Genomic DNA, 114775 nt, shown 5'->3' on the forward strand with positions numbered 1-114775 from the left:
AACAAATATGACCTACAAATTGGAACAGTTTTGAACGTAGTTAAACCTATACTTACTATCTCATTCTCTATTTCGATTAAACCAATTAAACGAAATCTAACAAACGAAACAAACCTGCTTTTCTGTTACTTCTGCATATGTAAGTCAAGCTAAACAACATGAATCAGCAGCATGAAACATGTAGTAGGATTATTATTAATATTATTATTATTATTGGTATTATTATTATTATTATTATTATTATTATTATTATTATTATTATTGTTATTATTATTATTATTATTATTATTATTATTATGATTATTATTATTATTATTATTATTATTACTATTATTATTATTATTATTATTATTATTATTATTATTATTATTATTATTATTATTATTATTATTATTATTATTATTGACATCACTACACAACGTGTACGAAATAAAACACAGCACGCCTTGTTCGTTTTGTGTTTTCTTCTTCTTTCGATGTTGTACATATTGTCACTCTATATGGCGATTTGAAAACTTTAACACTCATCGCCCTGTAATTTCACAGTAGCTTTAAAGACAGTATGAACTTTAATTCAAATCAAGATTTGTGAAAATCGGTTCAAGCATCGCAGAGAACTCGAAGTGAATTTAATTTTAGGAGTTTTTCTTCTCCACTTTCGTTGCTCTCGGAACAGGAAAAGAGGGGACCAGTAGTGCCGAATTAAGTTTTCATGCCCACAAACTAACAAGCTCTGCAAAATAGAAGACAGACAGACAGTTTTATGGGATTTGTACCTGTTTTCAACCATCGTTCGTGGAGAAACACTAATAAAATTGGTAATTTTTACACCACGCACACACTTATCACGCTGTAGTTCCAGAACCGGAAGTCGGATCCAGATAAAATGTTCTACAATTCTTTAGGATATTATAAGACCTTTCATTTGAATCTTAGTTTTGCGAAAATCGGTTGAGTTTTTCCAGAGATAATTGAGTGTAAACTTTTTCTCAAATTTTTACATATTACCATATAACCTCGGAACCGGAAGTCACATTTAAATAAAATCCATCAGCAAGCTATGGGACTTTACTACCTCTTAATTGAAAATCGGTTTGTGAAAATCGGTTCAGCCATCTCTGAGAAAAGTGAGTGCATATTTTTATTACATACACACACACACGCACACACACACAAAATCGCAGAAAAATCGCTGGTTTAGAAAAATACACATGTTCTATAAATTAGGTGCGGTATTCCATAAGCAATACCAAGGCGGACTGTATTCATGTTGCAAAATACAATGTTGAAGATATAATTATGGAAAATAATAAGACAGTTGTCGTTTTGCAAACCAACTTCATTTTTTTGCCATCGGCACCAATACTCATTACTGTTATCATGTTTTGAATATCTTAATAATAATATACTTGACCTTTAACTAACCATTCAGCTTTTTGGCAGTTTTATATATAATATGATAGCTCATTTCTGTGTCTGTTGAAAATAATTTTTCAGCAATCTTATTTTCTTTTACTGAAATGAAGCAATGATATTTTTTTGTACCTTGAGTCAGTTTTGTTTGTTGATAAATATCTTTTCATTCTACAGCACCATCGGAATATTCCTCTTGTGAATTATAACAAAACAAGATTGCTGTGAAATTATCTTGATTCCTTCTAGAAGCCTAATCGTATAAAGCTTTCGCATTTATTATTGGATGTTCATGTTCTCTTGCCAAGCTAGCTCTTGTTTGCATTCGTTTCAATCCTACTCCGAATCAATGTTGTATTTTGTTTTAAATTAGCAGAGGCTCGCGATTTTTTTTTTTTAGTTTTTATATTGAGAAGCTGCCTCGTCCGATACAAAAGTTGCCTTTTTTCTATTCATTCGTTGTTTTAGAAGCTTTATTAATTTGGAAATGAAAATTTGCACAGCAATTGTGTCATGCTTCAAGACTTCTGATACTATAACAAAACTCTATTTTTAATCGTGTCTGATTCTTTAAAATATATATCAAATGGATAAATAATTCTCGGAAAAATAACAAATCACAACTACTTCTCCCTCAGTTAATGAAGATTTTGTGTCTTTCGAGAATTGAGATTGTTTTGCCTTTCTCATATAGAAAGGTTATGCAATCACTGTGAAAACTGACTTTTAAACCGAGGCCCGGAAGGCCGAGTGTCATATACCATTCGACTCAGTTCGTCGAGTACGCAAAATGTCTGTGTGTGTATGTGCATATATGTGTATGTAACGTTTTTTTGCACAAATTTTTCTCGGGGGTGGCTGAACTGATTTTCACAAACTTAGTTTCAAATGTAAGATCTTGTAGTCCCATACAAAATTCCTGAATCTTATTCGAATCCGACTTCCGATTCCGGAATTATGGGGTGAAATGTGCAAAAAAAATGTGCACCTACTTTTTTCGGAGATGGCTGAACCGATTTTCACAAACTTAGATTCAAATGAAAGCTCTTTAGGTTCCATACTAAATTCCTGAATTTCATTTGGATCAGACTTCCGGTTCCGGAGTTATGGGGCGAAAAATGAAATATGAAATGGGGCAAAAAATGAAATATCGAATGAAAAATCCTGTAGTCTCATACAAAATTTCTAAATTTCACCGGAACCGACTTCCGGATCTAAAAATATAGGGTAAAGTGTGTTAAAAAATTTATACCATCACTAAAAAGGGCGAAAAACCGTTAAATTTTTTCTAAATCAATCTCAAATCTTCTCCAATAGATAATTTTTATCAGTAGACGGTCAAACAAACCGATTTCGGTTATTCTTTCAAGAATCGAAGAAAATTATTTTGAAGAATACTTATATATGATATGAATATTATACATGGTAATATGATTGACATGAGAAAGTCATCATTACACCACTAGGAGGATTAAAACAGGTTTTTTTATATAGTCGTGAGTATCAAGTTTTCTGGTTTTTTTTTTGTAAAATATGCTACAAATCATCAATTGGTTTTGACAAGATTTCTAGATTGCATCTATCAGTTTCCATTGTTTAAAAGAGATCTCATTTACAATCTTCTACTCAAGTTCCTATAACAAATTTTCCTCAAAAATTGAAGAGGTGGCGCATTTCTTGCATTTGAGGAAGTAACAATCCTTCGTTATTACCGGTGAAAAACATTTTTCTTACTATTCCAGTAATAACAAATATACGAAAGTGGTAAAGTATAGCACATTTTACATTGTAGTAAATTACTTAAGAAATATTAACGATTACGGAGACGAACTATGGGGATAACAGAAAAAAGTGTTATATCATAAGATACTTCTAGCAAAAACTCAAATATTTATTCCAGTTGACAAAATATTGGAAGGGCATACAAATTCCAATAAATCTTTTGGAGGGACAAAAAGAGCTTTTACCCGTGAGACATTAAATTTGGGTAAAAATGAGAGTATCCGTATATTATTATCTCTTGAACAATTTGGTTCGGTAAACTTCGCATTTAATTTATCAATGATTTCGTCGAATGATGCAGCCTTACCTTTCAAATTTCTTTTTGTCTGAAATTAATTTTGTGGTGGATGGTCAAATAGTTGTTTCCTGAAGCCTTCAACGATGTTGAAATACTTTTCTGAACGGAAGTTGTCAGATCTGAGGTATCTAACTGTTAAAGAAGATACATTAATTCGAGAAATACCTTTAATAAATACCTCAACATTTTGATTCCTCAAATCATCCGCTAAATCACTGTGTTGGAATAAAGATGAGATGAGTGAAGCTGCTGATGGTATTTCTTCTAAATTATTTCCCGATGTTGCTGGCGAAGCTGTCGTATCTGGCATCTCGTTGTCGCTGGAAGCTAGTTGCTGTGCACTTTCAGCTGACACAGGTCGATATGAATATTACCGACATGAGTCGCAAATATGCATTGTAGTTTTCACAGTAATTGCGCACTGCTTGAAAGCAAAGTGCTCAATCATACTAACTGTTACTTTACGACGCATAGACGAACAATATTTTCGCGAAAAGGTCTACAACAATTATATTTTCCCATCCCGTATTACGGTCTTTCCATAAATTAGTCTTGGGTGAAAAAATTTCTAGACCAGTGAAAAATACTTGATTTTTTTTAACGAACACATGCAAAGTTTCATGCAAATCAAAGGGGGTCGTGTCAACAGTCAGTTGATTCCGCATGGAATTGATCCATATGGGAATAAGAATCAACATAAAGCGATTTATGTTGTGCCGTCATAAACTGCTATGCACTGATGAGTCAAAGACGAAACGAAAAATCAAATTAGTTAGGGCTTATTTTGAGTACCGCCGAATTAGGTAATCGAGACGACAAAGAAATACGAATTAGCGCCATTGCTTCCGAAGATTCGACGACAATCGAGCTGATTTTAGCTTTATGGCTAATTAAATTGGTGTCAACTGCCGTTTAAAAAAACTATATTGATTTTTACATTAAGCGTCTACTTACAATCTCAGGAAAATAGCCATTGTTGGGAAGCGCTCTCAGTTTGTTTAGAAAGATGTTCCAAACAAACTGATATTTTTCTTTTGAATTTCAGCTCAACGACTGCGAAGAAACTGCTTTTGTGTTTTGAAAAAATGGGCGTTCTTCTAGGATTGTAAATGACTCTTTAATTGCGAAAACACAAACGAAAATTGATGGAAATTCTGCGCGTGAGAAAATTATAGCGTTCTATCAGAAAAAGTTGAAAGGCCAAAATATCGACATACTACCTTCATCAAAAAGTTGCCGGAATTTATTCAGAATATTAAAAATACAAGATTATTCATCAAAATCGATATTGTCCCCTTCAAAGTACTTCTTGCATCGACTGCAACACACTTATGCCAGCGCTTGATCTAATCCTCGAAATATTTTTATATTCAGTTTTCGGTATGGCCATCAGAGCCATCTGCGATTTTTACATAATCTCATCTCGGGTGCTGAATCGCGTTCCATGGAGAGGTTTCTTGAGTCGACCGAATAGGAAAAAGTCGAAGGGAGCCAAATCGGGTAAATTCGGTGGTTGCTGAATGGTATTAGTTTCGTTTTTAGCCAAATGTTCCCGAATAACGATGGGCAAGATCCACGAGTTGTTTGTCCACACATTTGTTTTTTTTCGGTGAATTGCTTCACGCAAACGTCTCATAACACCCAAATAATACTCCTAGTTGACGGTCTGGCCTGGTGTAATCATGTCTTGTTTGTTGCTCGCAAACAAATCCACTTCGGCTATTTCGGTCATCTGAATCCGGTTTTTAAAGAATTGGAAATGGTGATTAAAAACTGCAAAAGGGTCTCACTCACTTTCCTTCAAGATGGTCACATCGATTTCCACAAACTTATAGGTTCAAAGGAAAAGTCTTACAGTTTCATACGGAATTCCTAAATTTGTTGTAGATACTACTTCCGGTTCCGGAACTACAGGATAAACAGGATTTGTAGAGTTCGTTAGATTAAGTCCGAACAAACTTTGAAACAATGAACAGTTGTTTTTGCGAATTCCACAGTTATATTTATGATGTTATGAGTAATATGAGAAAGGCATCATTACACCACTTACAGGTAGATTAAAACAGGTTTTTTGTTTTTGTTGTCTTTCATCCATATCTCACCAATGTCTGAAAACAGATAGTTATTTCAAAATATAAAATAATGTATACACTGATAAAAATTTGCACGATCGATTCATATGTAAACTGCACTTTAATTTAATATGCTTTTTTCATTTCAATATATTATCAAAGAGATTTGTTTTAAGATTTCATGTGCAAATTCACTAAGATGTTAGATTAGATTATTTTTCACTTAGCTTCGGTGTGTTTTTCATTTGGATGTGATGTATTTTGCTATTGAATCGAATTACATGGAAATGAGGACAGCACAAATATATGTGCGAAACACTTGATTCGGTCAACTATGTTTCACTTGAAATCTATGTGGAAAACAATGTGACATTCGTTTGAAATTCATATAGAATTTAGAGGTAACGATATGTCTTATAGTTTCAAAGTGCATTTCAGATATATGTAGCATAATTTCCACTAAATATCAACACTTTTTACACTCATTTTATGAGTACAGACTATATTTTCATGAATTTCATGTGTTCTGCAAGTAGTGATAGTTTGAATGCTTCGCACATAATGCTAGCATGCAAATTATTTTCAGTGTACTTTCTGCAGAACTTTTTTTCAATTACAAAATGATAAACAGTGTCCATGGAAACGTTGCCTTTTGAGTGTTTTTATCTTCAGTGTTGCCAGTAGTATACATTTTTTTGAAGTGTTCTGTCACTTTGACTGTGTACCTTGACAGTGTATCACGTATCGTGAAACGTGTCCTCGAAGATTTGCGGAGTACTTCGTATTATTATTTGTATTTGGTTATATCGTTAACGCTAGCTACTCCCAGTTGTTTATTATCAAATTAAAAAACGAAACGGCTTTTCTACACTTCCGTTTCAAGCGTAACCCTATAGGATATGGGACACTTATGCGTAGAACGACAGTGCACTACTCCCATACAATTGTAACGAAACAAGAAAACTTAAACCTACAGCCATCTCCAATCCGAGAAATCTAGAACATGGAGGATCTACAATCGAGAAAGCAAGCCGAGAAGGCAGCAATAGTGTTCTATAAACAGAAATATTACAATACTAACGATTTTCGTTGACAAATGCTTTTATGTTTATTGTGGTCTTGTATCACTTGAGAAAACAGCTCAATTGTAAATTCATTTACCACTCTAAACTTTGATTAGCGTTTCTACATTCTAGAGTTTATACATGTTTAAAAATATGTTGTACTTTGACTGGTCATACCATTAATCAGAGGAGTTCTCTGTCTTCCTTATCAAACTAACTAAATCAAGTTGGACTGACTGTCTTTGCTAGTTTTGTCCTTTTCCGAAGTAGATTTCGTTCGAATTCCGTAAACATATATGTGGAAATGGAATCCTTTCCCGTATTGTCCAGCGACATCTATCTTAGCCCAATTGGTGCCCATGGAGTTGTACGCTGGACTACCTCCGGTACCATCCTGGATTTGATCTATAGCCTTCACACAAGTTATGTTGACTGGAGCATCAATATAAATCTGAAAACATGTTTTGGAAATTCCATTAGAATGCAATTTTTTAATGTGAAACTTACGTAACAATATTGTGCTATCTTTTAACCTACCTCCAATGTTCCATTCAGTGTGCTTGGGCCCGAGTTTTCGATCACCGTATTGTCAAAATAGATCAACTCTCCCGGTTCCGAACAGTCTCCGAATTCCAAGTCATTCCCGGGAATCGGAACGAATTTCTTTGTCGTAACATCGATCCATACGTAGTCATTGTTCATCCGGCCGCTCTCGATGAAGGCTGCTACTTCATTTTCAATCTTAGGAAAATCACTACTACTACTACTACTACTGCTGCTGCTACTATCACCACTACTAGTAGTGCCAACCGTACGTTTGAAGATGGATTTCGAAGCAGGCGGTGCTTCTCCAACAGTGACAGGAGTAGTCATGCAGCTAGGTAACAAGAGTATGACGAAAATTACCAAACGCAACCGTCCTTCGAACGACGTCATCGTTGATGGATTGCTTCTGCTCGGGAATATAATACGTTCTATCTCAGCAAATTCATTTATGCAACTAAACTACTGCCAACAGCTGGAACGAGAATAGAACATACCGACGGAGAGAGCTCTCAGTCGACATCGTATCAACTAGCTTTGGTAGTTGAGAGACACGAGGACTCTGCACGTTGATATAATTTATAATCAAATTTATTCCACTCGGTCATTATCACAAACGGTCACTCTATTTTGAAGGTACATGTACGTGGAAGTGTAACGATGTCGTCTTGTTCCACTACGAACTGTAGCGTTCTAGAATCGTTCCGATCCAGGCATAAGCCGTTTTTAGCGTCGTGATAGTGCTTTCGCGTATAAAAACAGTCGAACTTCTCATAGACGTCGACTCTTATATTTGAGCCAGAGTTGGTAAAAATCGGCTCAACTGTCTCTCAGAAATTGATTAGAATTCCGTTTTTGAGTTTTCGACCACTATTTCCGGGACCGAGAGCTGGGAAACGGTACAGTTGAAATTGGTTCGTTTGGCCAGAAAGTAGCGAAACCTACAAATTAAAACAATTTTGAACCAAATTTAAAAGAATGTTTAAGTTATTTGCATTATCGCTCTAGATGACAGGCTGCAATTTCATTTATACTACCCTGTATTTCCGGAACCGAAAGGTAGATTTGGATAAAATTCTACATCAACCAATGTAAACATAATACTTTTAATTTAAAACTGAGTTTGCGAAGATCGGTTTTGCCGTTTCGGAGAAATCAGCGTGATTTCCGGTTCCGGCACACGAGTACTTTCCCGGTAGTTCCGAAAGCAAGAATGATGATCCGGTATACCCAAAAACAACGTATTTGGTCATCAACTAACCATACCTACCTGATCGAAGAATTATACGGCAAAGTATTTAGCTTGATTTTTTCCATGTCAAACATAAAAACACGCCTGTAATTCCGGAACCGGAAGTCTTTTCAAATGAAATTTAGTACTATTATATGGGATTGTAAGACCTTTCATTTGAATCTAAACTTGTAAAAATAGATTGAGCGATCAAGAGGCACTTTTTTAGTTTTTTTGCACATTTTGCCACGTAACTCCGAAACCAGTAGAATAATAGAAGGCTATGGAACTGTAAGGCCTCCAATTTCAATCTAAGTTGAAGAAAATCAGTAAAGCGATTTCTGAGAAAATCAAGTGCAATTTATCTTAATTTTTTTAACTTCTTACCTCGTAACTCCCGAACCGGAAGTTCGATGCAGATAAAATTCAATAATAACCTATGCGATCAAGAGACCTTTCATTAAAATATGTTTGTGGAAATTAGTTTGGCCATCTCCGAGAAAATCGAGTGCACAGTTTTGTTACATACACACATACATACACATACACATACATGGTATATAAAACTCGGCCCCTCGGTTCGAAAATCGGTTTTTATAGTGATTACCTAGTCTTTTTATATGGGAAAGGCAAATACTGAAAAATTTCTTTTCGAGTCCTGCACTGAAAGATAGATTATTACTGATTTTCAATGACCGTAAAGTGAAGTTGATCGAGATAGCTGACACCCTAAAGATATCAAAGGAACGTGTTGGACATATTATTCACGAATATTTGGATATGAGAAAGCTTTGTGCAAAATGGGTGCCGCGTGAGCTCACAATCGATCAAAAACAACAACGAATTGATGATTCTGAGCAGTGTTTGGAGCTGTTATATCGAAATAAAACCGATTTTTTTCGTCGATATATAACAATGGACGAAACATGGCTCCATCACTTCACTCCGGAGTCCAATCGACAGTCAGCTGAGTGGACTGCACGCGATGAACCGAACCCAAAGCGTGGAAAGACTCAACAATCGGCCGGTAAGGTTATGGTGTCTGTATTTTGGGATTCGCATGGTATAATTTTCATCGACTACCTTGAAAAGGGAAAAACCATCAACAGTGACTATTATATAGCGTTATTAGAGCGTTGAAGGACGAAATTTCAAAAAACGGCCTCATTTGAAGAAGAAAAAAGTTTTGTTTCATCAAGGCAATGCACCGTGTCTCAAGTCGATGAAAACCATGCTGAAATTGAACAAATTGGGCTTCGAAATGCTCCCTCATCCACCGTATTCTCCAGATTTGGCCCCCAGAGACTTTTTCCTGTTCTCAGACCTCAACAGAATGCTCGCTGGTAAAAAATTTAGAAGCAATGAAGAGGTAATCGCTGAAACTGAGGCCTATTTTGAGGCGAAGGACAAATCGTACTACAAAAATGGTATCGAAAAGTTGGAAGATCGCTATAATCGCTGTATCTCCTCTGATGGCAATTATGTTGAATAATAAAAACGAATTTTGGCAAAAAAATGTGTGTTTCTATTAAACGATACAAACTTTTCAGCCGAACTGTTATGTTCCTTACCAACCGTTGCAAGATTGGTACTTACAAGGAAAAAAGTTCTTTCTCGTTCGAAATGATTTTTTTCCGTTGTCTTTCTATCGAAAACTAAACTAAACTGGATGTCATCATCATACAATAATCCAATATTACTCAATTTGTGAGAAGACATCACAGGAATACTCTAACGCTAGTTTCAAATAAATGCTCTTGTGGTCCCATACAAAATTCCTGAATATTATTTGAATCCGATTTCCGGTTCCGGAATTATGGGGTAAAATGTGCAAAAAAATGGGAAAATGAGTGCACTTACTTTTCTCAGAGATGGCTGAACCGATTTTCACAAACTTAGGTTCAAATGAAAGGTCCTGTAGTCCCATACGTAATTCCTGAATTTCATCTGGATTCGACTTCCGGATCCGGAAATATAAGGTAAAGTGTGATAAAAATTGTATACCATCACTGAAAAGGGCGAAAAACCGTAAAAAGTTTTCTAAATCGACCTCAAATCTTCTCCAATTAATAGTTTTTATCAGTAGATGGTCAAACAAACCGATTTCGGTTATTCTTTTTAGGAATCGAAGAAAATATTTTGAAGAATACCACAGTATTATATATGATGGTATGATTGATATGAGAAAGGCATCATTACACCACTAGGTGGATTAAAACAGTTTTTTTTTTGTAAATCGACTTGAAATTTTCAAAACGATTTTTCAGTAAGGGAGAGTGTTCGGTTGCCGGCACCCTTTTCCTTTAAGCTTATAACTTTTGACTAAGTGCACATTATGCGGACATATATACATCAACGGAAAGCAAAACTTCCTAGCTGACAACTGAACTAAGTTGATACAATCGATAGAAAAAAAAATTATTATCAATTAAGTAAAGCCATTTGGCCATTTCAGAAAAGGTGTTCGGTTACCGGCACCCTAAGAAATTTCACTAAAAATGGAAAAATATAAATAAAGACTACAGTTATTCAAAGGAAAATCAGACTTTTTTTCTTTTTGAAAACGTTTTGGACAAAAGTCATCATTGTCTGATGGTGACTTCATCTTGTCTCTCTTGGTAGATCATTTGGATGATGGCGCCTCTGGTGTTGATTTGGCCGGTCTTCCAAGTTTTTTCTTAGCCGGAGCATCTAGATGTTTGGCCAAAACTTTGGCTTGCTTTGTCTCGACAGCAGCCTGCATATCACTAACAATTTTTCACGATTTGTCGAAAAAAATGAGTGCCGGTAATTGAACACCTTAGGGTGCCGGTAACCGAAGTAGGTGGACATTTGGAAAATGACAAAACAAATCTTAGGTTGCGAAAATTTTGATAGCATCCGGTATTAAATCACGAAATAGATCGATTTCACCTCAATATTTAAACCACTTACCTTTTCGATTGATGCCCTTCAATTCTATACTATACAACTATAAACTATATACTATAAAACTATAAACTATATACTATAAAAAAGTCATAAAAAACTGATGTGTTGATTTTCACGCATTTAAAATTTGTTTTGAGTGCAGCAAAAAGTACAAGCGTCAGTTTGCTTTAATATTGGGCGCCAAAAGAACGTGCTACTATTACACACACATGGCATTTTTTATTAGAGTTATAAGAGAACATTCTTGGTGTCCCAAATTTGGAAAATCAAAAATAGAAGCTTCTTGTAAATTGATTTTAAATTTTTGAAATCAATTTTTTCAGTGTAGGACTAGAAATGTTTCCAGTGTTTTCACTGAAAATGGTCAAATGATATTATGAAAATCATTAAAAAAATTCGACAGAAATTGATTGAAATAGATTTTTGGCGGATTTTGGCGGAATGACGCTATCTGCTTTCTGTCAAAAGTTACGGTGGGGTGCCGGCAACCGAACACTGACGGCATCCGAACATCTTCCCCTATAGTATTCAAATAGACAAATTTAGCACCAAATCACAAAACGCCACTTTGCCCACTTTGTTGTTCCAAAATTGATTTAGACTGTCTTTTGAAAAGGGCCCAGCTTTTTAAACCAATTTTTTACAAAAACAGCGATACTAGCGATTTTCATAAAATCAATCAAATCTTCGAGTGAAAATACTAAACAAAATTAATAATCCAATCCTTCACTGGAAAAAATCGATCTTAAAAATTTGAAGTCAAATTTCAAAGTACACAGTTCTATTTTTCAATGAAATTTTATTACTTCTGAAATGTTCACTACTCTGTTCCTAATTTCATCTCAATGGATTTTTATCCATCCTATCTTTGGCCAAATGTGTTTGGAATTAATTCGACTTGCAAAAATTGTACGGTCGTTCTCGTTTTACATTAAAAATTTTACTGAAAGATGAATCTGGATTTGATCTTTTAAAAATATAAAAATATCAGCTGCACAGCCAATAAAATACACACAGTTAACAGCGTTATGTTGACATATATCGGAATGAAACCAGTGTTACTAGATTTGCAATATTGGTCATTTCATTGGTACTTAACACGCACTTTCTATTAATATTCCAAACCGAAACAATTTTATTGAAATATAAATATCAAAAATATAATTATACTAATGTTACGGGCACCAAAACAATACTTCCTAATGGTATTCTAAGGAACAATTGTTTTTTCATAGCATCATGAGAAAACTTGGCAACCTTGCGATAGGAAAAAAGATGAAAACAAAGTACCATACAGTGAATTAAGTCCGAACTTTCATCTCACAATTTTGAAGATTTTTTTGTCTAGTTTTTAGTTTAAGAAGTTTTAAGTCGTTGATTAAACAAGTGAAAAGTGAACATTGCTAATTATGAAGTCATCCAGCATTGCATACTGGTGTAATTATATATAATAGTGGTCACGTTTCGAGACGAATCAATTAGTAAATATTTAGAAACATGACGAATTGTAAAACTCGAGACGAAAATGTTTCCTAAATTGGAAAGTAAATTTTTTTTAATGGAAAAATCGATCGCAACATTTGAAAATGTGACGTGTCGTATTGTAGATGTCATTAGCATATAGCCGCTGAGGATGACCGAACACCTTAGTAGGTCGAAACGTCCGGTTAAATGCACCAATTAGTTATTATTTTCACCGAAAAAAATCGATGACCGTCTATATCAATAATCATATACACTGAAGTATTTTTTTATGCGAATTTACGTACCGCATAAAAAAACGTATAACTCTGAAAATTCGCATAAAAAACCGCATAATTCTGAAACTTCGCATAAAAAAAACGCATTACTCTGAAACTTCGCATAAAGAAAAGCGCATAAAAAAACCGCATAACTCTGAAAATTCGCTTAAAAAAGTCGTATAAAAAAAACCGCATAAAAAAAGACCTCAGTGTACTGTACGCTTCAGAATGCTGTGTACATAGCTTAACTATTGCTGATAACAACGCCACTACGACAAAAAACGTTGGCTTCAGGAATCAGCATCCGTAGCAGGAAGTAGGTTTCCACTCAAATTGCTGACAAATACAACAACTGGAATTAAAACTGAATTGGGGTTTGCTTCAAGCAAAACGCCATAATTTATGTCGTTTGCGCTTGATGCCATACTTTACCCAGTTTGCACCCTAATTGCTGTCAAACTGTTTGTTTGAAGCCAGCTTCGAAACTAGTTTCAACGTTTTTGAACTGAAATTCGAGTCTGCTTAAATCTCCGTTGCTAAGTATGAACCCAACACAGTTTCGTGAAAAGTGTTTGTTTGAGTAGACTTTCTTGGATCAGTTTCAATTTTTTCAAACAAAAACGACATTAGTGAAAACCGATTCTGTTATCATAGAAAAATCCACTGCTTCAGAAGTTTTTGGAGCCGGGTTAAATAGAGAAAATGAAAATTTGAAAGTATCAATCAATTCGTTATAGTTTCAACTATATATTTCTTTCCACTACTGCTACTACCCCAGTTGAAACAGACTATAGTAATAATAAATATAGGCTGACTTGTTTTGAACTATTCAACGCACCTTCCGGACAGTTCTTATCGTCAAACACACATCAACAAACAGTAATAACACTGTAAATTATGTGCATGCTTTTATTAGCGTGAATCGTCGAATTCCGTTTTAAGCACTGCTTGGATCCACTTCAAGAAAGATCCCACACGGACGTAAACTCCTGGAAGACCTTCGCTATCGATTTTCGACTGAAACAAAACAATAAAAATTGAAACGTTAATCTGCAATATCACCGGATCAGGATTATTTATTCACCTTAGCAAGCGCATATGAGTTCAGTCCCACCACGTGGTAGCGTCCGCCAAGTTTCACCATCAACGGGCCACCCAAATCTCCCGTGCAGTTATCTCCCGTTTCGTCCCATGCGCAGAACTGCTTCTGTCCAAGTTCCGCCTGATGTCTTCGGAACAAAATTTGACAATCTTTTTGAGCAAGCGATGTAACCGCAACCAGCTTTCCGGTGGTGTTCGTCCTGCCAAACTCCGATTTTTCCTTTCTGCACACATGGAAAAACAGCTCCGTGTAATTGAACCGATCGTTAGCTGGCAAACAGGCGGGTCGAATTTTTGTAGTGAAATTTACTCGTTCGGCTAATCGGATCACTGCAATATCTTTCTTCTCATGCAAAAACACATTCTTAATCGGCGATGAAACAACATCCTGTTTCCTCAAATGTGCCTTCTTGCCACCTTCGGAAAATGCCCAGGTTGGTGTATCACCGAGTCGAACTCCCGTCACCAACCAGAAAGGGTAGGAATTGTGAATGCTTGAGATTGTTGTCAACACATGGCGATCGTCGATTAGCACACCCTTGCTAAGAGTTTTCTTGCGTGCACCACCCTTTGGATCCGTGTGCTCCAGGATAGCAATCCACGGAATGTCATCGCCGTTCAGTTCTCCACAACCCGGCGAAGATAACTTGCGCTGCTTTGGTTTAGCTGTTGTATTCACAGTATTGTTCTCACTTGGCAAAGTTGTTACTTCCGGCAAATGTAAATTATCCGATTTTCCGACTGTAACTTCTTCGGTGGTCAATTGAGCGGTCGTAGTTGAAATTGTCGTCGATCGAGTACGTTTTGGCTTAAATGTTGTCTTTGTAGCTTTAGTTCTCGAGGGAGCTTTGGTTGTTTCAGTAAGATTTTCCGCTGCTTCCGTCGTGGACCATATTCTTAAATTGAACTTACTGCGCACGAACGCGGGAATGGTGATGCTTTCACCAGCTTCTTCCAAAGTATCTTCATCATCCGGGATAACTGTGCTTTCCTCCGCTCGCACTTCGCCTTCTAAAGATGCACAAATCAGGCTATTAAAAAGAGCTGATTTTATTATTAATCAGAATGCGAAACTTACTCAAATATCCCGCCAATGCTAGAGTGGAAATCAATAAGAATAAAATTGCTTTTCCCATGATACAAGTATACTGAAACTACAAATAAGTAACCGAACCAAGATCACGCACAAATAGAACTGATTAGGAAGCGGTTATTGTAGACTTGCTGATAGAAATTATTGCCGGCAGAGTTGGCCAATCAAACATTTCCATTCATGATTTTTGCTGCTATCAAGACAGGGATGAATTCCATTCTATGATGCAAAAGAAAAGCTAGTAGGGTGTTTCATTATTCCAGATTCTGACGGTGACTAGTAGCAATAGATTCTGTACAATTACTAAGTTTTGCACGTCGTAGAAACTAGTACAAATTTTATTGTTCTGGTGATTGTTTATAGCCAGTACAAATGTTAAAATGGTATAAACAGTCTTTGGTATGGTAGAAAACAATAACAGCTTATTATAAGGAAAAAAACATCGCGGGTTATTATTTTCAACGGATTGTTTCAATTTTGGTAGAAGAACTGTTTTCTGGCACCCATGCGAAATTTCAAGTAGAAAATGACTTTAGTGTTTGAGATACGCAAAATTTTTGACACAGCAAAAATGAATTTTTCGATTTGTGATTAAGTTTTGATTTTGAAATGGAATACCCGCTGCGGAAACAATTGCAAATGCTGCAGAAGGTTTACGGGGACCAAGCTTTATATTTAAAAAAAAAACAAAATTGATTGGCACAAAATGTTCAGAGGAACCAGACAACGCGTTCAAGATAAAGAGCGTCCCGGTAGACCATCCACATCAACCTGACTGGCAACACGTGAAATAAACGAGAAAATGGTACTATCTTCCATATATCTAGTATTGTAGTACTTAATGTTTTCGTGTTCCACATAGTGCACATTGTTATTGTCTTTTGCGAATTGAATTGCATCCAACTCTTTATTAAACTGGATGTAAACAACATTATTTGTCTTATTGCATTAAAGTAAATGCACACGTTTAATGTCAAGATGCATTTGCTCTTTAAGCAAACCTTCAAGTTATCGTATCGAAGGTCGAATTTTGCACGATATTGTCAAAAACACAATTACCGAGACAAGCTCAGACACATAATTACGGGTCATGAGACTTAGAATTATGACTACGATCCGGAAACAACCTGAAAGAAGAAACAACTGTGCTAATAGTGAGGCAAGACCGGTGAATTTTGCCAAGGCCGTTCAAAAATCAAGTTCATGCTGACTGTTTGCTCTTCTGTTGACTGTGAATTCCTCCCGCTCGGCCAAACTGGCAAAAAGGAATGCCTCATTTTCTCACGTCACAAGACACCAGAAATATATAATAACAACGACTGGTTTTTGCACCACGCGGTTATTCGCCGCTTCACATTGCATTATGAGAGTTTTTCGCTAAAAATTCAATAAACATCGTTCCACAACCACCACAATCGCTTGATTTGGCTCCGTGTAACTTTCTCCAAAGTCCGTTTGGCTTAAACTCTAAAGGTCACTTCGGTAACCGAGTTCTGAGTCGAATCGAAGAAGGTGCTGAAGGTTATACCGGAGGAAGACGACAATTCGGCATGCTTTGTCAAGAGCAGATTACTTTGAAGAGAATGAAATTGATTTTGAAGAATAAATGAAGTTTTTTCATTTTATAATCATATTCCGGGTGTTTTTCCGACACAGTAGTATAACTCCGATTCTTTCATAAGTTCAAAAGTTTTGTTCCAGTCCGCAACTAAAAAATTGCTTTCCAATACATCAGTTTCATTCTTTCTTCATTCTCCATTCGGCGTGGTTGTACGAAATCCACCTTCTTTCCTAGTTTTTGTTTTTGTCATGAATACAACTTGTATTACTATGGGGCGCATTTTCAAAATTTACCCTGTACAGGAAATACCTTTTGTTCTATTTAACGTAGCAATATAATAACTCAAAATTGAAGTTTTATTAAATGTTTGGTATGAACAAGCATTAAGGAGAAATGAAGTCCAAAAAAATGTTCGAGACATAACCGCAAGATTGACGTAGGACTGCTGTCGACAAGGAGCAGATCACTTTTAAAAGACATTTATTTTGTATAAACTATCCATTTCAAGTAAAATCTCATTATATGCTCTGGATTCTGAAAAAACCGAAGGTCATCATTTCTACAACTTTCAACACAGTTGACAAAGTTGACAGTTTCCACGAGCAAAATTTCGAACAAATCGGTTGCCTCTCGTTTGGCGAACGGCGCACAAAGTAAATCTGCCACATACTTGTGTGCACCGAGTCGTGGCACCCATGAAATTGGGCGTCGTGTGGATTAGTGACGACACTTATTCTGGTTGAAAATCGATTTTATAAAATCAAATTAATGTATTAATGGCCGAGGGGCCCTGAAATCTCCCGAAATCGAAAGCATATAATTATTTAGAATGTCTCCGACATGTGTTACAGAAATAACAAGACAGTAAACGTAATGAAATGTAATACAATATCAGTTCCAGTGGAAAAGTTTAAAGTGTATGTTAAAAACCGCCGTAAAAGGCACACCGGAAAATTAGGTACATTGCTTTTTAATATTTGGGCCCCTCCTGAAATGAAATCCTGGGTACGGGCCTGATATGAGGAAACCTTATTAATTCCTTGTTTGATTCTATGCAGAGACACTGAAAATGGTTTGGAACTAAATGATTTGATCGTAATTGTTGATTATAACACTATCATTAATGGCCCCTAGAACTGTCTATTTGTATATGTATTCTCTCCATTGTGTTCATACTTTTAAGAATTTTCCGCACTGCGAACGGAGCGAACAATGAACATAATAGCTCAAAGGTTCAAAAGAATGGTTCTAACGAATACAAAAATACTAATGAATAGAATTTTGTATAATGTTCCACATAGTTGTCCACTTTTCGTTTTCTTTTCCTCCAATGCAATCGACCAGAATCTGTATGACGCAATTGCTCTTGTTTTGAAACGAAACCGGCTTTTCGAAAGAACCACGACACATCTGTTCGCATTGCCGACTAATTCCAAACTAAACCAATTTTTATTAGGAGCTTTCTTTTTACGGAACTTCGTTTGTAGCTTTTTCACAAATGGGCGGTCCCAATGACCACAAAAATAGCAACATATAGAATTTTGATGTCGATTATTTCATTCCGGATTAGCATACTTCATTGAAATAAATTATCAAAATGTAGAATCATTGAAATAAATTATTACACAGTGAAAAGAGCACGAAGCTAATCAAATTATTCTAGATTTGCGCTAAACTGATGATTTTTACCTTCGGTTTGCAAAGAAAGTAACCTTAATAACACATGGATCAATAAGTCCCGAGACTAACAATGGAAACATCATTTTTTTTGCAAAATTTTTATTTATTCATCAACATAATCACCTTTTAGGGTGATACAATGGTTCCAACGTTTTACCAATTTTTCAATACCATGTTTATAAAAAAATTTATCTTTTGCTTCAAAATAAGCTTCAGCTCAGCGATGACCTCCTCATTTAAGCCAAATCTTTTTCTCTGGAGTATTTTTTAAGATCAGCAAAGAGCCAGTAGTTACTGGGGGCTAAATCTGGCAAGTATGGAGGGTGAGAAAGCAGATCAAAGTCCAATTCATTCAATTTCGCCATTGTTTTCATCGACTTGTGGCAGGGTGCATTTTGTTCCATCGAAAGCAATCGCGGCACCCACTTGGAAAAAACCTTTTTCATGCTCAATTTTTCATGAAGGATAGTGATTACACTTCCATATGATATCTGTGTCATCTCAGCAATCTCACGGAGCTTCACTTTACGATCTTCCATTGTAATTTTTGTCACTTCACTCACATTTTCCGGTGTAACGGCTTCCACAGGTCTACCCGAGCGTTCCGCGTCATTTGTGTCGGTACGACCACGTTAAAACTCGGCGAACCACCGACAAATCGTTGCTTTGGATGGACAACACAACACGAAACTCGTTTTTTTCATTTTTTAAACAAACTACAAAACGACTTTACTCCAACCTCGATAACTCAGCTGTTTCTAGTCGGATCGACTTAAAATTTTGACCCGTTTCAAGCAAAGGTTAGTACTCTAGAAAGACGTGGTTACTGGTTTACTACGAGCGCCATCTCTGCTTTAGTCTCGGGACTTATTGATCCATGTGTTAGTTCTTTAGATAACATTTAGAGCATAGTAAATAGAGACGTCCTACGTCAAAATTAATAGGATGACATCATTTGCCCTACTGGGATCGGCTAGTGAAAATATAGGTCGATTCTAATAATTTTTTCAATAGTATGCTATAGAAATATTGAAACGACGTTTCCATACATGTTTAAGTTAAATGTTTCCGAATCGATTGATAGTTAAATTATATAAATCCATCTACAGATCACTGAGTTATTATCGTTCAGAATTATGACAAAAATCATATTTCTAATTTTCAATTAACACCCGGCCACGTAAAGTGAAGAGTAAAGCATTTTTAATGCCAAAATAAACGTTTTCAGAACCATCGGGTTCGATTTTTCCGAATTTCATCAGAATTTCACCGGTAATTTACAACCCAGCATCTTTTTTAAAACAGTCAAATATCACGTCCTCTGAAAATCGGTCGCAGAAATTTACCGAACTTTCAGTCTAAATAAAAAAAAAGTTGCGCCTAACGATCAGCATTCCAATGGTATTCTGTGATGTGTTGATTCTATAAAGAGCTACAGATCGCAAACAAAACTCGGTTTACAGCACAGCCCTCTCCCTAACATTTCTTACCCGTTCTTAAGTTATTTAATCGATATTCCCCAGAATTTGCAAAATGCACCGCTTGGTGCAGAGACAATGAGCATAATATTTTGAAACGTTCGCAACGGCCTATCGTGAAATATGTCTTAATCACATATTGGGACCGAATTAGGAAAACATGAATCGGAGTCCAAACTATAACACATGGATCAATAAGTCCCGAGACTAAAGCAAAGATGGCGCTCGTAGTAAACCAGTAACCACGTCTTTCTAGAGTACTAACCTTTGCTTGAAACGGGTCAAAATTTTAAGTCGATCCGACCAGAAACAGCTGAGTTATCGAGGTTGGAGTAAAGTCGTTTTGTAGTTTGTTTAATAAATGAAAAAAAAAAACACACCGTTACACCGGAAAACGTGAGTGAAGTGACAAAAATTATAATGAAAGATCGTAAAGTGAAGCTTCGTGAGATTGCTGAGATGACACAGATATCATATGGAAGTGTATTTACTATCCTTCATGAAAAATTGAGCATGAAAAATGTTTTTTCCAAGTGGGTGCCGCGATTGCTGCAATGCACCCTGCCACAAGTCGATGAAAACAATGGCGAAATTGAACGAATTGGGCTTTGATCTGCTTCCCCACCCCCCCCCCCCCCCCATACTCGCCAGATTTAGCCCCCAGTGACTACTGGCTCTTTGCTGATCTTAAAAAAATACTCCAGGGAAAAAGATTTGGCTCAAATGAGGAGATCATCGCTGAAACTGAAGCTTATTTTGGAGCGAAAGATAATTTTTTTATTAACATGGTATTGAAAAATTGGAAAAACGTTGGAACCACTGTATCACCCTAAAAGGTGATTATGTTGATGAATAAAAAAAAATTTTGCAAAAAAAATGATGTTTCCATTGTTAGTCTCGGGACTTATTGATCCATGTGTTAGTTATCATAATAATACGTTGTTTGGCAGTATCTTTGAAATTTGTTACGCTTACGTTTACTAGAGACCGAGAAGGTCTGACAATTAGTGAATCGATACTAAAATAAAAACCGTTGAATCTCTTCGAATTAAAATGAACATTTTGAACGAACTTGTATTACATATAATTATATATTTAGTATTTATTTAAAGATAAATCGAAAACATATTCCTAAACTTCGTCTCTGTGTAATACTATTCATTTCACTTCAATTTAACCGTCAATGAGTAATAAGCATCCGAGATAAGCTCACAGTGATGCGTTACTAGGTCAGTGTACTGATAACAAGGAAAACACTATAATGCTATAAGAAAAGCGCATCTACTAAGTGACTCACAAATGATGTGCTTTCGACCTTTGACTTCATGAACGATTTGGTATTTCATAATTGCATAAATAAGCTATAAAAATCCGAACACATATAACACCACTGTTTTCCTGGAATTTGACCTTAACCTACTGGCTCTCCGTTTCCTCGTTATCTTCCGGTTGCTCCGTGACTGGAGCTGGATCTTCTGGCTGTTCTGAATTCACTTCGTCGTTGATCTCCGCCGGTTCATTCGCTGTTTCGTTTTCATTGATTTCCGTGGTAGTACCCTGACCAACAGCATCATCCGATGAGTTTGAAGTGTCAGGATCAGCGTTGCCTACCACTGCTCCCGTTGGAACCAGTATCGCCTGCCCAGATGGTAAATATTGAACCGATAGACCGGAGAGTGCCTGAACGTGTACAGTTGCCAGTGGTGGTTGAATCACGGACGCAGGAGCAACAGCCTGGTAGGCTTTTCCTTCAGCGGTGCTGAAAACGTAGTTTCCTCCCAACTGCTGCACGTTGACAACTGGTGGAATATCCTTGTCCGGCGCACGAACCCACCAAGACGCGAACGGAACCCAAGGGTACACAGCGCCGTGGATCACCGTAGTGAATGCCACCATCGTAACTAGTGTCAAAAGCTGATGCATTTTTGCGTAACCGTTATTGAATGACACACAAAACAATTAAAACCGATGCGATCGCGACTGACAGAGCACTTTTAGAGCAAGTGCTCGTCAAATAGAATTGTGGTCTATTTATAAGCCACAATAACACTGACCTAAATGGAGGTTGCGAATGATCCAGAACAACTTCCAGATTCAGCTGTAATATATTACTCTAGTGCAGTTTGTATTGTCGGTTGCAACCGCAAATGTGCAGGAATCGATATTGATACGCATAGAAGTAAACAGGTGAAATTGAAACTGTCTGAGAAATTTACAGGTTTACAGCATCATTTCTTGGATTTTGAAATCTCAATCTAAATCTTTTGTAACATGTTTCATTTTACTTACCACCTTACTGTTTCTATTACCGGTGACGTAAAATGAGGGTACTCGATTCTAATGAAACTGGAACGATTATCCAAACACTTCAGTTCTTAATGTATACACGCATACAGAGGAAGCAGCATCGCCTCAGACGTATTAATTGCTCTATCGCAATTCAAATACACCCAAACCTCCATTTACGTAACTTATATATGTATATATGTATTAATATACGTGCACATGTGTGCACATATTTGTATTTCTTAGTACATATAAATATTGTTCAAGTAAAAGCGATTATTTATATGTATAAATATATACACATATATGCAGACGAGTGAGTGTGTAAGCATACATACATACATATATAAGGTTCGTAAAAAGAGGTTTGGGTGTAGTCGGGATTTGTATCGTTTTCCATTCAGCCGAATCCAGTTATAGTGAAACCACGCGTTCCAGAAACTGAAACTCGTTTTGCGTTCTAATGATTTATATGCAATGACCGCAGAACGTGACATTGCTACCGGATCGTAACAGCTTAGATAACTTCATTAAGACGGTTCTGTTTTCGTTAATAATCGTCTGCGAAGTCTGTTGAAACAGAACGGTCAAATGTCACAAAGGAATGTAATGCCAAGCCTTTGTTATTTCTTTAGGTAGAGTTCGAAAATACAAATCAAATAAATGTGTCAATAAAAATTGGAAGGTGTTGAACGCAATTAACGCTCAACTACCTCTTTTTAGTAATGCATCAGATTGCATCGTACTGTCTAACCAACTATTATCAAAACGATTTAACAAGATTCAACATGTCATATTTCTAGGCAACAGAAAACGAGAACGAGAAAGGTGGACATTTTTAACATTCATCACATCACTGTAGCCGTGAGTCGAATTCGGACAATATCCAATGGCAAACCAATACCATGAGATCATTTATTCCAATGTAAGTACATATGTGAAAATCGTTTCACCCAGCTCTATGACGGGATTATTTTGACCACTACTTCCGGTGCATCAAAGAAATGGATTAGCCAGAGGGAGTTCATTTTGCCATCCAATGAGATCAGTCAATTCAAAAAGTAATTATACCAGTTCTAATGATCTCATCATATTTATGTTACTTGACGGATTGAAATTTTCACCATTCAACTTTAAGTAAGTTGAGTGACATTATTTCTCCCACACATTCGCATAAATATAGGTACGATACAATAACATTGTATCGTCTTGACGAATTGAGTCGAATGGTATTTAACACTCGACCCCCAAAGCCTCGGTTCGAAAGTCGATTTATACAGTGATCACATAGCCTTTCTATATGCGAAAAGTAAGCTAAGATTTGTTACAATCTCATATATCCAGTTTCGTAGTAAATTCCTCAAAAAAACTGTGTAAATTTTAAATTTAATACATGTTGAAAGCAAAAGGCTCATTACCGTCACCACTCAGCTAATTCGCCTTAACTTCATAAAATTTTCCATTTAGCTCTGGAACCATTTGTTCTTTTGTGATTTACTGATTTTGTTCAAACTCAAAGATTGGAACAATTGTAGTATTCGAATTTTTTATCTTGTCATTTGAATCACACGTGAATTCAATCGAAATGCAGCAAAAACACTTACGATATTAACCTACACGAAAACAAATATAGTGTGATGGCAATACAGCACCCAAACTAGTGATGATCGCGGGACATCTGTAAGTATTCGCCAGGCTGATCAAAGGGATCGATGTTTTGAAAAAGTTATATTTCCATAACTCGACGCTTGATGCCAAACCTAGCCCAGTTTCCACCCTAACTACTGACAAGCAACTGTCCACTAAGACAGAAGTAAACATTGAAAAAGTGTTTACTTTTTTCGAAAACAAAATTGACGGCGTGCAAACAAATATTAATGAAATAAAAAGTATCGACCCACCATGCAGCTTATCATCGAAAGAATTTTTGGACGACATCAAAGCACTGTGCAATGAAGCAATAATGAAGAAAGAGCAAGTCCCTCAAGCTCATCCATGTATTGCTGAAGAAATGGGAATCAGTGCCCAGTATGCTAAACCTTCGGAAGAAAAAGCTGACTCGAAAGTCACGTCAGGCTGGCGCTTCATCGGCAGCAAAAAAATATGGAAATGCGACTGGAGCGAGTATGACAAAAAACAGCGCACTCGACGACTGCAAGAAAAACAAGCAGAAAAAGCAAACCTCAGACGAAAACATCGGAAGCGGAAACAGCAAAATAATAAAAATTACAGTATACGCAGTAAAAACAACAACTACACCAACAACAGCAAACACGACAACAACAACAACAACAACAACAGCAGCAACAACAACAACAACAACAACAACAACAACGACAATAATGTGCACTACAACAGCAACTTGAACACTAATAGTAACAATACCTGCCACAACAATAACAATAATGTGTCATTACAATATACCTTACCCTTGGACAAAGACTTACTAGCAGCTGCACGGGATCAATTCTCCGGGAATCCAGGTGCAGATATTGCCTCAAAATTCATAAATTTTCAAAAAGGTGAAACAATCAACCCTTACAAAGGAACAAGAAGTATTCAAAACAACACTACTCCGGTCTTAGGAAGTAATGACATCGAAGTTGCACCATCCACTAACTATATGAACACATCTTCAATATCACAGAACATAAATACGTCTTATTTATGTCCAATTGTACGTCTTACTTCACAATCTGCAAATGGCGACGAACGCTTCTTAAAAGCAAGGCTTCGTGACCCGAAAATAATGCACGTCGTCCGTCTGTATTTGTCATACATGAAAAATCAACAACCTACAGTATGCATCGAGGGTATGACACCAACTAGTATAAAAATGCTATTAGCATCAGAAGGCCTTCCAACAACACCTGACCACCTTCTACGAATCTTCATCGAAGTGCATCAGGAATATGGAATGAAACCTAAGGAAGCGCAGGCCGACCTGGACTCTTATGGGAAATTTTTGACAAGTGAACGTACCCGCCGACTCCAACTAATCCGGGAAGCCGAACACAATTTTACAAGGCCGAATTTTCGGAAATAACGACGCCCTTTGACGAAGGAATAGAAACAGGAATTAGTAATGTAAGTATTCCAGAATTCTCAAAAACTTCTTCGCTTCACAGACAAAATGTGACTGAAATTTTGGTCTATTGCCAAAATTTCAACCGCATGAAAAGCCCGGCCAAAATGAAAGAAATTCACCAAAATTTAATAACCTCCTCTTTCGACGTAATCCTTGGAACTGAAAGCAGCTGGGATGAAAGTGTAAGAAGCGAAGAAGTATTTGGAAATAATTTTAACGTATTTCGGCACGACCGAAATTTATCTCTCTGTCAGAAAAAATCTGGAGGTGGAGTCCTTATAGCCATTAACTCTTGCTTTACTTCTGAAGAAATTATTACTCCTAAATATAAAGAATTTGAGCATGTATGGGCCAAAGTCTCAATATTGGGAGAAGAACATATTTACTGCTCTGTCTACTTCCCACCCGAAAATGCGAACAAATTCTCTTTTGAATTATTCTTTCAATCTTTAGACACAATTATTTCGAATATGGAACCTGAAGTAAAGCTTCATATTTTTGGCGACTTCAATCAACGTAATGCGGACTTCATTTCTGACATTGAAAATGAATCAATCTTACTTCCAGTCGTAGGAGAAAACGAAACATTGCACTACTTTTTCGACAAAATTTCTAATTTTGGCCTACATCAAGTAAACTCCGTAAAAAATCAACAAAACGCATATTTAGACCTTCTTTTCACAAATTGCACAGAAGACTTTTGTGTGAATGCATCAAACCTGCCATTATGGAAAAATGAAGCATTTCACACCGCAATTGAATATTCATTATTTACACACAATGCATCCCTTCCCTACGACTTGGAATATGAGGAAGTGCCGGAATACAATAAAATTGACTTTGAAGTAGTCAAGTGTAGACTAAGTATAATAAATTGGCGGAACATACTGAGTACAGAAGGAAATGTCGACGTCGAAGTAAACAAATTTTATCACATTATAAACAAAATATTAGCCGAAACTTTGCCTATGAAAAGAAGAAGAAAAAATCATAACAGCAAATTACCTGTATGGTTCAATTCACAACTAAAACATTTGAAAAATAGGAAACAAAAAGCACACAAAACTTACAAACAAGAAAAAAGTGACGCTCATCTTCAAAATTACTTAAATCTATGCAATCAACTTAAAATAGCCATTAACACAGCACATGAAGAATATAACCGCAAAATTGAAAACGAAATAAAGACTTGCCCTAAGAACTTTTTTAACTACACAAAAAAAAGCGTGAAAAGTGTTTGTTTGATGAAACTATCCTAGGTCAGTTTCAGTTTTGCCAAGCGAAAACGACATTAGTTTGTGAAAATCTATAGATAAATCGAAGTAAGCTCCATTTATAATTTTTTAATTGCTGTTTCCAGTAGTCCAGCAACCGGAAGCGGGTAAAGCCGATATGAGTTTGTTTGGCCTACAGCTATCCAGATCCTCAAATTAGAATGTGTTACTACTGTGGACAAAAAGATTTTTTTGTTAAGTTGGTATGACTGTCAGTGTCACGTCGAAATATTCATTAGTGTTTAGTGTACGTCTGTCTTTCTGAAGTATTAAAAGTGCAATAGGCGACTTTTACAATGAGTGAAATTATTCAACAAAATAGTTCCATTAAATGTTGTGTGCGGAATCGAATTTCTGGTCCCGAAACGTTCAGAATGTTGCAAAAGGCCTTTGGTGATAATTGTATGTCGCGAGCAATTCGTATCGCAACCACCGTATTCGCCTATCGTTCCGCAACCACCGTTCCGCAACCACCGTATTCGCCTGATTTAGCTCCGTGTGACTTCTGGCTATTCAGCAAACTGAAGCGACCGCTCTGGCGAAACTGTTTAGAGTCAATTGAAGACATCAAACGTGAATCGTTATGCGCATTGAATACTGGTCCTTATTACCGGTATCAGTACACTTATTATCGGTATCACTTCACGGTTAAAATCGAGCAAAGTGAATTTAGGTCCTTATTACGGAAGCCGCTGCAGAGACAAAGTAATTTCTTGGATGAACTTGATGTCATTATGAACATCACGCCACCAACATTTTGTCGAAACAAAATCGTTTTTTTTCACTACAGTGATCGCTTCACTATGCGTAATAGGTAAAATCAAGTGAAGTCACATGTAAGTGAAGTAAATGTGAAAGTGGGAGTGAGAACGGTAATAAGAGCCACTATTCCGGAAAATGACTTTAATAACTGTTTTGATGGGTGGAAAAAACGTAGCAAAACGGCCGGGGAATCATAAATAAAGGATTTTTTAAATTATGAACCAAGTCTTACTAGTATTTGCCCACACTAGTATGAATGAATTTCGAAGAATCTGATTCTTCTTCATAAAAACACATTTTCGAAAATGAAACATTTGTAAATGAAATTCGGGACATGACATTTCTATGACATCCTGAGCTCTTCCATTCCAAACTAAGATTTTGTAAATCGGCCCAGCCATCTCCGAGAAAAATTAGTGTATAAGTCTACAAAATCTTTCACGTGAATCTTCGTTCGTTGAAATCGGCCTGGCTCTCTTTGAGAGAGGCAATTGAACAAAAATGTTACATAACATTAAATAAAGAAAACACTTACATACGCACATAGACATTTTGCTATCTCTACCAAATGATTCGAATGGTATAGTACATTTGGCCCTCCTTTGGGTCATGGTTCAGTAGTTAGTTTTCTTCTTCTTCTTCTTCTTCTCATCCTTCTTCTTCTTCTTCTTGTTCTGGTTGGCGTCACCTCACTTGAGATGATGCCGATTTGATGGCACAGCAACTTAGGTTATATTACCAGTTAATTTTCGTTTATGTCCAATGGACTTATTTTTCACTGGACTACAATCTTGCTGTGTGGCTACGTCGAGTCGTCAAAGTACGGATGAAAATCCTTTCTTTCTTGCGAAATACTCGAATTTTCTCCGGACTAACACGATACAACGTGCTCACCCGTTGAGAGATTCACCGGAAGTCAAATTATAACTTCACAATTTCACTTTTCCGGAGTTTTCCGTTTGTTTTTAGATTGGTATTTGAAAGAAAGTTTCATTGCATTGAAAACATATTCTTTTATGGCAACAAAATTTATAGCAACGATTTTTTTTCGCCTGCATTCATTTCGTAAACGCTGGATCTGTAACGAGTGATTTAGGCGCATAACTGGCTCAGTGCGTTACATTATTTGAATGATGGGCAAAGATGCCAGGAAACCCGATTTTTTGGCAATAGGAAATAATGCACTTGTATGTCGAAAAACTTTTTGTAAATAAATAATTATTATCAGTGATATTTGGTATCGATCGATGAATTGTTATTAGTTAATATCACAGCAAAACACTACGAACATTTCCGAAGGCATAATTCATCACACGATGTACTTTAGCGGAATGAAATACAATGAGATCTTAATGTTTTTTCATGCGGTTTTATACGCGGATTTCCGAAGTTACGCGTTTTTTTTACACGGATCTTTGAAGTTACGCTGTTTTTCTTAAGCGAATTTTTGTGTGTTATACTCTCTGACACTCACTGATTACACCAGATCTCGAAGTTTTATGTATTTTTAAGATATTTAAGATATCAAAAACAATTTTGATTTCGGAAAATCTCAGTCTACTTTAAAAAAATTGTTTTTGAAATTATCTGGACACTTCATGCATTTCTAAGACATTTGGCACAAAACAATTCATCGTATTGCGGTTTTTACGTGAATTTTAGAAGTTACGCGGTTTTACGAAGTTACGCGTGAATTTTAGCGTAGTTTTTTACGTAAACGTCGTTTTTTACGGCTCGTGTAAAAAAAGACTCCAGTGTAATTGTTACGAATGATATTTACATAAACTATTGATGTTCTAAGCCAGCTTCAAGAAAAAACGACGCCAGTGTAATCAGTGTATGAAAAACATTATAAAAATCAAAATTCTTTGTGTTTCATGCATAAATATATCTAAAAAGTCCAGTTCGTGCTCGCATCGCAAAAGACACAGTCGAAAATTTCTTACGGTCGCGACGACAGAAACAAAGACAATACAGTGCAGTGAACAATAGAGTGTACGAAATGGGCAAATACGATTTAACAAAGCCTGAAACTTGGCCTACAAGACCGAATTCAATTTGTATAGATTTTAAGCGTTGCAAAGCTAGACCTGCAGCAACCGAAATTGAAATCTTGCTTAAGGAACGAATGCATCTAAACGTTAATGATGTAAGTGAGATTCAATTCAACAAGGCGTCGAACTGTGTGTACATTATGTTTAAACGTGAAAAAGATGCAATTGCATTTGCTTCGGTTAATAACGGGGTGCACAGTATTGATCATGACAATGTTAAATATAAAATCCCTGTGTACATGGTGGACAATGCCATAGAAGTACGCGTGCATGACCTTCCCCCGCAGACCAGCGAGGGGTATGTTCGGGAATGTATGTCGCAGTACGGTGAAGTTCTTTCCATCGAAAAGGAAGTATGGCGGAATTTTTTCCCGGGTATCCGGAATGGCGTGCGAGTGGTACGTATGCAACTACGTAAAGCAATTCCATCTTACATCATTTGTGGTCAAGACGGGATACATCCGTGTAAAACGTTGATTACGTATGAAAATCAATTGGTTACATGTCAGTTTTGTGAACAACCTGCACACTACGGCAAACCTTGCACTGAAACTGCGAAAACAAACAAAACAAACAAAAACAAGGACAACCAACCAACAACGGAGACTAGTGAATGCCGTGCTCCTGTTTCAAAAGCACCTTCACCATCTAACCAACTATCAACTGCAATCAATGTACAAAGCGCATCTACAGCAACTGCAAATGAACCCAAGACTGCGATCAACAATGAAAACAAGGAAACGGAAACCACTCACAATTCCAACGATGTAGCAATGGATGATATGAGCAACGGACAAAATGACCTCCAATCTTCGCTAGAAGGAAATGGAAGCTCCTCTCCCCCTAGAAGAAGGGTGACAACGAGATCCAACAATAAAAAAATTATATTGTGTAACAAAAACATGGGTAAATCGGCCACGTAAAGCTATACGCAAATTGGCCTGAATAAAAATTGTTATAAAAAAAAAAAAAAAATATCTAAAAGGACTACTTCAGAGAGGATGGTACACGGAAAACCCTCCAATCAAAAAATTACGATCTCGCAATCTTTGATTTTTGCAGTTGTTGTTTTAACTAATAATTAGTTGATTCAACCAATTTGCTATTTGATTTGCACATATTGAAGTTGTTGAAAAATATGTTGTTTTTAATGCTGTCTAATGTCAAAAACAGCACAAAGCAAAACAAAAATCGCAATGGAAAATCAACCATTACTTTAGTTGAAATTCAAACGCGTTTCTTAAACATTAAACATCGGTGTACTTTCAAAATTTACTTATAGCACTTAAACACTTATCAAATTAACAACACTCTTAAAAAATTTCGCAGATTTTGGTAATTTTTTACCGAATGTTCAACAGTTGAACGTTCGGTAATTGAATTGATTACCGATTGTTTGGTTATTGCTGAATTGTCAAACAACTACCGTAAACTGTAAACCAAATGGATCTTACGAATTTTTTGTGTTTGTTTACTTTTGGTTAAAATTTGAATGGATTTCGGATTTCATAAAACAACATACATTTTAAATTTACGATTAGGTTTTTCGGATTTGGATATTTTTCTTAGAAACGAGAGAAGAAAATTCGAACCAGTCGTGACTACGGTGCACTATATATCAACGAATAAATATAAAAAATATTTAGAAAAAATGTAACTTAATTTCCTGTTTGGCCGGAATTATGAGCGCCTTTCGGAGCAATTACTCTCGAATGCAAGTGGACATAGTGATGTGAAACTGTAGTTGACATGTTTTGAAAACTCGTACTTCATTCCATTCGACGAACCTTTCAAGATTTTTTTCGTTTGACAGTTAGTTATCAAGACAATCAGTATTTTTAGAACTTCGGTTATTTGAAGTTAATTTTACCGTATGAATGGTAGGGTTTTTACCGTACTCGGCAACTTACTTACGGATTCAGATTTACCGTATGAGTTGTACACCCAAACCTCCATTTACGAACCTTATATATGTATGTATGTATGTATGCTTCCACACTCACTCATTTGCGTATATGTATATATATTTATACATATAAATGATCGCTTTTACTTCACCAATATTTATATGTATTAAGAAATACAAATTTTTGCACACATGCGTACGTATATTAATACATATATACATATATAAGTTACGTAAATGGAGGTTTGGGTGTACATCGATTTACAAAATTCTGTAATGAAAACTTGTGTAAAACAGATCGTCCGGTAAAAAATTGCATAATTGTTGTAAAATGAAATTCATGTACCGAAATATCGGTTATTTCTATTGATTATCGAAAGTTATCGTCAAAAAAATTACCGAGCAACGGAATTAAATCTTAGTGTGCACATATTTAAATTTAGGTTTAAAATAAAATTATTTTAGAAATATTCAAAGAAACGCTTTTTGTCAATTTGCTCAATTTAGATTTCTTTTTTGAGTGTATAATTTTAAAGAGTGCCAAATCGATTTTCTACAACTTCTTCTTCAAAATTACCTCTGTACAATAAGCAGTTTCCAAGCTACAATGCTTAGACAAAAATTCGCGCTATTAAACAATAATCAGAATTTTTATAAATTCAAAACAAAATATTTCGAGAAAGACTACATCTAGGAGGAAGTAAAATACATTGGATCGAGCAAGGTATAACAATTTAAAGTACCGATGAACCAAATTTGGCGATTTTTAACTTCCTACAAGCATAAGCGAAGTGTTTCCCACGTTTTTTTATTGTAACAATACGATTATTTATTGATTTTGTTTAAATAATAAAAATATATATATTTCCTTCGATTTTTCTTATGTTGGTGATGAATCTAACATGTTATAATAAATCAAAAATTCAAACAGCAATCGAACGTCAAGTGATTTCAGTTTTAATTTGTTCTAAAACACAGTGGCCCTTATTACGGGTATCACTACAAGGTGAAAACCAAGTGAAGTGATTTTTATCTTATTATCGGTATCATTCACGGTGAAAACCAAGTGAAGTGAATGTAGGTCTTTATCACGAAAGCCGCTTCAGAGAAAAAAGTAATTACATAGAGCTTGTTTTTATTACGATTATCAAATCACCAAAACTTTGTTGGAAAAATTTTTTTTCACTATAGTAATTACTTCACTGAGCGTGATACCGGTAATAGGTAAAATCAAGTGAAGTGGTATGTGAGTGAAATGAAAGTGGAAGCGGAAGTGAGAACGGTAATAAGGGCCAGTACTTGTATTTGAGCTTTATGAACACAAAATAGCCAACAAATTTGGAATTCAGTTCTTTTAGGACTTATCAAGAGTTAATCGTTCTTTATTCAGTGCTATTATAGATCTACCATATAACAGTTCGGTTGAAAAGTTCGTATCGTTTAATAGAACCACACATTGTTTTGCCAAAATTCGTTTTTATTATTCAACATAATTGCCATCAGAGGCGATACAGCGATTATAGCGATCTTCCAACTTTTCGATACCATTTTTGTAGTACGATTTGTCCTTTGCCTCAAAATAGGCCTCAGTTTCAACGATTACCTCTTCATTGCTTCTAAATTTTTTACCAGCGAGCATTCTCTTGAGGTCTGAGAACAGGAAAAAGTCACTGGGGGCCAAATCTGGAGAATACGGTGGATGAGGGAGCAATTCGAAGCCCAATTCGTTAAATTTCAGCATGGCTTTCAATCATCAATTTGTTGTTGTTTTTGATCGATTGTGAGCTCACGCGGCACCCATTTTGCACAAAGCTTTCTCATATCCAAATATTCGTGAATAATATGTCCAACAAGTTCCTTTGATATCTTTCATCGGTAACAGCCTCTTTTGGACGTCCACTGCGTTCATCGTCTTCGGTGCTCATATGACCAGTACGAAATTTTGCAAACCACTTACGAATTGTTGCTTCGCCCGGTGCAGAGTTTGAATAACACTCATCTAGCCATTTGTTGGTATCGGCGGCACTTTTTTTCATCAAAAAGTAGTGTCTCATCAACACACGAAATTTCTTTTTTTCCATTTTTTTTCACAATAACAAAAGTAGCTTCACTCAAAATGCAATATCTCACAAACTAATAATCAGACAGCTGTCAAATTTATACACGTATCTTTTGAAGGTTGTTACTAACTGAAAATGGTATGGATTTAATTCTAGCGGCGCCCTATCATAGAAACGATACAAACTTTTCAGCCGATCTGTTAAAACTTCTAGCTGCTGCATTTGCTTTTACTACCAAAAAAGTGACGTTGAATTGCGATACGAAAAATTGGGCTTCACATATTGGAAATTTTACAACCGAGATTTTCGTTGACCGTTTTGCTGTTTTTATTCGCAGTCAGCAAGTGATAAGCTACTCCCAAGCTTCATTTTTTCGTTCATTGCGCATTTTCACTCACTCGGCCATCAATCACGAAGTGCAAGTACGGGTGATCTACTTCAGTTCCGCACAGTTAAGCTCAGAAATATCAATGGGTAACATTTCAATTTAGCAAAAAAGTTTAGGGAACATTTTTATTTTCGTATAAATTTGTATAATTTTGATTGTTAGCAAAACGCATCACCGTCTTGAAACCATTCAGAAAAACAGCGAAACGTGACAGTCTTAATAAAATTACTTGAAAATATACTCTATGCTTTGTTCAGGCTGAATGCTAGATAGCGTCTCACCACATACTGCGTCGAGATCGTTCAATTTTTTCCAGTTTCTTCATAAGTAGCTAAAATAAAGAAAAAACAATTATCAAACATTATGGTGCGTTACATGTAAAACAAACCTGATTGTCAAGGTCGATTTGGCGCTGTTTTTTCTTCCTATTGACAGCAGCACTCGTAATTCGAGAGTTGTTGGTGACTGGCTAATAAGCAAAACAAAATTTCATATGTAAAACAAGTTGAAAATTCAACATTCCATATTCGGATACAAAATATAACTAGGAATCATGTTCGTTTTTTTTGTGGTTCGTTATGTTTCCTTGCCAAATGTACGTTAGAGTAATATTCATACAAATATCTTACCGAACTGATTGCCATATCATTATTCTTCGGCGAGATCTTCAACGTGGGCTTGGTGGTCATAATTTTCTGTAGCAATAATTGATTGTGACGTTCTATTTCACGCACACGTTCGCGTGAAAACGACATGTTCTGAGTACCTTTCGGTTTTCCAAGAACTACTTTTCTAGATGTTGGCAGAGATATATCACTCATACTATTTTTAATAATATCCATATGAAACAGATGATCACTGTCATCGAAATCCTCCGGTTCCGAGCTTAATAAATCCACTTGGAACCCGCCACTGCTTTCCCGAATTCCTCGTGAAGATGATGACGAACCGGATATTGAACTCAGATTGTCTTCATCCCTCGTGGTTGGCTTTCTAGGTCGGAACGAGTTGAAGTCCGTTTTATCCCAACTATGACTACTACCAGAATAAGAGCTAGAATCCGGAATCAACAAATTGGTCACCGAATCACACTGATCAAGACTTTCCTTATCTAAACTCATCATTCACCTGTAGAGAGGAATCATTTGAAAAATTTTCCTCCGATTAAGAGACTAGTTACGACTTACCTTGACCCCAAAATGCAAACAACCGGTGATATGCTTCTATGATCTCGATAATAGACAACTTTTCTCTTCCCTCCGACGTCCTTGCATGACACGGTAAGTTTTGGTGCAAAATGAATGCCGGTTGCTATGAATTTTTGTTGTGGTCCTTTCCATGGTAACATGACGCGTAGGCTGTCGAACTCAATATGCAACAGTCGAAATGAACACTTGTGCTTGTGTGCACTAGCAAATGACACGTGGGGTGCCTCTGTTGGCGCCTTTCGTACAGGTTCTACGTTCGGTTGATCAGGTTAGATAGCGCAAAGCGGAACATTTGTCATGAAAGATGATTGTGTACTTCCTGTACTACCGCTTCCAGCAAAACTGTCCCACTCTCCGCGAACCTTCCGTGCAAGTGAGACAATATGGCATATCGCGGTAGTGATTGCTTTATTTGCTAACGGCAAGTAAGGGCTTTGAAGTAGTTCATATCCTATTCAAATGACATGCGATACACACAAACTGGTTAGCCTTTGGTAAATACTACTCGGCTATATACGTACTTTTATTTCGCTCTGTAGTATACAAAACGCAATCTTCTCCCATGGTCAGCTAAGGAAGCTGCTTATTGTGAGCAAAATGTATTAAACTCAGTGAGACACGCCGATTTTTTGATTAAGAAGTTCAAACGTTTTTTATCGACAATTCAAACGTTTTTTATCGACAACAATACCCGCTTGAATTAATTTTTTTTGCACACTATAATAGCTGAGTACCTTTTTCAATCACACGATTTTCTTATAATAAGTTTAAAGTTTACCTTAAGTCGCGTGATTGAATGCGACCATCTGCTTTGAACAAAATAAATTCAAAAAATTAATTGACAGTGAATAATTCTCGCTAGAACGCTGGATTTTCGGAGGTTACTTATCGCATTTTAAATTAGATGATATGAATGGTAAAAATTACTGGATAGAAACACATGGATGAGAAAAATATGGGTGGGAAAAACGTAAACACCTGACATTTTGCAACGTTAATGATGAGTTTGTTTTTTGACATATTGTAACAATCCTCTACAGAACTAACTACGCCATATAATTTGAAATTATCTGCATTAATCAATTTGCAATCATTTCCCAATCGCATGAGACATCGTTAAAAAATAATGTGAAAAGCAATGGTCCATAATTACTGCTTGGTGGAACATCTGATTTGTTCGTAAATTCTGATGATCCCTTCCAGTCAGATACGAGATAGCTGTTTAGAAAATCCGAGACACCTATTTGAGTTTTTGCCTACATGTTAGCAATACCCTTAGACGTGCATGTAAACAGATTTGTTTTAGTCAGTCTTCCTTGTATAAACCCATGCCAATCAAATCAAACGTAGTTCCTTGCTTGATCTAATATGACACCACTTACAATAATCTCACAAAGTTTTGCAGAAGTAGAGTGTGAATCACATAATCTATAATTATTATATTTATCGCCATCCTTCAACATGCGAAACAAGCGATCGAATAAAAATTGTTCTCAAGAGTCCTGTCAATGAAACAATACATCAGTAAGAGCATTTTATCTTTTTGGCATGCACGTGAGCCCATCTCAGAGGTACTGTGCTTAGTGTCGAAAACGTTTCGCACAAAATCCTACATAAAAGAAGATGCTATAGAAATGCAAACGAATGGCCATATATTTAGTTATTTATTAGGTGTATATTCCTGTAAATTGTTCATCTCATATAGAAAGGATATGCAAGACTTTTATACCTTTTTTGTGGCATATACCCTTTGACTCATTTCATCAAAATGAAAAACTATCTGTAAGGATGTGTGTAAAACAGACGGGTGGGTAATGCCAGAGACATAACTTGATGACGTGAATACGAATGAAATTGATATACTTCTCCATACATCGGTAATGTTTTCTTTATGATAATTCTATATCTATTTATTAGAAAAAGGTAAACAAACATAACAGAAATACATTTATGTCGAATCTTACCAAATATTTGTAATAATTACATTTTTCATGACACTGCAAGTAAAATTATGGCGACGATCGATTTATAGCATATAATTTATCTCCAGTGGACGTTCCTCTACCCCAGAAATAAATAATTGTAAAAAAGTAAAAAAAAACAATATTTTCAGTTAATAACGCAAAATATTCGTATTTTTGTATTCTCTGAGGTACCTTATTGGAAGTGTCAAAACATGTTGTTGGAAAATTGTTGTATCTGAAACATATAGCAATGCATAAGTCATAAATTAAAAACAGAATATAATAAAACAAAATTTCTTAAAATCTGCTCGGTTTTGGCTGTTTGAATTTGGAAACCAAACTTTTACTATTCGTATTGTCTATGGGAACTACCATGTATCTAAGTATTAAAGAGTTTTTAAAGAACTAAAAGGTGATTTTTTTGAGGTTAGGATTTTCATGCATTAGTATTTGCTCAGATTTTTTGAGGTTATGATTTTCATGCATTATTATTTGCTCAGTATGCTCTGACATTTCATCATGAATAGACTTACTAACGAGCAACGCTTGCAAATCAGTGAATGGGCCCTAGAAAAGTTGGCAGAAAATCCGCTTTTTTATCGACAAATTTTGTTCAGCGATGAGGCTCATTTCTGGTTGAATGGCTACGTAAATAAGCAAAATTGCCGCATTTGGAGTGAAGAGCAACCAGAAGCCGTTCAAGAACTGCCCATGCATCCCGAAAAATGCACTGTTTGGTGTGGTTTGTACGCTGGTGGAATCATTGGACCGTATTTTTTCAAAGATGCTGTTGGACGCAACGTTACAGTGAATGGCGATCGCTATCGTTCGATGCTAACAAACTTTTTGTTGCCAAAAATGGAAGAACTGAACTTGGTTGACATGTGGTTTCAACAAGATGGCGCTACATGCCACACAGCTCGCGATTCTATGGCCATTTTGAGGGAAAACTTCGGAGAACAATTCATCTCAAGAAATGGACCGGTAAGTTGGCCACCAAGATCATGCGATTTGACGCCTTTAGACTATTTTTTGTGGGGCTACGTCAAGTCTAAAGCCTACAGAAATAAGCCAGTAACTATTCCAGCTTTGGAAGACAACATTTCCGAAGAAATTCGGGCTATTCCGGCCGAAATGCTCGAAAAAGTTGCCCAAAATTGGACTTTCCGAATGGACCACCTAAGACGCAGCCGCGGTCAACATTTAAATGAAATTATCTTCAAAAAGTAAATGTCATGTACCAATCTAACGTTTAAAATAAAGAACCGATGAGATTTTGCAAATTTTATGCGTTTTATTGTTTAAAAAAGTTCTCAAGCTCTTAAAAAATCACCCTGTACATAGATACCTATACATCTATCAGCACAAATGCACAACATGCACAAATATTTCTTCCTCATATTAGTCGATTAAAAATACTTCATGGTTTATACCTACTTAAAGTTGGTGTCTGTTCTACAAGCGATCATATAGTGTCGTAAGTCCACAGCACTCAATCACTAAAAATATTCGGTTTTGTATGACACGCTTTGTGTGATGATTCGTTTAATTCATTTTTGGAACTTTGCTCTGTCAACTTATTTTCGCACTGAATTTCATCTAAATGCTCGTTCATAGCAAACATTTCAGAAAGCTTTAACTTTGTGCTATGAGTTAGGATGATATGGAGAAAAAATAATTGTGCCACTTTGAATACAATAAGAGATATCCATGATTTAATTCTACCCATTATTGTACAGAGTAGAAGATTAAATTTTCAAGATATGGATATGTTTTTCTCGGAGAAAAGGCAATGTAAGCCTTTTTCTAAAGTTTTTTCGCCAACAGCGACCAAGACGACTATGAAAGGGGTATTCTGATGCAATCCTTGCAATTTTAACAAGTTTCAGAACAAAGCTAACAATCCGAAACATGTGAAGGATTTGAAATTTACCCGGCGAATAACTTTGTTTCGAATGCATATTTTAGGTGGTCTGTCGAACAATTTGACCATGGCAACACGTATCCGATAAGAACACGTATCAACCGTGTGACGTGATCAAGCTCACATAACTTCATGCAAAACAAATTGTATTGATTTTTTGTATAGTGTTAATATGGCAGATAAAGTATTGATCCAGTAGGGAACTAATTGTGCGAAGAAACACGCATTATTTAGTCTGAATGGATCCGACCATGGTTACTTGTAATATATTTTGTAATCTTTGGTCCAGATGTGGGGCTTGCTTGTTTAATGTGCTTGCGTTTCCACCTAAAGGTGACATAGACTGGAGTTATTTAAATGCAAAGAACATTTATCTTCATATATTCACGCAAGGGACACATTAATCAAAAACTAAAATTAATAGACACTCGTGTTTATCAAGGGATAGACACATTTCATTGTATCGCATTTCAAAACGGATTTCAATATAGTTTTACATTTCACTAAACCATTACTTATTCTAAATTATCATCTAAATAATTAGAAAATGAAAAAAACACCTTCTGATAGCCTGCTATCTGAAACTTGACGAATTTCGTTAATTGGTCGGTTCGAGTGCCATTCTTTCTGTTAATATCGTATTGTTAACCAAGTTATATCTGGATCTTCTCCCATCCCTCGTGTTCCCTCCAGTGATACTCGTGGAGATGCAGTGGCACCCGCGATTTCTAGAAACTACGAGCATAGTTCTAACATTTTTTCCCTTTCGCAGTCGAACAGCCTTTGGTCGCGCCCGGCGTCGTTATCGACCATTTACTAAAATAGTTTTGAGTAAGTGGATGTGCGCAGTGACAATTCTTAGCTTCTCCCAAGTAGGCACGTAGCCAGACGGCCTTAACTGATTTTTTTGTGTACTACTCACATATTTTTTACACCTATTATAAACTTCTATTTTAAAAAACAAGATTTTCGTTCCTTTAAAAGCTAAATTTTGGTTGATAAAATTGCAAAGAAAAGTTTTATAAAAAGTTTTATAAATATTGGGAGGCTAATGCTCTTTCAGATTACACCATGAAATAAAAGTTTCGTGATGATCGAAACTCCACTGTCGATAAAGCCTGCAGCGGAAAACACTACGATACCGTTACATTGAACTGTGTCAGAACTACATAACATGGTGCTGGGTGATCGAAAAGTGAAAAGGCGTGACCTAATAGATGCCACAAGGATTCGTACTGGGCGCACATACAATAGTTTGGGCAAGATTCTGCAGAATAGAAATCCTACTGCTGGGTGCCACACATGCTTAAAGACTTGAAACAAACGCAAGCGCACTCCGGAAGCATGTTTGACTATGCTGAAGCAGATATGGTAGGACTTTTGGTATCGATTAGTTACTGTTCATGAAGCCTAGATCCATTATTATATGTCAAAGAACAAAATGATTATGTGAAAATGAACTCAAGTCGGCACGAGTACTCTAAAGCGGTCTAGGGAGGCTCAATGGGTCGGAATGGTCATGACATCGATTTTCTGGGACATCCATTGCATACTTTTGGTGGACTACTTCGAAAAAGGAAAAAAAAACACCTACAGCAGACATTAGCCTATATTATTGGAGCAAGCATGCCTGATTCGCTGTGGAATGGCCTCACATGAAGCGAAAAAATAGTTTTTTCGGGACAATGCGACAATACACCAGAGCATCGCAATCATGGCTAAAATCAACGATTTGGGATTCCAGTCCGTCTCATTCGTCCGATTTTGCTATTATCTTTTCCTAGACATTAAGCCATATCTGAGAAATCGATGAGAGTTTCGTTTTGAATTCTTCAACTGCTATTGCCTGAAACCGAGAATGCTCATGTACTAATATCACCTACACATTGGAGTAGTTTGAAGGCACATCAAGAAGATTTGTTCTGCTTTTCAAGAATTTAGAGTGATGAAAGCTGATGATTTCAAAATAATCACTAATAATTTTAGATCCAGAATTCGGAAATTGAAATCAATGAAATCTTTCATTGGATTTCATTTTATCATTTGTGAAAATCGGCCTGGTCATCTCTGGGGAATCTATGTTTTTTTTTATTCAAGAATATAATGTTTAAGGCGCACTGCTTAAGCTCTAAGATGCCAAGGGCTTTTACTAATTTTAATTTACGACTAACTTAAAACTAGGGTTGTATCATTGAGTAATGTCATATTTGGGTCGCAATGGTTGACTTTGGCAGATCCAGCCTTCAGCTGGTGATCGGCAGTGGCCGGTGAATTGAATATTTCATGAGAGTCTTCCATATGGCGTTGGTGAATGTTCATGTTGGCCGCATTCTTCGGTCCGTGTGGGTCCGCGGGAAACACCCCCAGGTTACGAATACCCGGCGGGTGGCCCGCATGCTGTTCGTAAGTTTCCGTGGGCGATGATGGTGTTGTTGCAGAAGAAAATGAGAGAAAAAAAAAATAGCGAAGTAAATATTGCGGAAAACGGAGTAAAAAGGGGATATGGGAATGAATTGACTAAAACGACAGAGATCTAATTAGTTGACATCGAGATGGTGAAGAGACGGGGAGGGGGGAAGCGAAAAGGTTAGTGACAGCACAAAGATCTTGTTAGTTCCGATGAAGATGGTGGACAGATGAGGAATCGGGATAATCGGCGGAAGTTAGTGTCGAACCTGCAGGTGAAGATTATTCTTAGCCACAGTTGAAGCAACGTCGATAAATAGGAGGAACTTTCTAAGCCAGATGTAACAGATTACACTTGTATATTAATGTGTTTGAGAAACTCGTATATCAGAAGCATATATGAGCTATCCCGACTCGACAACACATCCCGAACCGGAACTTCAGGCGGTCTACCTCGGGCCCTGAGGGATTCCAGTAGCTTCGACCTGGCGTCGCGATAGGGAATCTATGTTTGTCTTGTTTTGAAGTTCACTTCCGGAACCGATATACGGTAAAACCAAAAAGAGTTATGGGCCAAGATGAGAAAATTTTCAACACGCATCTCTCCGAATTTCGCGATCTTGCAATACAGAATCTCGATGAAATTAGTTATTGCGTTATATGACCTTACATTTGAATTTGAATTCGTGAAAATCGGCTTTGCAATATCTGAAAAATCGGTGCGAGTTTTACTGGATAGTTTTCGAGAGTGTGAGGAACAAATTCACACTCTTGAAATTGATGGTTTTAACACTCTGTTATTCCAGAACAGAAATATGAATCTGGACAAAATTTAAGAGCTATCCATGGAACTATATTATATGAAAAAGATAAAAATCACTCTCTTCCTTTTTAACACTTGGAGTTTTTTGCTTTAATCCCTCGTAGTCCCATCCAAAATATGAGACTATTTACATAAATTATGAATTATTTGCTATGCGAGTTCGGAAATTATTTTTAATTGATATGTACTTTAGAATCTGTGTCCCGGGTTGGCGGTTCAGTGCATAGGACGCTGGTCTTACAAGCCAGTTGTCGTATGTTTGAGCCCCGACCTGGAAGGATTCTTAGTGTCAATAGGATCCATAGTACTAGCCATGCAATGATTCTGTACACTAAGAATCGGCTGCGAAGTCTGTTGAAACAGAAAGGCCAAATTCCACAAAAGGAATGTAATGCCAAGACTTTGCTTTGACTTTAGAATCTGCGCTCTCGCTTCCTCTGAAATTGGATTCTTAAGCTGTTTTTAGATTTCAGAGCCCCTCGCGAAACGAAATCCCGGGTACGAGCCTTCTCCCAAGCATCATTTTCTACTGGACATTTTTACTCATTCGGTCAATCTCTAAGTGCAACTGTGGGTTCAGCTCAGCTTAGGAGTATAGTAATGAAAGGCTTTATTCGATGAATCAAATAAAAATGTCGAAAATTAAAATGATAAGCGAGTGTGAGCAGTACAGATTTCAATAATCCAATTGTTACCAACATCCGGTTACGCAAGTGCCAAAAAAATAGTACTAACAAAAATTTCTCAGAATTATGCATATACTCTTTGACCATTGCACCCACTCTTCTATCATCGTACAAGAGGAAGCGTCAAGGACACACCTATGTATTGAATGCTATTAAACTATCAACTATCCCTCATTCAATCAAAATGTATCTAAATAATGTTTGATCCTTGATACCGCTTACTTCAATCACTCTAATATACAATGGTATTCAGATATTTTTTGTTCCAGAAGAAATTTATTTAAAGCGCATTGGTAGTTATTCTTTCCTAGAATTTCATAAACGTAAACATTGTAAACGAAACATCATAGCAATTGTGAAAAACTTGTTCATATATCTGCGTGCAAGCACAAACACATCGACGAAATTTGCAAAGCTACCAATTTGAGCAAATTACCGATCGACCGTCTCGTGCCTACCTGGCCAATAAATATCAACAGATGTAAAACGATTGTGTTGCGTCTGGCGCGGGGGGCCTTGTCGATACCGGCCATACAACCGTGGTATGTATTATAATGTGGAAAGGAATGGAATGGGTTGTAGTGTCTTCGAAAATCAAAAACGCAGTCCTCGTCTCAGTCTGTCGTGAACTCGTGCCGCGCGTGTTTGTAACCGCACCGTCTTCTTTTGTTGTGCCTATGCAGTGTTTGTTGTATGTTTTGCCATAGTGAATTTCACTATTTTACAGCATTTGTTTTGGATGACCTGAACAACTGGCGGTGTGTAAAACGATCATTACTGCTGACTTGCTGAGTGGTGCGTTACTTCAAACCAACCCGGTCAACCCATTGCAGTTGTTTCGATGTCGTCGCAGCATCTGCGAGCGTTTTGTTTTGTGTAATACTTCTCAGGTTCAGAAAAGTTTGTGGTGCTGAACATCGAACAGTGCCGCCGATTTGCGTGGTTTGTGTGTGGACCGCAATGGCACTAATTATTACCAATTAGTTGAAGTGAATGTGTTATACAATGTGGAAAATGCCCTTGTGGTTAAGGTTACCGGAATCTATCAGAGTTTATCGATACAATACATCACATCACAGAAAAGTCGTGCAATAGATGCGTTAATATTAGGAACATTACGATTAAGAATCTATATAAGGAAACATATTCGCATCAGCTCCTGAATTCATTGCATTGTTAAATGCTCTCAAATAAAATGAGATGTTCTATCTCCGATTTATTTAGTGTACGATGGTTCACTAAATCAATTTCCTTTAATTATTTAAATTTATACACGTAACAAAACATAACTAGGCTAATCTGCCTAGCAAAAGTAAGGTGATTGTACCAGTTACTATCTCATTGGTCGAGGCACCGAGACAAAAGGATTACATGTCATCATTAGAACCCTGAAATTGCCACTAATAATACATCGTATCTTGCACCAACCAATGGGTTTCATAGATGTGATAGATTGTGGCGCAGGCACACGAAAAAGCAAGCAAAAATCGCAAAACAACTAAAATATTAGTTGTTTTTCTGAATTTGATTGGTTGAAATTTGGTACAACTAATCGATTGTTGATTTAACTAAACTGCCATTATTGATTGATCGTGCTGGAAGTTTAGCAATGACACACAGCGAAGACACAAACCATAAAGGAGTAATGAAACGTTACAGTTGAGCAATGACATACACAAAGCAAAGCCTTGGTATTACATTCCTGTAGTGGAATTTGACCTTCTGTTTCAACAGACTTCGCAGCCGATTCAGAGTGTACAGAATCATTGCATGGCTGGTGCTACGATTCTACTAACACTACGAATCCTTCCAGGTCGGGGTTCGAACATACGACAACTGGTTTCTAAGACCAGTGTCCTATTCATTGAAACGCCAACCCGGGACGACATGACATACACTCTAGACGGAAAATGAAACGTTTAAATGCGGTGTCACTCGTGCAACAGAGCAATGACACACTCCCAGCAAAGTTAACTGTATACATGAAAACAAAAAAATGTCTCAGTTGTTTTAACCAATTATTCAGTTATATGAACTTAAGACGCCTATTGCAATAAATAATGCAACTAATCGTTCACTGTTCAAACAACGAAATTTTGCCTAAGTAGCTACTTATAGCTTCATCACTAAACTCACAGATGATATAGAAATGAAACAATGCCAAGAGAGAATTCACCAGCAAAATGTTTACAGGGCATTAAGAAACTTTTCCTTCACTTGCAGAATGGCTCGTTGGAAAAGCTTTTTTTATTCCGTTCTTAAGAATTTTGCTGATAAGAATTTTGCTGATAAGTAGCCCAATACTATAGATGTACTTTCAAGAAAATACAAATACTGTCACTTTACTTAAGCAGTAATTTTTAAGCGTTAAGCGTTTTTAATTACATAGACTTCAACTATCCGAAAATGTTTCTTCTGTTATTCTGTTATAGATGAAAGTGCCACTACGTAACTGCCACAAATGATATTCATTTGTCATTAAAAAATTTCAACATGAAACGTCTCTGATGAAATGAAGAGGGTTTTCATATTGCGTTTTGCTATCTTCATTCTCAGCCAAGTGACAGCATTTGAATACAACAATTTCGTTTACCTGGATGGTTATGACAAAATCAAAAGATAGGTAGGTTAAATCAACAACTTTCTAGTTGACACAACCAGGCCGTTGCTTTTCAAGATAGTTGATATTCATTATACCTCGAGCATCTAAAAACTGACATCACGATTTTCCTGTTACCTGTTGCGTTTTCGGCGTCTTTCCCCTGATATGATACGAAGAAAAATGGTGGATCCATGTTTCGCCCACTGTTTCATACCAACAAAAGAAATCCTTTTTATTGCGACTAACCAATGCCATACTGCTTTTTGGATCGTTGATGCGTTGTTGCTTTTGTTCGATTGCGAGCGAACGCGGCACTTATTTGGAATATTTGGACCTTTTTATGCCCAGATTTCCGCGTAAGATCGTAAAAGCACTTCCAGTTGATCTGGTAACCATCTCTAATTCCTTGAACTTTGATTTTTCGCTCATCTATCACGATTATCAAAACTTGCTTAACCTTTTCCAAATTTTCCACGATTGAAATCAGAATACCACATTTTTTTGTTTTTAATGCACCCGAGTGTGTGTAATACTTCTCAAACCATTACTAGGTTTCCATTTTTCATAAATGAATAAGTAACGTCACTTATACATCGGTAGTTTTATTGCTTGTGGTCTGACTGATGAAGAAATGACGCATGTTATTTAAGGGTTGGCAAATTCGAAAAATGAGGTTAGTTTGACAAAATAAACGCCATCTCTGGGCCATCGGGACTTTTTGAATTATGTATTATGCACATCAGCTGCTGGAGAGTTTATGGATTAGTTTTGTGCGCCGTTCGATTTGCACGAGGCACATTTGGATCGAAATTTGGCTATTTATTCGTATTCGAGGAAATGCAGGATGACCTCGATCATGGAACGAGTTTAGTATCTTTCAAAGCATTCTCTTCATACCTGGCTAGTTATTCTCATTCTAAACTTCGGGTGATGCGTTCATATGCAAATTTGATCGCTGTTATCGATCGTTGTATGTTCGAATTTCGACCTGGAAGGATTCTTAGTACCAGTAGGATCAATGCACTAGTCCTGTACATTTATAAATCGGCCGCGATATCGGTTGAAACAGACTGTTAAGTTTCATATCGGAGTATAGTATGGCATCACCCATGAATGAAAAGATTTAATCAATTTCTAAAAATTCGAATGCAAATATATTAATAGCATCATGAATGCTAATACACGATGCTTCCTGTTACCTGTTTGCCATCATAAATTGGTTCTTTTAACGGTGCCAGTTTCTGAGTCGAACATCCAGGTGCATCTTCCGAGTATCCTGTAATGTAATGTATCCTTATGTACGATATTAGGATATCGCACCCAACCCATGTAACGTAGCATGACAGCAACTCACTTCCTATTTCAACGTTAAACAAAACTACTACAAAAACAAGATTAATGTGCTCAACGAACGCTAGTCACACGAAGCAGTATCGTTCCAGCAGGTGACCGGTAGTGAATTGATTAATTTAAACTGCGAGCAGACACAATCAAGTTTTTTCAAGTGGAACTAAGCAATCAACTTGGCCACCAATCAGCGGATCAGCGGATACCGTCACAGGAACTCGTCGCACAGTTTTGATCGCACACAGTAACCATGGGCAACGCATGTTCCAGCAACTCCAAAGTGCAATCTCCAGTGCCTGGGTAAGTTTTGTTGTCACGTGTTAGCTATTCCTCACAACTGTTTATTGATCACAACCTTGCAGTGGGATAAATCATAGTAATCATCATACGGCAGTAAAACCAACGCGTTAATCAGATACAGAAAAATCAATTCTTGCGTTACATTTTGCTCGTCACACAGTCTGCCTCGCGTCACGGTGATCTCTGTCTAATTTATTTAAGCGATTCAAGGTTAGATTGTTATCGTTTTCTTTTTTGTTGTGTTTTAGTTTCTATTACTTTGAACTGTCTTCGAACGGTTGTACGATGAGTGAAACCATGCCGGGAAATATGCTTTGAAACTTAGAATATTAGATGTACAAACGATTGATTTCACAACTGAACATTAAGTTCAATTTAACCCTTAAGTGCACACTGTCGATTTTTTATATCCTGTTTGCATCAAACTTCACATGGAACGCTTAAATACGAAGCATTGCTCATTTAAATATTGAACGTCATTATTTTCAAATCACAATAAAAATATTTGGAAAAGAAATATTGCTTGAAATTATTTTACATTTTCAATGGGAACGTACGTAAAAGTAATATTAGTTGGTTTTTCTGAATTTGATTGGTTAAAATTTGGTACAGCTAATTGATTGTTATTGTACCTAAACTGTCATTTTTGATTTATCGTGCTGGCAGTTTATCAATGACACCCAGCAAGGACAAACACCACAAACGACTAATGAAACGTTACAGTTGACCAATGACACACACCTTAAGCGGAAAATGAAACGTTTCAATGAGGTGTCACTCGTGCAACTGGGCAATGCCACAATCCCAGCAAGGCAAACAATGTTTCAGTTGTTTTAACTAATTATTCAGTTATTTGAACTCAAGACCTATTGCACTAAATTTTGTTTTACTGCTAGTCTTTTTGGGAGCTAATCGTTCACCGCTTGAACAACGAGTTTTTGTCTAAGTTGCTGCTTATAGCTTTATCACCAAACTCACATATTATATAGAAATACAACAAAAGATTATAATTCACAGTTCACAGGGCATTAAGTAATTTTGCCTCCACTTGCAGAATGGCTCACTGGAAGAGCTTTTTTGATTCCGTTTTCAAGAATGTTACTGGTAAGCCATTGACTCGGTACGCCACTGATTGCTCTGGTTTTGCACTTCCGAGCAGAAATGACAATGAAATACCGTTAGAATACTGGTAGAAAGTGCAAAATTAAAGCAATCCACACCATCAGTATTTTTCAATGATAAACGATATGATATGATAAATTCATATTAATGGTCTCACGGTTTCATAACAAAAATAATGAATATATCCTTTTCTTTTTGACTTTCAATTCTAGAATTACAGGGTAGTAAATGTTTGAAATTTCATACCGTTTTTTTGAAAGGGTGTGAAATCGTTATAATCCTTTAAGTTGGGCTCAATACTGTTTCGTTAGTAGTTTATATTAATTAATGGGGCTTTGGTCCACTAGTCCAATAGTCTAGTTGCCGTGTGGAACCCAGCTACAAAAAATGTAGCCAAGATCCACTGAGTTCCTACTTCCATGTCGTAAAAGGCCTCAATTGCAGAGGTTTCTCTTTACCTACTTTCAGTTACTAGAACTCTTGTTTACTAAACTAGGATCAGGGTTATTTCGCCGAAAGCCATTTCACCGAAAGCCATTTCACCGAAAGCCATTTCACCGAAAGCCGTTTCGCCGAAAGCCTTGCTTTTTGAATTGGTTTTTATTTTAAATCAATTCCAATTACGATTTTAAGACGATCGCTGGATTCAGCGAAATGGCTCTTTCGACGAAATGACTTTTTCGGCGAAATGGATTTCGGCAAAATGGCCCATTCGGCGAAATGTCATTTGGCGAAATAACCAAATGACATTTCGCCGAATGGGCCATTTTGCCGAAATCCATTTCGCCGAAAAAGTCATTTCGTCGAAAGAGCCATTTCGCTGAATCCAGCGATCGTCTTAAAATCGTAATTGGAATTGATTTAAAATAAAAACCAATTCAAAAAGCAAGGGAAAAACGATATCACTTAAAAAAATAAAATTGTTTAAAAATAGTAAAATGTTGCAAATTAATACATAATATATTAAGTGATGCAGAAATTGAACATTTTCAGAGGAATTTTAAGCAATGTCAATAAACCAGCCATCTTGGATTTTTGACGCCGTACATAATTTTCTTGCACTTACTTTTCACATCCGTTCTGAAAGTAGCCATATGATGGAAAATTTCCGCATACATTACACAAAACTGTTTTTACGAACCAAATTTCAATTACATGTATAACAAATGAAAAAAAGAACTAAAAAAAAATAAATTTAAATGTTTTGCATAATACAAAGAATCATTCGAACAACACTTTGTATTTTTTTCGTAGAAAAATATTGAGAAATAAGTCGGTGAAGAAGTATTTTCCAGGACGCATTTTCGAAATGATTATTTGCGGTGTTTATTGTATCTCAGTGCCAAAAACTTCAAGTAACATAGTTATAGTAGATGTTTTTTCTAGACCCCTTCGTTTTATTTGATATTTTTTATTGTTTTGAGTTTTTGGTGATTGCTTATAATCAAAACTGCGATTTATAACGAAAACATTTTGCAGCTGTAAAATGTAAAACTGTAAAATTTTGTAACAGAATACGTAAGGGCTCTTTGCAGTATAAGATAAAAAAAGTTAAGCCCATAACATCCAGAGTTTTGTTCCGATAGGCTTGAAAATTTGACAAAATATTCTTGAAATATTTTGCTGTAAGAAAATATAAAGAAAACATAAATAGTTTTTCAAAAGTGTTAGACCCTATCCGCCTCTTAAGATAATAAAATTATCGCATCTATTGTAAAGGCTTTACTGTAGCGAGAATCGATGACTGTTCATTGCTGTTTCACATTGACATTTACTTTTACATTTCCTGCCCTAGGTATGGGCAACAACATATGTATCCGTCACCGATTCGCTGGTTTAGTGTATCCTTATTGTGGATGCTGCAGAATTATTTTTTTTTTTAATTGCCACCTAGTTTTAGACCCCGATTCCCGTCGGACATAATCGTTTAAATTAAGACCAGTGGCAACTGGTTCATTATTTCCCATCGTGTTAAATGTAGAAGAAATACAACGCACGTTTCGTGACCCTTTTGCAATATGAACAGCAATAAAAAGCTAAAATGCGTAAGACCATACAACCTTGATCCATCTGACGGATGGAGATTGAAAGCAAAATGACACCATATCGCGAATGCTGCGTTCGATACAGTCGCGACCTTGTACTAATCGAACACCGCACGACGATGTTTGCCATGATCGTATGTTTGTCCCATATACATGGAAATACCACGCAGTTCATAGAGCAAACGAGCGATCATTGGGTGTTATATAACTTTCGCTTCCAATTTACACCAACCGGTTGTCGGTGCTAAAATCTGTTATTACTTCAAAATTCCACCTGATAGTTTGGTTGTTCACACCATTTCACTACTGCACATCTAATGAAATTACGTGAATATACGTTCGTTTTCTTCGTGGAATTAAAATTCAGTATTGTGTGCCCAAAGAGTACAAATTATTTTGACAAATATTATTTTATAGGAGTTGGCTAAACCGATTTTCACTAACTCATTTCGTTTTTGATTGAGAACACTCGTGGAGTGTTTTGTTTGATTCGTGCACTTTTTGTGCAGTCGAACAATCAAAACAGGTGCACTGTGTTTCATTGATTCACACCGCACGAAAAAAATCACTTTCGGGGCAATTCGCGAGCAACTTTTTTGCACCCGTTTTCTTTTTCGAGCAGCAAGCGTGCAAGCCAAACTTCACAAAACCGTTTCATTGATCGATTGTTAGGGCAAAACACTAGCATCGAACGAGTGGAATCAATGAAAAATGACATTAGATTAGGTCTTATGGTCTTGAAAAAAATCCTTGAAAAAATTTCATTTAAATTTAAATCTCATTTCATTCAAATTCGAATTCCAGTTCCGGAATGGCAGTGTGATACGTACAAAAAAAATGAAAATAATTTCAGTAGTTTTTTTTTCGAACATAAATCAACGGATTTTTACTATCTTAGAATTTACTTGGAAGTCTTCAGATACGTAAATAATAAGAATATCCCGATTTTTATTCAGATCCAACTTCCGAAGATAGGCTGTTTACACCAAAAATGTCAATTTAAAGAGTATTTGTATTTCATAAGTAACCATTCTTTAAATTGACTAATGAATTTTTCTAGTTTGCAGACGAAAATAGTATAGGCCCAGATAAGATTTTCATAAAATCAAACTCAAATTAACATGTCTGATAGTCTAATAAAAATATCCAAGTCCTACTTTCGTTTTTAATATTACAATGAGATAAGTTTTCAACATTTAAAACCGTCATAGAAAATCATAAAATATCTTTTAAGTTATGCTGTTCAATCTGTAGGTCATGTTCCCGAATAAAAACTATTGTAGAAAAACAATACGATTTGCTGTTACAAAACCTTCCATAATTTTGCTTTGACCATTGAAAAATATTGCGATCATGCTTTTGACAATAGAATGTATAGGTTGTTAAGTATCGTAACAATTCAAATCATAAAATTTCTCATTTTCTTGGAAAATAATCAAATGAACAGTTTGAATATTGTTTGAAACACCACGTGTACAAAAAAAATCAATTGTAGAATCGTAGAAACAATATATTGAATCGTGGGAATTGAAAAAAATCTTGTCAAGATACAATAAAATGTATTGTAACCCATAGATCTAGTTGTGAATCAATTGTTTATGCTGTAGAATCAATAGTTTTTTTTATATCGTTTATTTATACCCGGCTTTAACCTAGTTGCGGTCGTTCACCGGGTAGAATCAATAGTTTATTTTGTCACGGGTTAGTTTATGGCCATACTAACCTCCATTTAAATCGAAGATAGAGAAAATTAAAGAATCCTTCGAAATTGGGCTTAAAACTGTTTCTGTTTGTAGTTCATATAATCTGATGATTTAAGGGCTGAGGCCAGTAGGTCGCGTATAACCACGTGGCTCGCTCTGCGTATTACATTTCCCTCAATTCTCTCTCGCAAATGTGGAAAATAACTCTCGATGTGGCCGAGTGGCCAAGAAAGTTTTGATATTTTCGGTTACAAGTTTGACCACATCACATAAAATCCAAGAAAGCTGCCGCTTGTTTGGCAGCCTTTTTGAGCCGATTTTATTTCTCTCTCATGTTTCGTTACGTTACCAGGATACAAGAGCAGAAAAAAATGGTGCCGCCATAGCAATGGACTTACCTTTACAAAAATAACATTCACTTAATTTTTATCGCGACAACATATATGTTTTTAGGCACTAATCGCATCTAAACTAAATTATCTAGACATTGTCAGGATAGATTTTTGATCCATGCTTTTGAGGGCGAGATATTCAACGAACAAGTTGAAAGACGGAGTTTTCAGCTAAGCAATTCCTCCTTCAGAAAAAAAGACTTTCCCGACCGCTAATGGCAATGAATCATTCTGAAATTTTTCACCGGATAATCTAAACTAATTTTCTAAGATTTTTTTTATATTCGTCACAGTTTCTGAGAAAATCAGATTTGAAGCGTGAAAATAGCCCTTTAAAACGCCCTAAAACACACTGGCCTCAGCCCTTAATGATGGGGAGAATCACTGGGAGTGTGATGCGGTGCCCGGGTGTATCAGGCAACTTATTGAAGAATTCAACCAACTAACTTGAGATCGCTGCGCTGCTCGAGTGGCGAGCTTTGAACTAAGCGAGGGTGATAATTTTCAAATTTTGCTTGAAGATTCGAAAAAAATGCCGGGTTTTTATTGTTTTTTCCTATGAATCAAATACTAACATACAAAAACGTCTGAAAATTTGGTGAAAAAATCGATCATGATTAATTCAGTAACTTTTCGTGGTATGTTTGATTGATATTTATGAAAAATCGTAAGATGAAATATCAAATTCGAAGAAGTGAGTTTGGGTACTGTTTTCATATCTGCAGCGAACCCAATACGCAATACGAATAGGAGAAACAGGGTACTGTTGATATCGTTCCTTACAGATATTTCACATTTTTCTTATTTACAATCTTATTATATTTCACTTTACTAAAAATCGAACTAGACTAAACTCCGTCGAGTATCCGGGGAACGTTTGATCTATTTTCTTTGGGTTAAATGGTAAGTTTAAGACACGCGCGTGAAGTTAATAACCGTGCAGATATTTTAGACTGCGAGGAGAACCCATTTAGTATTTTTTATTTTGGTTAGGGAGTAGATATCGACATTACTTCGTATTGCGTAAGACGTTGTTGTGCGGAGTTTTACGTGTTTCTAAAGAAATTTCGTATTTTAGTAAAAAGCACATATCAAGCACTTAGATCTTTGCAATCAGTTTGAAATTTCCATTAACGAGACACAGGAACAATATAACTGCAAAATTGAAAACGAAATAAAATCATGTCCTAAAATCTTTTTCAACTACACTAACACGAAACTAAAAAGCAACAATCTTCCATCTCAAATGCATTTCGATGGTCAAGTAGGAAAAAATAATATCGAAATCTGCAACCAATTTGCAAATTTTTCTTATGAAGTTTATATCTTATTCTGAATCTGACCGTGACCGTAAATACTTTTCGTTCATACCTGAATTTTCAAATCACATCTCTGTAAACTGTCTGTCAGAAAATGACATTTTGGCTGCACTGAAAAACCTAGACGATTAAAAAGGACTCGGATCTGATGGAATACCACCAATACTCCTAAAAATCTTGCAGAAGTACACTTGTATGTACAACTTTTCAATGTATCACTGAAAAAATCTATTTTTCCTAAAACATGGAAATCATCTTTTCTTGTACCAATATTCAAATCAGGTAAAAGGCAAAGTCCTAGCATTACATTCCTTTTGTGGAATTTGGCCTTTCTGTTTCAACAGACTTCGCAGCCGATTCTTAGTGTACAGAATCATTGCATGGCTAGTACTATGGATCCTACTGACACTAAGAATCCTTCCAGGTCGGAACAGACGACAACTGGCTTGTAAGACCAGCGTCCTATGCATTGAACCGCCAACCCGGGACGAATCAGGTTCGAGTTCTGATAGCCGTAGCTACCGCGGAATAGCCATTATTTCAAGCATTCCTAAATTTTTTGGAACAATTATAAACGAAAAACTTTTCCAACAACTGAATAATGTAATAACAAACAAACAACATGGATTTTTTAAGGGTCGCTCAACCACAGCAAATCTTTCACAATTTTTCTCTTTCACTCTGAATGCCATGGATTCTGGCAACCACGTAGAAATTCTATACACCGACTATAGTAAAGCTTTCGACCGTATCGACCATTACTATTATACAAACTACTGAAATATGGCATAAAACACAATCTACTACAGTGGCTTGATTCATATTTAACGCAACGTGTACAAGTAGTTCGCTTTCAAAACATTCTGTCTGACCCAATTGATGTAACATCGAGTGTACCTAAGGGCTCTCATCTAGGGCCTCTTCTTTTCATACTGAATGTAATCGACATTTCCTCAAATATCTAAAAGTGCTTATATTTGTAGACGACATAAAATTCTTTATGGAAATTAAAAACAACAGCAACGCCGCAATATTCCAGAACGAAATCAATCTATTCCACATTTGGTACTGCAAAAGTCTACTCCAACTCAATGTAAAAAAAAATGTTTCTCAATAACTTTCAGTAAGAAAAATGAAATTATATCTATAAACATACATCTAGGAAATGTCTTAAAATGTAACAACAGCACATATGTGAGACCTATTTTCGAATATTGCAGCCTAGTATGGAATCCATACAATATTATTCACGAAGAACGCATCGAATCTATTCAAAAACAATTTTTTCTATATGCACTTCGTAAATTAAACTGGACAGCATTTCCTTTACCATCATATGAAGCACGCTGCATGCTCATATCAATACACAAACACTTAAAGAACGCCGCGAGCTTTCAATGCTTTATTTTATGAGCGATATTATTTCTAAACGCATTCAATCACTTTTTTTATTATCGCAAATAAATTTTTATATACCTAGCCGTCAATTACGAACCATGAAATTATTTTTAGAATGAAACACTAGAACAAATTATGCTAACTATAGCCCAATCAATCGAATAATGCGCCACTACAATCAATATTGCGAATATCTTGACCTAGGTATGTCCAAAAATGAGATGAAATCCCAGTTTAGTCGTAGAAATAATGCGTCGTATCTAAGTAAACATTGTAAACCATTTATATGTAGTCTTCATTTGCTTGACGTAATAAACAAGCGGAGAGTCAAGTGTGCCTCTCTGTGCCCCATGAATCAGCTACTTGTTAAAACTAAGCCCTTTGTGTGCCGCAACTGTGCAACTATATGAAAACGAAAGTTCCAATATTGATAAATGCACAAACGCATGGTGTTAATGTATGATTGGCACATTGTTCTAAGCGTCCTCTCTTTGGAAATAAATAAATAACTTAAAAACTTGACACAGCTTTTCACAGAAATTTTGTTCTAGCTTGGATGTCTGTTCCCTGTGAGTGGACAGTTAATCAAGGTATCAATTTCATTTTCAATTTATGATGATGTCATAGTCCTGTACAACCTAAGTACTTTTCAACCAAACGCTCAGATAACCGTAACGTGACTGTCCGTTGATTTGAATGCAAATTATAAGACGCAACTGTAATGTGATCAGATTGATTATAGTATACAAGCTTCAAGATTTACATAGACTTTGCAGTCAAGTGAGGTGTGTTTTAGAATTAAAAAGAACCACAAACTAACGTGATTACGATTTCGCGGAATCATCGTACAAACCAACTATATTCAGATGGGCATGTTTATGTTCAAACGGTCAAATTACACAAACCTCCACAGTTCGAATGGCTGATCATGCGAACCACCGTCAATATTCATGCACAAATTTAACCAACTTAATTACTCATTTCCAGAACCCCGACCTCATTAGCAATTCGAATGTAAACAAAAATGCTATGGAAAATTTCATAGATAGTCATTGTTTGAATTTTATAAGATTTTTTTTTAATTCCTTAATCTATGCAATTTACAAATCTATCACACAGCGTGGAACAAGGTCATTTCAACAGCGGACTGACCTTTCTCTAACGGAAAAGTTTTAACATCTTTGAATATACTCAAGTTATAGAATATTGTAGTTCAAGTAAACGAACCTGTCCCAAAAGCTATCATGCCCATGGCTTCGTATCATCATCGTGTGGCAAACGAATGTGTACGCTACTCCTCTGTTGATAGGCCAGGCATGACAAACCATGCAATTATTACGTGAATCTGTTCGAGGGTCGAGGGCTTATCGTACAACGTGAACGATTATTGCGACTCGACTGTTACTTCCAATGGGTGACTCGAATGACCCGTGCGCTGCTATGCAGCATCCAGTTCACACTGGAATAGGAAGTGAATTTGCACCTTTTTCTTCGCGATTAGTCGTTTCCATGGTGATGAGAGCTCAGTGAAAATCTTAAAGTTGTATTAATCGCAATTTTTTAGCAGAGTGTTCATAGATCTAGTAAGGTTGAACGAGGTAGAATCGTCATTAGTTCAGATATTTATCATATTGCTTTGAAATTCATTATCCCGAAACACTATAAAAAATAAAATCAAAATAAATATCAATTTGCAAAAATTCCATCCGTTTTGAAGTTGATGTCTAATAAGATCACCCTTCATATTTTTCCTTTATTCGAATACTAACACATTTCAATTTAATTTTTATTTGTATACCTATTACCGTTCATTTACATCACCAATATTCACTTAATGACCATTCACACTCATACAAAATGTCATCGGCACAATACACACAAAATCATGCAGATTTTGGCAAACATTTGTATTAGTTTTCAATGTTAAATACATAAACATATTGGTTATGTACCATGCTTAAACGAATTGCTAAAAACAGAGTCCAGTAATTTTAGAGCACCTGTAAAGTAAAAAGAAGCACCTGTAGCTATTATTGAATATAATGTTATATACTCGAGCAGAGACCCACTCACACTAGGATCAATTTGTTGAATAGAATTATTTGTTATGTATACAAAAACGAACTGTAATTTCAACTGCCAAAATTACTTTACGCCTCAGTGTTCTCCAACACTTAGGCAACAGGTAGTAATCCAAATTCAATTGCAGTCTGTGGGTTTATTCTATTGTCTGCCTATTGCTTCTTCCTGCTTTTTCCGTAAACTTTCCGTAGCAAGGCACGTATACCATAATGTGTGTGTGTCAGTCTGCAAATATCGCATTACGTTTAATAACGAAAATGACAATCAACACTAACAGTTAAACCAAAAAATCCAATATTTGATTCGTACTTCGACACAAAATATTACCTTTCTAGGCATTTAAAATCAATTTCTACAAATATACACTTATACCATTAGATCTCCGGAACCGGGAGTACCAATGATTTGATTTTCGAACTTGACCCACAATTCAATAGTAGCTTTCAAAAAAGCATAGCCGTGCTAAAATCTCTGCATCTCTGAGAAAATTGAGCGGTAAAAACATCGCGTTTTGTTGGTTACAACTTTTATTCCATTATATCTCCGGAACCAGAAGTGACAGGGTGTTTTTACAAAAGATAGATACAATTCTATGCAAAGAGATAGTAATTAAAATTTCTGTATTTTTCTGTTTATTATAACTACAAATAAGAAAATGGTACTAGCAGCCAAAGTGAAGAATGAATATTGTTACTGTTCTAGGTAGTTTAAATTAGTTTCAAAATAATGCCTTTAATTATTTTCAAAGGCCTTCGAAATCGAAAAATGTCTCGTAATGCTGCATAACGTTGGACTCTGCAATGATCACTCTCTATCCTACTCTATTTTTTTACCATACCGTTTATTTATATCCGGCTTTAACCTACCTATAATCATTCACCGGGTATACCTTACTCTATTTTAACATTAGACGAAGGAGAAAACTGTTACGACGTACTTTCAGTGAATTCCGGATTTCTTAATTCCTTTCTAAATTAAATATTGACTGGTGACTTATTGGCCGTTACAAAAGAGACGAAACAAATGGAGCTTCCCTCCTTCCAGATTAGTTCAATGTTAGGACAGTTTTACAAAGAGAATTTCAGCATCGAGTCCAGTAATAGAATCTGGGTGCTCGCGTTCAAGCATGCATACAATGGTAATTCAGGCGCTCAAAATCGCACACAATCATGACATTTAACGAATTTTCACTAGTAGGTTTCACACAGTTCAAAAAAGTGCTTTCGATATTATCAAACCGATTTTCACACATTTAATGTCGCATAGTTTCATAGAGCGTTATTGAAATTCATCCAGATATGACTTCTGACTTACAGGATGACATGGTACATGAAAAAAAGAACTTGGAGTAGGTAATCTCACACTCAAATAAATATTCACTTTCGATTCACTTGAAAAATCACGTAAAATGGTTTCAAATGTCAAATTGAATATTTTACGTGACGAAAATGAATGTTATACGAACATCCCCTAAAATGAATAGAGTCATCACATCAGGTTTACGTGAATTGACCAAACGTCAAACAATCTACGTGAATTTCCAGTGTGAAAAACTCGATTTTGAAAATGGCGAACAGTGGCCCTCGAAGTGTAAGTAGTGTAAATATTTGCGAGAAATGTTATTTAATTACAATTTTTTATTCCATCGATCGGACCATTCCGGTATGAAAGTTTCCATGTGTTTGACTGGACCGAGTGCCTGCGTGAGTCCGGAAGTTTACCCGCTCCTGCCGAATGCTTTAAACAGGCCGTTGGTCCACCGAAAAACGAGTTTAAAATCGGTATGAAGCTAGAGACACTGGAACCATGTAATGCGACCTCAACCTGCATCGGTAGTGTTGTGGGAGTACTTGGATCTCGACTTCGGCTTCGGTTGGATGGCAGTGACAACAAAAACGATTTCTGGAGGCTTGTCGATTTGAGATACCACGACGTTATTAGTTGCTTTTTAAGCCATTGAAATTACATGCTAATTTTCTGAAAAAAATGTTTTATTTTTCATTTCATAGATTTATATAAAAATCTGAAATTTCCCTTTTGACTTTAACCAATATATAATATAATAATTCTCTGGTATCTAAATTTGATATGAACTGATGGTAAATGTGATATGAACAACAGTACATTAAATTTACTGGATTATGCATTAAACAGCTTTTAAATGCCAGTCCATTAAAATCTACGTGAAAAGTAGGGTGGAAAATATTTACATAACTTTTCACGTAACTATAACATGATTATTATTTTGAGTGCAGAAACATAACCGCGAGATTGACGTAGGACTGCAATCGAGTTGTGTATAAATAACAATTGATTTGATATTGAAGTATTCAAAAAGACCATTCGGTTTTAAAGGTTGGGTTTGTATTTAGTATTTTGTAGGCTTTTTTTGACGCTTAACGTGATCTGCAATTGACATGGCAGGCCACGTTGAATTATGCGAACTTTCGTATTTGGACTGCATGTGAGGAGTGTATCGAAAATAAGCTATCCACATACATTTGTGTTGTACGCATGTATTTGTGATGGTTTTTTATGTTCAGATCGCAGCATGCTGTGCGTTTGGCTGTCAGTTTTCGATTCTTTACTTGTTTGTGCGGTTGGAATTCTGCGTTTTCAAAATGTCGCGTATTGAAAAGGAAGTGGAAATTAAAGTTCTGGACACATGGCTAAGTGAGAAGGGTATTACTATGCGAAAATTGGCGAAGCGGTTTGGAATTCAGTATGCCAGTGTTAAAAACATAATTAATATGTTTGGGGAACATTATTCTTAGGATGAGTTACCGGGAAGAGGCAGAAAACCCGGTTCTTCCAACCCGAAACTGGACCAGAAAGTTGTATCTCTAATCATGAAGAACAAATCAATGTCAATACGTGATTTTGCCAAAACAGCAGGAACGAGTGTCGAAATGGTCCAGCGTATCAAGAGGCGAAATCACCTAAAGACCTACAAGAAGCAGATAATCTCGGAACAATGTGTAAAACAGAAGAAGCAAGTAGCAACAAGGGCCCGGAAATTGTATTCGCGTCTTTTGCAGGGTCCGGATGCATGCGTTTTGATGGACGATGAGACTTATGTAAAAGAGGACTCAAAAACCCTTCCAGGTCCACAATACCTTACTGTCGTCGTTGGGGAGGATGTCAGCGATGCGGACAGGTCGATTCAAGTGGAGAAACTCGGTCGAAAGGTACTGGTATGGCAAGCAATATGTTCCTGTGGTTTGAAGTCAACCATTTTTTACACTACCGGAACTATAAATGCAGAAATCTATCGATCTGAGTGTTTCCAGAAGAGATTGCTGCCATAGTACACCTCCACTGTTCAGGGGACGGGTATAGCGTGATGGGTAAGCATATGCCTTTCACGCAGCCCGCCTGGGTTTGATTCCCAACCCCGCACATAGGGTCAGAAAGTTTTTCTGGCCCGAAGAGGCGAATGACATTAATGTTAAAACCTCTATAATTGAAACAAAAAAAAAAACCTCCACTGTTTTGGCTGGATTTGGCGTCGGCTCACTATGCCAAAACCACTCTCAATTGGCTTGCGGAAAAGGGTATACATTTCGTTGAGAAAAAATATCAATCCACCAAATTGGCCTCAGCTTCGACCCATCGAACGTTACTAAGCGATCGTGAAGAGGGCCTCCAAGAAGACTGGTTAGGCAGCTGGGAACATGCAGGAGTTCAAAAAAATTTGGGCTCAAGCGTCCAAAAAATGCGATGCAACACTTGTCCGGAACTTGATGAAGAGCGTTCGATCAAAAGTTCGAAAACTCGTGAAGGAATAACTTAAATTTCACCCGGTTTTCTTTATGCTCAAGTTTAACCTCGTACAATAAAGGATCAATTTTTAGTTTGAATAAAATATCGTTTTTTATCATAATTTGAAAGAAAAATTTGTGGATACACTCCTTATTGAGACATGTTCAAGCTTTCACCAATCTTTTACAAAGATAAAACTAAACGATTGGCTGCATTTCTTTTATATCTTCAAAATAACTGCTTTGAGCTCCGCCCATATTAGGTTTTCAAAACTTAAGCATTTGGAAAGTTGCTTTATGAAAGATTTCCGATATGAAACTGTCATAATGTTATTTGGAATTCATTTCTAGCTCCTAAAGGTACCATATTGTGGAATTTTCTTCCATATTAAACACTGCTCGGTGCATTTTTCTTGAACTCAAAGCAACTGAATGTTGGTTTTATTTGCATTCGTTTAATACGCAGTCCGCACTGCGAACGGTTCACTATACTGATTTTTTCATTAAAATTTATCTAAACGGATTATTTTTACTTCCGATTTGCATATTTCAAAGAAGAATAATTCCAACAGTCCTTTGGGAAACCCTTAGAAAGACAGAACGACCAGCAGCTGGATGATGAAGCAATCGCTCATATATTTTAATATTTCATTTATCTCAATATTTCAGTGAAAAAAACTATCGAAATGCTGTACGGGACTCATTTCTGGCATTCAGAAGGAGCAAATTGAAGAATTCTCTACGATATTAAACACTGTTCGGAATATTTTCCTCTGACGCGATTAAGCAAAATGAGAACTAACGTTCGTTTGGTGTAAATTTCGCATACCGAAAAGTGCACAAAACTAATCAAATTATTCAAGATTTGCACTAAACTGATGATTTTCACCTTCGATTTGTAAAGAAGCAACCTTAATAGTTCTTTAGATAACATTTAAGGCCATTAAAAAGGCTGGTTTTGTATAATGTTCCCCATCATTGTCCACTTTTCATTTTCTTTTTCTCCAAATGGCAAATGACCACCATCAAGATGATGCAATCACTTTTGTTTGAAGGGAAAATCACCCTGCGAATGTCCAAAAGCAGATATGCTCACATAAGAACTAGTTGTTGTTTTTCTGCGTTTAGGCTTAAGGAACGGAACCTCATATTCGCCAATGACTGAAGCACCAGTTGAATAATGCTGGATGTAGTTCCACTGCCTTACCGTAGGTGGCAGCCTGCATATCGATGTGTTCATGGATTATCATAGACTGAAGCTAGCAAACATTCAACAGGGTCTATTTATAGACTCGGTTGATTTTGATGTTTTGTGTTTTGACCTATTTTTTCACTATTTAAATAATGTTTTCGTAATAAACGTGGTATTAACAACATTCTTACATCTTTTTCCATTCTTAAGTAATTTCGTTACACTTTCGTGTCGTGAAATTTTGAAAATTCACCCGGTGAGCATAGTAAAGAAAAACGTAGTCTTATGTCAAAATATGAACTCAATTTACACCGACAAAGATTGCACCGATCTTTACAAATTCGAATTCAAATTAAAGATCCAACATCTTGCGTGCGAGGTTTGCTCCTTAGCGGTCGACCTATTTGAGTCTTTCCGCTTACCAACACGTAGGTCTTCCTTTCTCCCAGCAATCTTGGTACATGTTTAGTTCACTATAACCAGCCGTGTTTTATCAGTCTTCCGATGTCATCATGGTTTGTATAATTGGGATAATTCGTGATTCATCTGGCTTGTTTTTTTAAGACACTAATATCATCCCTGCGGCTTATATCGTTATCGAATGTCGCGGGTATTCCAAGATTTATAAACTCATGCCGGACCACATCTATTACACCGTTTATACAGCCTTTGTACTTTTTAAGAGGGAAGCTGCAAGAATTGGATCAACCATCGAACACTACAAAGACGAAGTACAGTCTGGTAGAGAACGAGGTAGCTCAAAACGACGTGTCGGTCTTCAGCTCAACAGTTTTATTTGTCATTTCCCTTTATAAAAAAAGTATATGTTAGCTTTTCACTGAACGCAAAGAAATGGATATTTTAAGTATATTTTTCCTAACTAGGATCTAAACAAAAATGATTCACCCACGTAGAGTTAAAGTTACCAAAAAAGTGATGTTGCGAAACGTTAATTTGAATTATTTTCAAAAATCTTCTATATAAAAGTATTTGGTTAAAAAATTATTATTCATGTAAAATATTCTAAGATTCACGTTAACTAATCAGCAACCAAGAGAAATTACTAAGCGATAATTTCACAAAAAAGTTTAAGCCAGTCACAATTGCTTAAACTAAAAAGTATCACCTCACGATCTCCAACGATTCGAAAAAATCAATTCCCAATCATAAACACAAATGACCTTGACAATGAACCGGTACTGATGACGATGCACACCAGAAATTGATGAAACATTATCAGGCTAGTCAGCATTGTCGGATCGTAAGCACGATTACACCTTTGTCTTATCATCGTACGATCACGCGACTGCTCCCGATCGACCGAAGATGAAAAGGAGAATCCAGCCCTCGGACCGACACGAACTGTGCTTATCAAATTGCCGCAAAGCTGAAATCATTAAAAGCCAGTCACAGTTAGCAGCTTCTGTCAGTCCTGTGGCAGAAGTGATTCCGAAAATTGCTTTGGGATTCGTTTTTCCCTGCTCTTTGAGAAAAAAAAGTTGCGTTGATCGCAGCTCGTTCTAACTGTTGAACAGTTTGTTTGTTCAAATCTCTTTTCCATCAGTGAAAAAGTGAAGTATACAAGTGCAAAGATGTCCTCCAGAGTGCAAAACTATAACGACAGTAAAAAGAACTTTCAGAAGTAAGTTTAGATTGCAATATGAAGTTCAAACATCAATTTTTGGAATAAAAATTTGTGCAAAATTTGCAAATTAATGCACAAGTCATCAACTAAAGTGGAACAACGAGTTCACATAAAAATAACAATTTATTTCCAAGTCAAACCTGATAAGAATTCTGCATCGCCTGATGTTTAGTCATATAACCGGTAGGACATCTGATCATCGGATTCCCCTTACACATGTTTCATGATCACGGTCGGGGATTCCACTATCAAGCGATCACTCATAAACCTTGGCTGAGTGCCCAGTGCGTGGTAAACGACTGATTATCTGTGTCTGAGGAGGACTGAGAAATGCCTCATGAATGAAGCCGTGATCATAAATTTGTGATCGCCGTTCTGTCTGCGACGAGTGCGATGTGGGTTGCCTAGCAACAACACATTGGCACAAAAATAAAATTAAAAAAAACTCACAGGTGTATTAAAGTGGCGCGGAAATGAATGAATGGCGACGTTGAAGAGTGACGATTCCTAATTCACCAATATTATAAAATTCAACCAATCACTTCTGCTGATGTAGCGTGACTTGCTGTTTTATATTAATCAAGTCGAGAGTGGATGTGATGAAATGCAATAATGAAGCATAATTTCATCTTGATTCTCAATAACCAGTAAACTAACGTCCTGCGCACGATCATTCCATGTTCTGAATTGTTAGAACAAGTGTGCATCGAACCATGAGACAAATAATCATGGATACTTTACTCCACCTTCTTCTGCGGAGACACTCACCTTCTTCTGCGGAGACACTCACTTTCTTCTTCTTTCTGGTTGGCGTCATATCGATTGACAGCACAATAACTTAGGCTATATTGCCAGTTGATTCCCGTTTACAGTCTAGTGGATTATCCTTTTCACTGGACTACAAGCAAAACCTCGCTGTGTTGCAACGTCAAGTTACCAAAGTACGGATAAAAATTATTTATTTCTTGCGAAATACTCGAATTTTCACCGCACTAACACGATACAACTCGTAACTCGTTGAGAGTTTCACCGGAAGTCAAGGCACTCAACGCTATAGTAAAAATGGGTGCTTTTGGTGTTGCGGACAGCTTTATTACATTACTATTACAATTTGGTTACTAGATCTGTAAGCTTTATGTTTTTATCGGGAATAACCGTACCTAGTCACTTGATGTTTTGCTTGCTCATTTTGTAGTGTCAAGTAGTCTACCTGTTTCATTGTCTTCCTTGTCTTCACTGTGAGTAGTGAGCAAGTGCGAATGAATAGGCAAAACATGAACTCGATAATCAAAACTCTCTCCGACCATAATGATAAATAGAGGGTGGCGGTTCTCATTTGAGTTTTCAATTATCATCAGCAAGTTAAAATCGTTAATTTGGACTGTTTGAAATGTATTGAGATGTGTTTCTAAATATTAAATATGAAATCTGGAGGAGGGAACAATTAATTTATGTTTATTTGGAATAGATATTTCAGTTATGATGACTGGTTTACCTTTCATCCATTTCTTGAACCAATTTGAAGTCCACTCTCTCATTCAATTGTAAGAGATATTTTGTTACTTCAAGAGATAAACTGACGGTTCGATTTCGATTGAATTAAATGAAGTTTTACAGCACTTATCGGTAGTACATTTATTCAAAAAATGCCGTAAAAATTCAATGGTTTTTTTTTTACTGTTTAATGAGTCTATATCGAAGGAAGAACTACTATTTTGATAAACGATTAAACAATAGTTTTAGATCGATGCAAACCATGATTTATACTAGGTATCTGATATATTATTTCAAACTCCAGTCTCAACTCAACAACTAAAGGCCCAAGAAGTAGATTTTATTTCAAACGATTTTTTCCGGGATATCATTCCGGATATATATGAATTTAAATGCACCTTTTTCCAACCAAGCAGATGCATCCTTCTCCAAAAAAAATTGAATTTTACAGGTGACTTAATCCCTCTTACGATGTAATTCTTAAAGACCTAATTTGTCAAGTGACGGAAAATTTTATTTGTAATGACTTAATGTTAGATGCGCTTGAATTTTACTGATTTCGACTGTAACTTGCGTTCTAGTAGCAGGTGCGACTGTATGAATTTAAATGCACCTTTTTCCAACCAAGCAGATGCATCTTTCTGTGGCTCAGTCGATTAACAGACGTACTTGCGATCAAATGATTCTCGGTTCAAGTCGCGGCGGTTGCTATCAGTATTCTTTTTTTTTTGTTTCAATGAATTTCATGTCATGGAGTTTAAGACACAATATTAAAAAATCTTCCACATAAATTTGCGTGAACTGCAACGCTCCATTTATGTGCATCTATATAGATGTAAAATCACAGGGTTTATTCGAAATGTGTAGGGAAAAAACAAGTCACCTTAAGGTATAGCAAAAATCCATAGTTTTATCAGACCTTAGCGAGAAGATCCATTCATACTATGGATTGTTATAACATAGAAGCCGCAATGAACTTAGTTTGAGCTTCTCCATCAATATTGAACGGAAACCATACTGTAATTAGAAGTTAATTTTAATCAGAAACAGGACTTTGAACTTTTTCCTGTTCGGAAAAATTATTTCGCCAAATGAACAATGCTTTGCACCGCTGTTCCATCATTCCGTAATAGAACACTCCACACGCAAACAAAATTCTAAGTTCCTTCTAAAAATATTTCCAATCGAATAATCCAATATAAAACAATCGCGAAAGCCTGGTCTGATAAAGACAATGCGTAATCGCCCTCAGTTTTGAATTCTTGTTTTTTTTTCTTTTTAATACTTTATACGACAGTAAAATTAATAAAATTTTATTACCGTGTAATTATCATTCTACACATTGTTTTTCATTAAAAATAATTTCAATGAATTTTTTTAGATCAAGTGTAAAAATACTGGAATTAAGGACCACTAATTTTCAGAGATACAGAAGTTCGACTGTTTCATTACATGCTACTAAGCGACACTAAAAATCTCTGTAAACCGCAGAGATAGATCTAGAATCTTAGGCAAGGGTTTTTCAAACGTTATTCGACATCGAAAATCACGAAAAACTCATTATTTTTCGTGAGACATGAACCTTACTTTGACGGTTTTGGACCACCCTCCTCTAAGCAATATCAATAAATAGGCGTTTACGTTTCCAGAGTCATCATTCAAACAGACTCCACAACAGTCTAAAATGTCAATTAGCTAGACAATATGGTGGCCTCAGTTTACAAACTTATTTCAATGTCCATACTCGATTGTTGCGTTCACAAATTTACATATTTTTCTATTCTTCAAACTATTCTGTAGAACTTTAGGTTGGGTTTCGTTCCAGTTCCAGGACAATTTAAAAATTTCAGCCATTTTAAATGAAACTTAAAAAAATCGACAAAGAAAACGAGCGAGCCTTGAAAAACTTCAAAACACGTTGCAATATGGTAAAATACTTCTCTACATTTGCACTGAAACGAATTTCATTTTTATGAACGTCGGAACATTCTAATTTTTAAAGTCTTTCGAATAAATTAGAAAAATAGTTTCAGAATTTCGAACCACGCAGAAGAAGACTTTTAAGATTTTCAGGCATGGTTTCAGTAGGTTACAGTAGAATTGTTTTAAATATTAAATACTCGATGTAGTTAACACACAGTAGAGATGGTCAGGTATGCAAATTCTTTACCTCAAATCCTACCCGTACCCGATTAAAAACAAAAATATTTACCCGGTTCCAGTTGAAATAAAAATCTTTACCCCTAACCGGGTTCAAATAACTAAACAATATTCAAATTCAATATTTTAAAAATATTTACTATCACAAATGTTGAAAAAGCTAGAGCGAGCTTCTACAATAACCGATCAGTTTCTTATTCAGTTCAAGAAGTGTTCATGAAGAAATTAAATACCCACAAATCTGCTCAACATTCATTAGTCGGTTGTGAAGAAAGCAGCAATATCGAAAATCGAGAATTAATTACGTCAGCAAATGACGCGACATGAACGATTCTCTTCATGCGATGACGTTAACGAGCTGTTCGCGCCGCGACAAATCAACGCTGTTGCGCACCAGCGAAATGACACATACCACTCGGTAACGCATCGGATGACACTGGCCTCAGCTGTGCGATCCGTGAGATATCAACCCCTTTTTTCGGGTGGCTATTCGTATTTATTTAGCATGCTGAATCGATCATACAGCAGTGAGTGTGTGTGATCGCGAGCCAAAACATTCGATTGACGCACACAGTAATGTTATATACGGGTCCACAAAGGGCGGATTGTATTTTTCGGTTGATTTTGATTTATCAAGATAAATTCGGTATAAAAATGTTATGGTTTATCAGACAATCGATTGGTACATTTTTTTGTTTTGTTTTTGACACACCAGTTTGTGAGCAGAATTGCTCCACAAATTACTGCGATAACGTACAAACGACAAATGATAACGAAGGTGGGGATGTTACGCTTGTTTCAAGTAAAAATAGTTGCAAAAAGTAGCCGATACCCAATACTCTTGTTCTATTTTATTTTCGTACAACACAGAGAAATCCTTATATATTTACATAGAAAATCTACCATCCTCCAATTATGAGTGATGATTGGTTTTCCTGTTCACACCCGCATATGATCTTTTTGCTAGCATCAATACATAAGAATACAAACAAAGGCGAAAATCACATTTAAGGATAAGCGCAGTTACTCCGATTTTTTTCTTTCGTCAGTTGGAACGAAGGCAGTGACGAATGACGTCCAGCATTTGACATAAACGCTTGTGATATAATACCGCAGATAGTACATTTTCTCGCATTGTGTGAACAACTTCGGTTCATAGATTTGAGTTATCCCGTGAATTCATACCCGAAGTGGAAATTATTTTCTGTGAAAATGTTATCGAAATACAGTAAATTAATTCGTATATCCACCCTTTGCCCACGTTTCAGTGGTAGATACCAGCCTGAGAATGCCAGCGGAAAAACACACACCACAGCAAACTGCATGACCAACGGTATTGGCAGCCTGAGTAGCAGCGCCTCCCGTAATGCAACAGCAACAGCAACAGCAGTCTATAGTGAGCTGTCAAACGGAAAAGAAGCGCTCCAGAGCAGATCAGCTGTAGCAGGTAGTTCCATCTGTAACATTAGCACCAACATGAGTGAATCCAGCCGTGATCGTCTCGGCCAGTGGCCAGCAGAATCCGACGCTGAAGTCGCCGGTGGAGTGCCCGGATTCGCTCGGCTCCGCAACGGACGGTTCAATAAGGTAAGTACTGACCGAAAAACCGCTTAAAAGTTTGGCTAACAACTTGTAGCAGTTTTTTTTGCATTTTAAAATCAATAATTTTTATTAAACTGAAACTGGCCGAACGTTGCAAAGTGACAAATCGACTCCAGCTTACTTATCTTAGAAGATTCAACATTGTACTGAGTTAAATTACACAAGTTTTGAATGATGTTAAATTTGCTAAGTCATTCTGGATAGTGACATTGTGACAACCATTCACATGCCTCAATCGATATCGTTGTGTCACTTCAAATTTAAATCAATGGGCGTTAAATAATGCAAAAATGTGTTCCAATTTATTCCTGCTACTAGCTTCCGTTTGCCCTCAGATCCACCTTGACCTTGACATACAAAAAAAAAAGTTTGAAGTGCACGACTTTCCACAGTTATGATTTTAAATGCTGTGATTCCAACTAATGTAAGCTCTACGAACTCTTTGAACATTTGGTAACATATAATGTTCCGCAAGATTTGCGGCTTCTATTGCAGAAAAATCGACCAGTCGCTTGTTGTCCAAGCGAATTTCGTCATGTTTTCATTCTCTTTCTTTGCGCTCAACAACAACACAACGTGAACCCTCCTCTCGATTAAGGTTTTATTTTCGTTGACGTTTTGTTGTACCTGCGCAGTGCAACTCACAAGGCTTTTCCGCTCTAGACAGAGCGACCGACTCGTCCACTGTTAGCCGCCACTCTCTTCGCCGAACCATCACGATAATGTTTACAAACTAGAACGTTCCAAGACTCTAGGACTTGTGAAAAAAGGCCGATGCGTTCCAATGTTGATGCGTGATGGCGCGCGGTTGAGCCATTCATTGAACGATTTCATTTTCGTTGCTGCTCTTTGCAACATTTACCAACTAACGAAAAGCTCCATTGAACCTCACAGAAAACTCGCTTGCTTCTACGAAATCCATTCAGTGGTTGGAAGACACCTAATCTGTGCAATGGTTTCTGTTAATTGTTACATAAAATACAGAAAATGAATAGTTTGAGAAATTGTACTAATAATTGCTGCATAAAAATGTCAGTTTTTACTGCGGTTCGTTTCGTTAGAATTGAACTGTTCCTACATTCGATTAAATATATTGCACACGCACAAAGGTGACGAATATATTACTCTGAAAAATTGTTTTGAATCTACGTGTCCGAAAGCAGTTCAAAAAGCTGCCGAAACATAGGTTCAATCTTTGATTTTTCCGTCGCCAAAATGACTTCGGATCACAAACTCAAGCAAATTGATGTACAACCCGTTCTGTTTTAACACGGGAAGTACGTACCCTTGCCCAATTGAAAACGATATAAGATATAAATCCGTGTTATTTGAAATAAACTGTGCAATGAAATGCCGTGCTGATTTGAAAAAAAAATGTATTTTGATTATGACTTCGTGATATCACTGATAACGTTTTCTCGAATGACAGTGCGATAAATTTCGTATAAAAAAATCGAGCGTACAAATACAGAATTAAGTGTTATTTTGACAGATTTTGCATCTTTCTGTAAACATTTTTTTTGTGTCAATTGATTCTGTGACAAAATGAGCACTATGAAAATCACGTATCATTACCCAGCGGGTGACGGAAGACATATGAGCAGCGTTGCCATTATTCAGGATTTAAAATGTCAGATTTTTCTCATTTCGACAAATACTCCAACAAACCAGATCTTTTGCCAGATTTTACAAATTTTACCAGATTTTGTCAGACCCTTACGGTTTTAGCGATAGGTGGTGAGAACTTTTTTTTGTTCACTGAAAATGAAGCACGGCCAAAATTTCCTTGTAAATAATTAAACAGACGAATCTAGATAAATTTTTGAGTCTGAGGCTCATTTTTTAAAACATAACATGGCAACTCTGCATATGAGCATTCGGGACGATATCACTGGAACAAAACTGAAAATTGAACCACAGCAAGGAGCAAATCACTCTAAACATTGTCTGAACTTAAACAAGATTGCGTATTGATAATAAATTAAGAATTGTGTTTAAAGACTGACCTCTAGATTTTTGCAAACCATGTCACGTTACTCGTTATTAATTACTGTCATTAAAACTTCGACGTCAACACTCGCATCATCCGTTTTGAATTGGCAAGTAGCGATAAATCAAGACTGATTAAATTGCTAAAAACCATTACTCACATATGAAGTTTGGAACCCGTCACTCAAATCATGTACCGTAATTCGAAATTGTAAACTACTTTGAATTAAATGTTTCGCCCCTTAAGTTGAGGTTTTGTTTACTTTAAAGCAACGAGATATTTCTGGCAGAACTATTTGGGAATATCGTTGTACAATAAAATGCTTCACAGCTATATTCGCAATGAGCAAATTTTAGTTGTATCAACGTATAAAGTATTCCTGTCCACACCGATGATTATCGTGGATTTGCTTTGATACCAGTAACAATAGAATGATTGTTCGTCTGCACATCAATCGAGTGCGATGTTGACAGATGTTTCGATTATAAAGCAGAATCATTAAAGGTAATGATAAGAAAATTGCTTCGGTTTCGAGTGTTTCGTTCGGTGGATGTAAAGAGCACTATGAAATCAAGACCTATGTAAAAACGTGAAAGTGTATATGGCGAATAGTGATTCTCAGTTGCTATGCGCGATAATTGATAAAAGAACTCGAGAAAATAAAAGTAATTGAAATTGCTGTAAAATCGTACTCATGTTCATCACAGCTGCTTCGTTCTTCCTGCCATCTGGTTGCATTTATCAAAACTCTCTAATCTTTAACTTGAGTAAAAAGATGTGATGGAAATAAGTGCTCTTCACTCGAGTTCTTTCTTTAAACAACTATTCTAGATTTAAACAACTATTGTAGATTGATTTTTCGTTTCGTCTTTGACAAATCAATCCGTAGCAGTTTATGTTGAACTGCTAACGCGACCTAGCAGCTGAACAAAAACCGCTAGGCAGACGTAAAGCTAATGCTATTTGCAAAACACTATGCATTGTACAGAATCAATGCATGGCAATCTAAGAGTGATCTGCAGTCGCCTACAAAGAAGTTTAAATATTTTCAGTGATTATCTGTCAAAATGGAAAATTAAACCAAATGCAGCAAAAACGCAATTAATTATCTTTCCTCACAAGCCAAGAGCTTCTTTTCTTAAACCAAACAATAATCACATTCTCAAATTGAATGGCTTGGAATTGACATGGTCTGATCAAGCTAAATACTTAGGTTTAACGTATGACAAAAAACTCACTTTCAAGGATCACATTGAAGGAATCCAGGCAAAGTGTAATAAATATATTAAATGTTTATATCCTCTTATAAACAGAAATTCTAAGCTCTGTCTAAAAAACAAATTGTTAATTTATAAACAAATTTTCAGACCAGCCATGCTTTATGCGGTACCAATTTGGTCAAGCTGTTGTTCCACCAGGAAGAAAATGCTTCAAAGGATTCAGAATAAAATTCTGAAAATGATTCTGAAGCGTCCTCCCTGGTTTAGTACAAATGAGTTACACAGACTCACAAATATAGAACCATTAGATGTAATGTCACATAATATTATAAGCAAATTCCGACAAAAATCGATGCAATCTTCAATTGAATCGATTCGCTCTCTGTATTAGTTAGTAAGTTAGTATATAAGTTCCTTTTCCCCATTACACAATACAAGTAGGTTTAGAATTTTCCCTACACAAAAATCTCAGAATTGCGGAAGCAAATGATGTCTTCATGGTAATAACCAAATCATATATATATAACAGGGCTGAAAAGTCACCACTTGTGGCTGAACACCCAATTTAAATCTTAATAATTTAATTTTAACTCATATTCCAATAAATAGTTATTTAAAAAAAAAAAAAAAATGCATGGCTAGTTACTATTGAAACTTCAGATCGGGGCTAAAACATACGGCAACTGACTGGTAACACCAGTGCCCTATGTATTAGAGCAACCCGGAGCATGTGAACGAGGTACAGATATCCGGGATCCTATATGAACGTAAGGAGTGTATCGAAAATAAACTATCCACAAATTTTTCTTCAAATTATGATAAAAAACGATATTTTATTCAAACTAAAAATTGATCCTTTATTGTACGAAGTTAAACTTGAGCATAATGAAAACCGGATGAAATTTAAGTTATTCCTTCACGAATTTTCGAACTTTTGATCGAACGCTCTTCATCAAGTTACGGACAAGTGTTGCATCCAAGGGGAAGACGCTTAGAACAATGTGCCAATCACACATTAACACAATGCGTTGGTGCATTTATCAATATTGGCACTTTCGTTTTCATACAGTTGCACAGTTCCGGCACACAAAGGGCTCAGTTTTGACAAGCAGCTGTTTCATGGGGCACAGCGTGGCACACTTATACCGTTTTCGTTTTTGAACCTAGACGCGGGCTACTCTGATTCCGAGTAAAACGAACACGTTTTACGCGCCCTAAACAACAACTCATGAAAAAAAGATAAAATAAACAAACTCGGCTGGATGCGTGGTGCGACTCGAGAAAATTTTCAGAGCGAAACTACGCGATTGGAGTCCGCTCTAGAGCGACCTCAGGTTGCTAAAACAAACATATCAAACGTTGTTTGGGCGACTCTGGGTCAGCTTTCGGGCTGCTCTGATCAATAAACGAAAACGGTATTAGACTCACAGTTTATCACGTGTGTTTTTAGAGGCACAATATAGTTTGTGTTAAGCGACTCTCCCCTTGGTTGCATCGCATTTTTTGAACTCCTGCCTTACCAGTCTTCTTGAAGACCCTCCTGACGATTGCCCAGTAACGTTCGATGGGTCGAAGCTGAGGGCAATTTTGTGGATTGATCTCAACGGAGAGTGGTTTTGGCATAGTGAGCCGACTTGCATTTATAGTTCCGATAGTGTACAAAATGGTTGACTTCAAACCACAGGAACATATTGCTTGCCATACCAGTATCTCTCTACTTGAATCAACCTGTCCGCATCTCTCACAACCTCCCCAACAACGACAGTTAAGTATTGTGGACCTGAAAGGATTTTTGAGTCCTCCTTCAAAACGTCTCATCGTCCTTCAAAACGCATGCATCCGGACCTTGCAAAACACGCGAATACAGTTTCCGGGCCCTTGTTGCTGCTCGTTTCTTTTGTTCTACACTTTGTTTCGAGATTTTCTGCTTCTTGTAGGTCTTCAGGTGATTTCGCCTCTTGATACGCTGGATCATTCCGACACTCGTTCCCGCTTTTTTGACCAATCACATATTGACATTGATCTGTTCTTCATGATTAGATATACCACTTTCTGGTCTAGTTTCGGGTTAGAAGAACCGGGTTTTATGGCTGTGCCTGGTAGCTTATCCAAAAAATAGTGTTCCCCAAATTTATTAATGATGGTTTTAACACTGGCATGATTCTCACTTCTCACTTAGCCATGTGTCCAGAACCCTAATTTTTATTTCCTTTTCAATACGCGACATTTTGAAAACGCAGAATTGCAACCGCACAAACAAGTAAACAAACGAAAGCTGATAGCCAAACGCACAGCATGCTGTGATCTGAGCATAAAAAACCATCACAAATTCATTCGTACAACACAAACGTATGTGGATAGCTATCGATACACTCCCTTATGTAAAATTTCCAATATGAAATGATTTTTTGACCTAGTAAGATCAAGATGTTCTCAGTATTGATTGTAATGGTGCATTATTCGATTGACTGGACTGTATTTTGCATAATTTGTTCTAGTATGTCTTTCTAAAAATAATTTCCTGGAACGTAGTTGACGGCTAGGTATATAAAAATTTTATTGCGATAATAATGGAGCTGATTGAATGCGTTCAGAAATATGTCGCTGATAAAATAAAGCATTGCAAAGTCGCGGCGTTCTTTAAGTGTTTATATATTGATAAGCAAGCAGCGTGCTTCATATGATGGTAGAGGAAATGCTGTCCAGTTTAATTTACGAAGTGCATATAAAAGGAATTGTTTCTGTATCTATCCAAGGCGTTCTTCGTAAACAATGTTATATGGATTTCATACTAGGCTGCAACATTCCAAAATGGGTATGACATATGTACTATATAGCAATTTTATAGTATATGGGTCTTGAAAATTATGACTGATTCAAACGGTAAATGTGTGTTTTACGCTTCTGGGAATCGTGTGAGAAGTGTTCCAATCGTTTTAGTCGATTTAGGCGAACAGTTGACGTAGAAGAAGCGAGCTATTTGAAACATTTTATCGAGCCAGGATACCTGTTGTCGGTGCTGCAGAAAAAAACAACTGACGGCTGTCGAGTGTCATTCATTCAGCCCACACGCTTAAAAATAGTTACTCAAAAATTAGTAAGATCCCACTCATCTACAGAAAAAGTGGAACAACTCTGATTTAGAGTAACTCCTTAATTACTCAAATTTGAGTTCTTCCACTAAAAACGATGTTTGGGTAAAATCTACTCATTTACTGAGTAATGCTTTATTTGAACATGTGCCAAAAATAGAGTTATTAGCACTCAAATTTTGAGTAAAATTCTATTTCAAATTAATTAAAAAAAATTTAATTAATCGTAGCATTTACGGTAAATATAAGTACAGTATGTTTAACTCAAGACGAACCGCAAATTGTGTTATTACTACTAATAATTTACTTTTTTTTATTTCTGGAAGCTTTATTTACTTCTACCTCTGGATGTGAGACATCCCTCCATAAATTTGCAGCGAATTCACTTATTTTTTTAGTGATTCCTGCCTAGTAAAGTTAAGTTTTAGATAAAAAAAAACATTGGATTTGTTATTCACGATAAGTAATGATCTTCACGATAAGTAACGTTTCAGGCTTTCAAGTCTTTGGTATAGTGAACCACACTCGGAGCACACGAAAGATTGGTCTGATTTCCAGCTGATATTCAAATTATGCCTCTTTCAATTCTTTCGCGTGTCCATGAATTATCATGCCACAACATTTCTAATATGGCTCGAAAACCCTAAAAACGTACTCCTTATTCTAGATTTCAAAATTATTTCTTAATCTTTACCTCGCAATTTTCTCGCCGTTGTAGCGTCAATTTCATCAAATATTTTCTGCATTGTATTATTGCAATCATAGAAATTTCCACAAAATTACCAACGAAGTTAACCACAGATACGTCATTTGAGCAATAGAAAATAGGGAATGATATCACAAAATTTTTCGCTCGATTTTTCGACGGTTCGCTGAAATAGTAATACTAAAATTCGATACGTAAAACTCAAATTTAGAGTAAAAATTACTCATAATAATCACAGGTAACTACTCAAATTCTGACGTTACCATGTATCATTAGAAAATGAGTAACTAGTATTCAAAATCTGAGTAACTTTTTCTAAGCGTGCACTATGTGAGGTACTGTCATATTTGAGTTAAAGCTTATTATTGATAGTTAATTATAGTGTTTATATTGTCTATTGTTTGTGTTATGTTTAAACTTTGAGTGTATTTCACATAAATTCTCTCACAAAAAAACACATTGGTTTACATATGAAGAGAAAGAGTAAGAAGCTTGATGACCATCTGCAGATGGCGCCACGATCGCCACTATTTAACTTAGTTTATGACAAGTTATCTTTTTATATTACGGTTTGATCCAAATGCCATGTGGGGAGAATGTGGTTTATATGTGTGTGAAAATTTTGTGAGAAGTTTTCCAATCATTATTGTCTAATTTCGGTAATTCACATAAGAACTTTTTTATCTTTCCGTAACGAGGTGGAACATTTTAAAATATTGAGGTGAACAGTCTGAGCTGTAGCTGTTTGCGTTTGGCTAATATATCATAAAATAAAGATTAGAAAATGATTGGAAAAATTTGCGAAAAAATTACCCCAGAGACAAGACTTGAATCCGCATCCGAAAAAAATCGATCTGCCAATTGAACTATTTTGGATGTGATGGAATGATTAAAGATGTGTTTCAATGGAACAGAAGATAGTGGGTAGCAAGTTTTCTCTAACTCGTTGAAAACTTATTACCTACCAAAATCAGCTTGTCTATCAACGAATGTGGGTCGAATGAACGAGCGAATGATCATTTTCAAATATTTATTGGTATACTTTCGTATCGCAGCTCATTCCGATAACAGCTTCAACAATTTACAATCATTATCAGTACCTTCTTTAAACTAACTGATAAAACTGTTTACTCGAGATACAGTGCAATCCAAATCAGCTGTCGGATGCGAATTCGCCAAGGTCGAGACGGTACAGTCAACTGGCAGATTTTGCCACATTTTCCACCAATTGTATCCGATTAGTTCGTTGGAAATAGCACAACCGGATCCACTTGAATCAAATCAATTGGTCCGCTGCTGGACACAACTTGGCGCAAGCCGATTTCGGTTTCAGTCGACCTCTAAATGAACTTGACATCGAGAGGGGAACAGCTCACGCGCCGGATAAACCTTTGCGCGTTGGATGAAGCCGGTCGACAGACACACAAAGTGACGCAGTCTGGGCCCTCTTGTCGTGATTCGTTGAGCAGGAAAGTAGACACCGTAGTGAGGGGGAGAAAGAGAGAGAGACAACCTTACCACGACATCGCGACTTCCACAGCCGCTGCTAGATCTTATTATGATTAATTCAATATATAAAATCCGACACAAGAGTGCTCCAACTTCGCAAAACGGCGTCGAAGCGTTTCTGTGGCATTGGTGCATTGACCAATGGCAAAGTCATGTACTTCCGATTCAAATGCTATTGGTTTCTACCGAAAATGGCCATAAACTAACTCTAGCATCATGCAAGCCTAAACTGGAACTTAACGATCATATCGAAATTTTTGTTACTTATTTTTAGTTTTTTTTTTGGTTTTTGTAAGGTACTCATTATTAAACCGACGAGTTAGTTAAAATCGATAACGCATTCAAACAAACGACTCGATGAGCCATATAATGAAGCCTAAGCCGTTCAATTAAGGCTCCTAACGAGACAGATTACTTTTTATGTCTAACTAGAATCTATTAATATTCGTATCGTTAATCAGAAAAGCCCACATCTCTTTCACAAAGCATTTTGAAGAACAGAAGCATTGAGTCAGATTTGATTCTAAGCAACGCAGGTCAAATCTGTCACCCCTTCAGTCAAAACTGACATGCTGGGAGAATTTACATCATGGATTGCCATGAATTGATACCTGATCAGTTCACTTGTTTTTACTTGCAAATCATTGCATAATGGAAATGTCAAACTGTCGTCGTTGAGCTTCAGCTGTGAATGTTTACACTTTGTAGTGATGTTGTTTATTAGTCGCCTTTGCTGAAGGCAGTACATGTATGGCGGTTCGTTTGTTGCTGTTGCTAGGGGCGGTACAGCTAAACGGTTGGTGTGTAAAATAGACAGAACGTTGTAAGAAGTAGGCTTGATTTTTTCACCGGTAATATTATCATTTGTCATTTTCGTTTGATAATGCCCCGACGTTTTCGCTTGAAGCTAACCACAACCCAGATTCGACCCTAACTGCTGTCAAATGTATGGATTTGACAGCCGTTACGATCGAAACTGGGTTAATTTCAGCTTCAAGCGAAAACGATATTAATTTTTGTCATTCAAGACGTAGTTTGGATTGCTTAGTTCTGATATGATTAGCTTTCGAGCTTGCGACCATATTATCCTGGTATCCCTTGACACTAACACGGCTTATTAATTAAATTCATCCCTTCGATCATTGGTTAGCATTTAGCACCTCTATTATGCGGAGTCAAATTAAACAACACCAAAAGCAATGTTGACGGAAGGCGTTTTCTCGTTTGTATAGATTTGCAAAATTTCTGTCCAAATATGAATATCTTTTTGATACGAACAAATGTTTGAGGATCCTTGTTTATGACTGATCGCCGTTACGAGGTGTGAACACGATGACATCAATTGCGCACAGCTTGAAATAACCAGATTTTATTTAATAATCCAGTGGCTAGCAAACAGAGCAAATGGTACGTACGTACCCTGGTAAATTGAATCTCGTGTGAATATTACCAATCGATAGTAGCCGCAGATTGATAACTATAATAAAGCCATTAGATGGTAGTCTTGCTGCGCTGTTTGATCTAAAGCCACCGTTGGCTATACCGTTCCCTACTTATCTAATTACTGTAATCACTTGAAATATCAGCGGATGCAGGATGACACTGAGTCTGCGGTTAGCTCGTAAATTCTGCGGAACGCAAGTCTGTCTTTCAAGCCAAGTGTTTTACCTATCGAATTATAATTGATTGCGTGTGGTAAATTAGTTTATAATTTGATTGCACTTGATGATTGACGCATTAACGGCGATTTACATTTTTATAACCACTAAAGACACCACAGTGGTACTGCAAGTGACTGCGGAAGACACCCTTCTGAACCCTAGCCGGTTGCACAATCGAGCACCTTCGACTTGGGTGGTCTGCGTTCATTGTGCCTCGGGTGTCCGAGCTACTTGAAGTCGATGCTGATTAAAGTCATATCACCGCAAACACGTTGCTCTATGGGTTTCAAGTGTTAATAACCATTTAGGAAGCACAAACTGTCATTTGAAGGTGATTTGAAAATTGACTGATTTGAAAATGATGCAAAATTCTCGGGCAATTGCAAACATCCGGCCTGCTTTGGATACAAATTATGTGCGATATTTCGTGCGAAAAAGCCATAATCATTGACCTGAAATGATATGACTTACAGGTGCGAGTTTTGTACATTGATGTAAAACTAAACAACCGATTGTCCCACACAAGATCATTTAGTCGACATCAGAATCCTTTTTAATTCCGGCGTAGTGAGTTTTGGATCGCATTTCATTTGTATCCCTTATAAAGCTAGCAAAATCAAAGGTATCTACGATTTGATCGAACCACATTCGATCGAAAAATCAATACGTCGTTATTCAGAACAGGGAGAGTTCAGATCTTTTCTCATTATGGTATCATTTTATCCCTGAAAACGTCTACTACGAGGGAGGCTTGAACAATTTTGAGTTGAGTGGAATTTGATCTTTCTGGTTTCAATAGACTTCGCAACCGATTCATAGCGTAGGTACTACGATCCTACTGACATTAAGAATCCTTCCAGAGCGGAGCTCGAACACACGACAACTGGCTTGTAAGATCAGCGCCCTATGTATTGGACCGCCAACCCAGGTTTTTCAAAGTATTTTTCATGCATAATTAATACCCTTTTTTCTTTCGATTAAACCAATTTTTGAAGCTCTTTTTCAAACCAAAAAAAAGCATCTCCAAAACATGCGTTTTGAACACATCAACCGCTTCTTCAGGTGTCGAAAAATGTTAAATTTACAATGCATTATTCACTTTTGGGAATAAATAGTCATCGGTGGTTAAGTCAGGGTTATACGCCGGATGATCCATCAAATCGATGTTTTGAAGGTTTTAAAATGTCATTTTTTCGAGTTGAAGAAGTGTTTGAGAATGATTCTTCTTTGGTGATCCGTCCGGTATGCTGAGGACATGCTCATTACACCGTAGCCGTCCAACTATATGGTTCTCCAAGCAGCTGTTGTAATTCGTAGTCCATATGTCGTATCCAAGGTCCGGAATTTTCCGTATCCAAGGTCCGGAATATTAAAAACACGTTGATCCTCTGTCAACATGGTCAACGTCTTGTGAGATGCCACGAAATTTAAAAACTGAATTTTTCTTCAATGAAATTATGTCAATTGTCGAGAACTCATAATTCTTGGTACACTTAAAACCGACTAACCCATCATGCAATACCCGTCCCAGTCCTCCATGGTGGTCATGACCTTCTCTTTCGAAACTAATCTATTACCGGCGAATTTTTTTTTTTTCAAATTTGGAAATTGAATTCTGGAGAAAACAGTGGATGATGCAGCAGTTCATAGCGCAATTCGGCCAAATTGCGAATTATGCGAATTTTCAAAGTTATGCGGGTTTTTAATGCAAATTTTCAAAGTTATGCAGTTATTGCTTTTCTCATATAGGACCGATTTTCCCTTAGACGCAAATGAAAGGTAGTTTTGTCCTACAGAAATTTTGTCGTGAATACGACTTACTTTACTATGGGGTGCCTTTTCAAAATTAGCCATATGGAAGAATGGGCAGAACTTAATCGTGAATATCTCGACTTGTATTAATGGTAGCAACATAATTTTTTCACCATTTCATCAAAAATATGATCAGGAATATAGTATATTATTTTGAACAATGTGAGATAACCACAAACAACTCAAAAATTAAGTTTTCTCAAAATTTGACAACAATGCGGAAAACTCTTTACTTTCGCTTGGGTTTTTCGTGCAAGGACGACGATTTTGAGGTAGCCAGGCACATATCTTCAAATGAATGCGTATAAAAGGGGAACCGTGGTGAAGATTGATCATTTCTTTTCGTGCGTTCGATGGAAGCAGACGTCGTGGGAGTTAAACCATCAACCAGCAGCGACGGAGAGAGCACCTTCTGCGTATTTAAAACCTCAAATGCTCAGGTCGCAAATCATTTGCTTTTCGGTAGTCGTAACGAGAAGTTCAAGTTTCAGATTTCAGTTCCGCAATATAGGTTTAGAATTCAGAGCCTGCGTTCTGAAACTGGATTCTGGAACTGTATTCCGGAACTGATTCGAGTTTCGAAATTGCAGTTCTAGAATTGAAACTGGATTCTGAGCCTGTTATTGGTTCTAAATTTAGTTGAACTCAGGGTCCAGCTCTTTATTCCAGACTTCTTCTATTCGGTTCTTTTTAGAACCATAATAATACTCCTAAAGAATTATTCGGAATTTTACTAAACTGTACTCTGCATAGAGTACAGTTTCCCATTCTAGTAGTCATGGCGAGAAATCGTCTTCAAATTTCAGAGCTTAGTTCCGGAATGTGGGTTTAGAATTCAGAGTCTGCGTGCTGAACTAACACAACTCGTCACTCTCCATCACGAACGCATTCATAAAAAGTTCTTTTCAGGGCCACCATTATTTTATTATAAAGAACTATACTGCTTATTTCATAATATTTAATTGCGTTTCAGAATGTTTAATGTAACTAATCTGTAATTTAGTCTAGGCGCATCGTTTTAAATTCTAGTAATGAAAGAAGGGAAAGTTGCACAATTCAAACAATCGAACTACCAATTCGAATTCGGAAGCATAAATAAAGCGTGCCATATTCGTATTCACGACATCCAGTTATGTCTCTGACATTACACACCCGTACTTTTTTAAATTTCATATGGATCTTACTTCCGGTTCCGGGTAATGAGTGAAAAAACTGCAAATCCAAAAGATTGCCTTCATAGAAAAAGATGTAAACTAATTCCTGTAGTTAAATGGTTTTGTAAGATCACGGAAACTTACATCGGATATACCGGTTTCCGGAATCCGGGGATCGCTCCACCGATTTTCTTAACCTTAGAATCGAATGATGGGCTAATAATCATATGAATCGGTCTCGGCTATACCGAACCACGAAATCCGGTTCCGGAAGTATCGGAAATAGTGTTCAAAACTCCAAAATGAAACTGCAACAACTCAACCGATTTTCTCAAACTTTGAATCAAATGAATGAGAACTTTCATAGTTATGTGAAACCCGACTTTTAAACCGGGGCCCAGAGGGCCGAGTGTCATGTACCATTCGACTCAGTTCGTCGAGTACGCAAAATGTAAATGTAAATTTTTTTTGCACTCACTTTTCTCGGAAATGGATGAACCGATTTTCGCAAACTTAAATTCAAATGAGAGGTTTTATAGCTCCATACAAAGTTCCTGATTTTTATTCGAATCCCACTTCCGGTTCCGGAATTACAGAGTGATATGTGCAAAAAAATTAAAATAAGTACACTTACTTTTCTCAGAGACGACTGAACCGATTCTTACAAACTTAGAATCAAATGAAAGGTATAAATGTCCCATACAAAGTTCCTGAATTTTATTTCGATCCGCCTTCCGGTTTCAGAAGTACAGGGTGATTTGTTTAAAAATTTCTATTTCAAAAAACTTCCTCATTTTTCTCGAACAAACCGATTCCTGCTATCTAGGATCCCGATTTCTTATTCCGGAAATAGCGGTGTCATATATTCCAAAATGTATCTCACTCACTTGACTTGACCGAGTTTCACAAACTTCGGTTTAAATGAAAACTCTTGTGATTTTATATTGAATTCTTGAATTTCATCCGGATCCGACATCCGATTCTGGAATTACTGGGTGAAGATTGTTGAATTTTACACCGTCACTAAAAGCGGCAAAGTGAAAAACGTTAAATAATTTTTTTATATATATCATTTATTTATATCCGGTTTTAACTTACTAACGGTCGTACAAAGCTATTCAAATCGGTAGTCATTGTCAATAGATGACCAAACAGATTAATTTCACCTCTCCTGGTTCTCAAATATAACGAATTTTCGATTAACGACCTGAGATTGTAGCCATAGACTCAAAAATGGATCCCAGTCACTTTTCTCGAAGCAACTTCGATTATACCGGTTCCCGGATCGGGTTTCGTAGATACCTGCAATAGTGGAACTCACTTCGTTTTCTCAGAGATGGTCTAACCGATCTGAGTACTGTTTCACTCTGTAGGCTATACTAGTTTATGGCCAAACCTTGTTTTTCAAGAATCAAAGAAAAATTATTTTGAAGAGTAATACACATTTATATAAGAGAGATATAAGAAAGGCATCATTACACCACTAGGTGGATTTAAACAGGTTTTTTCATGCAATTTTTCGAAGATATGCAGTTTTTTATGCAAATTTCCGAGTTATGCGGTTTTTTTGCAGGCGATTTTTTAATAGGTGGGTAGCTCTCATAAAAATCGCCTGCAAAGATTTGAGTGTATTGTATCCTACGCTTGACTTGAGTGCAGTGTATCAACGCTTGAATATTGCTCCTCGATTTGAAATCCACGAGCTTGAGTTTGAACGACCACCCCTGGTTGCTACTCCGTTACTGATCGGGATTAACTGAAATTTTACAGAGAATTCTTAGATGTACAGATTCTTAGAAATGTACATCTTTTGGTAACCCCAGAGTTCTTTGATCAGTATCGGTGCCGACCAGGTTTGACAGAGTTAAAGGTGTGCAACGCCGTTTTATTCGATTTGCTCCTCGGAACCTCCCATGACAAAACACTTTTTAACTACTAAGCAACTACTACTTTCCGACAATCCAACCTCTAGCACTATAGCGTTATCACAGAACTCCAACGTACTTTCAATAGCGTCGCTGTTGTTTTAACTTAACAAGTTCGTGTCCATTCTTTCATTTATTTAGTTTGTTATTAACATTGATGCTTTAGGTTACCAATTAACATAGCTACTTGTAACTCTATCTTCGGTAAATCTCTCACAATTTAGTACATCCGTAAATGTCGAACATAGAGTCTTCTTGAATTAAGACTATTAATCATTTCACGAATATTTTTAAGCATAAATCTAACAGTTCTTAAGTAATTTTTCCCATTGTCACAAATAACTCTATTTTTGACAGCTCAATTGTCATTTTCCGAAATTGAAAAAAAATGCAAGCATGTGCAAGTTTCAAATCTTTTGATAAAATCACTTCTGCCCAATTTGTTTTTATCAAAGGGAGGACGCTTAGAACAATGTGCCAATCACACATTAACACAATGCGTTGGTGCATTTATCAATATTGGCACTTTCGTTTTCATACAGTTGCGCAGTTACGGCACACGAAGGGCTCAGTTTTGACAAGTAGCTGTTTCATGGGGCACAGCATGGCACACTTAGACTCACAGTATATCACGTGTTTTTAGAGGCACAATATAGTTTGTGTTAAGCGACTCTCCTCTTGGTTTTTATACTATCCATAAAAAAACTCAAAAGTTTAAATATATTATCAATCAAAGTATGCTATGCTCTCTGTACTTTTTATCACCTCTAAACAGTCTTTTTGTCCCATTTTAATGTAGGTAACTGCCGCAATATGAAGTTTTAACCAAAAACTCCAATCATTCGCGAAATGGTTCACTGTCTAACCAGGTCTAAGCTTACTTTATACCAGTTAAGCAGAATGCTTACAGATATTTCAAAGTCTACATGTTTCAAATGGGCTTCGATCTATGTTCACGATATTCACTATAGCTTCTCCCCGCTCCCCACTTCTACACCATCACAGAAATAGTAACATGCCTGTGGCGATTTCCTGCAAGGCGCGGGTCATGAATTCGACAACAGTTTTGTTTGCCGAGTAAATGTCGATGGACTAATTTTGTTTGCATTCGACTTGATGATACTGTTTGAACCATGACGTCCGAATGAATAACACATGATGCCCTACTAACTAACTCGGGTTTTCACGTGGTTCGCATATTATTTTTTTCTATGCTATTGTGTTAGAATTCTGCCCTAACAAAAACACGACAGTATATTCACTACAACCGTCACAAGGGTCATGAAGGTAATGGAGCTGGGGTTGTATGTATGTACGTTTTTCGGCACTGACTTTTCGGTGCGTCCTGATTTTATTACTCGAGCACTATTACATGGGCGAAATATTTGGTTCTCTTCAATGTGAAAAATCTAACCAATTATTCTACATCTTTCTGCCAAACAGTTATTGCTATCACGTCTCCGAACTGTCATCATATTTAACATAAACCGCGAAGAAACCGTAAAGTTTTTTGCTCTACTGGCTTTTTACTTGAATAACCTGGAACCAAAGACATCATATTAACAAGATATCCAGCTCTCACATTTCCCGAACAAATCATTGGCAACATCTTTTTTGCGAGCATGTTGCCCTCAGGGGAGTCCGCATCGAATCTCATACATAGAAGTAGGGGAGAGAAATGTCAAATTCGTGCGCGCCAAAATAGCAGGGCTGCGCACCCATACAATTGTCTTGATATGTTGAATGTGATGCCGTGCGATGGCGTTGTTGAACTGAAGATTGATTTCGCTCCAAGCTGACAGGGTCTGCTGGAACTGACTTCCAGGGTAATTTCTTCAAACAAACATTTTTTACGAAACTAAGATGGTTTCGCAAACCCGATATAAAAATCAGGTTCAAAATTGACCCGAATTTCAGTTCAATGACGTTGAAACTAACTTCGAAACTGGCTTCAAACCACAAACAGTTCGACTATAGTAAGGGTACAAAGCGGGTTAGTTTCAGTATAGGAAAAAAGACATTTAAAACACATCACACAAAGTGCTGATGTCCCGGACGAGAATTTTGAATATTTCCTTACCGCTCTAATATCGTCTCTTTCACTTTCCAGGGTCTCGCGTTTACCATCGAGGAGCGCCAAGCGTTGGGCATTCATGGTCTACTACCTGCAATCGTACGTTCCGAGCCGGAACAGGTTAAGCACTGCTTGACCCTGCTGAATCGCTATGAAAACGATCTGGACAAGTACATCTATCTGGTGAGTCTGATGGATCGCAACGAGCGTCTGTTTTATCGGGTCCTGGCATCGGATATTGGTAACATGATGCCCCTGGTTTACACGCCGACTGTGGGATTGGCCTGCCAAAAGTACAGTATGATCTTCCAGCAACCGAAGGGCCTGTATATTACGATCAACGATAAGGGGCACGTGTACGATGTTTTGAAGAACTGGCCCGAAACCGATGTACGCGCCATTTGCGTCACTGATGGTGAACGGATTCTGGGTTTGGGCGATTTAGGTGCTAATGGAATGGGTATCCCTGTCGGCAAGCTTGCTCTCTACACGGCTCTGGCAGGAATCAAACCTCACCAGTGTTTGCCGATTACATTAGACGTGGGAACCAACACGCAGAGTATCCTGGATGATCCTCTGTACGTTGGCCTTCGCCATAAACGTGTCACCGGAGCGGCATATGATGAATTCATCGATGAATTTATGAAGGCTGCCGTTCGCCGCTTCGGTCGCAATTGTCTGATTCAGTTCGAGGACTTTGCCAATGCGAATGCTTTCCGCTTCCTGGACAAATATCGTGAAAACTACTGTACTTTCAATGATGATATCCAGGGAACCGCTTCGGTGGCTGTTGCTGGTCTACTGGCTTCGCTGCGTGTGACCAAAACAAAGCTTAGTGAAAACAAGATCCTGTTCCAGGGAGCCGGTGAAGCCGCCCTTGGAATTGCCGAACTTTGCATGATGGCAATGCGTAAGGATGGTTTAAGCGAAGAGGATGCCCGCAAACGAATTTGGCTAGTTGACAGTAAAGGTAAGAAAGATTTTGGTACAATTTTAAGTGTCTTTGATTAACCCATTTTCGTATGTCTTAGGTCTTATCGTAAAAGATCGTCCGAAGGGTGGAATCTCCGGTCATAAGCACCATTATGCCCATGAACATGCTCCGGTTGACACTTTGGCTGAAGCAGTGAAAGTGCTGAAACCGACTGTCATCATCGGAGCTGCGGCGATTGCCGGTGCTTTCACGCCGGAAATTCTACGAACAATGGCCGAAATCAACGATCGCCCGATCGTATTTGCCTTGTCCAATCCAACCAGCAAAGCGGAATGCACTGCAGAGCAAGCCTACGAGAACACCGAAGGTCGATGCGTTTTTGCTTCCGGATCTCCGTTCGCTCCCGTTACCTTCAAAGGTACGACGTATTACCCAGGCCAAGGTAACAACTCATACATCTTCCCTGGTGTTGCTCTCGGTGTGATCTGTGCCGGAGCTCTCACCATCCCGGAAGAACTGTTTCTCATCTCCGCTCAACGGTTAGCTGATATTGTTACCAAGGAGGACCTTGAGCGCGGAAGCCTCTACCCACCGCTAGAAATGATTCAGGACTGTTCGATCAAAATTGCCGTCCGCATTATGGAATATGCCTACGCAAATGGCCTAGCGTCGACCAAACCTGAGCCAAGTGATAAGGAAGCGTTCGTACGTTCGCAAATGTACGACCTTGAATATAAATCGGCCTTGCCCGCCATCTATCCGTGGCCTAAGTTGTAAATAAAGGCGTGTTTCATCAATATTTGGTTCTTTCTATTGTGTATTTTGTAATTCGCATAGCAAAAGATTTCAAGCACGGGTGCCAACTGTGAGTTAGAAGATCGGAATATTTTAGATTTTTGAAGAGATAAAAAAATGTTTTGTATATTATTTTATGCTTAGGTTTATTTAGGTGAAATGATTTCTGTCTAACAAAACAAACATTGTGTTGTTCATATTGTTTCCCAATTGCATTGTATTATAATGTTGATCATCCTTGTTTTTTCTGTGTAAGGTAACAACAAAACATACACACTTAAATTTTTTAGCTGAGTCTCGGCAAAAAAATGCCGAGATTCGCACAGCCGAGTAATCAGCAATCATCTCGGCAAAAATAAAATTACTGAGCGTCTCGGCATCCTAAAATTTGACAAACGTCAAATATTGCCGAAATCGTCAGCATAAGATTTACTGTTTGCTCAGTGAAACGATCACTGAATATTCGGCAATCCAATAAAACGAAAAAAAAATGAAAAAATAAATTACCGAATCATCAGTAATTTAAAATCTAGTCAATTAATTTTCTTTGTAATTTCTCAACATTATAAACACGCCATTCAGGATCAAAAATTCCATTTATTAACACTTAAAGAAGGCTTACAAATTTGTTGCCAGTAGTGCTTAGCCTCTACCTGAAAACATGTAGCATAAAAATGCGGCGTTTCCAGATGCGACCACCTTGAGTCGAGCTGGAAATATGAAAATAAAAATATATATTGATTTTTGGCTTACATAAATGTTCAATATTTAATGATGCATATACGGTATTGTTCAAAAAATAAACTTACTTTGATCTATTGAATTATTCCATGCATTGGGTTATTTTTTCGCATATCCCCCAAAGTTTTGTCTCGAGGACGCTTTGAGCCCCGTGTTGGGTGTTTTTCCCTTAAAATCGCGAGTGCTCTGATAAAATCGCGAAACATGTCACTATATTTATTTAATATTTTTACTTGCAAGTGGTTCCACGCTTCTTCGAAGATTATCCATTTTTTCACTCGAGAATTTCATCAGAAAATAATCGCACAATGCGAAGCGAAAATGTAACGCGGCAATAAATGACAGCTGTCATGCTGAATCTCGGCAACAGCTAGCGCATATTCCGGAATCTCGGCAAACGTCTCTGCTGATGTCGGCATATCTGTTGTTTACTGATAAATTCAGCAAGCAATTATGCCAAATTTCGGCAAAGTGAAGCATTTTATCGAAATATCAGTAAATGCATTTAACGAAGTTCAGAAACATGCGTATTGATTACTGAGCAATCAGCAAATTTACGTGTTGCTGATCAGTTTCGGCATTTTATTATGCCGAGTTCAAGAAATGGTTTTAAGTGTGTACTATTCTCATCGTGCTTCTCTGTGTACTTTTGCATCACTCACATAAAATCTAGCATAGAAAGCTTTACAAATTCGTAATTTATTCAACCCAGCATCCTTCTTAAGATAAACGAAAGCTGTAAGATGTATTGTCAACCATTGGCTAAGATATAGTACTACGAATAAATGTGTTAATGGTATCACATTGGTACACACTTAAAACCATTTCTTGAACTCGGCATAATAAAATGCCGAAACTGATCAGCAACACGTAAATTTGCTGATTGCTCAGTAATCAATACGCATGTTTCTGAACTTCGTTAAATGCATTTACTGATATTTCGATAAAATGCTTCACTTTGCCGAAATTTGGCATAATTGCTTGCTGAATTTATCAGTAAACAACAGATATGCCGACATCAGCAGAGACGTTTGCCGAGATTCCGGAATATGCGCTAGCTGTTGCCGAGATTCAGCATGACAGCTGTCATTTATTGCCGCGTTACATTTTCGCTTCGCATTGTGCGATTATTTTCTGATGAAATTCTCGAGTGAAAAAATGGATAATCTTCGAAGAAGCGTGGAACCACTTGCAAGTAAAAATATTAAATAAATATAGTGACATGTTTCGCGATTTTATCAGAGCACTCGCGATTTTAAGGGAAAAACACCCAACACGGGGCTCAAAGCGTCCTCGAGACAAAACTTTGGGGGATATGCGAAAAAATAACCCAATGCATGGAATAATTCAATAGATCAAAGTAAGTTTATTTTTTGAACAATACCGTATATGCATCATTAAATATTGAACATTTATGTAAGCCAAAAATCAATATATATTTTTATTTTCATATTTCCAGCTCGACTCAAGGTGGTCGCATCTGGAAACGCCGCATTTTTATGCTACATGTTTTCAGGTAGAGGCTAAGCACTACTGGCAACAAATTTGTAAGCCTTCTTTAAGTGTTAATAAATGGAATTTTTGATCCTGAATGGCGTGTTTATAATGTTGAGAAATTACAAAGAAAATTAATTGACTAGATTTTAAATTACTGATGATTCGGTAATTTATTTTTTCATTTTTTTTTCGTTTTATTGGATTGCCGAATATTCAGTGATCGTTTCACTGAGCAAACAGTAAATCTTATGCTGACGATTTCGGCAATATTTGACGTTTGTCAAATTTTAGGATGCCGAGACGCTCAGTAATTTTATTTTTGCCGAGATGATTGCTGATTACTCGGCTGTGCGAATCTCGGCATTTTTTTGCCGAGACTCAGCTAAAAAATTTAAGTGTGTAGATTGTTGAGTTTTTAATTATGTAGAACAACTGAAAGAACGTTTTTTCGGACAGATTCGTAATATTCGTACTACATTGGAGTCGAAGAAATAAACGAAAAATATATTTGACAGATATTTATTTTTATTATAGTAATAAACATTTCATACTTTTAGTGACTTTCATCGACTATTCACCCCTACTAAGTATTTTGAACGAATCGAATTTTGTAGAATGAATATAAAAATTTGCATTCTGTAATTCGATCGAATGATGCTTTTGTATGTAAAAGTCGAACTCGATCGAGCTACAGAATGCAAAATTTCGTATTTGATCGAAGCAATCCGATTCGAACGAAATTCAGAATCGGGGAGATTAAATCTTACTAATAAACGATACCTCAACTTCCGGTGAAGCTTTCAACGTGTAAGCATCTCGTTTCGCACTGGTGCGTGTATTCTATTCTGTTCGCGGAAGAAAGTTTTTTCTTGTCCTAGAGTGAATCCGTGTGGCGACGCCGCGAAACATCATCGGGAGTCAATTTAAAAGAAATTACAATCGAAAATCACAGAGTAATCGAAAATAATAATAAAATCGAAACATAACCTATACGAATATAAATCAACAAAACATGTGGAAAAAACACAATCGAAATTAAAATACAAAATAAAATTATAATCTAACAATACACGGGCAAGATGTGCCAACACTGACTTTAGCCTGTCACGCTAGTGACACAGCAAAGAAAAAAGCGATACCTGAAACCCAAAAACATTAGATCAGAACTGGAAAATGAAACAAAAACGTAATAATTGTGCCACAACACGCGAAAGAGGATGTAAGCAAACAGATACTGTCTTATGCGAAATTACCGAAACTAAGAAGATAATGCACATTTTCCTCAGCATGTAAGCAAACAGATACTGTCACTGTCTTATGTGAAATTACCGAAACTAAGAAGATAATGCACATTTTCCTCAGCATGTAAGCAAACAGATACTGTCACTGTCTTATGTGAAATTACCGAAACTAAGAAGATAATGCACATTTTTCTCAGCTTACATCCAAGAACTTTCTATTTGTAATGACTAGCAGCACCGTTATAGGAATTCATTGTTTTATTTGTCCGGCTCCGTTTCTGAAACCCGGACAAATTTGAATACACGCACAGAAACGTTGACGTCCATTTGAATACACATTCATTCGGGATATTGCTGTTCAAGATTTTCAAACTCCTAATGGAATAATTCGAAAACTCAACTGCTACCTATTCGAGCACATCCTCACTTACTATGTTAGTAATAGGTTTTAATCCAAATATGTTCGTTTGTTGTTTGGCCGCCAGAAAGTCTCTTACCTCGTCGTACCGTCTAACAGAGCTCCGAAATTTCCTAGTGTCCCGTTCATCATCGCCCTGATCATCTGAATCACTCTCCGAAGTCGTTTTACCAACATCATCTACCTCCAGTTCGACCCAGTCTATTCCTTTATCAAGCAGAGCTTGTTTTTCTCTCTGCTTGAACTGTACACCGATTGGTTCAATCCGTTCACGCAATTGTTCCAGTACCGGTTTGAAATGCCTTTTGACAATTTTCGAATTGACTGCTTCCAAGTCATCCGTCAGATTGATTGATTTGCGTTTTTCTGTATCAAAATCGCAATGAGAACCAACAACTGCAAAGAATTCATCTTTGAACACTGGTTCATCCTGTTCCGAAAATACGCGTTCATGATTGATTGTCAAATCATCGTTTTTGGTGGATGGTTCTTGAAATAATCCAGACAGTTCTAGAGAGCCAACATTCTCCTTGTTGAGTATTTTTTTCACCATTATCAACAAACGTTGACACTCTTCAGTTGATGTGAGTAAATCATTAGTAATTGTTTCCAGAGAAGCTTCCATTGACTCCAGGAAAGATGCAAAAGATTTTTTATCGTATTCTTGTATACTATTCTCTAGTTCCTCTTCTAGTAAATTGAATCGGTGAGCAGTGTTTAATAACTTGGTCACAAATGTCAGAGAAAAACTCCGAACGTTAAGTACTTCAGCTGGGATTGTGCTGGTCGATTGACGATTCGGTATTTTTTCACGTTTATAATCCATAACTCTATTGAGATATTTTAGGCACGCATTCTTACGAAATTGAATTTCACTGGAAAGCTTCAAAATCGAACAAGGAAACACAGGATTTGTTGAACAGACAATTGAGAGAACTAATCGAGTTAGGTACTGTGACTGAACGTAGGCAAAAATGTTGTAAACATCCTGAAAAACAAGAGTTAGCAACCTTGATTGGATTCTAAAATAAAGCCTTACTTTTATAACTTTCAACTCTATCGGCGCAATAGCTGCATCAGTTAAAAACGTTTCACAACCTTCCAGTTCTTCCATAGGCATATACAGAGAGTCCCATCGTTCGTCCAAAGGAAAGTCCAACTCTAACATTTTAATCGAAGCATGTATTATTTTGATAACTTCAACAATGCATCGAAAGCAATTGGTCGCAAAATTAGCCATTCCACTTCCCAACTTATCCAGTGCTAGTTGAGCTGATCGTACATGATTACATTCGTTTAAGAATAGTACGTTTTTCTTAACAGCCGCTTCAAACTGCTCCAGTGATCGAATAAGAGTGGAAATTTGCTTCAATCGTCGACTAAAACAGACTTGTTTCATCCATTTTAAGAAAAATCCCAACCCGTAAATAGTGCTCGTGGTAAGAAATGAAAGAGACCATTTTATATGCTCTCGACCTAGCAAATATGCGCCTACTCCAGAAACTGAGCTCAAAATTAGACATCTGGGGGCCGTGAACCAAGGATTAGCTCGGTGATCCAAACCATCTAAACATACTTCTAAGATTTCAACATGATCAATCAACAACCTTTTTGAACTGAGAACTTTGAGTAAGACGTCCGAGTGGAAAATCTGCAGAACAGAACTAATATATATTCGACAAAATAACTCTTGAAATAACATACTTGCACTTCACGATTATTATTGTTCAGGGCACCAGCCATTATTCAAATACTGGCATAGTAAATGTAATCAAAACAAAACGCAGCTTTTTGCTAAATTAAGATCTAAGAACATCTATGTAACGTAAATTGAACGTTAATTTAATAAAAACCTAGATGCTAGAAAACACCGGCAAATATAACAAAACATCATCCTACCCAGAGATGCCATTTATACAGATTTATCTGTATTATACAGATTTTTACTTGCGCATACAGATTTAATACAGAGTACAGATTTCTTAAATTTAATACAGATTTATACAGATTTCACCAAACGTATTAAGTAAAAAATTAAACTATCTATTAGTATTTGAGCTATCTATTAGTATTTGATTGCAATGACAAGATAAACGTTTAGGAATCAACGTACAAATCACTTTTTAAAATATATATTTTTTTTGTGCAGATATTTAATGAAGAACACTGAAATCCATTCATATTAAAATTTGTAACTAAATTGAACTTAAAGGTTAGACAAGTCTTGGCATCATGAAACACTATTGCCAGACTGACAGTTGTATTACCTGACTTGACGTTGCATATTGGGTTTTGGAAATCCATCTCAACTTATGAAGTGAACATTTTCAAATAAGACAAGTATATGGCGCCATAATTCAATTGTTGTTGATAGGAAAAAACTATAAAATTTCGTCGATGAATATAATATAAGATATGAAATTTAATCTACCACTCTATAATCATAATCTATTGGAATAACACCTTTTAACATAATTGTATTGTAGAAATTTCATTTTATTAGCGAATACAGATAAATACAGATATTTTATACGAATCAATACAGATTTTCTATGAAAATATCTGGCATCTCTGGTTTGGAATGACAGCTACCAGTTCCAAACGAGCAAACGACCCAGAGATGCCATTTATACAGATTTATCTGTATTATACAGATTTTTACATGCGCATACAGATTTAATACAGAGTACAGATTTTATACAGATTTCTCAAATTAAATACAGATTTATACAGATATCACAAAAAGTAAGAGAGAAATAATGAAACTTTTCCGTCTGAGCGTGTTTGATTGCCCATATTAAATGAAAATTTTTTCGTGCAGCTGTTTAATGATGAACGCTGAAATACATTTATATCATAATTTGAAACCAATTTGAACTGATGTTCAAGGAAGTCATGGCGTCATGAAACTTTATTGTCAGACTGAAAAGTTGTATGACATGGCTTGACGTTGCGTATTGGGCGTTTGAATTCCATGTTTGAATTCCAAGTCAGGATTTTCAAACGAAAAAAGTATATGGATTTACAATTCAATTGTGGTTGATAACAAAAAAAAATTAAATTTCGTCGTTGAATGTTCTTGTCAGTGCGACAAGGACTTACGATATAAAGGAATGCTCCTTGCATCTGCCATTCTATAACAATAATCTAATGGAATAACATCTTTAAACATCATTTTATTTCCGAAATTTCCTTTCATTAGTGAATACAGATAAATACAGATTTTTTATACAAAGCAATACAGATTTTCAATGAAAATATCTGGCATCTCTGATCCTACCATACGAAATTGGCAACAGTTGACTTTTGTTTTGGAATAATGCTACCAATTTCTGGGTAGCAAGTTTTACACGCTGCAGTGCAATCTTTACGAATGAAGTACTATTTTCCAATCACAAACTCCCGCTTGTGAGGAATTCTGGCAACCGTCAGAAGGGTGGCTGCATTCCGGCTGCTGTCAAAATTGTCCAGGCGAAATTGCGTCATTATCTCGCCGTACTTGTCTTGTTTATTTCCCTCCTATTTCTTTTTTCTTTTTTTTTATTCGACTTCATTTGATATTCGTCAATCCCGCATGTACGTACAAAAAACTAATTTTGAGACGAGGTAAATGAGATTGAAAATGGGTATGTTTGGTAATGAGAAAGCAATGTTATTGGCAATAACTTTTTCCATGATTAGTATATATGAAGGGCAATAATTTATTGCCTTTCAAATGTATCTTTTATTGAAAAAATAAAACTAAGACGCTTAAACTGTAGAACCGATTCAAAACGGTTCTGCCAATTTTGATAGCAAAAATCCGACAGAAAAGAACCGTTAATAACCGCTAGGCGAAATTCTCTGCTGGAAACGGTTGTTGCATTGTTGCCAGACTTTTGCCGGAACTCTGGCAGAATTCCGGCAAAAATGGCTGGCAGACATAGCCAGCCGTCTGGGGGGAAATCTGCCCGCCGCGTACAAGTGCCCAGCGGTTATTAACGGTTCTTTTCTGTCGGATTTTTGCTATACAAAATTGGCAGAACCGTTTTGAATCGGTTCTACATTTTAAGCGTCTTAGTTTTATTTTTTCAATAAAAGACACATTTGAAAGGCAATAAATTATTGCCCTTCATATATACTAATCATGGAAAATGTTATTGCCAATAACATTGCTTTCTCATTACCAAACATACCCATTTTCAATCTCATTTACCTCGTCTCAAAATTAGTTTTTTGTACGTACATGCGGGATTGACGAATATCAAATGAAGTCGAATAAAAAAAAGAAAAAAGAAAGAGGAGGAAAATAAACAAGACAAGTACGGCGAGATAATGACGCAATTTCGCCTGGACAATTTTGACAGCAGCCGGAATGCAGTCAGCCTTCTGACGGTTGCCAGAATTCCTCACAAGCGGGTGGGCTAGCACGCCACAAAACATTTAATCCTATCTAGGACAGGACCTGACAATTGTTAATCCACTTTTAGGACCAATTTCGGACCAGCTCGTGATTGGTTGAAATTGACATAAGCAAGTACAAGTTGTTGAAATCAATATTACTGCAGGGTGGTAGAAAAAGTGTTGTCAGTATCGTCAGTAACAATGTAGCTTGATATTGGATATTTTATTTTTCGGGTCATCTTTTCAAAATTATTAATTTCAATAGGATTTAAGTTCAATTTGTTTTTAAGTCCTGTCAATGCGGAAAGTATACGAGTACATTTAACAATCACTGGATGATACAAAGAGAAAGCCTGAAATCACGAAGTGTGATATGGCAAGAATATTGATTATGTTGGTTGAGAATAGCACCGAATCTTTGGATACTTCTGTATGTTATTATTTTTCTCAAATAGATTATGTTGAATACTTTAGTTAATAAAGCTGCAAAAATTAATTACCCAAAATTGAGTGTTTTAGAAAAATTTTATAAAGCTGTTTCAACTAAACGTTTTCTTCAAAACAAACATCTGATCAAAATGAATCCAGAGCTATATTTTTGACCGATATAACATTTGTCTAAGTGTTTTCAAATGATAAATAATTGCGTGTTATAAGGGGAGAAAGTTTTCAGAATGAATAATTATCTCTACTGGCAACAGTGATCCCGAGGCATTTATTATTTACAGCAGGGAGCAACCGGAATAAGAAGAGAAATATTTTTCTGGAAAAAGAAGCCAGTTGTCTGGTCCTGTCCTAGAATCCTATTGGCACATTGTCGCAAAACTGAAATGTAGAGGCGCTGCTTGCTTAGAGATGATACTTTCAGCAAGAGCTGTCAAATCGGTAAGAAAATTTTTAATTACTCCACCTTTTCAACGATTTTTTATAAAACCGGGCAAATTCGATTGAAAAATCATAGTAGAAGTTGAAGAAAAAGTTTTTACTCTGAGGTGGTAATGTTGATCTTAATTCATTATGCGAAATCTGCCGTTTATTCAGAATGGAGCATTAAACTTGGTTTGAAACCATTTTTCAAATGCCTGGAAATAACAAATAAAGTATCCAAAATAAATAGTGCTCGATCGCCATACATTCTAGTACTCGAGAAATCAACATTACACTGGTTTCTGATTAAAAAAATGTTGATCCGAAATAACCTAACCTTACCCAATTTCACACATTCCTAAGGATTTCCATGTTTAATCGTAGATTACACTAAAAGAAGTAGTAGTAATTGTGAGTTTTTTTTATTGAGTCTGGAATCACCCAGCCAAGCTAAGACAATTTGATAATGCGTGTTACCTGTTTAAGCGACCAAAGAAGAAAGAGAACGAGTTAGTTCGTTGATCGCTTACTACGATTGAATAATAATAAGCGTGGTATCACCAAATACAAATAATAATACCCCTAAGTCCCATACCAACGAACCGTCAATGTTTGGTTCACAGCCTGAACAAGTAAGCCTAGCAAATATCTCCCTTTCATTGCGATAGTTTGAAAATGTGGAAGGACATCGTTTCTGACAACGCTTTATGCTAGTTGCTACGGTGCATAACAAACTTGTTTGTTTATGTTTATCGTTTCTGTATTAAACTGCAACAATCAGTCTAAATATCACCGGCACAAAAGATGAAAAATGAACACAAACACCCACGAATCTACAAATAACAATACAGCTAGTAGTATATTCATAGTGGCTAAACCATTCTAGATTATTGTTTAGCTTACATTTCGCTTGTGATCTTGAAAATCAGATAAAAACTGTTTGTTTATTTATTTTTCACTATAATAAACAGTAACTATGGTGAACTTGTTCTTAACCTTCAGTGTTGCTAGTTTTATAGAAAACTCGTTAAAGTACATTGTCACTCTGACAGTGTATCATGACAGTGCACGATGCAAAATGTGTCCTTGAAAATTTGTCGAAGTATTCCGTATTATAATTTGTATTTGGTATCACCATGGATACAAACAACACATTACCATGGGTACAAACATCACACTACCTCGTGTTATTTCCAGGGGTGTATTGTTGTGACTAGTTAGTTTGCTTCCAACGAATGTCTAGATATATTTAGGAAGGTATTCACAACCCCACATCTCCCTACCTCTCCGTAAAAGAATTTTTTTATAATATTGTTATATTTTAATTTTTTTCAATAATTGTTGTTTTTTTTTCATTTCTTTTTATTTTTTTAATTCAACTGTCAATTACCTTTTTATCGTCTGGTTCCTCCTCACTCCGTGATGGAGAGGCAGACTGTACTTCTTCATGCATCGCTTGCTGAATGCTGGACAAATTTGACCTCTTGGATGAGCAGGACGCCTTCCGTTATTGCGATACCGTTTCGCTAGCCGATTGTCGTAATAGTGCACGTTGAACTGGATCATGAGCTAATGAAGCTGCAATTTCAAAATTCTCCATATACCTGTTCCACGATTCGCACAATTTGTTCGATGCTACACCACTAGGAAATGGTTTAATTAGAGTGCCTTAAACCAGTGTGACGACAGCTGTTCGTTTGGAATGACAGCTTTGTTCCAAACGAGCAAACGACCTGTCAAATGCAATACAAAGAGAACGAAACAGTCATCATCTCGCTTTAACCGTTTTGAGTGTTGCCAGCATTACGGATGAGATGTCGTCACTCTGGTTATAGGCACTCTAGGTTTAATATGGCCCCATCTAACAGTTGAAGTAGGCCTTGGAATATTATTAACATGCTTGTAAGTCGAATCCCATTCTGCTCCATCATTTTGCGTAGTATTTACTGGGGTAGTTGAAACTGCTGGACGGTAAAATCTGCTTAAAGCCTGGGCTAACGAGGCCAACTTTTTTTTCCATGCGTTCGATTCTCTCCAGCGTGTCAACTTTATTCTTGGAGACTAGATCCGAATTGTTTTCTGCAAATTCGTCATCACTTTCAGACTCTGTTGATGATGCTGCTGATGATTCTGATTTATCGTGAATCGAGTTAGAGTCAATACTATCATTAGTAACTGTACTCTCAAAACTCGTGCTGTCTAATTTTTCATTAACTACTAAATTTGTTGAGCTAACCGACTCTCTGTCAGTAGCCTCATCGTTCTCGGTTAGACGCACATATTTCCCTTCGTTTGCCATTATGGTGGAAATAAGCGAATTGGTGGTAAAACGATATCAACTGTAATTTGAAATATTGAAAAAAAAATCGTAGTTATTTCACGGTAATCAGATTATTCCGATTCTTAACAATATTGGCGATATTACTAGCTTAACAATACCGAAAAGCTCATAGTTCAATTATTTAACGGCCGATCCAGCTCGTTGTCTCAAAAAACCTCAAACTAGGTACTCATTTTTTTTAATTTGATATATACACTTCGTTCTGAAATGTTGCAGCTGAAGTCGTCCCGCACCATTCAGCAAAAAAAATGTTTTCGCGAACCTCCGTTCCGCATATAATCAATTCTGTTTATCTATATAACCTTCACTTATCTGTCCCAGTAAGTCGACTTGAACAGTATCATTTGACATCCACGTAATTTATTTATTTATTTATTTATTTATTTCCATCTGACCTATGTTGGTCTTCATGAAATAGTGTATGGATGGGAAAAGCCCATTTGAAAATCAGCAATCTTCAAATGCGCGCAAAAACCCATCATCTTTTCTACTTTTTCACAAACATACATGCTTACATAAATACATTTTCATAGTCTTACATAAATACATTTTCACAATTTTAAATAAATAATAACTAAATAAATAACATATACGTGTTTTAAAATTCGTTAGGTCTAAAAAGGTTATTATCTATTGAAGTCTCTTAAGCCTATTTTTGAAAACGGTACTAGACACGGAGAAATCAAAATGGTCATACACACTATTAAATACATAACACATTGCCCTGATTGGTTCATTCTGACCATACTCTGTACGTTGAAAATCGAGCCTCAAGAAATTCCACGCTCTAAGGCTTCTCGGAGGAACATTGATATGTATTTGAGAGAGAATCTCCGGAGCATCGATTTGTCCACTTAGTAATTTTGCTATAAATACCGCTCTGAATATGGTCCTTCGTTTGGCTAGTGTGTCCATACCGAGCAAACAACAGCGATCGGTATATGGTGGCAGTTCTAACGGATTACGCCAAGGCAGAGATCTAAGAGCAAATCGGAGAAATCGTGCTTGTACTGCTTCGATTCTATTGATTCAGACGCTCACGTATGGGCTCCAAATATGTACTGATGCTTCGAGGACAGACCGAACTAGCGAATAATATAATGCTCGCAAGCAGTACGGATCGTTAAACTCTCTGGCGACCCTCACAATGAAACCAAGATTTCTATTTGCCTGAGCTATTATATGAGCGTAATGATGTCTAAATGAAAGTTGGGAATCAAGATGCACGCCGAGATCTTTAAAGACTGATACTCTTTCAAGTGTTTCACCAGAGATGCTGTAGTTCCAAAGTATTGGGCTTTTCTTACGTGTAAAAGAAATTACCGAGCATTTAGACACACTTATAGTCATGAGGTTGAGATTGCACCAATTACAGAAATTGTTTAAGTACCGCTGAAGTTGCTCGCAATCTGCTGTTGAACGTACCACAAGAAATAATTTCAAATCATCCGCATACATAAGTCTGTATCCTGGTGGTATGACGAGAGAAACGTCATTGAAAAATAGCAAAAATAGTAATGGACCGAGGTTGCTTCCTTGAGGAACACCCGACATATTGATGAAGTTGTATGACTCAACGTTTCCAAGCTTTACAGACAGAACTCGGCCTACGAGGTATGATTTAAGCCACGAAGAAAAGTTTGATGATACTCCTAAACGCTCAAGTTTTGCTAGTAATAGTGTATGATCTACACGATCAAACGCAGCTTTGAGGTCCGTGTATATTGTGTCTACTTGTGATCCAGTTTCCATATTTTTAATACAATAAGAACAGAATTGTGTCAGATTGGTGATAGTCGATCTGTTTGGGAAAAAACCATGCTGATCCTTCGAGATATACGACTTTGTTTCACGAAATAGGACGTCTCCAACTAAAATCTCAAGAAGCTTAGATCCGGCACAGAGTGAAGTTATACCTCGTGTTCGATTTCGGACCACCCTAAATAACTAAATTTTTACAGCAGTGCTTTTAATGCGATTTGCAGCAGCTTAAAACTATTTTTATTCAAATAAAATAATCGAAAACAATAATCTTATTAATTCACTTTTCTTCACTTTCATTTGCTTACTTACATTAATAGTTTTCCCTTTTTCCTCTTTCTTTTCAGATTAGTTGCAGCGGTGCGCTTTTCAATTTCCTGTGATATCAAGTTTCAATAAGTTCAATAAACATTATAACATTTTTGAATAAATTCTTCTCACCTACTGTTAGATCGATAATTCACCTGTTTTCACGGTAGGTGCTAGATCTACTTCGACTAACAATCCTGGCTCTCAATATCACAAATTGTCTAAAAAACACTATCGCTTGCTGGCTAAACTGTGTTACAACTTCACTTATGCTGTTGTTTATTTTTCTTCCTTCTTGCTTACAACATACTCACTGACATCTATGCTCTGCATCCAGGTTGCTATGGTTCTTCACACTCACGGGGTTGCCTCGTTCTGCTATGGTGAATTATGTTGCCGATGGGACGTATGCATCAGCGCGTACATACCCCTCCCCGTAACTCTGGTGTGGGCTAATCAGCATTACCGGATTTACGATCCTGCACTTCGAGCACTGCAAGCTTCGTCACCGGTCTCCTAAACTTACCATTAGCAGTCATAACCATCGCCTGACGGATTCTGCCATCCGCTCCCGGGTAGATTTCCGTCACAACGCCACGGACCCAGCTTTTCCGCATCGCGTCGTCCGTAATGTACACCAATTCGCCACGGGATAGTGGCGGTGCCTCAGAGTGCCACTTCGTCCGTCGGTTGATCGACGGCAGGTATTCGGACACCCACCGTATCCACAGCTTATCTGCTAGTCGCTGCGATCGTTTGTATCGATCACGGAGTGCTTCGGCTTCGCTTGTCGACGGGATGAAACACTCTGCATTGATAGCACCGACACCGCGAATGAAATGATTCGGGGTCAATGCTTCTTCTAGTTCCGGCTCCAGAGAAACATAAGTTAAAGGCCGAGAGTTGATCAGGTCCTCGGCTTCTGCAATAGTCGTTAGGAGTACTTCATCGGTCAATGACCGACCATCGTCGAATACAGTTAGAGCTGCTTTTACGGAGCGAACAAGTCGCTCCCAAACCCCGCCCATGTGAGGTGCGCTGGGTGGGTTGAAATTCCAGCGTGTCCTGGAATCGGTAAACTCGTTTTCACAATCGGTCCCAATCTGCTGCATGATCTCTTTACTTGCTGCTTGGAAATTCGTACCGTTGTCCGAGTAGAACTCTAGCGGTTTCCCTCTACGGCACACGAATCGCCGTATAGCCATCAGACATGCCTGAGTTGTCAGACTGTGCGCTACCTCAAGATGTACTGCTCTCGTCGTCATACACGTAAATAGACAGATGTATCGTTTTTCAGATCTTCGGCCAACAGTTACTGTCAAAGGTCCGCAATAATCTACGCCGGTATGACTGAATGCCGGAAGATTCGGCGTAACACGCGATTCCGGAAGTGGAGCCATTCTGGGGGTCGTCGGTCGACATTTGTGCACCTTGCACCACACACAGTCCCTTGCGATACGTTTCAACTCTGCGCGCAGTCCCTGAATGTAGAAACGTTGGCGTGTCACGTTTACGGCAGTCTCCGCGTTCCCGTGAGCTACTTGTTGATGATAATAATCAAGCAGCTTATCAGTGACCGGATGCTTCTTCGGTAGAATAATCGGAAACTTTAGTTCGAATGGCAGCGACGATCCTCGTGCTGCTCTACCCTCCATACGTAGCACGTCCTCGGCGTCCAAAAACGGGCTCAAACCGTAAATACTACTGGCCCTTTCCAGTTGGTGATACTGTTCAATCGGTAGATGTCGGTTCTTCTTCAACGTCCTGACTTCGTCTTCAAAGCAATCAGCCTGAGCCGACCTCCAAAGATACGCCTCTGCCTTTTGGTACTCTTCGCGCTTCAACGGTACAATCTTCGATCGCGCGCCTTTTTTTACCACCTTCTCGAACACCGCGCTAGTCGGAACCGCTTCTATCGGCAATCCCTTTCTCTTCAGCTTGCAATTCGTGATGAATCTGAAGACACACGCCAGCGTTCGAACTAAGACCCTCCACTTCAAGAACCGCTGCGGCTCCACCATCGATTCAATCGTTCTAACCTCGTGAAATAGGAAACAGGCTCGTACTTCTTCGGCTACATTCGGTTTCAATTCTATTTGCTTTGGCCAACGATTCTCCGATAGACGAAGGAATTCAGGACCGCGAAACCAAGATCCGTCAGAATAAAGGCTGTGCGTTTTTCCCCACTTTGTCAAAGCGTCGGCAACGTTGCATTTCGTTGGCACCCATCTCCAATCAGTGAGCTTCGTCAGACTGTGTATTTCACCGATCCTGAATGCCACGAATTGCTTGTATCGGCGATGGTCGGAGTGTATCCATGACAACACCGTTTTCGAATCGGACCACATGAATCGTCGTTTCACTTCAAGCGAAAGAACATCGGAGACAGAGTTGGCAAGTCTTGCACCTAACACAGCTGCTTGGAGCTCCAAACGGGGAATTGACATGTGCTGTAGTGGTGAAACCTTTGACTTCGACATCACAAGCGAACATATTGGTCCTTCGGTCGTCTCTACCCGGAGATACACAGCTGTCCCGTACGCGTCTTGACTCGCGTCGGTGAACGTATGCAACTGCAGGCTGCCGTAGTCTACTGAACAGCTCCTACGAAAGAAATAGCGAGGAATTCGCACGGTTTCAACATCCGGAAGCCGTCTGATCCAGTTTTCCCACTTTTCTGCACAATCGCTATCGATTTGCTGATCCCACTCGCATCCGCTGCGCCATAGATCTTGAATCAGTAACTTGCCATAAAACGTAAAGTTCGACAACAGTCCTAACGGGTCAAAGAAGCTCATCACGCAACTCATCACGATTCTTTTCGTTGGTAGTCGCTCACCGAATAGAAATGGTGTTAGATCGTCTCTCGACGTGGTGGAAAACGAAAATTCATCGCTAGCGGGACTCCATACGATCCCTAGTACTCGCTCGGATCCGGATTCCTTATCTTCACTAAAGCGTACGCACTGATTGGCTTTTCGTTCTCCCAAGGCTACTAAAAACTCGTCGGAGTTGGAGACCCAGTTTCGTAGCTCGAAACCACCCTTGGAATGGACGTAACGCACATCTTTTGCTCGTTCCACTGCTTCTTCGATTGTGTCCGCGCTGTCGAAGTAGTCATCGACGTAGTGATTTTCGATTATGGCTTTTGCAGCCGCTGGAAACTGTCCCGCATATTCTTTCGCGTTTATGTTTTTTACATATTGTGCGGAGCATGGCGAACTCGTCGATCCAAACGTTGCCACGTCCATTACGTAAACATCCGGCTTCGCGGACGAATCGTTCCGGAACAGGAATCTTTGTACTCGCTTATCTTCATCTCGAATCCGTAACTGGTGGTACATCTCCTTGATGTCCGCGCCAAAACCGATTTCCCGCTCTCGGAACTTAGATATAACAGCTGGTAGGGCGGTTAGCATATCTGGTACCTTCAATAGCTTTGAGTTTAGCGAAACTCCTCTAACTTCTGCTCTTGCATCCCATACTAGGCGAAACTTCTCCTTCTTTGGATTGTAAACGAAATTCAGCGGCACATGCCACACTTTGTTGCTATCAAATGCCGCTAGCTCTGACGATGTCGCCTTGTGGGCGTACCCTTTAGCCAAGTAGTCAGCGATCGTTCTACGTACTTTATCGTACAACTCTGGATTTTTCCTCAGACGATTCTCCAAACATTTTAAACGCTTGACAGCCATAAGATAGCTATCGGGGAATTCGGGATTATCTTCCTTCCACAACAGACCTGTTTCGAAGCAATCACCAATCCTTTTCGTTGTCTTTTTTAGTATATCCTTCGCTCTCCTGTCTTCTTCTGGTTCGGGAAGCAAGGCCACCGATATACCAGACTCCTCTAGCGTATAGTAGCTCTTAAGCAGATCGTGGAGCTCTTGGTTCGTAACGGTGCTGCACGTATGATGGCCGACAATTCCGCTACTTGTCGTGACTGCTTCCATCGGACCGTAAATAGTCCAGCCTAGCTTCGATCTGACCGCTATCGGCTCTTCTGGCCGACCAATTTTGGATTCTATCGGCGCGTACAGGTGTATATCCTTTAGCCCGATCAAAATCCGTGGAGTAGCTGAACGAATATCAGCAATCGGCAAACCTCGTAGATGATCGTACTGTTTCACGATTTCGGACAGAGGTAGGGAATGCGTCGGAAGCTTTAAGCTTTCTACCGTGTGAGCGCCTTTTATCAGAAAACGCTGAGCTGATCCTTTTGCAGAGATGCAGAAATTCACGCACTGTGAATCTTTTTCAAGTCCATGTCACGCGTAGCGGTTGCGTTGCACCATTAATTCCCAACCGATAGACCAACTCCTTTTCCACCGAGTGTACGACGAGCCTTCATCCAGGAACGCGATCGTATCTACTGCAAACTTTCCGCAGTACAACGTAACAGGTATCATTCGAAAGATTACGGAAGACTTCGGTTGGCTAGAATGGATGTTGCAGTTTGAACCGGTAGACGATCTCAACGCGTGTAGCAGAGGATTGTGACGATCTTTACATCCTTCGATGTCGCAACGGAAACTAAGCTTACAGTTAGCCGCTCCGTGTTCGTTCAAGCACAGTTGACACAGCTGCCATTTACGGACAGCTTCCCACCGTTCGACGAGAGACAGTTTTCGAAACTTATCACAGTTTCTAATTCGGTGATTCAGTCCACCACAGATTCTACACGGTATTCTCTCCTTCACTGATAGACCTGAGTGTCTACTTTCCAATGCGTCGTGTGCATGCACAAACCCTTCATTCGTTCTGATCTTCGTTTTGCTCTTTCTAGATCCATATTCCGCAGTTCCGGATGATTCTCCGTATGCCACGATTTCACTTGCGTCTTGTACGATACTCGTAAGAAAATTCGATAACGTTCGCAGTGTAACCACCTTGCTTCTTCTTCTGTACCGCACCCAATCCAGCTGTGTTCCTGCGGGTAGCTTTTCGGTTAGCTCTTGAATGAGCATCGGATTCACCAGATGCGTAGTTAGTCCGGTAGCTTCCAAATGATCGGCAAGTTGTTGGACTACCACTCCGAACCCTATGAAAGTTACCAACCGATCAGCCTTCGGCGGTGCTGTGTTGCGAACCTTCGCTAGCAGCATGTTCAGTAGGCGCTCTGGTCGTCCATACAGCATACGTAGGGTCTCAATGATGTTCGGAACTGATTTCGGCAAAAGTAGTCTGCCTCTCACCGCTTCTAGCGCTTCACCCTTTAGGCACTCTTGAAGTCGCCCCAGGTTTTCGACATTGGAAAAGCCGCACGCCTCCGTCGACGTCTCATAACTGCTGATAAACATCGGCCATTCCTCCAGATTGCCGGAAAACGTAGGTTACTTCCTGGACAAAAACTGCCGAGCGGACAACTGTGCTTTAGTCGGCTCACGATGTTCGCCCCGTTTCGAATGATCAACTTTTCGAGACGATCGTTTTTTCCTTTCATCTTTCTCGGAATTTGCCGAACTCTCTTGTCCGCTTTCGCCACCTTCTTCCTCCTCTTCTGAACTCTCTTGCTCCGATCCGGTACTATGCTCATCTTCTTCGAACGACTCTTCTTTTGTCGTGAATACGACTTACTTTACTATGGGGTGCCTTTTCAAAATTAGCCATATGGAAGAATGGGCAGAACTTAATCGTGAATATCTCGACTTGTATTAATGGTAGCAACATAATTCTTTCACCATTTCATCAAAAATATGATCAGGAATTTAGGATAATATTTTGAACAATGTGAGATAACTACAAACAACTCAAAAATTAAGTTTTCTCAAAATTTGAAAATAATGTGGAAAACTCTTTACTTTCGCTTGGATTTTTCGCGCAAGGACGACGATTTTGAGGCAGTCAGGCACATATCTTCAACTGAATGCATATAAAAGGGAAACCGTGGTCGAAAATCGATCATTTCTTTTCGTGTGTTCGATAGAAGCAGACGTCGTGGGAGTTGAACTATCAACCAGCAGCGACGGAGAGTGCACCTTCTGCGTGGTTAAAACGATCAGGTAGCAACTCTCATTTGCTTTTCGGTAGTCGTAACGAGAAGTTCAAATTTCAGATATTAGTTCCGCAATATAGGTTTAGTATTCAGAGCCTGCGTGCTGAAACTGTATTCCGGAACTAATTTCAGTTTCGAAATTGCAGTTCTAGAATTCAAACTGGATTCTGAGTCTGTTATTGGTTCTAAATTTAGTTCTTGAACTCAGGGTCCAGTTCTTTATTCCAGACTTCTTCTATTCGGTTCTTTTTAGAACCATAATAATACTCGTAAAGAATTATGCGGAAATTTACTTTACTGTACTCTATACAACTCATTCTGGTAGTCATGGCGGTCTTCAAGTTTCAGAGCTTAGTTCCGGAATATGGGTTTAGAATTCAGAGTCTGCGTGCTGAACTAACTCAACTCGTCACTCTTCATCACGAACGCTTTCATAAAAAGTTCTTTTCAGAGCCACCATTTTTTATTATAATGAACTATACTGCTTATTTCATAATATTTAATTGCGTTTCAGAATGTTTAATGTAACTAATATGTAGTTTAGTCTAGGCGCATCATTTAAATTTCTAGTAATGAAAGAGGGGAAAGTTGCACAATTCAAACAATCGATCAATTACCAATTCGAATTCGGAAGCATAAATAAAGCGTGTCATATTCGTATTCACGACATCCAGTTATGTCTCTGACATTACACACCCGTACTTTTTCTTCTTCTTCGGCACTTTCTTCGCTTTCCGACTCTTGGACTTTCCCTAGCTTACGCATAATCTTGGCGCTCTTCCTGGGAACTTCTGGATGTCCGGTTGGTGTTTTATTGCTCGCGTTACCAAACATGAAACTGTCCGGCAGAGTAGCCGGTCCTTTAACAAATTTTTCGACGAACTTTCCGGTTGCTTTCGGTGTCGAATGTTTGCGGTATGCTCCTCTAAATTCGCTCACGCTAGTTGACGACGGATCCACTTTTCCAGGCTTTTTATTCCCCGACTTTTTCTTCTCGGGCTCTTTTCCTGATGCTGCAGGCTCCGGTTGCGTCTGTTTACGCGTTACCATTTTCGAGCTTCCCGCTCCTTCACCTCCTATTTCATCCTTTTGAACGTCTTTTTCTTTAACTAACTCGTTTTTCCGTTTTAATTGCAACTGTTTCAACTTTCCTTCCATCTCCGTCCGCATTTCGTCCAGCTTTTTCTGATGCGCTTCTTCAGCAGCGATCCTTTTATTTATCTGTGCCTTTTCGAACGCCAATTCCATCTCCCTCTTTTCCTTTTCCAACGATTGACGCATCTCGAAGAGCTCCTGTTGCATTTCCAAGCGCTTCTGATGCAAGACTTTTTCCTTCTTGAGTGCCTTTTTCTGTTTCTTTTTCTCCTGCTCGAGCTTTTCCAACTCCTCGTTTAGACCGTCCGAACTCGAATCGCCGGTTCCGATACTAACGCACTTTTGACAGCACCACGAAACGTCCTTTATTTCCGCTGTAACACCGGCGCAACCAAAATGATACCATCGCTCACAATGATCACAAAATACCATTTGCGACTCTTCATTATCCGGACGATTACAAGCCGCGCAATTATATCCTGACTTTTCAGGGTTTGGATTTGGTCCAACCATTATTAATTTTTAAGTTTGTTCGATTTCGGACCACCCTAAATAACTAAATTTTTACAGCAGTGCTTTTAATGCGATTTGCAGCAGCTTAAAACTATTTTTATTCAAATAAAATAATCGAAAACAATAATCTTATTAATTCACTTTTCTTCACTTTCATTTGCTTACTTACATTAATAGTTTTCCCTTTTTCCTCTTTCTTTTCAGATTAGTTGCAGCGGTGCGCTTTTCAATTTCCTGTGATATCAAGTTTCAATAAGTTCAATAAACATTATAACATTTTTGAATAAATTCTTCTCACCTACTGTTAGATCGATAATTCACCTGTTTTCACGGTAGGTGCTAGATCTACTTCGACTAACAATCCTGGCTCTCAATATCACAAATTGTCTAAAAAACACTATCGCTTGCTGGCTAAACTGTGTTACAACTTCACTTATGCTGTTGTTTATTTTTCTTCCTTCTTGCTTACAACATACTCACTGACATCTATGCTCTGCATCCAGGTTGCTATGGTTCTTCACACTCACGGGGTTGCCTCGTTCTGCTATGGTGAATTATGTTGCCGATGGGACGTATGCATCAGCGCGTACACCTCGGTAATTTGTAACATCTTGTTTGTCTCCTTTTTTGAAGACAGGAAACATAAATGATTTTTTCCAGTTCAAAGGAAATCGTGACTGCGACAATGATAGGTTGAAAATTATTCTCAGAGGTGCACACAATACCCTTGAACATCTTTTCAGGATTATAGATGGAATCTCATCTGGCCCTGCCGATGTAGAGGATTTCAACTTGTTAATTGCCACCATAATATCCTCATCAGAAAAACGAATATTGTCGACATGTATAACACCTCGGGGTACGTTTTGTAGGCAACATTCAACCTGAGTAGAGTTAGCCGAATCGGAGTTGAACACACTCGAGAAGTGTTTTGCAAATAGATTACATGTGTCACTTATGGTGTTTGAAGTTTCGTTTTCAAGGAACATACAGGAAGGAAGTCCATTCTCTTTGCGTTTACCATTAACAAACGACCAAAATTGCTTTGGATTCCGTTTCAAATTTGACTGAGTTCGTTCCACGTGTTTCGTAATTTCTGAAGTCGTGCCGCACCGTTCAGAATCTCCGAAACGTCCCATTTCGTTATTTTTGTGGTAAACATTTTTCACACTCTCTTAATTACATCGAAAAATAAGAGAAACAAGACAATTGCTGCTTTCAAAAACGACTGTTTTAGCTTGCGTTATTTCTTTTTTTTATTCATAAAAAAATTGTACTTTTCGGTGTTGCAACATGTGCTGAGTGATTCCTTTCTATATCGTTAAGAATATTTTATATCCTTTTGATTAAACAAAAAAAAAATTTAAACTGGTAATTAGAGTTTTTTTCTACAAAAAATACTCCTGGTAGGATCGCCATGTGAGTTTTCTGTTATTGAGAGTCTGGAATCACCCAGCCAAGCTAAGACAATTTGATAATGCGTGTTACCTGTTCAAGCGACCAAAGAATCACCATGGATACAAACATCACACTACCTCGTGTTATTTCCAGGGGTGTATTGTTGTGACTAGTTTGCTTCCAACGAATGTCTAGATATATTTAGGAAGGTATTCACAACCCCACAGTAATTACTTTGAAATCGATTTTCTTCTACTCCAAGTGTACTTTTATTGCTGAAATCTATTTGTACTATTGAATAAACGATAAAAATGTTGCAAATCACTACTGCCGATATGAACATTTCCGAAAGAATCCTCCTTTTCTTGGATCCATTTTACATTGGCAGGTGTCGCTGTCGCTACCGGTAAATCAGCTTTGCGACAATGTGCCAATAATGTTAAGGATTAGAAGTTCATGAAAATTTCACCTGATTCATACAATGAGAGTAAAAACTGTCAATTTTTAGTGGAAATCATGCTATATTCATTTGAAATGAACACCAAAACGATAAGACCTTCACCACCAGATTCTACATAAATATCATTTGAATGCCGTATTGTTATTCATATAGATTCAATTAAATCTCGATTGACCGAATCAAGTGTTTTTCACATACATTCGTGCTGTATTCGCTCATGAAAACAAATCGCTTTGTTTTTGGTTCGAATTGGAAAATCATATTAAATTCAAATAATATTTACATATGAATCGATCCTACCTTTTTTTAATCAGTCCAGATGAATGAATTTGTGATGATGCGGCGGGACACTTCCCTACTAACAATTCGAATGCCTTATGGTTTTGATTATAATTTATAGTACACTGAAATAAAAATCTTTTTTATATTCATTAGATTCGTCATATGAATCGTATGCATCGTATAACTCATTGAAGCCATATGGAAATTTATATATTTTATTAAGAATGAACATGAAGTCTAAATTAGTGTAACAATAATGAATTGATAAGCATATCACATACAATATATATGAAAACTCGATAGAACTTATCCCATTTCATCAGGTATGTGGTGAGTCCTCGATATTCATCAGCTGCTTCAGGCAGTTCACCTGGGATTTCTGCATCATAAAGCAATTTATAATCGCAGACACGTTAGCTCTTTCAACTCCTATTAAGGATATATTTACGAATCATGAAATAATAAGGTATGTTTCAGTTTTTCATTACTGACTAGTAAAATGATTTATTTTTTATTTAATAGCTTTGGGTCACACTTCTTTACCGTTGATATCAGAAAGCGCTTCCAGGGATTCACCAGTAGTAAAGCTCGAATCCTGAAAGAACAGCGCGATAACAGAAAATCACCGATAGACGTAAGTGTGAAAACGAAATTATTTTGAAATGATAAAAATAAATAACAAAGTTTTTATAATAATGCAACTATTTTTTATTGCAGCTTTTAATTCCTCTTAATATAATAAGCCCATTGTTTTTAACAATATTGCATATTCGCATCACTTGTTTAATTCAATAGTAATCATTTGATGTATATATTACTGGTATATGGGACTATAATGGCCTGCATTTAAGGCTATTTATAAATGTTATACAACAAGCCATATGTTTTACATGAATCTATCTATATAAATTGTGATTGAATAGAATATGCAATTCATAAATTGTCCCAATATATGTTGTGTGATTATCTAATAGTTGTTATAGGGGGTGCTAATAAATTTTATTGAGTCTGGAAATTCCATTCGCTATATGAAATTCTTATGAAAATAACTTTAAAAAAAGTATTATGTTTTATATGACTATCTTATATGTTTGACATGATATTGATACACCATGAAATTTTCATTGGAATTTCCAATAGTGCAAATATATTAGAATATAATATAATATGAAAATGAGAATTTAGCTCAGTGTAGTTTTGTAGTACTTTTCAAACACTACCTGTTTTATGACAACTATAATAAGTGTCTCTTTTGACAAGTAATATCATAGTTTTTAAAGCTTCTATAAAATCCATTACCTAGACTAACAACTGGACTAAAAACAAAACAATGTGTACTACAATAAAACCATGCAAACGCTCTTAATATTGCTTTCAAACATTTTCGTTAAAAAATTATTGTCAGTTAAATGACTGACTTATGACATGCCCAGCCCATCGTAGACGTCCAATTTTAGTTGCCAATGTGAAGGGTGGTACTCCTACCAACTGTTGCATTTCGTGATTCATAAGCCGTCCCCACGTTCCTTAACTATTGGTGATAGACAACGGCAAAGGATTTGGGAGAGTACCTTGTAGACCCTTCTTGTGGATGGGACATACAACTTCTTCCATCCATTCCTACGGTTAAATCTCCTCCTCCCAAATCTTAGAAATCGTCCAGTGCTGCGCTCTAGCCAGTGCCTCTCCTCTTTGTTTGAGTAGCTCGCCTGGCAACTGGTCATTGCCCGCGGCTTTGTTGTTCCTCAGCTTGCCGATCTCCTCACTTATCTCCGACAGATCAGGCGCTGGGAATCTGTCGTCGGCTGAGTGTGCACCCAGATTGATTCCTGTATCTTGTGCTTCGCCATTCAGATGCTCGTCATAGTACTGCTTCCACCTCACTATCGTTCGTGAGAAGGTTACCACTGGTATCTGCACATTTCGGCCTGTGACGCCTCTACGTGAGCGGTTCACTTCTCATAGAACTCTCGTGTGTCATTTGCACGGTACAGCTGTTCCATCACTTCGCGATCTTCGTGTTCCTGGTACATTGCCTCCTGGCCTACCTGAGCATTCATGTCGCCGATGACGAGTTTAATATCCTGCCATGGACAGCTGTCGTAGACTCGTTCCAGCTGCGCGTAAAATGCTTCCTTCTCGTCATCAGGTCTCGTCTCATGTGGGCAGTCCACATTGATGATGCTGTAATGGAAGAAGCGGCCCTTGATCTTCAATACGCACATCCTATCACTGATGGGCTGCCACCCAATAACGCGCTAGCGCATCTTACCCAACACTACAAATCCCGTTCCTAGAACGCGATTTGTGTCAGCTCTGGTAGAAGGACCCACCGTTTCTGAAACATATATTATTGAAAATTTTCAATGGAAAACTTATGATGCAAATTGTCTTTTTTGATCATAAAGAATTCATATGCAAAATTTGAACCAAATAAAAAAATACAAGAAAAAATCGACCTTCGATTTCGTATGGAATTGCTCACAGAACTCATTACTTCAAAAAAGTTGTAGGCCATATTATTACAAGAAAACATGCCTAACACATAAACTCTTTTAAATTGATTGGTACCGAGATATGAAGCATTGTTTTTGGAAGTAGTCTTTCCGTTTTAACTGTTTTATAAATATTTAAAAATAAGTTTAGAGTTCGCTCAAACTTTTGAAGTGAACTGAGCAAATGTTTGTTTGTGTATGCATGAGTGTGCAAAATAAAGAGGCGTGATACTCAGAGAAGGCTGGACCGATTTTGACCAAACTAGTTGCAATTAAAAGGTCTTCCTGGAACTATGTACGCTATTGTTTTTGATTTTTTTTATCTGATGATTACTTTCCGAGTTATGCAAACTTTTATTTCAAATCTTACAGTTCATCGACAATATCTGTCACAATTGACCTTGAAAACTAAAAATTGAACCGTCCTTAGGAGAGAAATTATAGGTTCCTTTGGATTCCATTATGAAAAAACCTATTTCGCTTTGATACTAACCAGATACCAGTATTTCAAAACGCTTTTTGCGTTCTTCATCAGTGTCTTCATAAGTCTGTTATAAAGTTATAAAGACACTGATGAAGAACGCAAAAAGCTTTTCGAAATACCGGTATCTGGCAGTTTACTATTACGTTAGTATCATAACGAAATAGGTTTTTTTCTTAGTGGAATCCAAAGGAACCTATAATTTCTTTCTTTAAGACGGTTTAGTTTTCATTCCACTAATTACTCAAAATACAAATTTTAACTAAAAATTGTTCCAAATATAGATAACTTATAATAATACCAATCAAATGAGTTGTAGATTGTAAGAATCCGTCCACTAATCTCGGAGATATCGATTTTTTCGTTATAACGTTTTGAACGAAGCACGATGAAATGACGTTTGGGATTAAAATAAGACACAATTTTCAATTCAATCATTTCTGAGTGATTGAAAGATTGAATTCAGCACTCTACAGCATAGTATTTTTTTTGCTCGATTTGTTTTTAGCACGGCTCCACAATTTTTGAGAGAGAAGCCATTACAGAAAACACGTAGTTCGTTCAAAAATTGTATCATCACACTACTAGGTGGATTAAGCACGTTTTAGCTTTGGATTAAGAATAATACTTTGAATTAATAATAA

The 114775-nt window shown here is 37.2% G+C and overlaps 7 protein-coding genes and 1 long non-coding RNA gene across 11 annotated transcripts; 1 reads left to right on the forward strand and 7 right to left on the reverse strand.

The window, feature by feature from the left end:
* Positions 1-4945: 4945 nt before the first annotated feature.
* Positions 4946-7631, reverse strand: LOC131425380 (uncharacterized). Its single transcript, XM_058587219.1, has 2 exons — positions 7167-7631; positions 4946-7080 (listed from the first exon to the last, which is right to left on the reverse strand). Exons 1-2 carry the CDS (start codon positions 7563-7565, stop codon positions 6847-6849), a joined length of 633 nt encoding a protein of 210 aa, XP_058443202.1. The 5' UTR covers positions 7566-7631; the 3' UTR covers positions 4946-6846.
* Positions 7632-13835: 6204 nt separating this feature from the next.
* Positions 13836-15732, reverse strand: LOC131440332 (CLIP domain-containing serine protease B4-like). Its single transcript, XM_058611515.1, has 3 exons — positions 15256-15732; positions 14161-15188; positions 13836-14093 (listed from the first exon to the last, which is right to left on the reverse strand). The coding sequence occupies exons 1-3, from the start codon at positions 15311-15313 to the stop codon at positions 13989-13991; spliced, it is 1191 nt and encodes a 396-aa protein (XP_058467498.1). The 5' UTR covers positions 15314-15732; the 3' UTR covers positions 13836-13988.
* Positions 15733-21061: 5329 nt separating this feature from the next.
* On the reverse strand, positions 21062-22004 carry LOC131425381 (uncharacterized). Its single transcript, XM_058587221.1, has one exon. The coding sequence runs from the start codon at positions 21910-21912 to the stop codon at positions 21406-21408; it is 507 nt and encodes a 168-aa protein (XP_058443204.1). The 5' UTR covers positions 21913-22004; the 3' UTR covers positions 21062-21405.
* Positions 22005-32593: 10589 nt separating this feature from the next.
* LOC131425384 (cilia- and flagella-associated protein 97-like) lies at positions 32594-36324 on the reverse strand. The gene is made up of 4 exons (XM_058587227.1): positions 34995-36324; positions 34437-34935; positions 34196-34276; positions 32594-34138 (listed from the first exon to the last, which is right to left on the reverse strand). Exons 2-4 carry the CDS (start codon positions 34929-34931, stop codon positions 34085-34087), a joined length of 630 nt encoding a protein of 209 aa, XP_058443210.1. The 5' UTR covers positions 34932-34935; positions 34995-36324; the 3' UTR covers positions 32594-34084.
* Positions 36325-43432: 7108 nt separating this feature from the next.
* Positions 43433-89405, forward strand: LOC131425382 (NADP-dependent malic enzyme). Of its 3 annotated transcripts, none has more exons than XM_058587224.1 (5): positions 43433-43509; positions 46731-47067; positions 68649-68967; positions 86162-87095; positions 87157-89405. In XM_058587224.1, the coding sequence occupies exons 2-5, from the start codon at positions 47018-47020 to the stop codon at positions 87834-87836; spliced, it is 1983 nt and encodes a 660-aa protein (XP_058443207.1). In that variant the 5' UTR covers positions 43433-43509; positions 46731-47017; the 3' UTR covers positions 87837-89405. The 3 variants fall into 3 exon arrangements, with proteins under 3 accessions (XP_058443207.1, XP_058443206.1, XP_058443205.1); XM_058587223.1 differs by having other exon boundaries at positions 43442-43576; XM_058587222.1 differs by lacking the exons at positions 43433-43509; positions 46731-47067 and adding an exon at positions 63523-63723.
* On the reverse strand, positions 45752-64875 carry LOC131425385 (uncharacterized). The gene is made up of 3 exons (XR_009228983.1): positions 64495-64875; positions 46620-46696; positions 45752-46554 (listed from the first exon to the last, which is right to left on the reverse strand). It is a non-coding gene; the product is annotated as an uncharacterized LOC131425385 (long non-coding RNA).
* Positions 89406-90595: 1190 nt separating the features above from the next.
* Positions 90596-93757, reverse strand: LOC131425383 (uncharacterized). Of its 2 annotated transcripts, XM_058587226.1 has the most exons (4): positions 93456-93757; positions 92791-93402; positions 91831-92739; positions 90596-91231 (listed from the first exon to the last, which is right to left on the reverse strand). In XM_058587226.1, the coding sequence occupies exons 1-4, from the start codon at positions 93492-93494 to the stop codon at positions 91202-91204; spliced, it is 1590 nt and encodes a 529-aa protein (XP_058443209.1). In that variant the 5' UTR covers positions 93495-93757; the 3' UTR covers positions 90596-91201. The 2 variants fall into 2 exon arrangements, with proteins under 2 accessions (XP_058443209.1, XP_058443208.1); XM_058587225.1 differs by having other exon boundaries at positions 90596-92739; positions 93456-93755.
* An 8107-nt stretch (positions 93758-101864) lies between these two features.
* On the reverse strand, positions 101865-109015 carry LOC131427456 (uncharacterized). Its single transcript, XM_058590660.1, has 4 exons — positions 108169-109015; positions 106750-106966; positions 105731-106698; positions 101865-105628 (listed from the first exon to the last, which is right to left on the reverse strand). The coding sequence occupies exons 1-4, from the start codon at positions 109013-109015 to the stop codon at positions 101865-101867; spliced, it is 5796 nt and encodes a 1931-aa protein (XP_058446643.1).
* Positions 109016-114775: the final 5760 nt, after the last annotated feature.

The sequence above is a fragment of the Malaya genurostris genome, chromosome 1, assembly GCF_030247185.1.
Source record: "Malaya genurostris strain Urasoe2022 chromosome 1, Malgen_1.1, whole genome shotgun sequence".
In the NCBI taxonomy this organism is placed as follows: domain Eukaryota; kingdom Metazoa; phylum Arthropoda; class Insecta; order Diptera; family Culicidae; genus Malaya; species Malaya genurostris.

Excerpts from the sequence above, each read along its gene's own strand:
- LOC131425383 (XM_058587225.1), bottom strand. The coding sequence starts at position 93,494 with ATGGCTGGTGCCCTGAACAATAATAATCGTGAAGTGCAA. Across the intron at positions 93,403-93,455 it reads ATAATAATCGTGAAGTGCAA|ATTTTCCACTCGGACGTCTT; the intron begins GTATGTTATTTC and ends TCTGTTCTGCAG. Across the intron at positions 92,740-92,790 it reads TAGAGTTGAAAGTTATAAAA|GATGTTTACAACATTTTTGC; the intron begins GTAAGGCTTTAT and ends CTTGTTTTTCAG.
- LOC131425381 (XM_058587221.1), bottom strand. The coding sequence starts at position 21,912 with ATGCATCAGCTTTTGACACTAGTTACGATGGTGGCATTCACTACGGTG.
- LOC131425382 (XM_058587224.1), top strand. The coding sequence starts at position 47,018 with ATGGGCAACGCATGTTCCAGCAACTCCAAAGTGCAATCTCCAGTGCCT. Across the intron at positions 68,968-86,161 it reads GCAACGGACGGTTCAATAAG|GGTCTCGCGTTTACCATCGA; the intron begins GTAAGTACTGAC and ends TTCACTTTCCAG. Across the intron at positions 87,096-87,156 it reads TTGGCTAGTTGACAGTAAAG|GTCTTATCGTAAAAGATCGT; the intron begins GTAAGAAAGATT and ends CGTATGTCTTAG.
- LOC131440332 (XM_058611515.1), bottom strand. The coding sequence starts at position 15,313 with ATGGGAAAAGCAATTTTATTCTTATTGATTTCCACTCTAGCATTGGCG. Across the intron at positions 15,189-15,255 it reads AGCATTGGCGGGATATTTGA|AAGGCGAAGTGCGAGCGGAG; the intron begins GTAAGTTTCGCA and ends GTGCATCTTTAG. Across the intron at positions 14,094-14,160 it reads ACTCATATGCGCTTGCTAAG|TCGAAAATCGATAGCGAAGG; the intron begins GTGAATAAATAA and ends GTTTTGTTTCAG.
- LOC131425384 (XM_058587227.1), bottom strand. The coding sequence starts at position 34,931 with ATGATGAGTTTAGATAAGGAAAGTCTTGATCAGTGTGATTCGGTGACC. Across the intron at positions 34,277-34,436 it reads ATGATATGGCAATCAGTTCG|CCAGTCACCAACAACTCTCG; the intron begins GTAAGATATTTG and ends TTTGCTTATTAG. Across the intron at positions 34,139-34,195 it reads AAATCGACCTTGACAATCAG|CTACTTATGAAGAAACTGGA; the intron begins GTTTGTTTTACA and ends TCTTTATTTTAG.
- LOC131427456 (XM_058590660.1), bottom strand. The coding sequence starts at position 109,015 with ATGGTTGGACCAAATCCAAACCCTGAAAAGTCAGGATATAATTGCGCG. Across the intron at positions 106,967-108,168 it reads GAAGAGCGCCAAGATTATGC|AAGAGTCGTTCGAAGAAGAT; the intron begins GTAAGCTAGGGA and ends TCACGACAAAAG. Across the intron at positions 105,629-105,730 it reads GTACACTCGGTGGAAAAGGA|GATCAGCTCAGCGTTTTCTG; the intron begins GTTGGTCTATCG and ends TCTCTGCAAAAG.
- LOC131425380 (XM_058587219.1), bottom strand. The coding sequence starts at position 7,565 with ATGACGTCGTTCGAAGGACGGTTGCGTTTGGTAATTTTCGTCATACTC. Across the intron at positions 7,081-7,166 it reads CACTGAATGGAACATTGGAG|ATTTATATTGATGCTCCAGT; the intron begins GTAGGTTAAAAG and ends ACATGTTTTCAG.